We start from the raw sequence: 144,179 nt of genomic DNA, 5'->3' as shown, positions 1-144,179 counted from the left end.
GGAGGCCATCCTACAGGTGTGCGGCACCCTCCAGAATGTGTTGAGGCACACGGTGCTTCACATGCATGAACCCCTGGCACTGGTGGTGCGGTTCAGTTCCCTGGGATTCCCCCAGTGCATCAAGGCCTTGAATGGGACCCACATCCCTGTCACCTGCTTGCCCCACAGCGACTGGCCCTATTACAGCCGGTGGGGCTTTCACTCTGTGGTGCTCTGGGCTGTTGTGGACCACTGCGGTGCCTTCATGCATGTGATACCAGTCGGACAGGCGATGTCCATGATGCCCACGTGTTCTGCAACTCTGCACTGCCAGCCCTGGTGCAGAGCAGCTGCTTTGTTCTGGGGGTGCCAGAACTGCAGCTGGGTGCTGTGGTGGTCCTGCCCCTCCTCATCAGGGACCTCACCTACCTGCTCCTGCCCTGGCTCATGTGGCCCTACATCAGCCACCTGGACTCCTGCCAGCCCCACTTTAACCAGTGCTTGGGCCAGACCTGTGCCCTGGCGGAGTGTACCTTTGGCTGCTTCAAGGGACACTGGCACACCCTCACTGCCCGCCTTGAGTTCACTGAGGGTAACCTCCCCCCAGGTCATCGTCACAGTCTGCATGCTGCATAACATCTGTGAAGCCTGGGGAGAGCTGTTCTGGGAGGCCTGGGCGGAGGAGGTGCGATGGGCAGAGGACAACTGGCTGTGGGAGCACCAACTGTAGCAGCAGCAACAGCGACAGTGATGAGCTCCCCCTGCCGAGGCCCTGGGTGAGCCACACACCCATCCCCAGGGACCAGGGCACTGGGTGCATGAGGTCCTGGCTAGGTGCTGGCTGACCATCTCCCCCTGCCCTCCCCACTATAGTCTACCTGGTCTGCTGCCCACTAACCCCTCAGCCTCCCACCTACCCCCAGAACCACGCTCACTGCAGATATACCTCAGAAGAACAAGTTTTTATTTCTCTCGCATCAAACAGACCCTCCCTCCCCACTTCCTCCCTAACACACAGAGTCCCCCTTTCACCTCCCCCCTACAACAGAGCCCCTCCACCACCCACTCCACCCACCAACAATAAAATACCTTCTTCCCTGTGAAAACTATTTACAAAGTGCTTTGTGTGCCATCCCAGCATGGGGGGCCATGGGGCGGGGGGCGGCTAGAAGGTAAAGCCCAGAACAGGTGGCCAGAACCCTGGCCTCTGGCTATTCCCCTGTGGATGTGTACACTGTGGCGAGCCCAGCAGGTGTAGGGCTTACCCAGGGGTGATGGCAGCTGGTGGTCCCCTGGTGTGGGCAGCTCCCCCTCCAGCATGCAGTGTCCAGGCCCAGCAGGGCTGGCATAGGTGATGGAAAATCTGGGATGCGGAGAATCTGGAGAGGGTCCAGAGGAGGGCCACTCACATGATTAGTGGCCTTCATGATAGACCCTACGGGGAGAAGTTGAGAGAGCTGAATCTCTTCAGCCTTCACAAGAGATGGCTGAGGGGAGATCTTGTGGCCACCTATAAATTTATTAGGGAAGGTCAATGGAGAATAGGTGACGTGCTGTTTACTAGGGCGCCCCAGGGAGTGACTAGGAATAACAGGTGTAAACTAGTTGAGAGTGGATTTAGGTTAGATATTAGGAAGAAATTTTTCATAGTAAGGGTGGCCAGGATCTGGAATGGGCTTCCAAGAGAGGTGGTGCTATCACCTAGCTTGGAGGTCTTCAAGAAGAGGCTAGATAGTCACCTGGCTGGGGTCATCCGACCTCGGTCCTCTTTCCTGCCAGGGGCAGGAGGTCAGACACGATGATCCATTGCAGTCCCTTCCAACTCTACAATCTATGAACCTATGAATCTATGGAAGGCAGGGGCTAATGGGCTCAGCCCCCTCAAATGCAGGGCAGAAGGTGTGGCTGTAGGGAAGCCTGGCCACAGGCTGCTGCAGTGGGGGGAGAGTGGTGTGCACACTGAGATACCCTCCTCAGCCAGGATCACAGCTGGCTCAGCAGGCAGGTAAGCTTCTTTCAGTCCTCTTTCTTTATGACTGCCTGGGCTTGAGGGGGGTGGGGAGGGCAGATCGAGACCCCCACAGTGTAGGAGGGAGTGGGGTAGGGGTAGGGATAGGGGCAGTGGTGAATCATTTGCCCCTGCCCTGCTACTTGCTTCACTGTGGGGATTGTCCCATGACCTGGCTTGGTTGGGGCTCCATTCATGGTGAATGGGGCCATGGCCAGGCTGGGTCTTGGGACAGTCGGAGCTTGACGGCTCCTCTGGAGGTGCCTTGCTGCCTGGACCACCCAGTGGTGGGATGCACATGGCGCCATGCCGCTTTCAAAGCAGTGGCAGTGAGGTATGGAGGCAGGGAGTAGGCAGAACCCAGCTCACAGCTGCAGCCTGCCCTTGTCACATGCAAAGATTGGGGGGCCATGTGCCCCCCTTGGCTCCCTGACACCATGCCTCTGGAGGAGCCACTGGGCTGTGCCAGGATCTTCCTGGGGATGACTTGGGGTTGGGCAGGGCAGGTGTGGGGGTCCTGGGGGCTCTGTCCCCTTCGGCCCAGCGGTGCAGCCAAGGCTCTCCCCACTCTGGCCTCTGGCTCTGGGCCCCCCTGGGTGGTGAGGGGCCAGCGTGGGAAGGCAGCTGGGGTCAGGGTGGGGCTGGGGGGCAGCAGTTCTGCAGGGACTGCTGGCACTGGGCAACGGCCCTAGGCATGGGGGAAGGGGCGGCTGCATGGGTGCAGTGGGCCCTGATCCCGAGCCTGAGCCTGAGCCCAAGACTGAGCTCAGGCCCTGTTCTGCTCCACTCCTTCCCGATCCCTGCCTGGTCCCACCCTCACTGCCCCCCCCCCCCCCCGGCCCTTTCCCCTTCCCCCGCAGACTTTCCCACCTGCGGGGGTGGGTGCACGTACACACGTGCACGAGCTCAGCTCCCCCAATTTTTTTCCTCCCTTCACCTATGAGGGCTGGCATTCTGTCCTGGCCCGATTGCAGGCAGCTCCAGCTGTGCGCCCATGTGGAGCTGATGCGAAGCTGGTTGCATAAGTAGTGAAACAGTCGACCAGTAGCTGAAGTTTCCCTGGAGTGGTCTACCAATTCATAGTCTTTCAGATATAAGGGATCCCCTATACTCCTTTTGAAAATTTTAGTTCCAATTTGCAGTGGGAAGAGGCTCTTACAAGTGGAAGTGAATCTTGATGCTTGCATTAAGGTTGTGGGTTTGCCTTGCTAGTAATTCTGTAAAGAATGGCACCAACAGGCCCTAAAATGTTTGACAATGTTTGCCATATAGAAAGGATCACTTAGGGCACAACTGACCCTCATGCTGTTATGTATACTATTGGGCTGCTGTCTCAAAACCGACAGAAACTTGGATAGCTGAATTTTTCCATAAGGCTCCAAACCCAGATTGGCTGGCTGGCTGCATCAAGCACTTTAATAACATTTATAAAAGCTAGGTAGTGGTGGTTATTTTGCTCTTGGGCATTCTGGAGTTGCTGAGCAGTGAAAATTATGCCAACCATTCTGCAGCTTGCCTGATAGTTGTCAATAGTAATGCAGGAAAAAGGCAAAAGTGTTCAAATATTTTTGTCCTTTGTTTGGGAAAAAGCTGAGTGATGTATTTATATCATATGCTGATTAAATCCTTTGTATTCCAGCTGTAACTCAGGAGGTTATTAAACAGCAGCTTACTAAAAGTAGACCTTTTTTAGTTCAGCAGGTCTGGAAAACTTTTATTCAAAAGATGTAAAAGAGCTGGCTGAGGAGCTTTTCAATCAGTCTTGGAACAATGGGAAGATTCTAAAGAACTGGAGGACTGTTTTATATATGTTGTACGGTACATAGTATATATCACATCCTGTATATTGTATACAGCGTATGTGTTATACATATGTGTGTGTGGGATGCAGAGCTTAATAGATCTGTTTGCCTGTCTGTTTCTCATTTCAACTTTTTCCTTGCAGAATGTTGGCTCTTCAACACAAAAGTTACAACATTCATAAACTCTCATTTCTCTGCCACAAATCCAAGGCTGAAATTCTTTACTATCACAGCTCCTATATGTATATGATATCACAGATTGTCATTTCACCCTGTAGTGTAGTTAAGGGGGGGGGAAGGGAACGATCAGGATGTCAGCCGTGTGTGTCAAGCTGGGATGGGGAAGATGCAAAAATAGTAGCTTCTCTGCTGCTAGCTTCTCTGCTGGCAGCACAGCCATTGACACTGCCTTGTGCATCACTCTACCTGGGGATGAAGAGGTGCCAGGTATACTTCTGATTTCATTCTGTCCCTCCCAGACCTAATCCTCCATCTTCACCTCCTTATTTCTTTCTCCCTTTCCAGGGTTCCAAATCAACAGGCTAATTTTGCCACCTTTGCTACTTACAGATCTGCTTGTATCTGAAAAATGCATATGATGTTTCAGGCACCTTTGCTTTATCCTCTTTTTTAATGACACTTGCTGTAAACATGAACTTGCCTTTCCAGAGGAAGTCCTAGTGGGTCCCTCTTCATGTAATTTCTGTACTCACACATCACACCTGCAGCTGAACTGTGATCTTGGTTACACAGGCCTAAATCTGAGTTACTCCATCTTCTTCACTGATCCAATGAGCCATCTCCTTGTCAGCACAAGTATGGTACTTTCAGACTAGTGCTGAGACCCCCCCTCAGTAAGAGACGGATCTTAGAACTTTCACTCTATATGTAAAAAACGAAGGGCCTTAATCAGGAGGCAGGGACTGTAATTTCTTGGATGTAGAGCTCCAAGCCCACTTTTAGAACTCATTACATGATAATGAGGTAGCACCTGTCGGGGCAGCACGTCACGATGGTCCAAGGAGAATAACTGCCTCGGGACATGGAAATAATGTCATCTTCCCTCTTGTTTGCCAGCACAGCTTCTCTTGGCGGAGCTCCCAAGGAGGACTGTGAGTCTACAGTTTTACAAGCAAAGAGAAACATTTTCTGCAACTGTCTGTTTTCATTACAGCCTTTAAAGTTGTCACAGGAATAGATTAAGGTTGTGTCATTTTCAGTTCTCGTTACTGTCTTTGTCAGGAAAATGAGTTGTCACAGAATCTCAAGGCCTGATCTTTTCTCATTAGGTGTTCTTCTCAGCCTAAGTCTTGGGACAGTTGTAATGAGAACAGAAAATGATACAGAATGAGCACATTACTATGAGTGGTTATCCAAAGGCACTTGCTGTATACTTAGATTTTTGATATATTGCTGGAACTTATAGACCAGTTATATTATCCCAGAAACAAAACAACCGCCATCCAGACTTCCCTGCCTTCAAATGATTCATTAGGGCAAAAAAATGAACATCATAAAATAACAGAGCAAAGAGATTGCAGTACATTATGGCAACTGATTGTAAGAACAGCCTCAAATTTATTTATAAACAATGTACAAGTATATTTGAGTGCACATTTGATAGAGAGACCAAGCTATTTCAGAAAAGCCAGCCATCAGCTGTCAGTTCACAGCTGACCAAAGCTGGACTTGGTGATTTCATGGAGAAAGACTTCTTTTTTCCAGAACCAGCCCTTTTAGTCTTTCAGTCCGTCTCAAGTTTTGAAATGGTGGCATTTTCATTTTGACCCTTTTACTGGACTAGAGAACTATAATATAAATTTTGTCTTGTTTTCAGAGCAAGAGTTGCATGTGTGTTGTGTGTGCATGCACATCCACATGCTAATTTACCTCCTCATTGTGTTTCTGTAACTGGATATTTTTACACAGAGAGATTATCAGAATGTTTCTCAACTTCTTGCTGGAAGAGCCAGTCTTTGGGACATCTTTGGGACTTTACAGCATAGAGGACATGCAAAGAGTGGCTCCGGATAGTTAGGGATAGTGGAACCTTTTCTGTGCCCTTCGTGTCTGACAGGATGGGTAGGGATTCGGGTCCAGATATTTTAAAACCTTTGTGTGTGTGTTGTATGTACATTTTCCATAATATTGCAGTTCTGCAGAAATATGATATTAACATTGATACTTGAGAGACTGCAGCAATGAATCGTCCCCAATGGTGCAGTGAAGTAGGATAAGGCATTGACTGTTTTGAGCAAACTTGCCTCACTGTGGGGGTGAATAGGCAAGAGAGACAAAGAACTGTGACCTGCCATCACCAGGATCCACTCCTTCCTTCTGAAACTGTTTGCCATATCTGCAGTGGAACATGTAGATCTCAAATTGGCCTTTTCAGTCATCTCCAGACTCGTCAATGACTTCCCTATCTACTTGATGACTATCATCCTCATATTGAGGAACTGCCAATGATGATTCATGCACATAAATACCTATGTGTTTTGCATGAAGATACAAATAACATATGATTTTTAATGTGAAAGACAGTAACGCTGTAGTCCCTAGGAATTATTTGAATTTTATATCTACTTTGATTAAAGGTGTAATTTTACTGGAATAATTAATATACTGCTCTGGTGGGGAAATGGTAACTTTCATTATAATGAAGAGCTGGACAAATGGGTTATGACAAATTCACTCTAATTCATCCCACAGAAGAAATTTTTCTCTTCCTCTAAATACTTTCTCACTTAACTGAGAAGCATATGCCTGAACAAGAGATGTGTTCAAGCCAAAGAACTTGGGGCCTCTGATTTTATTAAGGGTACATTTATAAGTTGTTAATAAAGAGCTACATCCTTGAGACACCTGTAATGGATCTTAAGAGAACCAAGCATGTTCTGTTATTAGAAGTACAGGTACAACCATGTTGTTTCATGTTACACAGCCTCCTGGAAGATTGTGTTGGCAATTTGTGCTTGTGGTCTACATTTGTCAACGGGAGAAGCAAAGAGCCAATTTCTATTATGTGTTACAAGCCCAAATGGCAGTTTTCCTTCAGGGTAAGTGGATCAGATCCTGGATTCTAGCCTGAACTCTAGCTTCCAATGGACTGCAACTTCTCTCCTGCTCTCTATTGGATGACTATAAAATGGAAGGTGCACTGGCTCAGCTTCAAAAGGATGGCTGGAGAAGGTACTAGATAATGCCTGCTCTGTAGCCTGGCTGTTAGAGCACTGGGCTGTGAAGTCAGAAATGGAGGCTCCAACTTCTTTTGGGTGAAGAGGGTCCAGAATCCATTAGGCTCTTGAGGCAAAAATGAGGGAGAATCCTTTGTCTCCCTTTCTAAGACTTATATAAACAGGTAGCTGCATTCCTGCCCAGTCAGAGGGTAGCCAGCCCAGAGTGCAGGCTCAGTAGCTTTGTGGATGCTTATGCCACCATGCTCTGCAAACAATAGAAAAGTATAAGTGCCCACAATGCCATTTCTGTGACTAGTAAGCTTCCATTTGGGTGCCTGAAAAATAATAAAATTTTGCTCAAAGTGCCTGAATTAGCTTTTTCTGATACCACTGTGAGCAATATCTTTATTCCATGATATGTAATCACAGTCTCTATGTTTGACCCCTCCACCCCATCTCCCTCTTTTCCCTGCCCCAGGAAGTTGTTTAGTTTGTCTCTGGTCCTATGCAGAGGACATTGTTAGAATTTCTGTAAAATGCCTCTTTGATTTTGTCTGTAGGAGTCATGGTTGGGACACATGCCAGGTGACTATGACATAGCAGTCCCTTGGGAGGCCAGTGTACAAGACGGTTAGTCTGTCATTCACACCTCTGGGTACATGGGCCGGCTTATGTGTGATGGATGTGCAAATGGAAAACATTATACCAGAGAGCTCTTGTTCATCTTTGGGTTTATCAGTGCAGTGAAAAATGTGACTCCTCCAAAATGGAAGACAAAAAAATATCCTATGAAGGATTTCAGGATCCCCAATTTTCTGAGAAATGCAGACTACAAAGCACAGCGTATCAACAGAACCATTCCCAGTTTTAAATGGTACAGAGTAAAGCTGAGTCCTGGCATCACTATTGTTCTGCAGATGGACAACAGCCTGGCCCATGCTTTTGGATGCTGTTTGCCAGGTTGGTGGGGGAGTGTTTATACAGTTTCATAGCCATGGCAGGCTATTCAGCTTGCTGCACTTGTGAACCCACTCCAAATTACAGGAATTACTGACTTGAGTTCTGATCTGTTGTGTGTGGAGGACTGAGTTTTGGGTGTGCACACACATGAAGGCATCCAGTCTAGAACTGACTGATTTGTATGCACAGCTGAGTGCTTTGGGTTAACAGCGAGCCTCACAAAAACTGAAACCCTGAATCAACCAGCTCCAGGTCCTGGGGATGCTAATCCCCTAGTTACAATTGATACCTCCAATTGATAAGAAGTCTGTAAACAAATTTTCCTACCGTGCCAACATACTACTGAGTAATGGCATCACCCAGTGTACAGCAAGAACCAATCCTGCCTTTTAAAAAGTATCTCTGGAATGAATGTAATATTCATGTATGCACCAGGTAAGATGTGCATTGCACTGTTGTACTGAAAATATTATTATGCTGTTGCGAATCATGGATGTTGTATTGGCAACACATCAGGTACTTTAATCAATTGGCTCTAAGCTGCCCCTGTTCCATTTGTAACTTCAGATGGCAAGACAGTATCAAATGTAGAGGTAATGCAGAGATATCAAATAAGTCAGCGTTTCCCAACTGGTGTGCCATCAGGCACGTCCAGGTGTGCCACGGCATTTTGGTCTGGAGCCACACCTCCTGCCTGGCTGAAGCCATGCCACTGGTTTACAGATGGGTGTGTGTGTGTGTGTGTGTGTGTGCGTGCGTGTGTGGCTCCAGCCAGTGATTCAAATGCTGCACCACCTGCTTCCCGCTGCTTCACCCCTTGCTACCCGCCCTGGTCTGCGGCTTTCAGCTGCTCACCACCCCCTTCTCCCCCGCAGGATGGGGGAGGCCATGTCAGTGTGCCGTGGGGTGAAAAAGTTTGGGAAATGCTGAAATAAGTGATATTAAGAGTTTCTTAAACTCTCAGCTGCATTGGGATGGACATCTGGTAACAATGAACAAGTTCAGGATTCCAAAGGCTATTCTTTATATCTAACTTAAACAAGGTGCATATTCTATTGGCAGGCTAAGGATATTGTGGTTTCCAGATGAGGACTAATTACATTTTGCACTTATTATAAAATATAATAGTAACAATGATGATGATTGATGATAAACAGCTTCCACACCATGCTGCAGACCCCTTTATAGAATTAAATTTCATAGTAACGGAGAAATGATGTAGAACTGCTTATATCAACTAAGTCTGGACAGCCGTTCTAGTTAGAATCATGTGCTGCCACCCTGTTAGTCCCACTAAACTAAAGAACCCCTTCAAAGCCCCATCCTACTCCCTTTACAAATGCCTGAGGGAAAAGATGAACTCTGCAGCACATCTGGAAAGCTAGGAAATCTAGGCTGTAGTGGACCCAGTTGGAAGGGGAAGGCCACCTGGAGATGAAGGACTGTTATATAAAGAATGCTGCCAGCAACGATTCCTCTTTTATGTTGTATTTGGTCCAGCCCAGGTGCTTGCAGTGAAAACAAATATGTATGGGCATGGGAGGAAGAATGTCTTACATTCAAAAACTTGTTAACTTTATCTCAGCTGCATAGTTGGTCCAATAAAAAAATATCACCTTAAGAAATCTTTGCCTACAGCTATGGGGGAATCCAGGATTTACTACAGGAGGTTGCAGCATATTGTAATTTAGACCATGAAGGGATGGGGGAAGGTGTGGCTTGAGACCCTAGGTTTTTGGGGGTTTTTAGAGATGTAGGGCTTTTCTGGAGATCCAATCTAAATTTATTTTGCTGCAACTTCAATCCATTGATTCACATACTCTGCTCTGCAGCGAAAGAGATAAGGTGCTTTCCTTCTTCTTTATGACAGCCCTTCAAGTTTGAAGGCTGCTAACATGTCCCCTCTTAAGCACCTTTTCCACAAGCTGAACATGCCTAGGTCCTTTCTCTTCTCCTCATATGACTTGCTTTACAAACCCATGATCATCTTTGTTGTCTGCCTCTGGACCCTCTCTAACTTCTCCATGTTCTTTTAAAAATGTGGCAACCAGAACTGCTCACAGTATTCCAGATGAGGCCTAACCAATGCAAAATAGAGAGGCACTATCACCTCCCATGTCTTGCACTGAATGTTTCTATTAATGCATCTCAAAACTGCATTTGCCTTTTGTGCGGCTGCATCACACAGCAGACCCATATTGAGTCTGTGACCTACCAAGCCTCCCAAGTCCTTTTCCATGCAGCTGCCATCCAGCCCAGTGTCACCAATTTTGTATTTGTGTTTTTGATTGTTCCTCCTGAGGTGTGGCACTTTGCATTTGTCTGCACTGAACTTCATCCTGTTAGCTGTAACCCAACTTTCCATCTGTCAAAATCCTTCTGTATGGTGCTCACATCCTCCAATGTGTTCATAATCCTTCCCAGTTTCATGTCGTCCGCAGAATTGCTCAAGAAGATTTCTGTGTCAGCATCCAAATAATTAATAAACACATTGAACAGCAAAAGGGCCCAGGACAGACCCTCTGGGACTCCACTCAATATCTCTAGCCATTCTGACATGGACCCATTAATAATGACCCTTTGCTTATGGCTACTGAGCCAATTATCTATCCCCTCCTGGTAGTTTTATCTAGCCTGCATTTTTTTCAGTTTGGTTGAGAAGGCTGTGCAGGGCCTTGTCAGAAGCCTTGCTGAAATCCAGATACACTGTATCTACAGTATTTCCGTTATCCACCCAAGTAGTTACTTTGTCAAAGGAGGAGATCAGATTTGCTTGACAAGATTTGTTTTTCATAAATCCGTGCTGGCAGCTTGTGATCAGCCTTTCCTCTTCCAGATGCTTGCTATGCTCCAGTAACTTCTCAGGTATTGTGGTGAGGCTAACCGGTCTATAGTTCCCCAAGTCTTCCTATTTGCCTTTTTTCAAGAGGGGCATTACATTGGCCCTTTTTCAGTCCTCTAGTACCTGGACTTCATGAAGGTCATTGCCAAGGGCTCCAAGATCTCCTCTGCCAGTGCCTCCAGGACTCTGGGATGAAGCTCGTCTGGCCCTGCTGATTTGAATTAATTCAGACCTGACAGAAGCTCTCTGACTGTCTCTTTTGTTATCTTCTCCCACCGCTTGTCCCCTTCCTTATCCAGATAATCTCTATTAGGTGCCTGGTAGCTTAATATTTTTGTGAAGACTGAGGCAAAGTAGCTGTTGAGTATCTCCACCTTCTTTGTATTTTCTGTTAGGAGTTCCCACTGGCTGGCGCACCATGACACTCCACCTATCCACCAGACTCCAGCCTGGGACTTTTGACTAACCAGCCGCAACCAGCCTACAGAATCCAGGACTGTCCCAGCCAAACCAGGATGTGTGGTAAGCCTATTTATAGAACCTTTTCTTGTTGTTCTTAACTGCCTTTGCCATGTGCAGCTTGTTCTTTATCTTTGCTTCCCTGCTTTTGTCAGGTTCTTGCTATTTCCTAGTATGTGTTGTTGGTGACCTGTCCATTCTTCCATTGCCTGTCTGCTTTCATTTTGCATTTGAGGCATTTAGAAGTTCCTTGTGCAGCCACATAATTCTTTTGCCATTCTTCTTGTGGTTCCATCATGTTGGGACAGTGTCTTGTTAGGCTTCCAATACTGTGCCTCTTAAAAGCTCTCAATGCTCCTGGGTGCATGACATCATGCCTATCAGCTTCTTGAGTCATATGAAACCTGCTTTTTTGAATTCTAGTGTCCTCATTTTGCTGGCTTCATGCTTTCCCTGTCTTAGGATCTGGAATTCTAGTGAATTGTGGTCACTTCCCCCCAAGTTACATATCACCTTTACATCCTCCACCAGTTTTCCTTTATTGGTCAGGACAAGATCCAAGATAGATGATTCCCTAGCTCTATCCTCCACTTTCTGGAAGAGCAAGTTGTCCTCTGCACAAGTTAGGAACTGGCATGACATTTAATGTTTGGCTGCTTTGCTCTTCCAGCGGATGTTTGGAAATCTGAACTCTCCCATCAATACCATCCTATATCTTTTGGAAAGATTTGTCACCTGCTTGAAGAATGCCTCATCTACCTCCTCTTCCTTATTAGGTGGCACCACTACACCCTGCTGGATGAACCCCTGTGTATAGGGAGAGAAGCAGGTCTTGTAGAGAACCCAGTCCCAAACTGTGAAGGGCTTTACAGATAAAAAAAGAAATAGCACCACACCACAAAACACTTGACAGAAGCCAAGAGTCAACCAGTGCAGAAAACTGTTACTTATGATCTACTCTCCTCACACTGAATTCTCTTCACACTGAACTCCACTGTGCATTGTTCAGCCTACTGAACAGCAGCAGCCTGTTGTGGCTTTGCACCTTGCATACATGAGAATTGTAGTCCCTATGGAATGGAGGCTGCTGAGCAAATTGCTCCCCCAACTGGGCATTTCCATAATGGAGCCAGCAAATTCAGGTGTGTTCATGCTACAGAGACCTGTAGTCCTGTACATTCTGCAACATTAGACCTTCTAGGACACATTTAATTCCAGAGAAAGGCAGGAGTGGGGAGAGAGAAAGAGAGGGAGAGACAGAGAGATAGGAAGAGGGAAGAAAGCCAGCATCAGCCATGCAAATCAAACTGATTCATATTCTGATGCAATCAACTACAATCATGCAATCCACTTAGCTGGGTGAGGACTCCAGCTACTCTGCTCAATTATGCAATTATCATCTTCCATTTAATCCCCAAATCAATTCCTGTATTTAGAATTACTTAAGACGCTTCAGCAATTATACCCAATTAGGTTCTATCAGTAAAGTAAATAAATGCTGCAATATGCCAATCAGATGAATGTAATGACAGTAGATGGAAAAGGAGCTCTGAAATCTCCTATTTTGGTGATGATGCAAGTAGTTACTTGGGTATAACAAAGCAATTTCCATTGACTCAGAGAGAGGAGACATAAATACAAAGCCAAATCCATTTCTGATCCATCCAGTAAGTTCACTAAAGTTATCCTGGGAATGAATTCAGCTCATGTAGTTCAGGATGGTAATGGGACTCAATAAATCAATAACTTCATGTCTTGTGTATTAGCCTAGATATCTCTCAAGAATCCTTGAGACAGACAGATTCTTGCAGTGGTGCTATTAACAATATATGAGCTCAAAAGAGCAAATCTGAAAGGTTAGTAAAAGTCAGAAGGCTGAATTATGTTGTTCAGGTAAGTCTGCTTGGAACAATATTTGTGGAATCACAATTATGTCCTTTTTGGATAATAATAGGTGGAGCCAGGCAATACTTACTCCTGCTCAAATCCAAAGAGGGATGAACAAGACCCTAATTAGCTCTGTCTTGACATCTTCCTCAGTTTTGGTTTTAGAATTGGCAATCTGAGGAACTGGTCTTGGAAGAGCGCCTGGTGGTTATAGTGGATCAGAGACTAAATATGAGTCAGGAATGTGATGCCATTGCCAAAAAGGCAAACTTTATTCTAGGATATATTAGTATGAATGTCAGTTGTCCAGCTCTACTGAGTGCTGGTGAGACCTGAGCAATAGTACAGGATCCTGTTTTGGGTTCTTTAAGAAAGATGTAGACAAACCAGAGAGTATCCAGAGGAGAGAAACAGGAATGAGAAGAGTTTTAGAAAGCATGACTGATGGGGAAAGGTGAAAGGCCTCAGCAGGCAGAGGCACAGCAACAGGAGGAGCGGACTCAGCTGAGCAGCTTGCCTCTGTACCCTCTACCTCAACCTCTTCTGAAGTGCCTTCTGGGGAAGGAGACCTGGCTCTAGGGGAAACCTTTGGGGTGTGGAGCACAAACTCAGATGATTCCCCCTCCTTCCCCAGAATTTCCATTGCTAGGGCACTCAGATCAAAATCCAGCTCCAGCTCGTCCTCTGGCACTGGAAGGCTCAGCATGGGAAGTGAAATGGGGGTGGAGGAGACTGTCATGCTGGTGCTGCTTGTTGTCATGGTGGTTGGGGGGCGGGGTTATGGCTGGTGCTCTTGGAGGGGATGCGGACTCAGGCAATGGCACTGCTCCCCTCTCCTTGCTGCCAGTAGAACCAGAAGCCTCATCCCTGCTAGTTGTAGGAAAGAGGCTGCGTTTCAGTTTCAGAGGAGGGGGAACTTACAGCTCTCCCACTACCCACTCTTCTGCCCCTCCCTGAAGGCTTGCTACCTGCCTTTTCAGCATGCTTCTTAGTGTGTTTCACAGTGTGTTTGGTATGCTGAGAAATCTGTGTGTTCTTCTGTAATGTAATATGTATGTATGTAATATATGTAGATAATTGTATGTATGTATTTATGTAATAAATAAAATATATAAATGTATGTATGTGTGCCCGCCTCTGTTCTATTAGGCACTCTCTTGCCGCCCTGGCCCGAACTAGTGATCTTTTCTGTCCGAGGCCTGGGGGTGGACCCCAAAGGCTACCCCAGCTGACGTCCGGGGTTCCCCTTATCTCGCCTGCCATGACTTTGAATTTAACCTCAGTGGAGGGGTTCCCCCTTGAGGTAGCCTTCAGGGCCATCACGCCGCGTGGTGGGCACTCATGGGGCTCCGACCTTCCCTACACCCCGGCCATTCGCCACCTTTGATCGTGGGTCTTCTGGCCCTCTAGTGCCCCTGGTTCTTCTTGGGCTCTACCCTGGTCTCTCCTGGCTATCTGGCCATGAGCATCCAGGGGCCCTGGGTCTCAGCTCAAGTGTATAGGCACCGAGGCCCTCTGTCCTAGCCTCATCTATCCCTTGGCTCAGCTCCCTATCTTACCCACACCGTGACTCACTGTGCACTCCCCACCACCGTGATTGCTGGAGCAAAGTGGGAACCAGCGGGCCCGGAGTTCCCCTGAACCTAGTGGCTGGTTCCACTCGGGGCTACTCCCTACGGTAACTTCTCAGCTTCTTTCCCTATCAGCTGCCCAGCTGGCTAACCAGTCGACTTCCCTGCCAGCCTCTCTGCCGCCTTGCCAATTGATCCTGCTGTCGGCTTCTATGCTGATGCCGGCTCCATTGCTGGCTTCCCTGTCGATGCCTCTGCCAGTGCCTTCACCAGCTCTTCTGCCAGCCTTTCTGCCGGTGCCTACACCGGTTCTTCTGCCGGCCTCTCTGCCGGTGCCTTTGCTGGCTTTCCTGATGGTGCCTCTGCCGGTGCCTTTGCCGGCCCCGCTGCCGGCTTCCCTGCTGGAGCCTTCACTGGCTCTGCTGCCAGCTCCTGTGTTGGTGCCGGTTCTGCTGCCGGCTTCTCTGTCGGTGCTGGCTCAGCCCCCGCCTTCTTGGCTGGACGGATGCTGCGGTTGCGCCCTTTGGGTTCTGGGCTTCCCTGCGGAGCCTCCGTTTCCCCGCTCCTCACCTGCGCCCTCAGGGCAGCCTTTTGTTTCCGCTGGGTGGTGTCTCCCACTGACATCACTTGGCCCCAGCTGGATATGGGCACGGCTGACGAGCTGCGCGGGCGGTTTTGCTGCGCGCGTCTCCCCACGCCTTTCGACCCCTGCAGCAGGTAAGTGGGGGCTTTCTTTCATTTTGGCCTGGGGTCCTCCTGTAACCCCAGCTGCCCTGGGACAGTATGTGTTCCTGAATAAATTGTATATTATAATATGCAATATATGCTGTGGTTCCCTGCACAGCGAATGGAATGCACACTGTGAGAGAAAGCACAGGTTTCTTTTCTGGGGGAAAAGAATTAAAATAAACTAACAAAAACAAAGAGGATTTTGGGGGAGGAATAAATTGAAAGGAATTAATATAATAATAAAAGGGTATTAGGAGAGCAAAAGGTATTGGATCCCACTTGCTAGTAACAGGCTAGCAAATAGGAAGTGATAGCCTTTCTCTGACCTGTTGAGCTGCTAGAAGACACAGCTCAGTAACTGACCCCAAGACACAGAGAAAGCTCAGTTCAAACAATACTTTTTATGCTGTTTTCCCAGAGCACTGGGATTGGAAGGGACCTCAGGCAAGGATCACAGTTACTAGCCAGCTACATTGTCAATATAAAGCAGTCCTTCCATGCTCTTCCCCCTCCCTTTCCTTAGTTTCTCTGTAGCTGCAAGCAAGTCCAGCTTTGAAACTCGAAATATTTTGAAACTTTTGAAATGTTTTGAGTGCCCTCATTTTGATTTCGCTGTTTTGAGCTCGAAACAAGTCAAAACAGTATTGAAACAAAACACCCGTCGACATTTCGCACAGCCCTATTGTTCTGCTCTTGCTAGCTCCTGAACTGGAATCAGCATAGACATATTAGCACAGTGCTGTGTGTGGAATAATAAATACTGCTGAGTCACAAAGCCAGTCAGCCCGTCCCCTGTGCTAAGTGGTCATAGCTATTTCCAGTTCAGGAGGTAGCCTGTGCTGGGCAGCATGGCATGGCCAGTCTGAAGCACAGGTATAACTAGCCAGAACTGTGTCTCCCTCTCCTCTCCCCCTCCTCCTATCAGTAGCAGGAGGCCTCCGTCCCATCAGCAACAAACTCCAGTGGCTCCTCCTGTGCTGCTCTCCACTGCCACTTGACAGAACATTCCCCAGGATACCTGCTTGCTCACATATGCCCTGTGCCACTGCTGGAGCTGAAACTGGACGGTTGCAGGAGGTGAAGGAGCACAACACTGTGGGGTGAGGCGCCCCTTGCTCCATTCTGTTGCTGCCCCACTTAGGCAGTGCGCAGAGCTCACACTCTGCCTGTTCACCAATTCTTACACTGCCAGTGTGAAGCATAGAGATGTCCACAGATTATAGTTTATGGCCAGAGGGTCTTAGATCATGTAGCCTGACCTCTTGCATTGCACAGGCCAGAGAATATCTGCTGGTGTTGCTGCATTAAGCCCAACAACTTGCTTCTGAGTTACAATGTCCCTTTTGGAAAGCCATCTGTCATTGACTTCAAGCCTCTCAGTAATGGGGAATCCACTGTATGTTTGCATAATTTGTCCCAGTGGCTGATTGTACTCACTTAGACATCTGTGAGCTGTTTCCAGTTTGAATGTTGTTCCTATCCATTTCCATCTCGTTACACCTTTGCCGGCCAGAATTCACAGCCCTCTGTGCATCAGACAGTCTCCTGTTCCTGGTCACTGTAAGGCAGGCTAAGTCCCGCAGGCAATGCAAGGACAATTCTTTCCTGTATTGTTTCAAAATTTTTGGCTCTATGTCTATTTCCAAACCAAAAATGGGAAAGATGTAGCCCACTTCAGAACCTCCTGGGTTTAGTTCTGGCCCTGGGGGAATATCCCTCTGTTGTCATGCCCCACTGTTAATCTCTTGAAGGAGCATTAGTAAAATATTCTGAATGTTCTAAAATATTCTAAAATATTCACCCTTGAAGTGATATTCTAAAATAATATTCTAAAGTGATACTCTAAAGAGATATTCTAAAACAATATTCTAAAATATTCACCCCTGAAGTCTTCCTGTGAGCTCTAAAGGATCTCAGTTAGCTGCTTGGTGGCCTTCCCTTGCCAATATCCCCCCAGAAATGGAGAAGCTGTTCATGAAGTGTAATTTAGCCGGAGACTATAAATTGGGTGCTCAGAAGTGGAGTGACAAAGCACATGAAAGAAAGACCTGACAAGAATCTCAGTTCTTGACTTTCACATCCACATCTAGATTTCTTCAGACACAGGCTACCTCACAAAACTCAGAACTGTATGGTGCAAATCTAAGAGCCAGACTCTTTTTTGGGTTGTACTTGCCATTTTACCTGCCGCTTAACATTTTTAAAAGGGCACTGATGAGAGAAAGCTGAGATCAGACTACCATCAGATATTTCTGCAGACAGGAGACTGTACCCCACTTGTAGGGGAAGGGACTTTGGACTAAATTTAGAAAAAACAGGAATATGGAAATAGAGAGGATACTTCACATGCTAGCTAAACTACCCGTATGGGAGGAGGTATTCCCATGTACAGTAGTATCTGGCCACAGAGATTCCACTTCCCTCCCTGCCACTCACCCTGCTTCTCTATACAGATGCACAGAAGTTTAGGGTTGGAGGGGACCTCGTGAGATCATCGGGTCCAGCCCCCTGCTCTGGGCAGGAAAGACTGCTGGGGTCAAATAAACCCAGCAAGATGTGCGTCCAGTCTCCTTTTGAAGATCTCCAGGGTAGGTGCCTGTACCACCCCCGCTGGGAGTCTATTCCAGAGTCTGGTCACACACACCATGAAGTTTTTCCTTATATCCAGTCTGAAACCTTCTAGGAGTTTATGACCATTGCTCCTGGTTTTCCCCTGGGGCACTTTCGTGAATAGTTGTTCACCTAGCCCCTGATGTGCTCCCCTGATATATTTGTAACCTGCTACCAAATCCCCCCAAAAGTTTTCTCTTTTCTAAGCTGAACGGTCCTGGATCATTCAGCCTTTCCTCGAACACCTTCTTCAAGGCTCCACTGAGGGGAACAAGTGAGCTGGTGTGCTCCCTGGTCAACCAGACATTGCTCCCTCTCCAGTCACAGCTGCTTGCTCAGTCTGATGCTCCCGGCAACTCCTCTGTGGCAGCCTTACTCCCTGTGGAGCATGGTTTGCCAGTAGTGCCCATCAGGATTGAAAGGAATAGCTCTACGTTTCACTGTTGAGGGTTTTCTTTTTGATTTTGTTGCCTTTCGCTTTTTGTCACAGGGTCTGACCATAACAGCCTGATTGTTGTGTAGTAGGATGGTCTTTATAGAAAAGTGTTTGCCAGGATGGCAGCAAGTTTTGATCCTGGGACATTGATGCCAAAGCACAGCCTTTTGCCAAGTGAGGTGAAAAATTATTTTAACTGGTAGTAATATCTACCAAAAAATTATTTTGTTAACTGGTAGTAATATCTACCAGTAGACTGTTATCCACTGTCTACTTAAAGGTCTACTGCAGTGTAGACTTATACCCGTGCAGCTTTATTCACAACAACAAAACCCTTTATTACTGATATTTTATTTTATATCATTTTTTTCACTGGCTTTTCTTTTGGAAAACCAAAATGATGGGCCTAAATGGCTTGACAGTGCCCCTTTTAACTACTGAGCGCAAATACTGTGTAACTACTTTTTACCTACATAGCAACTGAAGAGAGGATACCAGTGAATAACATGCAATTACTGTAGAACGTAATTACAAGGTGCTGGAGCTGGTTGAGTAATTACACTTGCAGGGTCTAAATCTAATTGCCATGTAATCGGTGGTCTGGAAGCAGAGTGTTTGCTTCATCCTGTGGTTACACAGGATTTTCCCTACAATTGCTAGGAATCTCTGATTTTCCAGGGAGTCAGAGAAAACACTAATAATGTATATACCTTTCACAACAACTTGATCTGGAAAGCTTTTTGGTGAAAGCAGACTTTCATGGGCCCTTTTCAGCAAAGGCTGAAATATAACAAGAACAATACCTCTTTAGTACCTCCCCTCCTTTTAACAATATAAAAAAGAGGCACAGGGGCCTGATTCCCTTCTCACTTTCTCTGGTGTAAATCAAAAGTGACCCCACTGAACCCAGGGGTGTAAATGATCTCAGCAATCAGTCTCTCTTTAAATGGCAGAGAACATGTAATTAAAAACCCAATGGTTAGCAAGCAGTTACATTCAATTTGTGCCCCTGTAATTTCAAGTGTTATTGTTGGGGAAATTGGTTTTTTTCCATTCTCAGTCTCAAGATTTATGTTCCTCTTGAAGGCTGAGAAACAAGTCTTTAAATACAGCAAGTGAATAAGAATGCCTCGCTGCCCACTCCAGTCTCACACAATGATATTCACTTTTTCTGCACAGTAATCTAAACACAGCCCGTCATTTTTCCTTTAGCATCTAAATATAAAATTGTGCCAAGGTAGGACCACGTGCAATTTACAAGTCTGGCAGTACTTACACAGTTCAAATTCCAGTTTAATTCAACAGTGTTTTTTGAACTATCAAGTCTTCTCTGTTAGGCCACCTTTTATTTTTATTTTTTTTGAAAACAGTATATTAACAGCTCAGCTCCATTTTCCTTTATTTAAGAATAAGCAACTCAAGAGCTGCAACATCCTGAATTTGCATGGGTGAAGGATAATACCCCTTACTGATGTGTGTTTGGAGCTGGGTCCTGAAGCCAGCATATGGCATGCAGGATCAGGCCTTTAGAAGTATTGTCAAGCATGTTTTAAATGTTAAATAACTAAATACAAACACAGGATCTCAGACAGGGTCTCAAATCAGTAATAGGATGAAAAACAACAGTAGGGGAACTTACTCTCTGTCCGTTAATTACTTTTCAACCAAATCAAGAGTGTGGGGACCTGTGTCATAACGTACCTATCCTATCTCCTCTATCCCATGTGTATCATTGCTATCTCAGCACCTCATGCAGAGCGTATCCTTGCTCAGTCTGCTCTGCACTGGCTGTTTGTCAAACCCTCAGGTTTTGTCTCAAGCAGGGGTTCTGAAACTGGTGGTGGTACATGTAAAATGCATGCTGATAGGGGTATTTTGGCAGATGGTAAATCTGGAAGGGGGTACACAATAATAAAACGTTTGGGAACCTCTGGTATAGAGGAAACAATGAGGGCCAAATTCATCCCTACAATGCAGAGAGGGCAGGGAGACATAGGTTATGTCTATTATATAGAGAGGTTGTGAGGGCCCTATTGGCCTCTGGATCAGATTCTGGTTTCCCTAACACCTGCCTTTAGTTGCATCATTGGTTCAATGCTCCCTGAGAAGCTTTGCACAAATACAGCATCACTGGAACAGGCCTGATTTGGCTGTAACCAGTCCCTTTCTTAAGCAATGTCTTTCCTCCTTTGGTTCATGACTGGCGCAATCCTGTTCTGCTCCTGCTCTGCCTGACCATGCTCCATTCATCAGGAGCTGTTATGGAGGTGGCAGAGAGCTCATGCGATTAGCCTTGCATTGGCCAGGGGGTTTTCTTGGGCAAGGCTTATGTCTATTTTTCTGGGCTTTTCTTAGCTGGTGCGATGCAGTGATGTGTGGGAGTTGTGAGTGTTCAGGAGTGTTGAGATGTTCAGCACCTTGCCTGACTAAGCCTGTGGAATATGATAGTCAGATATTTTATTAATGAGAAATGGTTAGCTTTTGAAGACATAATTGTTTGGGTTAAACTGATCATTGGATTTGTGGTCAGGAAGGAATTATTTTTTAGGTCAGATTTGTAGTGTGGGGGCATAGTTCACTTCCCAGGATGATTTGGGTATATTTCATCTATCACACATTAGTGCATACATATGTCTGATTATATATATCTGATAGTGCATACATATATCTGATTGCAGCATGGCAGACCCCAAGCTAGTAAGCTATGGTTACCTTTGCCTGACCTGCTTTGCCATTTCAGCAGCAAGCAAACAACCAGATTTTTGTGTAGGGTGGTTATTTATAGGTGTCCACCTGTGGCGCATAATTCAAACCGTGGAATCTTGTGCGCACAAGAGCCTTTTGATTCATCCACCAAAGAGAACAGTGACTATTATGACTGACACACTCTTGTGTTGCTGGGAAATATATCATTCACCTGTCTTGCTCTGGCAGAAGATGCAGCAATCACAGTAGCAGTCATTAAGAACCAGCCCAAATGATATTAATAGAAGTACTAACATTACTGCTTAATGATACTGCACCATTAAAAAAGCATCAATAACTGAGAGGGGGGTTACATCACATACATAGATAAGCCATTGAGTGTCAACAAATTAATGAGTTACATTTATATCTCTACACAATAACATTTATTTATGAGTTTGCAGAAAGCAAGGGAGACAGTATGTTTTATGGGCAGGCCCTGTATTAAACTAATTAGAGAATGTGAGCCAAACATCTCCCAACATGAAACATATCTCCTACAGAAGTCAAATGCCTCCAGCAGCTTTGTTCCAGAACAAGACTGCCCACCTTCTGGGTGGTGGAGGGCTGCATGCCCCTGGGCCACAGGCTGTACTGGTTGCACATCATGCAGGCAGCTCGGTTCCCCCCCGCTTCTCCCCACAGTGTGTTCAGCTTGTCTTTGCTCTTGGCTGCACGTGAACCCTGTCTCCACTCCTGGCAGCATGTGCAGCCCAGCTCCTCTCCCCCTGGCTAGGCACAGAGCACAGATTCCCTTCCTGGCTCCCCCTCTACCACTCTGCCCTGACCCTGGAAGTGGGGCAGAAAGCAGGAAACTAAGAAAGAGATAGGAAGACCATAGGCTCTGGCCACCAATAGGAACAATTGGGGGATGGTGGCCAGATGGGATCCCACAGGCCACATGTTAACCCTTTGTGGACCACATAATCCCCATGGGCTACCAGTTGGACAGCCGTGCTCTAGGGAATGCTATTGGAGAAATGCTCTAATGAAAGAAATCAGACATAGAAAGCCATCTGTCTAGCCACCCTGTGCAAGAGTGTCTGCTTTCAGGTGTTATATAGTATATGCCCTTCCAGACTAGGCATTCTTCATGTTGGGGCGATTAGTGTTTGGTTTGCTCAAGCTTCTAGTTGAGCTGATTCTTACCCTGCAGCTAGAGGGGGTAACCCAGTGGATAGGGAAGTTCTTGTCTTGGCTCAGCCACAACCTTCCTGCCATCTTAGTCAAGTTCTTCTGTGCCTTGTTTCCTTTCTGTAAAATGGATTGGCACTAAAACATATATACTGAATCACTGACCACCTCTACATGAGACGCTGACTGTACAGTAGCTCATTACTACTGGGCAGTAGCAGTGCATGGCATGAAGCATGATACAATGCTACCGGGCAGTAGTTACAAGCTACTGTGCAGTAAGCATCACCTAAAAGCTGTTCGGTGATGCTACTGCGCAGTTACTCTGGTTACTACTCCGTCATTTAGTACTTTTTTATACAAGCGTCAATGCCTTGTGTAGCTGCAGCCACTGGCAACCAGTTCCACCTCAGGTTCCCAGGGTACCAGCTGACCTGAAATGCCATTTTACCATCACACTTCCTTTGAAGTTCTGCAGGGTCCAGTACGTCATTTGGATTAATGTGGTTGGAAATCTGAAAGATTCTGGGCTTTGGAGAGGTGTGTGGGTGTGTGGGGTTGAAGAGGTGTCATTTCCAAAAAGTTTTCAGGTCTGGGAGATTCCTTGTGGTATGGACAAAATATGAAGTTTTGATCTGGAAATCAATTGAATGATTAATGCTGTTATGTTTACTGTCACATGTCAAAAGCAAAAGGTTACATGGGCATCTAGTGACAGCGTCATTACAGATATGAAAATCAAGTTGGATAAAAAAAACAATCCTGACCTGAACATTGATCTGTAACTGGAAGCAGAGGCAGTCTAGTTCTCCACTGAGCAAAGAGCTAACTTACAACTTTACTTTCTTCTTTGGTGTTTTTAACCACAGTTATTTAAATAGCTGCTTGGGCCACATAAATGGGCAGACTGTTTTTGAAAACATGGGGCAGGATCCTGGATTAGGTATAGGTGATCTTACATTAGTGCGGGGATTGGATAAATGATCTTGTGATGTCCCTGCCAAGCCTTTCTTCTATGATTCCTCCAGTTCTCATGGTTCAAAACTTTCATTATTTTTTTCTAGGCATTTGAAGTGGGTTGTGTAATTTTACCTGGAGATTTCAGCCTGGAACAGAGACAGAAGTACAATATGTGAAGATTTGTGCTGGGATATCTGCAATCTATTCTGTTACAAGAAGGCTGGACTCATATACCAGGGAGTTTAAAATACAGACATCTTGTTTGTGCTTTACAGTAGGTGCCCAGATGTTCTGTTCTATATGGTACCAAGCTGGCACTGGTTCGTAATACAGCAAAACAAGTCCCGTATGAAAGAGAAAGCTGAACTGTGAATAGTCAGGCCCGGATACCCTTGAGGGTTGACCAGAACATATTGATGATTAGACAGAGGATGAATATATATAGCAAGGAAGACTGTTTCTTGTGCTGATTTCTTGGTTGATTTTGGCAAAGATAACTTTATATTCTCCAGTGGACGCTCCCTAGGGGCCCATTAGAGGAATCTGTGGCAATAGTCTCATTAAAAATCGGGATTTCTATATACTATTTTAAAATGTGATTTTATCTCAAATAAGAATAGAAAAATAAATCAAAATACCATTTTTTTCATGGAAAATACATTTTCTGTGTCTTGTACTTTATGGATGAGTGCAGTATGTTAGAAAAATGGGCGGACAGACCTAATCTGCATTATTCCTAATGCCTGTTGGCCATCTTAATAGAGAAGCTGAGGAAACTAGGCCATGGAAATTCTGAATTAATCCCCAGAATGGTATCTCAGGGTTAACGGACCTCAGTGGATCAGTGGAAGTGTGGGCAGCTTGTGCTCCCACATATGGTCAAAGGGCATGTCTATATGTACAATTAATGTACATTAAGCTGAGCCCGGGCATGCATCTGAACATGTGCCTGTCAGGAGCAAATTTCAGTCCAGGGCTGTTCTGGCTTGCTCTGTCCCTCTGCAGCAGCCAGGGAAAGTTCCAGGCTCCCCTGGGTGCCAGACCCAGGCTGGCAGGGGGCACAGGGACCAGTCCCAATCTCTGCAGGGCAGGGGGAGCTTTCCCAGCCCTGGGGGCAGTTGCCTCCCAGCCACATGGAGATTGGGACTGGTCCTGATCTCCATGTGCTTGGGAAGCAGCTACCACCAGATCTGGGACAGCTCCCTCCACCCCATTGAGATTGGGGCTTAGTTGGTCAGCAGCTGTGGCCCTCTGCTGCCTGGGCTGACCAGGAGCAATTTACTTCCAGTAAGGGTCCACACGTATTCTTTGGCACATTAATTAATATGCCATTTTTCTAGTACCTGTACGTAATGGTACTAGGAAATGCCACATTAGAGTAATTGCTGCACATGTGTAGACAGTGACACTTTACTGCACATTAGATTAGTCTAATGTGCAGTAAAGTATCTCATGTAGATGCATTCAGTGAGACCAGTGGGGCTGATGTTGCTGGCTTGCATATTAGTTTTACAGTGTAACTGTGACTCCATCATAAGTGAGAACTGAGTCAGACTCTTCCCACTCCTAATAACTCTCAAACTGACATTAAATTAATTTCATAAAGCAAAATAAAATTGCGCCTACAGTTGAAATTAAAGTCAATGAAAAGTCTCAGAGAATACAAAGGTTCCTAATGGGAATCTCCTCCAAGCTACCCCGCACAGCTTATTTATCCCCTGGGGCACAAGAGCAACATCACTGTGAGATGTGGGAAATCAGAAAACAAGCGAGCTAGTTCTCAAAGATGTTTTTTAGGCTGCTTATAATCACTCTTCTATCATCACTTGTAACAACAGCAATAGCTGGCAGGTATGTGCTTCTTGAGAAAGACTTAAGATATATGAATGCTGCGCTAATGTTTGACCTTTATCTCCATGTAATGATGGGGACATTTATTACAACTTTCTCCAGCCTGTGTGCATTTCTATAAAAAATAATGGGGCCCAGGGCTGGTGCCTTTAGTTCTTCCTAGTTTTCGAGATGTGATTAACACAGTGAAGTAGCTAATTAAACATTTTGTCAGCACGGCATTCAGAAATAATTGAGATTTCTAATGATAGTGCTGTGATAAATGAAGGAGTTAATATATTCCGATAGCATCCAGGCATTGCAGATAAAGGGCTCAAACTACATCCTTTTCTCAACACCCCTCTTTCTCACCCCACATTCTTTCACCCTTCTTTGTGAAGCAATGGGCAGCTTGACATAGGCAACTTATAAAGAATGAACAGTCAGATGCACTTCTCTCTGGCACTGTAGATGACAGCTAATGGCAGACCATGCCTGAGGAAAGGATACTGGCTCAAAGTGTGCTTGCAGATGCTGAAATTCCTGTTCACAATATTAAGGTAGAACATGAGGTATTGAGGAATAATCTTGCTCAGGCAGTGCTCTTGCCAATACAAGGTGGACGCAACACATGGAGAGACAAGCACATCCCACCATGCGGTCAGCTAGACTATAGGAAACAGTTTAGCCATCTGGATGGAACAATATGAGGTTTTAATTGTTTTCATTTGGTGCTGACAAGCTAAAACTAATGGCCTAACCGTGTCAGTGAAAGGACTGAGATGCATGTTAAGGGGACAAATTCTCTTCTGTTTCACAGAGGTAAATCCATCAGAGGAAATGGAGTTAACCACTCTCAAGGTGTGCGTGGGTGGAAGTAAGAGTAGAATTTGGCCCCAGTACCCTACTGATTATCATATTTTTCTGCATTTACAGGGCAATCTTTTCATATATGTGAAGTTGATTTGCCACAGCATTATTACAGGCGTTTGTGAGTAAATGCAGCACTTTATATCTCCTCTGCTGTGTGCCTGTGTTTAGTGATTGCAAAACCTACTGGATTGACAGTTTTGAAGTTTGAAGTCCATCTATCTGTCAGGGAACTTGTATTGCTGTCATCACCACTGTATCCACAGAATGAACACATCATACACATTACAGGACAAATTTCCTTCATACTGGGCCTGATCCAAAACTTATTGAAGTCAATGGGAAGCTCTCTGTTGACTTTCAGTGCACTCTGTATCAGGCCTGTCATTCATGTGCCTCAGTTGTGCCTTGTAAGGATGATTTCTAATGGAGAGTAGCCCATTAGCTGATGGTCTTTCTGCTGGATATACCACTACATGCAGATCGTTTTAAATCCCTTTCTGCCAAAAGCATCCTGGTACTTGCTGGAAGGAATATCAGGGGAGAGCATGGTGATAGCTATTTGATGGTGTATTGCTGAATTTTAAAAGAATAAGCAGGGAAATTAGCTTAGGTTTAGAAAAGACCAAGATGACCAGATATTCCTCTCTGTCTCTCCTAAACACCAAGTAGATACTTTGGGATTATATCAAATCAGTTCCTTGTTCAGTTCAGTGTGTGTTGATCATAGTATTTTTTTAATTTCCTTGAAGAAGACATAAAACCCAACCCTATTATTATTATTATTATTATTATTATGTTGTGAAAGCACCTAAGGAACTATGCAGGAGTTGAGTCCTTCTTGTACAAGATATTCAACACACAAATAAAACAGAGTTCCTGCTTCAGAGAGTTCCCAGAGTAGGATTTAGATGGTACACAGTGAGTGAATAAGCACATAAATCAGGGTGAGGAGGGTGAGGGGCTTTAAGGATTATCGAAACTACCTTTTGTGGAAAGACACCTCGCTCAGTTGTTCCTGCTCCATGAACAACAGCTTTCCAAAAATGAGGCAACTGCATGGTCGTGAAAATGCACCCAGCACTATACCTAGGTTCTCTGTCATTTGCATGCACTCCGGGCTACTTGAAGATGGCTACATTGCCTCATTTCCAGGGTTTGAATTTGCTCCACACTTAGAGAGTAGCAAATGGATGGGGAATGTTGGATGGCAGTGCTCCTGGGTGTGGTATGGAGGAGGGTAGACATGGTTCTAGGATAGGATTGCAGTGGTCTTCTTCTCTCTAGGGTGCTCCTCTCCATAAAAAAGTGACTGACAGGCTCTGACATCTTCCAGCTTTTTAATTCTCTCTTTCTGTCAGGAAATGGAGATAGGGAAGGATGCTCTTGTAATTAAGTTTCTGGAGATCTGGGTTCATTTCCATCTTGTGCTTCAGATTCCCATGTGTAAAATGGGAAAAACATTACCTTCTCTCCTCTTGGAGGCATTGTGAGAACTGGAGCTAGTTGGGCAGTGGTATTTTATTTTTTTTTATCCTGTTGACATATATAAAACTTCCTTATATCATTCTGAGGGTGAAATCCAAATCTTTATAGAGGAGAAACTCCTCCTAGAATAGCCTGCTGCTCAGGCCGGCCAGCTGGCATAATGTTTATCGTGTTTTGAATCAGGCTGTTCAGTAACTTAAACCCAGACCAGAAAAAAAGTTTCACTGAAACAAAACCCTTCTCAAAAATATTTTAGTTTCAAAGAATCAGTAGTTTCCCCATGAAAAACTGTTCTATCCATAAAAGTCCTGACCACCTCTAGTGGGGATACACTCCTGACTATATGCCACTACAGCTGATTGATTTTGTTTCAGGCACCATCACAGTGTAAATGCAGTTAAGTGGACTGTTCAGATGCTATATGGATGGGGACTAAAAGCAGAGGTTGAGAATCCACACAGAAGCCCAGACACTGGATTTGGTTTGAAGGATGAGGTGACCCAAGTGGAGTCCATGGCCTTATTTCATAGATTTCATAGACATTAGGGCTGGAAGGGACCTCGGAAGATCATCGAGTCCAGCCCCCAGCCCAAAGGGCAGGAAGTCAGCTGGGGTCATAGGATCCCAGCAAGATAAGCATCCAGTTTCATCTTGAAGGTGTTCAATGAAGGCGCTTGAACAACCTCCGGTGGCAGGCTGTTCCAGACCTTGGGGGCTCGGACAGTAAAGAATTTCTTCCTTATGTCCAGCCTGAAACGATCGTGTAGTAGTTTGTGACCATTCGTCCTCGTCATCCCTTGGGGCGCTCTGGTGAACAAACGTTCCCCTAGATACTGGTGGTCACCCCTGATAAACTTGTAGGTGGCCATCAGATCACCCCTGAGCCTGCGCTTTTCCAGGCTAAAGAGCCCCGGGGCTCTCAGCCTGTCATCGTAGGGTCTGCTTCCCTGACCTCTGATCATGCGCGTGGCTCTTCTCTGGACTCTCTCAAGCTTCTCCACATCCTTTTTGAATTGTGGAGCCCAAAACTGGACGCAGTACTCCAGCTGCGGCCTCACTAAGGCCAAGTACAGGGGGAGAATGACGTCCCGGGATTTGCTTGAGAAACATCTATGGATGCAAGCCAGCGTTTTGGTCGCTTTACTAGCCGCAGCATCGCATTGCAGGCTCATGTTCATCTTGTGGTCAATGATGACCCCCAAGTCTCTTTCTTCCATAGTGCTAACCAACATAGCACTGCCGAGCCTATAAGGATGCTGCGGGTTTTTTTTCCCAAGGTGGAGAACCTTGCATTTATCGACGTTGAACACCATCAGATTCTCATCCGCCCACTTGCTGAGCCTGTCCAGGTCAGCCTGGATCATCCGCCTGTCTTCTGGTGTGGATGCTTTGCCCCAAAGTTTGGTGTCATCGGCGAACTTGGCCAGTCCGCTTCTGACTCCAGTGTCCACATCATTAATGAAGATGTTGAACAGTATGGGTCCAAGGACAGAGCCCTGGGGGACCCCACTGGTCACAGGACACCACGATGAGTGACTTCCATCAGTTACTACCCTCTGGGTCCGACCCCGGAGCCAATTTTCCAGCCAGTGGATCGTGGGGGACCCAAGGCGACAATTGGCCAGTTTCTCCAAGAGACGATCATGGGACACCAGATCGAAGGCTTTTTTGAAGTCAAGATATATGACATCAATCTCATCTCCCTTGTCCAGGTGATAGGTCACCTGGTCGTAGAAGGAAATGAGATTGGTCAAGCAAGACCTACCCGCAACAAACCCGTGCTGGCTATCCCTTAAGATGTTGGCGTCGGCCAGTCCATTAAGGATGGCCTCCTTAATAAACTTTTCTAAGATCTTCCCCGGGATAGAAGTCAGGCTGATGGGCCTATAGTTAGCCGGATCCACTTTCCTCCCTTTCTTGAAGATAGGCACCACGTTGGCCTTCTTCCAGTCTTCGGGCACTACACCAGAGCGCCAAGAGTTTTCAAAGATCCGTGCTAGAGGCTGGGCTATGATGCTCGCCAGCTCCTTGAGTACCCTGGGGTGAAGATTGTCAGGGCCGGCTGACTTGAAGGTATCCAGCTTCTCAAGATGTTCCTTCACAAAGTCAGCATTAATGGAGGGCAGGGGATCACCCTCACCCGGACTTCCCGGCCCTGTAGCGGGCACGGGCGTCCCATGGGGCTGATGAAAGACCAACGCAAAGTACCTATTTAATAGGTTGGCTTTTTCCTGGGCGTCAGTTGTCAGTTGCCCCATCTGGTTCAGCAGGGGTCCAACGTTGCCCCTGCTTTTCCTCCGGCTCCCCACATATCTGAAAAAGGACTTTTTATTGTCCTTGATGCTCAAAGCTAGCTGGAGTTCAGTTGCAGCCTTGGCTTTCCTGGTCTGCTCCCTACAGGACCGGACCAGTGCAGAATAATCCTCCTTGGAGGTGACTCCCATCCTTTGTAGGCCTTTCTTTTTAGCCTCAGGAGGTCTGCTAGGTCCCTGGAGAGCCAGGGGGGCTGCTGTCCCCTCTTGCTGCCTTTCCTCCAAGGTGGAATAGACTTAGTTTGTGCATTGAGGATTGCTCCCTTGAGGAGCAACCACTCTTCTTGAACTCCCCTCTCCCTGTGGTCACAGTCCCTTAGGGCCTCACTGACAAGCCTCCTGAGCTTGTCAAAGTCGGCTTTCCTGAAGTCAAGGACTTGCGTGTTGCTGACTGACTTGCCAGCTTTTCGGCGGATGGTGAAGGTGATCAGCTCGTGGTCGCTGTCACCCAGCTTCCCATCGATCCATAGGTCGCCGACTAGGTCCTCCCCAGTAGCCAGCACCAGGTCGAGCAGCGCTTTGCCTCTCGTTGGCCCATAGACTTCTTGAGTCAGGTAGAGGTCATCCACGCACAAGAGGAAGCTCTGCGACTGCTCAGATTTTGCTGAGCGATCCTCCCACGAGATGTCCGGGTAATTGAAGTCACCCATGACTTCCATGGTCCTGGAGCAAGCTGCCTCAGCCAGTTCCTGGGCAAACTCCTGGTCTAGCTCAAGACTTTGGGTGGGAGGTCTGTAATAGACTCCCACCATTGTGTCCCCTGTGCCGTGTTCCCCACGGATTTTAACCCAGAGGGTCTCCAGCCGTCCACCCTGGTCGCCAATATCGGCTTGCAGGGACGCGTAGCTTTCCTTAACATAGAGAGCTACACCCCCGCCCCTTTTCTCTACACGATCCCTCCTGTACAGGGTATAGCCATCTATCCCCGTGGTCCAGTCATGGGTGGAGTCCCACCAGGTCTCCGTGATCCCTATGACATCGTAATTGTTTGCACTGAGCAGGAGGATGAGCTCCTCCTGCTTATTCCCCAAGCTCCTGGCATTTGTGTACAGGCAGGCAAGTGTCCCCTGGGGGGCTCCTTCCTTGCCCACAGATTTTACCAGGGCTGGGGCTGGGGTGGGCTCCCTTGAGTGCCGTGATCCGCTGGCTTTGCAAGGATTGTTCAGTGGGCCAGCAGTGGTGGTAGTCCCCCTTTATAGACTCCTGCAAATGATTTGCTGCTTTTTAGGGGGAGAGGGGTGTGTGGTGACTAGAGATCTCCATGGAAAGTTCCATCCTATGTCAAGCAAGGGCTGTTCTACTTACCTGTGTATCTACCTGACTGACACTAAGGTATCTATGATTGCTGGCTAGGAATTGCTCTGAACAAGATGATGTTCTGCAGGCTGATACTTATCTTTGTGGACCTTACCTCCTGACTGAAGATGTAAGGGGCGGGGGGCCTCTGGGCAAAAATTGGCTGCTCCTGGTATAGGAAAAATAATATTGTTGGAAAGCACTCAATACAGATCACTGAAAGTTGTATATAATGTAGTTCTCTGGGCTTCTGAAAGATAAGACAACATTCTTTGCTTTTTGTTCCTTCCCTTGTTTCTAAGGATACAGAGATTATTGCAGCAATGTCGCTAATTCTGTTCTGGAGTACAAAAGAATTAAAAAAAAAGAATATTAAAGAGAGAGAAAACCACTAGGATGTACAGTCTTAGAATTTAAGCAGCAGAAGGCTTTGTGTTCACTGGACCCTGTTCTCTGATCTGCATAGCTCACGTTCGAACCATGGACACTCAAAGGCAGCCTGTAAATAGAGTGAGAGCAAAGCTGAGGATTAAACCAGAGTGACTCACCAAGCAATGGTGCTTGAAAGCTGTCACCTGAGGGATGCATATATTTCAACACATACAGAGAAGAATGGCCACACTTTAGTCCAGATAACTCATATTTGTAAGCACCCAAGGACACCCAATAATACTAAAAGGCAACACTTTTTAAATTGACAGCCATATACACTTGATATTCTATGGTATACTATGAACTTGTGGAAATGGCTGCTATAAGACAGTAGCATGTGAAAAAGTTTAGTGACAGGATTTAAAAATGTTTAGATAATTTTGTGAAGCATCACACACTTGCTAAGGGAAAAATAGAACCAATCTCTTCCTTGGAGATTCAGAGCATCACCGCGCCACTAAGTAAGTAGCTACTAGAGATTTCTACCAAGATCTGGAGCTGCATGAGGCTAACCACACTACATATTCACAGTAAGGCAATCTTTGTCCCCTAAAGAAAATAGATATATGAAGAGCAGGAAAAAGGCAAGGAGAGTGATAGTAAATGTCATTCTTATTCCCTTCCTTTTATGAAACTTTTCACACTATTTTTTTTACTGTTTGAAGCTAGGAGGCAACTTTGCCTCAGGCATGCAGCCAGAGACACGGTGCACAGGCTGGTGCACGGAGCAGGATCTTTGGAGCCCCAGGGGTGGCTCAGGTCCTCAACCCCTGGAACGAGGCTGGGAGCTCAGTGCAGGAGGCGCTGCAAGGAGGATGAGAGAGCCTGGGAGCCACTTGAGGTGGCTCGGCTCTACAGCTGCTGACACGGGGCAGCAGCTCAGTGCAGATGATGCTGCCCAGAGGGTCTGGGAACAGACCAAGCCCCAGTGCTGCACAAGGCTGTCCAGGCCACCAACGCCTAGCACAAGGCAAAGCATCTACTACACAGCAGTGCATGTAGCTCTAAGCCAGGATGGCAGCAGTAGAGTCAGGCAGCAGGAAAACCCAGCGGGGAACAGAGCTTGACCTGGAGAACAAGAGACAACCCTCCGGGACTGTGGAGTAGTAAGTTACCCCGGAGAGAGGGTCCCCACAGGAGAGGCCCCCCCTGCTACCTCCCCAGGGTTGCAAAGGGGCACCATGTGGGCCACTCCTGGGTTATAGCAGGGGAGCTTATGAGTCTTTGGGGTCTTCCTCTCCTTTTTCTTTCCCCCTACCTCCTTTCCTGTAGTGGTACCTTGGGAGTGGGGCCCCTGCCCTGGAGGGAACCCAGGTAGTCTAAGGATTGCTTGTTATATTTGTGGACTGTGCCTTACAGTTTATGTGAATAATTTGAAGTAATAGTTTGTATATGAATAGAGTTATAAGGTTGCTCAATCAATATCCTTTGGTCTGGTTTGTTCTATTGTTCATCTGTATTTTAAATGATAACTGGGTGTGTGTATATCTGTATATAAATTATATACTGTGTGTGTGTATAAATTATAGGGTTTATTGTTTTGTAAATGTGTACATATACATATAATCTATGTCCTCACCCTTTAATGGTTTTGTTGTAATAATAAATCTGTATATAGTTAAGTAATTGATTGACTGGACCTGACTCTACAGGGGATGGAGGCGGCTGCTGGGCTGTTGTGTCCTTCCGCAGCATACTGCCCCACCAATAATTCCCTCAACTGGAGACGGAAATACAAACCCATGTACACCTGGGCTACACATCCAAGTGACAGTTTTCCAGCTGCAGAAGTGGCTTTCTTGTCATTTATTCACTGTGCTATTCTATTTCCCAAGAAGAGGGGATGCGTGCGTATATGTGAGTGTAGTAGGCTACACACTGGCCAGGCAGCTACATACCCAATGTACATAAGTAAGTCATGAATGGTAGGTAGCTGGACAAAAACCACAGCTATTACACACAGGAGGAACATGGTAGTTATATGAGATGGCAGGGAGGGATTAAGCTCTCCCTTAGTCTGAGCAGGGAGCATGAGACTATATTTCTAGGCCAGATATCACTCAGAGGTGAGGATGAACCTGCAGGTCTCTGACTTTCCAGCGGAGTCTGCTATATATGCTCAGGAGCTGCATGGACACTTATGCATCCACGCTGCATAGGTAATAGACTCACAAACTGTGCATAAGTGCTGGAAACACCACTTACATGTCTGGGCAAGTGCCATTTGGGTTCACAAGGGTAATAGAATTCTGTCCTGATGTATTCAGACTTGAGAGTGAAGACAACCGATATGCTGAGATTAAAGGAGAGCTGAATCCTTCCCTCCCATCTCATATAACTGCCACATTCAATCTGACCATCCCAAAAGGGATTATTGGAGGGTTTTTTTGAGAGGCAATCATTACAGAAAAGTGCCAGGTACCTGGATATAATTAGGGGAGACAGTAAAACATAGCATTCCCTGGCCTGTAGTGCATTTTTACTTTCAATTGCTATAGCTTTCAACTGTCTCCATGAATTTGGGTCAAGGAATCTGCTGTGCAGCTTATAGAGACAACCTTGGTCCATAGGAAGCGCCTGTTGGATTGTGAGGATTCTGGGGAATGAGTTATCTAAGGCTCCCCTGAGCCACGAGTTGTATTGAATCACTTTCAAAGGCATGATACGATGCAATGGGGCAGAAGCAAATGCAAGCTGACATGTCCTGAGCCTTGTGTTTTGCCTCTTGTAGCTGCAAGTAATACTTAGACTTTGGTGGCTGCTGTGCTGTTGGCCCCTGGTGAACACTGGCTGACAGAGAACTCTCTGGGGCCTCTTCATCAATTATGCATAAGAAGAAAATGATTTATAGCGACAGGTCAAAGAGTTTGTAATGGGAGCCAGCTGCAATCCTCATTAATTTAAAATTGATGTTTGCCTACTTACTGTAAAGAACCAACCTTCCTTCATGGCTGTATCCCAGGTAACAGCAATGGTTTACACAGGAGAGGAGGATTTGTAGGTCATAAACTACTGACACCTTCATTATTGGGTGGAGCAGTAGAGATAAGGAGGAAAGAGCAACATTTATAAAAGAGGAAATTGTGACTAGTTTTAGAGACTGGATATAAAGCCAGAAGAAGAGTGAAGTGTCAAAGGTAATACCCAAGCTTTAAGCCTTGAGCCTAGACATAAGGGGAACCTTGCAGTTACCAGTGGTGTTAGAATACATGTTTCTATGTTTCCCTTAATGTGGTGTAGGATACAAGATGTTCTTTGAATGGATCTGGTGCTGGATGGACAGGCACATAGTCCTGGAATTATCCATAGGACAGGTATAACATGGACAGTGTCAGTCCAAGCAATCTTTCTTACTTACTGCCTTGCGCATGTGCTTCAATCATGGCATGCAGGGTATCATTAAAGGGAGAGGGGAATTCACTTCCTGTGGGTCATTCAATTCTTGATGCTTGTGAATAACTAGCAGATCTGCTCATCCTTCAGCTTTTCATTCTGTTCCTTACCTGCTGGTTTAACTCCCCTTCCCATCCCATTCCGGACTGAGTTTCATTTCCAGCTTCCAGATCTCATTTTTAGCTGTCTTAAATGGAGGGCACAGCTTTTCATCAGCCAAGCTGCAGGGCTCATGTGTGAGACTCATCCCCTTGCCTGACAATCAGTGCTCTCTCTGAACATCCTTCCATCTATTGATTTCCAGTCCCTCTTTTCTTCTAGGAGAGGTACTCCAGTGAAGTGGAGTATGGAGAACTGAATGGAGAAGTGAATGGAGAGTCCACAGAGAACAAGTGTTGATCAGCTGGGAGGAGAAGATGAGGAAAAGTGGGGCAGAAATCAGGAGAAGGAGTCTACCCTAAGTTTGAAGGAGTAGGAGGGAGGGAGAATGGAAGGAAAGAACTAGCTGAATAGAGGAGAAGTAAGATTAGAGGAAGGAAGCTGATTGACTTGGTGGGAACCTGTGGAATTATGTTCCTACTGTGGGACTTAAGGAATTGTATAGATAGTGCACAGAAATTTCACTAGGCTTTTGAAAGGAAAGTTTGCAGACAAGGGGCTCTGTTGGCGCTAACAGCATTGAGTGTGGTGTCTAACATATACTGAACTGAGACCACTAAACTCACTCAAGGTAGGCTCCACACAGCCTTCGGGGGGTGGAATTAATGGGTGCCTACACATGGGCATGGTAGGCATTTCCAAAGGCACTGTAACTTTTGTGCTTTACTTAAAGAGCTTTAGGTACAGCGCCTTAAGACTTAGTAGACATTCCATGACTTGGTGTGAGTTTTGTGCCTTGCTGTAGTTCTCCAGAGTAGGAGGCAGGAGGGAGGAGGCTCTGGCTGCTGCACAATGGAGCCTGAGGCTGCACAATGCAGCTGTAACTCACCCAGAGCAGTGCAGTGACTGGGAGGTGTGGCAGTATCCCCCACCTAGCTGGGCATGATAATCCCTTCTACAGGGCTCAAATAGTTATGTCTAAAGGGGGTTTGTCTTAGAGTATGGTTCCTGTTCCTAAAGGGTACTTTTACATGTGCTCGGAGGGGTGAGGGGGTGGAGGGAGTAGTATAATTAGAGCAGCTCTGAGAGCTGCTCTAATTAAAGCGCCATAGAGTCTCTTGTATCAGTGTCCCCACGCTTAAAAATGGCTGCAGGGGCACTTGAACTAGAGCTTGTTTGATGAGCTTTAGTTCAAGTACCCCCACCACCATGTTTACGTGCGGGGCCACTGATATATGAGACACAGGAGGCTGCTGGAGTGCAGTAATTACTGCACTCCAGCTGACTCAATTAATTGAGTCTGCTCCGATGCGCTGGAATAACACCACGTCAGAGCAGCCTCTGAACTCATGTATAGGCACCCAGAAAGGGCACAATACCCTGTTACAAGAAGCTAGTCAAAAATACCTCTTAGCTTCCAGAAAATGTTTATATTTTGTTGGAAAACATTGGTTTTTGGTGAGGAATTAAAAATTTGCCATGGAAGGATGGAACTTTTCAGAAAAAAAAGTTTTGTTGCATCAAAAACAAAGTTTTCCATCAAATAGCAGGTTTGATGGAAAGTTTTCAAGCAACCCTCCATGAAAAGTGCTGTATGTCTTCACCAATGTTTGATGTCTTCCTGTCCCTTAACTATAGCTTTTTTATTCATTCATCCTTGGCTGTGCATACTGTGCATACTGTTGTCAAGCCACAATGGACATTCAAGATTAGCTTCTCATGATTGTAGTTCAGTTTTCAGGTGGAGCCCTTCTTCTTTCATTCAGATGTATTCATAAATATTCATGGTTTGTCAGATAATGTCCAGGTGTTAGCCTATAAATATTCACAAGTCATTGTTGTGTGTGAGCATAAATCTGTATTATCTAAGCTTGAATGTGAAATCACCCAGACAGACCATGAATATTCATTGTCTAAATAGACTCAGAATTGCCCATAAAATACCTCCCATTTTTAGCTGCTCGATCTAATGATTCACTACTAGCCTCAGGTTTTACAGTGATTGGTCAGAGTACAGACAATAAATTTTATCACTGCATCTGCTGATTGCTCATGAAGTTCTGATCAACGTATGAGATGAACCCAAAGTCATTTTGCATTTTCCATCTCATTGTAGCATGTTCCTTGAAACTGCCACTGTATAAATCAAATCCGTGTTCTATGGTGTATGTGTTCTCCCTTCATGAATTCTGGATGAAGTCAGATCATTTTGTGAGTGAAAGCAAGACTTTTCTAACTTCCAGAATAACAAACACTGCACATCTGCATGTGGTAACATTTTGTACAGAAGTAAGTGTTTGAGGATGTCAGTAAGTAGGTGGATTAGGGTGATCCAGCTGAGATAGTATATTTGGACTTCCAAAAAGCCTTTGATAAGGACCCCATCAGAAGCTCTTAACTAAATTAGGTAGCCATGAGATTACAGGGAACGTCCACTTGTGGATTAGAAATTGGTTTAACAACAGAAAGCAAAGAGTAAGTATAAATGGTCGATTTTTAGGATGGAAAGAAGTAAATAGTGGGGTCCCCCAGGGCTATTTAACATATTCATAAATGATCTGGAAAAATGAGTGAGTAGCGAGGTGGCTAAATTTGCAGATGACACAAAATTATTCGAAGTGGTAAATACCAAGTTGAACTGTGAGAAACTACAGAAGAAGGTGGCATAATTGAACAAGCAGGCATCTACATGGCCAATGAAATTTGATGTAGATAACTGTAAAGTGATGTACCAGGCAAAAATAACCCAAATTATATCTACACTACGATGGGCTCTACATTAACTCTTACCACACAGGGAAGAGATCTGACAGTCATTGTGGGCAGTTTGCTAAAAACGTCAGCTCAGTGCTCAGCAGCTGTTAAAAAGGCAAACAAAATCTTAGGGATTATTAAAAAGGGAATTTTAAACAAGATTGAAAATATCATCAGGCCCCTTTCTAGATCCATGGTGTGTCCACACCTTGAATACTATGCCCAGTTCTGGTCCCTACACCACATAAAGGGTATAGAAGAACTAGAGAAGGTCCAGAGAAGGGCAACAAGGAGGATTAGCCGTACAGAGGGGCTTCCATATGTGGAGAGACTAAAGAAAGTAGGACTATTCAGTTTGGAAAAGAGACACTTGAGAGGGGGGGGCATGAGAAGGGTTTATAAAATACTAAATGGTGGAAAAAAGTAAATAGGGATTTATTATTTACTACCTCTCACAATACAAGAGCCAGGGGTCATAAAATGAAATGAGCAGGCAGTAAGTTTAAAACCAACAAGAGGAAGCTCCTTTTCGCACAGCGTGTAATTAAAATGTGGAACTTGTTGACACCAGATGTTGTAGAAGCTGACAGTTTAGCCAGATTCAAAAAAAGTATTGGACAAATTCTTGGAGGAAAGAAGTGAGAATAAGGGATACAGCCTCTGAATTAGAACTTCTTAGACCATAAATGCTGCATGTGAGAGAGGAATAGTGGAAAAAACCCTGGTCATACCCTGTTTACTCTCCCTTTTAGCATCCATTCCCTACCATTGTGTGACATGATACTGGGCAAGATGGACCTATGGTTTGTCCCAGTAAATGACAGTTCTTATGGTCTTATGTGACTGCTTGATGGAGGGCAGTGGAAAGGGAGTCCCAGAGGAGGGAATCTGTGGATTGGGTACATACTTGTGCTTATGCAGGATGCCATGCAGGGACAATAAGGAGGCACTTTACTCCCTCAGTGTCAAGGGCTGCTACTTCAAGCCTGCAAAATGTCTAGGATAAAATCATGCCCTGACCATTTTTCCTCCTACTCCTACACATTGTCTCTGTCATCTGCCCTGCCCCAGTTTTCAAATACCCCCATCATAAAGGGAGTCCCTTGTGGGAGAGGACTTTCTTCTGTCATCTAGCCCTCTTGTACACAATAGAGGACATAAAAGGGTTGCCAGAAAACAGTGGATTGTGTCCTCTGTGAATGTGGGCCTGATCTCCACTGGCCCATACAGTGTACAGTCATTTACCCCATAGACAGAAGGTGCAAGGCTTGGATTCTGTGCACCTGCAGCATTCATTTTCTCTGGGGGAAGCAACTGTATGAGGTGCAAGACAATGGTGAATTGGTTCTGAAGGAACTGGAAGAAGATGTTAGTTATTTGAAGCCAGATTCTGTTCTATCCACTTCTCTGTACACCGATATCCCCCACAGGGCAGACTACAAGCTAAAAAGAACATTATTTCCCAAGAAGGATATTGCTTTTGTTTTTATCACACTCTCCTGCTTTGTCCTTACAGACAACTATTTCAGATTTGGGGCTTCCAGATACCCACAAAAAATCCACAATACTATGGACGCATGTAAGGTCCCCCCAGTAAGCTAACCTATTTACGACAGACCTTGAAGTCTGCTTCCTCCACTGCTGTGCTCCAATCCGCCTGAATTACCTAAGATATATCAATGACACCATCATTTTATGGACATAGGGGAGAGAATCTCTAGAGAAATTCTACCAGGACTTTAACAACTTCCACCATCAAACTGATTGGAATACTCCACCCAGGAAATTAATTTCTTAGACACCACAATGAAAGTTTGCATCGGTCACATCACCACCAAATTGTATTGGAAGCCAACCAACTGTTACAGCTGTCTCCATGCCAGCTGTTCTCATCCTAAGCACACCCTAATCATAGAATCATAGAAAAGAAGGGTTGGAAGGGACCTCAGGAGGTCATCTAGTCCAACCCCCTGCTCAAAGCAGGACCATCCCCAACTAGATCATCCCAGCCAAGGCTTTGTCTAACCAGTTCTGAAAATCCCCAAGGATGAAGCTTCCACCACCTCTCTGGGTAACCTGTTCCAGTGCTTTACTATCCTCCTAGTGAGAAAATTTTTCCTAATATCTAACCTAAACTTCCCTCGCTGGAACTTGAGACTGTTGCTCGTTGTTCTGTTATCTGCCACCACTGGGAACAGTCTTCCTCCATCCTCTTTCAAATCCACCTTTGGGTAGTTGAAGGCTGATATTAAGTCCCCTCTTAGTCTCCTCTTCTCTAGACTAAATAAGCCCAGTTCCCTCAGTCTTTCCTTATAAGTCATGTCCCCCAGCCCCCTCTCCATTTTTATCACCCACTGCTGGGCTCTCTCCAATTTGTTCACATCCTTTCTGTAGTGGGGGGCCCAAAACTGAACACAGTACTCCAGATGAACACAGTACTCCAGACAGGATGAATGGACATTGAACTGACATAAAGTCCAGAAATACACAGAAGCCTGTGGCAAAACACTTCAGCCCCCCTGGCCATTCTATCACTGACCTCAGAATAGCTATTTTTAAACAATGGAATTTTAAAAATTGATTTGAATGCACAATTGCAGAACAAGAAATCATCCACAGACTGGATTATAATAAGTACAGTCTAAACAGGGACTGTGGATTCTTTCCCCATTGTCTGAATTCGCTTTCATGACCCTATGGCTTTATTGCTCTCTTGTTCTCTTCAACCTCCCCACTTCTCTCTGCACTGCTCCTTTTCCCCTAACTCTAGTTTCCTGTCTTTTGTATTTAAATCACTCCTATTTGATAGCCTGTTCTCTGCATGTCCATTCATAGTAACTGATAATGTGAGTTGTGGCTTAGGAAAGTGTATGCATCGCTGATTATATTAGTCTATAACAGGGGTTGGGCAATTATTTGGGCTCATGGGCCACACTGAGAATTTTGGTGAGCTTAGGCCAGGTCAGCACCCATGCCACCTCCACCCCCCTCACCCCTGGGTGCAGCAGCTTACCAAAACTCCCTAAGTGGACCCATCTTTGCCAGTGCAGGCCCTCGCCAGTCTCCAGGGAGACCCCAGGATTGTGTGGAAACAGGGTAGGGCCAGGGGCTGGGGCAGAGCTGTGATCTGCTCCCCACATAACCCTCCCCACAGAACTGGCACCCATCACTGGGGTGTGTGAGCAGTAGATCACAGCTCTGCTCCATGCTTGGCTGGGATGGGGCTGTGGGTGGGCAGGGACTGACATCTGGGAGTGGGATGGATGGGTGGGGTCAGGGCTTGGACTGAGGGACCCTGGCCCTGCTCTGTCACCGCCCTATGATCCCAGCCCCAACCTGCCCATTCCACTCCCAAATGCTGCTCCCTGCCAGCCCATGGCCCCATACCAGCCAAGCATGGAGCAGAGATGTGATCTGCAGCCCCACCTCTGCCCTGGCCCCAGCCCCATGCTGTCACTGACCTGTGATCTGGCCTCATTCACCCATCCTGCTCCTGAACACCACTCTCTGCCCACATGTGGCCCCATCCCATCCCATCTACCCAGCTGTGTGCCCTGCCCATGTGGGTCCTGCCCCTGGCAGTGGGTGCGGGGTGGACTTGCTGGGATGCCCAGGCAGCAGGGTCAGTTCGGACTTAAGGAGCTGCTGCTTCCAGGACTTCTGGGAAGCAAGTCCAGCCACCATGCTGCCCCAGCCCCTCTGCGTGCCTAGGGGCGGCGGGACTGGCTGCATGTGCCACAGCCCAGGCTGCCCCTGAATCTGGGCTGGGTGGGACTGAGGGTCCCACCATGGGCCAGATAAAATCCCTTGGTGGGCCAGATCTGATTTTGTCCACCCCAATCTATAAATACCTTATTTGTATTAGGTATGTAAGTGGAGTTACATCCCTAAGTGCCATACTATTCCATCCAGTTTAAGTCCATGAAAATCCATTAATTAATTCATTTTTGTAAAAATCCATCACCTTACCATTAAGATTGAGTCACAAAGAAGCAGTGAAAAAGAGACAGACCTATCTACCTTCTGTATAAACGGTTTTTCAGGACTCAAGTAGAGTGCGATAGAATTGCACAGGCACCTATGTCCACTTATATACCTAAGAAGTTGAATAGAATCTGGTCCATAGTTCTCCTAAACTTTCATTGAATGCATATGCACAGCTCACTTACCTCTGGAGGTGGATCCTACCTTGTCCTGCAGGGGCACATGGCTTGTCCTTTCATTTCAGTAAGCAGCACTTAGGTTCCTCCAGAGATAGATCATTAGTTACATAGGAGGTGCCTGGCTCTCTCAGTCATTCCAGCGCGGAATAATTAGTTGAGCTGAGATTCATCCGGCTGTTCAGAATCCTACCTCCCTCATAAGGCATATATATTGCAGCAGAGCTTTAATTGTCCTGGTAACAGGACAGATATACAGGGAGCCTAAGGATCTACATCTCGATATATAAATAGGTTAATGTTTGCAGCACTTGCCCAGAACTTGAGTTCTAAGACCTCTCATCTGCAGGCTTCTGAACCCACACCTCCAATGTCCTAGCAGAGTACCCTACCTGCCTCTCCGCCCCAAGCTATGGGGCAGATAAGGCTGTGGGCATATTCTATACACCTTCTTTTGAAGTTGGCCTACTGGGAAGTCAAGAGGGAAAGAGTCAGGGGATCAGAAGCTGAGTGAGAAAGCAGTCAGAAGCCTCATTCTGTGGCCCAGGGAGGGAAGGAACGGAGTCTGGTTTCTGGCCCTTGCTCCAAGGCTGTTTATTCCTTTTATCCAATGATTTTAATGCCAAATGCATCACATAGTGATGTATAGCTGGGGCTGTGCCATTGTAAGTCAGCCCATTTTAGTAATAGTAGACAAGATCTGCTTCATTGGAGTTGCATACTGTTGAAGGGATCCATGGCAGGGGACCAAGCTGAAGGGGATGCAATGAGTCTGCAATGAGCAGGATGATTTAAAAACAAATTGATTACCAGCCCTAGGGACTCCCATTCCACCAGTCTAGATTAGCTGGATTTGTGGTGTGAGGTGTCATGGGAGAAGTGTGACCTCAGGAGGGAGTTGACAGTGGAGGGAATCAGTTGATGTCTTGTAAAGTGGGGTACACTAGTAACAGAGAAGAGAAGACTGGGTAGTGAGCACACATGGGTTTTTTTTATTTTCTATAAAGAAAGTCTGAGACCTTGAGAAAAATCCAGTCCTTCTTTTCCTCTCTCCAAACACAGGCACACAATCCTTCCTATTAGAGATTCTGGATCATGTCTTCCAAGGTACTCTCCTGCGTGAAGAAGTCCTGTAATGAGGAACGCCACTTATAGAATTTCCAAGTTATTTCAGGTAGGCAGAACACCATGTGAGAAAACCTGCTGTCTGCCCCAGATGCCTTTTATGCAGTTTTCCCAATACTTCTGTAATGCAGAATATACAAATACCATGAGAAGGAAGGGCTCATTCCTGCTTTGCTAGGGTTGTATCCACTTTCCACACCCTACAGCATCAATCTCCCTTTTGTTTGTTTATTTCTGTCCCCAAGATGCTTTCCTTGGCTTCTCAGTGGCCCAGTCTCAAGAAGAAGGTGCTCTCAGTCCCACCTGGCCTGTGACCTAGTAGTTAGATTACTGTCCTGTGATATGGGAGGCCTGGGCACTTATGCCCCCAGGGAAGGTGGGCTTAGAAGCCAGGTCTTCCCTTCCTTGGGCATGTGCTCTGGCTGCTGGGCAAAATTCAGGACACACATGCACACAAGTGTCAAACAGTTCCTTGTTATGCTTTCCATATGTCCACAGTAGAAATGCTTTGTGATGGAATGTAAAACTCCACTTTAGTGCAGCACTGAATCACTTCTAAGCATGTGCAGTAGGGAACTTTAGGCAGATGTGTATGCATATGTATATAAGACTGAAACTATTACTTGAGTTAAAATAGGTTGCTATTGGGTGGCTTAAATGCCTAAAAGCTGCATCAGCCATACACATATCTTAGCAGGAAAAAGGAATTCTACCTACAGTGACAGGTCCTTCAACAGATCAAGTGAAATATGAAGTGTGTGGCTTATGGTACTCACAACTTAAACTTTAGACATCATCTCACGGGTGAGGGCAATAAGCAAATGTTTACGGAAGAAGGGGTGAAGTTTATGGGAAGAAGTTCAGGCTGTTACTTGGTTAAGGCCTGTGAATGTATCAATGATGTTGTGCTTATTCATCCCTGAGTAAATTAACATGCTTCCTGTGCTTGCCTTAGTGGGAACAGGTTTTTACAAAATAGTGGAATGAGGAAAAGAAAGTGGCAAATAAATATATTTCAGGAGAGCATGCTATATGAGAGATGGAAGAAAAAAATCAAGATTGGGTGAAAGAAGGACAAGGTTAAGACTGGTTATGCCACAAATGAGGCGAAGGGGGCAGAAATGATCTGCAAAATATCAGTGACATAGTGATCCTTTGTGTATTATCTTACAATTCTTTTGACATCAGTTTGATCTTGTAATTAAAAAAACAACAAAAGCTGATTTCTAATAGTGCAATCACCAAAAGAAATAATCAGACAGTAAGAGTTTATGCTGGTGGTGCCGTGTTCTAACATGATATACAAATATCTTACCAAGAGACTGGGATGGGCAAAGTTTTTCTGGGACTATCAGAAATTGAATTAGTATTAATAATATTTTAACTACAGCAGGGTCCAGAGGATTAGGATTGTATTGCTTTAGGAGCTGTATTCATACCTAGGAAGACAAGGTCCTTGTCAGAAAGACCATTGTAACTTATTTGCCAATTAAATTGCTCCCTTTGTCTCAAATGTGGGGTGATGGGAGGATTACTCATTAATTCACCTTTCACTTTTATTCCTCTGGATTTGAGATTTGATAAAAAGCAAGACACACACTGACTTTCATGGGCTTTGGATGCTGAAAATCTATATTGGACAAAATTCCTGGGAGTTTTGCCTGGTATGGATCTTTAGGATCTATCTTTCTTTTTCCAGCCACAGCAAGCTATCCCCATTATTTCTGGTTCTTGGCTATATATCACTCTGTGCTCCATACTAACCTATTATTAAAAAAAATCTTTATAAAAACTCTGGCCAATGGGAGGCTCAGGCCCTCATTTCAGTTGGAAAGAAGGGAAATATTTTTTCACGCCCTACTTGACACTGCATTGCTGGTGCACAGGATGACAAAGAATGACCCAGAATCCCTTTCAGAGGTATGAGAAAGCAAAGGAAGACCAGTGTGAATAGATCACAAAAACCAAGAATAAGTTTAACAATTTGCCATTGCAGTGCCCCATGAAGGTGATGTGCTAAGTCAAATCTTTAAAAAGGAAGCTGTTAAAAAAGAAATCTGTGCTCATTCTCTAGGAAAAGGAAAGCAGCTTCAATCCTACAGGATCAGGGATGCTTCATGCCAGGAGGCATCTGGCTACACAAATACGGACACATCAGCATGATGGAAATGATTGCATTTGTGTTAGGAAGTGCATTCTGCCCTCAAGAGCAGTACAGGACCCTGACTTAGATGTGAAGCAGGTCATGGATTAAACTTACTGCCTGAACACTGTAGTAACTAAGAAAACATTTTAGTTTTTATAAGGGTTAATTATCCTGAAGCCACTACTAACAAGCCAGTTCAACCACCCCTAGGGTGTTGACAGCTGCTTAACAATATACAACAATACTGTATGGGAATGAGACACCAGAAGCTGAAGAGTTCTGCATACCACTGAAAAAGTGATGGAGTCTGCTATTAGCTGATTTGGAATTTGGCCAAGATATCAAGGCTGACTGCAAAATGTATCACGGGGTCTTGAATGCACATTAGAGGTCATGATCTTGAATTAACGTCTCCTCTGAGACAGCATACACAACTGCAGTGGCCCAGAGCCATGGGCCAGTGCAGATTCAGAGAACAATTCCACCTACTGAGTGCCAACACTAAAAAAATAGTTCATCATGAGCTCAGAGAAAAGAGTGTCACCACTCCTATGTTCTGAAACATCTAGTTGTTTCCTTTATCTTCTATATCAATAATGGTATTTTTCTTCTTTGTTTTTGCTTTGATGGCAAAATGTTCATTTTCTTACCTGATTAAAATAAAATGTCCATAAAAATGTTAACTTTTCAAGATGAAGGTAAACAAATGGAGGGGACTAAAAGTAAAACATTGTTAAAGCCACAGAATACAGCTGATTGGAAATTTTCTGGCTAAATGATTTTTTTCATTGGGAAATGCTAATTTAATAAGACTGAAACTGTAGGAAAGATACAGTTTTGCCAAATCTCCCAAATAAAAAAAAACCTTGAAAGTATACATACATCCTATTTCAACATTTTAGAAATGAGAAGTTTCATTTTCCAGTTGGAAGTGACTTTTTATTTGGAATCTTTAGCTTATTTGTATTTACAATAGGATAAACCCAAGCAAGAATATCGAATTTGGAACAAAACATTTTCCAATAATTGAAGTATTTCTATAGATCTGATTCACAAGTCTTTGGATGACCAGTTTGTGAAAAATTTTGAGAGTTCAAGTATTTGTCTTGATTTGGATGAGGGACCCCCCCACCGAAATCTTATGGTACATGGACATGTGTGGGGAAGCTGCTCCAACACACTGTAATTACAGTACGTTGGAGCAGACTTGATTAATTGAGTCTGATGGAGTATGCTAATTAGCAGGGGTGCTCTAACTAAAGCTTGTTCAATGAGCTTTAGTTAAAGCACCCCTGCTTCCATTTTGAAGTGCGGGGACAGTGATACATGAGCTGCTGTGGGCGCTTTCCCCAAGAGTTGTTCTAATTAAAGCATCCCTCCACCCCCCCAGAGCACATATAAAAATGCCCTTAAACTTTCAGGATATGAGAAAAACATTTCTTACCCAACTCCACTATAGAACAATCCCTTGACCAAGGTATTTCTTACTAGGTCTTTCAAAGAAAATATGGAAAGGATAAGCCCTGTGGGGCATCATCTATCTTATAATTGTGTGTGTACAACATTAAGCACATGGGTGTTTGAACCCTGATGAAACTTTTAACTTGTACCAAATACATATTTTAGAAATATTCTAACCTCACCAGCTATGGGCAAACAGTTCCAACAATATCAGTCTGACTCTCAAAAAAGATGTGATTGTTCCTACTTCTTAAATATCACATTTCAAAGCCTAAAAACCGGATTCTCCTCTTACATCACTTTTCCATCTCTTTGACTCCATTAACTTCAATGCAGTTACTACTGGTTTACACTGGTAAGGCTAAGCACAGACAGTCAAAAAGCCTGAGGCTGAATTGATTCAATCTTCGCAGGTTAGTCTAAGCTGTGTAGATTGAACTGATAAACAAATGAACAGACATTCACTTTTGATTCCAGAAATGTATCCACATGCCTGCAGTGGCTCAGGCCAGAACCGGGGAGTGCTGGAGCATGCCTCCCTTCTTAGCTAGAGCAGACAGCTTGGTCCAAAGCTAGCATATCCATCCTGCAAGGGGGAAGGTTGTGGGGGAGGGGCAAAGCATTGTGGGATGCTGAGGGTCTGTGAGTTGACTTGAATCTGGAGGTGAACTGGGACAAAAGTTCAATAAAATTTTTTAACCCAAATCAGTTAAGTTTGATATTAGATCCATCCAGGTTTATCTTAAACCAGTTTTGACTATTTTGAAAGTGGTTTATGTGCACTGAACTTCTGTTGTGTTACAGTTTTGAACTGGTTTCAGATCACTTATACTGGTTTGTGTGTCATTTCTGTCTCTAGCCCAAAAGGCAACATCGGGATGTGAATCTCCATTCCTAAATTAAAGCGATCCTTTCAAAGCTGGTGAATGTGAGTGAAACCATCTTGTGTTTCGAAGTCCTTATCTCAGATCTTGCTATTTTTTCCACTCTGTCTTGCTTGATTTGCTTAAATCAGAGATTCTCAAACATTCCCACTGTGTGAACCATATCTTAAGACAAAGATTCTTTGCAAATTATTTTCCTTCCCCACTTTTCCAGTCATACATGAGATGGGGGTTGGGGAGAAGAGTAATTTCTCTATGCATTTTAAATGTTTGGAATGTGATAAAGGACATGAATACAAATATGCATCCCATTGGGACCTTAGGTAAGCTCAGTATAGATACCAACCTACCAACTGTTCGAGCTGACCTAGTAAAGGGGCACCTGGAGGGGTTGAATGTATTTAAGTCAACAGGTCCTGATGATCTTTATCCTAGGGTACTTAGGGAATTAGCTGGAGTCATAGAGAAGCCGCTGGCACAACTGTTTGAGCATTCATGGCACTCAGGACAGGTCCCAGAGGACTGGAAAAAGGCCAATGTGGTCCCTATTTTCAAGAAGGGGAGGGAGGAGGAACCGGGTAACTATAAGCCGGTTAGTCTCACCTCTATCCTTGGCAAGACCTTTGAGAAAATTGTTAAGGGTCAGATTTGTGGGGGATCAGTGGGTAAAATGATGCTAAGGGGCTATCAGCATGGGTTCATAGCAGGGAGATCCTGCCTAACTAACCTGGTTTCATTTTACGACCGGGTCACAAAATGCTTGGATGAAGGAATAGAGGTAGATGTTATTTACTTAGATTTTAAAAAGGCCTTTGACACAGTGTTACACCCAATTCTTATAAATAAATTAAACAGATGCAATGTAGATTATTACACAGTCTGGTGGGTAGAAAAGTGGCTTATGGGACACACCCAGAGAGTGGTGGTGGATGGGTCAGTTTCTACCTGGAGAAATGTGGGCAGCAGAGTCCCCCAAGGCTCTGTCCTGGGACCGGTACTATTCAATATCTTCGTTAGTGACTTGGACGAGGGAGTAGAAAGCACCCTGTTCAGGTTTGCTAATGACACCAAACTATGGGGTAAGGTACACAAACTAGACGGCAGGGAGCGAATCCAGGCTGATTTGGACAGGCTGGGGAAATGTGCTGAACAGTATAGGATGCAGTTTAACAAGGATAAGTGTCGTGTGTTGCACCTGGGGAGGAAGAATCATCAACACTCCTACAGACTTGGAGGTACCACTCTAGCACAACTGCGGAAAGGGATCTCGGAGTCGTAGTCAACTCCAAAATGAACATGAGTCATCAGTGCGATGAGGTAATAAGTAAAGCTAACCACACCCTTTCTTGCATAAGTAAGCGCATCACAAACAGTGCCAGGGAGGTGATACTTCCCCTCTATGTGGCATTGGTCAGGCTGCAGCTGGAGTACTGCATCCAGTTTTGGGCACCACACTTCAGGAGCAATGTGGATGGCCTGGAGAGGGTTCAGAGGAGGGCCACTTGTCTGGTTAAAGGCCTATAAAAAAAGCCCTATGTGGACCGATTGGGAGACCTGAACCTCTTCAGCCTCTGCAAGAGGAGGCTGAGAGGTTATCTTGTGGCCGCCTACAAACTCATTGGGAGGGCGGGGGGCAGCAAAAAATAGGGGATACAATGTTTACCAGGGTGCCTGTCAGGGTAACTAGAAATAATGGCCACAAACTGGAAGAGAGCAAATTCAGATTGGACATCAGGAAAAAATTCTTTACAGCGAGGGTTCCCAAAATATGGAATAAGCTTCCAAGGGAGGTGGTGCTGTCCCCTTCCTTGGAGGTGTTTAAAAGGAGATTGGACAGACACCTGGCTGGGGTCATCTGACCCCAGTATTCATTCCTGCCCAGGGTGGGGAGTCGGACTCGATGATCTAATAGGTCCCTTCTGACCCTAACATCAGTGAAACTATGAAAGGTGCAGCCGTCTTTGGAAAATGAATTGTTCCACCTCCTTTTGCCTTTCCTTTCATTTCCACCCACTCTCTGCTCTGTTCCTTTCTGTCTCCCATTGCTCCCCTAAAGGTAGTTAAGTTGGTTGTCTATATGAGACCCAACTCTCTCTATATGTCAGTTGTTCTGGAGTCACAGCCAGTTACACAGGGATGCTAACTGTGCAGTAGCATAATAACACTGCACAGGAGCATGCTGGGCAAAACCCATGCTAATATGCTACTGCACAGTAGTATTAGGCTACTATGCAGTTAGCATTAGTAAAAAGCCATGTGCTGGCATTACTGAGCAGTAGCATCAGTTACTCTGCATTGATTTAGTACTTGGTCATGCAAGTACTAAACTTAATGCATAGTAACTATAGCACATTAATGAATGTGTAGACACACCCACAGAGCCTGTGTTTCTAGACCACAATACTTAGTCCTACCCTTTGCCTCTCTTTTTAGTCTGCATTATCTACAAACCTATGAAAACTGAGATTTTAAAAAAGGTTGTAATGAATGGTCTCTCATTGCCTGATGCAGAAAGCCTAAGAAATCTCAGAGGTTAATGACCTAGTTGTCTGGTGATGAGTAAAATCACCAAGCATAAATACCCACAAGTTCAGAAGCTGCTACACCTAACATATGCATGGCTGTAACAGGCTGACTGCTCAGGACCAGGAAACTCTCAGCTCGCTCACCTGTTCTGGGGCAGCCCGCCCAAAATCTTGCCCACCATGACTTGTTGTATAATAAATTGTTGTTAACTATGGGAGGCTGCCCATTTTAATGCCCGATATTCAAGCAATAACATGACTCCGATGTTCCCTTATCGTGTCCCATGCCTTGCAGATGGCATCCAAATGATTACAGTGCCTCACACTGCGACCAGTGCTCCAGCATCTCACTGGGACTCTCACTCCCCACTGGAGCATAAGGTCAGTGAACTCTCACACTGGCAATTTTTAATAAGTATTGCATACATAGCCTCTGGTCCATCTTTAACCCCAGGCCTCCATAGATTTACCTGGGCTTGACTGCCCCCCTCTCTGGGGTTTCAGCCTTAAGTGAATTTCTCTTTGGGGTTGGCCCATGTGCTGTACTTCAGGTTGCTCTCACACCCCCTAGTCAGCACACCTCCAGTGCCGCTCTTCAGGCCCTCATAATCAAGCCCTACTCTACATCTAGTATGCACAGCACTTTGGGTTGTCCTTGTGCACCTTACTCTATGCAGGCCAGGGTTTGTTTTACTCTACTATGCCCCACCACCAAGGCAACCAGGGTCTTTACCCCCCTATGGGCTCAGGTGCCCAGAGATGTGCCTGACCCCTATATTCTAACGGAGTCTAGTACCCCATAGGGCTCAGGTGTCCAGAGAGATGCCTGGCCCTGACCTAGAATTATAAGGGGCCCCTACCCACTTTTCACAGGGGAGGAAACTGGCCTGGCATTTCTGGGGGACTGCTCCACCATGGGAAGTTCCACCAGGCCATCCCTCCGCAGCAGGGTGCAGTTTTCAGTCATACCCAGGACCAGGAGCCTCCTACCATCGCTGTAGCTCCTGCCCTTACCTCCAGGGTGTTCTGAGCAGAAGCTCAGCCAGGTGTTACTCCTTTAGCTGCCAGCAGCAAACTGCTGCCACATCCCTGAGGGCCTTGATCTAAAATGGAGGCAGTTCAACCCCCTCCTCCAATTCTGCAGTCAGGTGATTGCCTCATTAGGGCTAGCCAGCACCTGCCAGCTGCCCTGCCAACTGCTTTAATAGCCCTTAAAGTGCCAAGGCAGGCACCGAGCGTGCTCTGCCACAATGGCTTTATCCTGCTTCCATTGAAGAAGTTGATGGGAGTTATAGTACTGACTTGGGTGTACAATCTGACCTACTAGCTGTTGATGATGTTTAAGATTGATGTAGAAACACAAGGTGGCAAGAGGAGACCTTAGATAATTTGTATTCACTGGTGTTTTAACAGGAAAACAATAGCATAACTTTCCCTAGGTTTCCACATGCAGGGGGCAGGTCCCCAGTTCAGATCTTGCAAATAGCAGGATTTTAATTTGAATGTTGCTTTTGTATTCAGTGATGGAGAGCTGAGAATGAAACATGACATTGACAATGTCCTTTTAACATTCTGATTGATGGGTCTCTGCTTCTTGCCACACAATATCTGGGGAGGAAGCCTTTTCATTAATGATGAGTAGTAAAAAAATGAAGGCCATTGTCTTCAGTTGTCAGTGTATGTTATAACATGTGGCTCACATCTGCAAGGTGAGGTAAACACCTGCATTTCAATAGCATTCCATGTCTGTACTTGTACATGTTAAGAAATCAAATTGCCTATGCTTATAATGGAAATTAGCAGATAAGGTCTTGAATAGAAATGCAAATTAAGCTACCTTTCCCACCATGCATAGTGAGAGATATATTGATGATATAAATGTAATATTTAGTACCATGCTTTCAGAGTAAGTGTGTGCAGAAAGATACTGTTGGGTCAAAGCAACACATTATGTGGACCTGTCTGCACACTGCTCTGTATCTCTTGATTTATACCGATTTGGAACCAGTTTAACCTCCCAAATGTGGATGCAGTTATCCTGAAAATAAACATTTATTTGCTCCAGTGTAATTTATTCTTATAAACTCACAGGACTAAATTATAAAAATATAGTGGAATTGGCTATTAGGGAATATGTGGCTTAATGGACAGAGCCACAAATGAAGATCTAGGCTCTATTTACAGGTCTTCTGTGTGACCCTGGCAAGTTATGTTGCCTGCTCTGTTTCTCTCTCCTTAAACTGGTGATACTAGGCGCATCTACATGTGTGCTTCAATGTGCAGTAGACTATCTTCTGGAGAGGGTCCAGAGAAGGGCAACTCGAATGGTCAAGGGCCTGCAGACCAAGCCGTACGAGGAGAGACTAGAGAAACTGGACCTTTTCAGCCTCCGCAAGAGAAGGTTGAGAGGCGACCTTGTGGCTGCCTATAAGTTCATCACGGGGGCACAGAAGGGAATCGATAAGTATTTATTCACCAAGGCGCCCCCGGGGGTTGCAAGAAACAATGGCCACAAGCTAGCAGAGAGCAGATTTAGATTGGACATTAGGAAGAACTTCTTCACAGTTCAAGTGGCCAAGGTCTGGAATGGGCTCCCAAGGGAGGTGGTGCTCTCCCCTACCCTGGGGGTCTTCAAGAGGAGGTTGGATGAGTATCTAGCTGGGGTCATCTAGACCCAGCGCTCTTTCCTGCTTATGCAGGGGGTCGGACTCGATTATCTATTGAGGTCCCTTCCGACCCTAACATCTATGAATCTATGAATCTATGAATCTTACTGCACATTAAAGCATCACGTAAAAAACCATGACATTATGTCAATGCACAGTAAAATAGTCTACTGTGCATAAAGTACCACTAAAAAAGCATGCAAATGCACTACGTGGGAGGTACTAAATTGGAGATACTCACATTGGATGTACTAAAATTAATGCACATTAGAAAAGGTGTATTAATGCACATATAGATGCACCTATTGGGCACATCTACACATTTATTTGATCTGAGATCAGTTTATTTGTCAGTAAATGCTCCCGGGCAGGCATCAACACATGCAGGGACGTGGGAGCAGATTTGCTGCTCCTAGCAGCAGACTGCTCCCACTTCTTGTTGCCCTGCAGTGGGCCCCACCGCCACCAGGGCGAGCTCAAGACTCCCCCTGGGTGCTGGCAGGGAGCACTGGGCCAGGAGACAGCTATCTCCTGGCCTGGGCTAGGACACTGCTCCCTGCCCCTGGGGCCCTGCCTGCTGCTGGGGTGGGGACAATGTCCCCCTACCCCAGCAACAGGGAGCTCCCAGGCCCAGTTCCCTGAGTGGAGCAGTGGACTTGGAAAGGGGTTGGCACTATTACTTCATTGCACTAGTATAGCCATGGCCTCACTGTTTGGGTAGAAAGACATACCTTTATTGATATATTGATACAAATTCTATACATATAAGACTTAACATTTTCATTATAGTTTGGAGCTCTTTTACCCCAGACTGTGATCTAACCATCTAAAAATGGTGAGGCCAGGTTAGCATTTGATTGAAAGGGCCCTGATCTTGTACTGTGTCTGAGTTGTGCTCAGCATTGAAGGGCATGAGCATTTAACTGAAATTATTCATCCTTGGCTTAGATTGAATTCTTTTGGAAAGTCTGAGCAAAACTGTGTGCCACTTTTGAGAATGGGATCTGTGAAAAATTAATGACTTGCCAAGTGTTTCCATGCTTTGACAATTTTTAACAGATCAGTCACTTCTGAGGTTTGAAAAAAAATGCTGTTTAGTAGAGGAATCATCCTGGGTACAAAGAGGTGCCTTTCACTCCTCACCCCCATGAAAATCTGTCCAAATTTTGCCAAATTTTGAACGCAGAAAATCTCCGTGGGCATGTCCAGACAAGCACGCACGTGCCTGTTGCGGCATCTCAAACCAGTTTGAGAGACTGCAAGAGGCATACTCCAATCACAAAAATGTTTCCTGTACTGCATATTTGTAGCGTAGGCTCCAAATTTGATACCTGGAAATCCAGGTTTAAAAAAAAAACCCTGCAGAAAAAAGCGGCTCAGGGCACATTTTTGCAGCATGCCCTGAGGTAACTGGAGGTTGGGTCCTCTAGAGAGATGCTCTGGCATCCAACAAGAGTGTCTCTATGGTGCTCCTGCTGCCCCAGCACACTGCCTCAGTGTGCTGGGGCAAATAGGAGTGGGGCAAGGCTCCATTATGACCCAACTCTAGGCATTGTCCCAGGTAAGTAGGGACATGGGGGTGGGGAGGTTTGTGGGTGTGGGTGGGTGTGGGGAGAGATGTGGGGTGTCTGGGGAGTGGTAGGGGTTGTGGGGGGTGTGGGGTTTGTGGGTGGGTGTATGGGGTTTGTGAGGGAATTGTGGGGAGGGTTGAGGGGGGGCCACCACACACCTGTCCCCCCCTCCCCCCCCAACTGTGCACAGCCTCCGGCATTGGCTGCAGCAGCCAGCCAGGCCACCGGGGCCATGGGCTTGACTGCAGGCACAGCCCTGCGAGGTGCAGTGCTGCCTGGCACAGGGTCTGTCCATATTGAACGGAGCTGATCTCGCCTGGCCCGGCCTGCCCCATGCGTTAGCAGGGAAGGCTGGGCTGGGCCAGGTCACGTTGGGTCTGTTTGGCATGGACAGACACTGTGTCAGGCAGCACTGCACCCTGCAGGGCTATGCCTGCAGCTGGGTCATGGCCCCGACAGCCTGGCTGGCTGCTGCTGCCAGCACCAAAGGGGGTGGAGGGGGGCAGGTGTGTGGCAGTCCTCCCTCAAACCCTGCCTCACACACCCCACACCCAAAAGCCCATCCATAAACCAACCCCCCAACCCCCACCCTCCCACACCACCTGCCACTCCCAACAAACCCCACACTCCCACATACCCCACACACCCACCCACAAAGTCCCAAAACATACACCACACACCCACCCTCATCCACCCAAGACCCCCACACCTACCCTCCCACCTCCTTCCCCACCCCTCCTGCAAACCCCACGTTCCCCCCACTTCTCACACCCTGTCTTCCCATATGTCAGACAGGATGGGACCTGCTGGCAGGAGCTGTGGCTTCCTGTCATTTAGAATAGTTGTAATGAGCTGAACTTCTGAACAGATATAAGTGAAGAGGTGACCAATCAGGAGAGGTCTTAGTTCTGGAGCAAGAAGCTTGCAGGCTCTGGCTTTAACAGTTCTGTGTATTTTACAGCCTTTCTTACAGAGTAAGGCCTTACACCCTAGTTCAGCCATTTTGCAGTTAACACCTGATAGATTGCATGATAGCAGTGGGACAAAACCCCTGCACAGTCTCTAAAAGGGAAGCTATACATATAGCTCACTAATTGTGCTTGTATAAAAAAAGGCTTGGAAGGAAGAGACAGATTGGTAGAATTTAACAGGTAATTTGCTTTGTGGATGTTTCTTGAGGGTAGGCCTAGACTGCAGTGTAGTGTAGAAATACCCAGGCTAACTTTAAATTAGCTCACTCAGGTACTGGGAACAGTCTAGCTGTAGAAGCAAGACTCTCAGCACAGGTTAACTTACCCTTACTTCTGTGACTGCCATATAGACATTCACAAAGACCACAGATAAAAGCAGCTACCTCGTACTTGCTGAAAAACATTGGCACTTACCACTCAGAAGTCAAATTCATCCAATCACATTTATGGTGTGGAACTCCCTTCTAGAAACTTATGTGTAAATGCCAGAGGTAGGACATTTTAAAGAGACATGGAAAAAGAAAGGAGAAAGCAGAGGTGGGGAAATGGTCCACCTCAGGAAACAAATGAATTCATAAGCACTAGCATTTGGCACTTAGTAGCCAGAGAAAGCAAGCGACAAATCCAGGTCCTTTGAAAACCTCTGAAATAATGGGACTCATAACAATGGAAAGAGGAAGGAAAATCCTTACAAGTGAAAATGTAAAGATGGAAAATTAAAATTGAAGGGAGAAAAATAATCTCCAAATGACCTTTAAAACTGTAATATCTGGTGCATGCAAGTATACACCACACTTCTGGGTGGCAAGTGGGGCTATAGATGCCTGTAGTGTTCCATATGATGCTCTAATGAAGTTCCTTTCAGTTTTTATGGCATCCCAAATCACATCTGCTGCGCTTCAGCTCTCAATGACACTTTTTTCTGTTTTTCAGGCTCAAGTAGACTCACCTTATTTTTATCACTGACATCCGTATGTCTTCCTTTCCCCTGTAGGGAAAACAGAAAACCAAGTTATTGGTTCTGCTGACAGATTTCAGGTTAATCTTTCTTGGGCTGTTGTTTTTCCCTTCTGTAAATATATATTAGTATATATAGAGACACCAGGAGGCAGGCAGTATGTTTAGCTGCTTTGTTTAGTGCTGTTGCACTCACAAGCAAAATTTCCTTCCACAGCCTTTCCTTTCTGATTAAGTCCCTTTGCAATTAAATTAATTTAGTGCCATTAGAAGATAGAGGGTTGAAGATCCTGGAAAACTAACTCCCCTAGTCACAGCATAGATACAGCATGGACAGTGGTATTACCAACTTCCTTTACACTCCTTTGCCAATTTTTTTGTATCCTATCCCAGAGGGATCACTTCTAGGACAGAATAATCTGCATGGTCCATTCCATTCTTGATCCAAACACAGTTTATGGACCAGTGTAATTATTTCAGTTGGGGGGATTTTTTAAATTGAATTATTTAAATTGGTTCAGTTCCGCAATGTGGATTCACTTATACCAGAAAAAAGGTTCTTGTAACAATATACATTACTTTCCTGAATTTAGAAGAATAAGTACAGGTAGCAGAAGAATACAGTACAGGCATAAGCAGCTTTATGCTGGTACAGAAGAACTTAGATCCTTTATAGGGTTAGGTTCCTAAGGTTGCTGCAAAGATGAAGATATGCAAACTAGCTGCGGGTTTAAAGACACACAGCAAAGGGTTGTGCAGGACCTGATCAGTGGTGTAAAACCTGTGATGAGCTCCAGCTGATTGGAGAAGTCACAGTCTTTGAAGTAAAAGCCACAGAAAACAGCTGAGTAGCTCATTTAAATTCAGCAGCCTACTGTGAATTGAGCAGCTTGCAATAACTCAGATATGAACAATCCAGGTTGTACTGTAACCATGAAGTAGGAAGCTGGAACTCTGTTTCCTACTGCTATACCTAAAGAAGGCACTTAAGTGCTAATCTGAAAGGGGTGGATTTAAGTGCAAGGTTAGTTTTTGAATGACAGTGAGGTCCAGGGGATCAGGTGCTGGAACCAGTGACCTTTGCTCTATTCCCACTTCTGCTGCTGGTCCACCTAGGCAATTGGGAGCCACAGGGGGTGGGGAGAGCTGCCCTGGCTTGGTAGGATGCTGTCTGCCAACCAGATGGAAATTGGGACCCATCTCAATCTCCATGTGGCTGGGAAAGCTGTCCCAGATGCCAACCCAGCTAGGAAAGTTTCCCCTTCTACCCACTGGGCCAGCCTGATCTCCCCTCCAATTGGGACCAAGCTACCTAATGCCAGGACAGCTCTCCCCCCCGCCCCCCCCCCCAACCCCATGACCCTTTGGAGCTCCAGGCTAAGCCCCCATGCCCCATGTCCCCTGCCAGTCTGGGGCTGGCACCCGACCATGAGTCTATGGGCCAGAGCAGGGCAGGAGTAGCCCTGGACTGGATTGCTCCTGTTGGGCTCAATTTACTCTTGCATGTGTGAGATGTGCCCTGGGGAGCACTTTAACGAGCCTGAATTTTCGGTGTAGAAAATTCAGGCGCATTAATTGCACATGTAGATGTGCCCAATAGGTTTAAATAACAAGTTGTAAATCAATTCCACAGTAAGTTGACTTTGGTTGCAGTGATTTTTTCCATTGACATTTTTTCTTTAGCATAGCAAATAAAAAAGCCATGCCCTAGTGGAATCAGAGGCAGCCTTTTATAGGCACTTAAACCATCCAAGTCATGTCCCTGTCTCAACAGCTTAGTAGAAAGAACTGGACAGGTAGTTATTGTATTACATGCGTGCTTTGCATGCTGGTATGATTTTACCCTGGCTTATAAAAGTTTTTATCCCCTCTCAAGTAAATATTCCTTCTTTAACTAAGCAGGATCAGACTGGTATTGGTATCTTCCTTCCTGTCCTTCTCAGGAAGCCAGGAGTCCTGCAGCACCCCTATGTCCTTATCATAAAGAGAGAACAGAAGGGGAGATACTACTCTCCAATTTGGAGAGAAAAACAGTTCTTGGGTGACAGCAGCAGACAGCAAATTCCTGAAGGGGCACCTTGTTCATATAGCTAAACTAGATGGTATGACAATATTTTATTTGCTGCTCATCTTTCAAAAGGCAAGAAAGCTGCAGCTGTAGCAGCATCTGAGAAGCAGCCATGCACTTGGCTGACATTTCACGTAGTCTTTCCTTTTTTTTTAATATTCTCCCTGTCACAAAATAACAAATATGCATGCTGCAGAAAACAGAGGTGGAATTAATAAGGTCAGAGTGGCAGATCTGGGTATAAATTGGTGTGGATCCATTCTGTCAGTTTCAACCAACTGACTGGGTTTTTGCCCCAAAAGTGGCTGATGTATTTGGGTATTTCAGTGTTAGAAGCTCAGGGTGTCATAGAGTCAATAGACCTGAAGGGACCTATAAGATCATCAAGTCTGGTCCCCTGCAAATGCACGTAGCCATAGTTACTGTGCAATAGCGCACATGTAGATGCCAACTGGGACCAAATTTGCTCCCTGTCAGCCCCACCGGCAGGGGGCCACCTCTGGCCTAGCCCCAGGGCCCTGGGACTTGGAGCTTCTCCAGCCCCAGGGCTGGGGCGACTCTTTGCCTGCCCCAGACTGCCCTTTAAAATGCTGCAGTGACTCCAGGGTCCTGTGTCACCTGCTGCCTGCCTCTGGCTACTGGGTCCCACAGCAGGGGCCTTAGGCCAGCTGCAGCAGCCTGCCCAGCCCCCGGTGCTGGCCCCCGGCCCAGCCCCACTGCCTGCCTGCGTGTCCCATGCTGTGACTCTGTTTTGGCACTGCAGGCTCCTGTCCAGGCCTGGCAGGCCCAGACTCTTACGTGTAGCCCCTGAGGGCCATCGAGGGACCCACGCTGATGTTGTCCCCAACGTTACACACTGCCTTGTGGGAGTAGAACTGGTCCCAGGTGGGGACCACAGACCTCATAGTACTGTGGGATGAGGCTGAGATCCAGAACCAGCTTGCCTGGAGTGGATGCTTCAACGCCCATGCCTATGATGGCCTGGTGGGCTGTATGCAGGAGCACAGGCACAACCGGTCAGCATGCCAGTACTGCATGAAAGTCAAGGCCTTGCAGGCACAGTGGGTCAATGTCACCAACCACAACTGGCGGTTGGGGGAGGCCTGCAGGACCATGCCCTTTATGCAGCAGCCGGACCACATCCTTGTACCCCAGGACCCTGGCTGGAACCATGCCGTGTATTCCAGCATGGGCACCCTGCCGGAGCCTCCGCCATGGCCTGGCAGCTGCAACAAGGCATCAATAGTGGTGCAGTGGTGCCTCCAGTGGCCAGGTGTCACAGCCCCGGCATCCACCCTGACTCTCCCACCAGCCGGCCACCCCACCTGGGCCTACTCCCACCACATGCCCCGGCTCCATGCAGCCCTGGAGCAGGATCTGCCCGCAGTGGGGCTGGCAGCAGCTGCCCTTGCACCCGGGTGATACTCCTGCCCACCGGCCTCACTGCAGCATATGCACCCATGGTGGTGTGGCCAGGGTGCTGGGTGCCTATTCCTAGGCTCTGCCCCCTATGCACCTCCACCTCACTGCCCCCCCACCCCAGGAGAGCACAAAGAGCACGCTGTCCATAGTCTGCATGGGGAAGAGAATATGTTATTGGTGGTGAGTGCAGTGTTTAGTGGAGGGGCCCTGTGGGTTGTGGGGAAGGGACTCTGTGATTTGTGAGGGAGGGGAGATGGGGTCTGTTGTGGGGGAGGGCAAGGGGGACAGGGTCTGCTGTTGGGGATGTGGGGGGGGGGGCGAGGTCTGTATTTGTGAAGAGGAATAAAATGCTTTTCAGAGAACTGCCTGCAGTGAGCATGGGGCTGGGGGTGTGCAGTGGGGCTGGGGGCTGGGGCTGCCTGTCCAGGTGGCCTACCATGGGAAGTGCCCACTGGCCCAGGCACTTGTTGACATTTGCCTGGCGGAGGTCCAGCTGGCTGGTGTTGGACTGCATGAGCCAGGGGAGGAGGGAGTAGGTGGGGTCCCTGATGAGGAGAGGCAGGACCGCCACCTCACCCAGCTAGTGTGAAGCACCTGCTCTCCACAAGGGCTGGCAGGGCAGCGTTCCAGAAGACATGGGCATTGTGGACACTGCCCGCACAGCCCGTGTTCATGTTGGGGAAGGTGCTGCAGTGGTCGATGACAGCCTGCTGCATGACAGAATGAAAGCCCCTCCAGCTGTAGTAGGGGCGGTCACCATGGAGCTGGCAGGTGATGGGGATATGGGTCCCATCCAGGGCTCTGATGCACTGGGGGAAGTCCAGGTTGCAGAACCTCAGGCAGTGGGGCCGGAGCCCCAGGAGCTCATGGAAAGTGCCAGGGGCAGTGTCCATGTACATGTCATTGGCATCCCTGCTGGGGGCTGGCCAGCAGCAGCACAGTGGCAGGGTGCTTCAGATGCTGTGGTGAGCCTGGCTGTGTGGCCACACAGCACAGGGGGTTGGCAGGGCCCAGACTGACCTTTGCCAGGTGGCAGTCGCTGCAGCAACAAAGCACATCAAGCAAGGTGGTGAGCAGGAACCCAGGGCATGAGTAGTCACTCCCAGGGCCTGGGGGTGGAGCAGCCATTGTGTGGTGGGCACAGGCTCCAGTGACAGTCAGAGAGGGCTGTGCCAGCACACTGCATACTGCTCTGGGCCAGAAATTCAGGTTGCCAGGGATCAGCGCACAGAGCTGGCAGCTGTGGCTGGAACCTACACCTTCCCCTGGATGCTGCTGGGGGGCGGCACAGGGCTGGAGGGGGCTGGAAGCGAGTTAGTGCCATGAGAAGCAAATCTGGTCCCAAATGGCCAGATGTGTAGATGCCTGCCCAGGGCGATTTTACTGTGCAATAAATTACTGCACAGCAAACACATATAGCATTAATTGCACATGTAGATGCGCCCCTTTATTTATGCCAGTCACACCTCACATGTAGCTATCTAATATTGGTTTTAATCCATTATTCTGATTCCACATGTTTAAGAAGGGGGGCCGGGGTATTCCTTTTTTCTATTTGTTATATGTTAATGGGCTTATAATTAAAGACCCTGATATTTCTCTCCTCTTCCACTGATCTGTGATTCTGGGAGGATATGTCATCCCGTGTCACACTCTCCCATGAATCCAACTGGCTTCTTGTCACTGCAGCTGTTTCCATGCTAATTGCTCTACTGCAGCTCAGCTGGTTGAATACTTTTTATATCAAATAAATACTGTTGTTTGTATCAGGCCTCTAGCGAATTATGGAAGCTGTGAGCATCCAGCTGCTTTTCTCTGTTGTGGGGAATACATGTGTGGGTGTCCTTTTTGTTTGTATGTATTTATAATAGCTTATTCATCTTTTTACAATCAGCTACCCACTTTTGCAAATGAAGATTTTTTTTGTTCCACAGGACATCTGTTCATCGCTGCTGACCAAACTCATTTCCTAAGGTCTGCATTTTCCAGGCTCATTTTACTCAGCAGGAACTGGTATTAGAAATTCCCTCCACATTCTGATGTGGTAGGACTGAAAACTAAAGAAATCCTCTAAACAGTATTGAGATCTGACCTACTGTTTTTAGCTATTTCACCATCAAGAAAATATGGTGGGAGTCAGAAAGTGGTTGCAACGCTGATGTTGTGGGTTTGATATGTATTTTGTTGCAGTGTCTTTGTGATTGAGTCCATCTGGGTCTTGAGTTGAAAATGACCTTGCACTTTGTCTCACCAGTTGCACGAGGGGTTGTAAAATATTACTAGGTTGAACCAATCTGATGTTAGCTACCTTTTGCATGGGGGCAAATGTGCAAAGCAGAAGGCAATCTAGTTCAATGCTTTTAAGTCACAAGATAAGCTAACATCTGAAAATCCAAGCAGGACTCACTTTGTCGCCCACATCATCCCTAGTAATAAAGAGTCTGCCACTGGAATTGAGTGGATAGTGCCATAGCTATTGTGTAGGTACAGCTGTCTGAATAATGACAGAACTTAGATGATGCTTTGTCATCTTGGATGATATTCAAGGCTCTCCATGGAGGCATGCTACTCGTTAGTCAAAAATATTCTAGAGGCTGCTCGTTATTTGTGAAAATAGCTGCTAATTGTGAATGTTTCAGGAATACTTACTGAAGTGAGTTATCTGCAATTTGTTAGTCTCCTTTTTATATATATAAATATATATTACACACACACACATGCATACACTGTACATATAAAAAAATCCAGCAATTCAGCTGTGATATCATGTTATCATATCCATGGTATGATGGACATAAAATCGATATGTCACTGCTGATCAAAGCATTGAAAAAGGAGAATGCCCATATTTGGAAAATGCAGACATCCCATACCTACTGGGAATTATAATGTGTGAGGGTTGGACTGTGGATGGAATTTGGGATAATGCTTTTTTTGTGCCCTGCCCAATCTCTTCTTATGAATATGGAATTCCTCTGTATTTAATGAAACTGTTTTGTGAATGATTCAAAGGTATATTTTGACTGAATATCAGGGAACATTAACAGAAAAATCAATTAGTGCAAAAGAATTTCAAGAGGGAAGTAGGGTATTTATTGTTAAAGATTGGCATATTTAGAATTGAACTGACTTATTTGGAGAAAACACAAGAGTGGAGAATATATAGAAATGGAAGACAGCCTGTCCATAGCTAAGAGGGTGAACTGGATAAAAATCAGTAAGCCTTTTCTATTTTTAACTTTTCTGATTACATAAAAGAGTGACTGTATCTCTGTCATTGCCAATCCTAGTTAAACGATAGCTACAACAGTTCTGTGTATAAATGGGAAAGAAAAATAGAACCATCTGGAAGTAATGAGTCAAGAATAATGTAAGGTGACAATAATTAATTCTTCTAAAATAAACTTGCAGTGGTGGAGAAGGTGGGAGGAGCAAAACAAGAAGATAAAGGAGAAAAAAGTCTGACAGTCTGGCCTCAGTTCATTGCATAAGAAGGAAATGTATCTAACAAACTCCCCTATGCAGAGCTCACTAGTATATGTTCCTGCAAAAAAAACAAACAAAAAACACACAGAAAAACATGACAGGAATCAGCAGAGGTGTAACAACCAGACTCTGTGCCCAGGGTGGCAGTGGAGGCTGGGCTGGCTGCAACTGCCATTCTTGTACCCTTTCTAAGTGGGAGTCCTGTTGCCCACCACCCATTATAGTACTTGGGATCAGTGGTGGGATTGCTGAAGTGTGCTATCCAGCTGCTTAACTCTGACTTTTCAATTCAGGCCAAACCTAGGTCAGTCACCATGGACATCAGTTGCCATACAGTGGCTGTTCTGTGGTAGGGATGGAGCCAAGTCTCCATCTTGTTCCTATGCAGCAACTATCTACTTCACAAAAGCTGCTCCCATGCTTGGCATACCTGAATCCAGAAGAAAGACTAAGGACATTCTTTGCCACATCTACAAAAGACCCCTTATGACCAGAACTAAAGCACATGGCAGGAGGAGGGGGAGATGGGCCTTCCCCATGCCTCCCACATTCTGTAAATGGAAGAGAAATAGAAGTAATAATAGGGATTGGTACTTGTAATGCAGTCTGCACCTTCAAATAACTTTACAGACAGAAACTAACCTTCACAGCACCCAGGCAAAAGATGGCAGTGGAAAAGCCATAGTGCTCCCACTTTATATGGGATATGACAAAGACAGAAAGGGTTGTGTGTGGTTGTCTGAGGCCAAGCAGCAGGTTTTTGGCAGAGCTGGAATGAAATCCAACATCTCCTGATGCCCAGTCTAACTGGGATGTTACCCTGCTGTCTCTTGTTTCTTGCATGAACAGGTCTAGAAGCCAGATTTGGTAGAATGGTGGAAGGAGTTGGCTTATTAGAAGATGCCAATAGTTGCACTGTAGTTAAAGCTGCAACTGCTTTTGTATGAAAGGTTTCATTTTCAAAACTTTCTAAAACTCACTGCTAGTCAGATGGTGTTGACAACTGGTTTGAAAGTTTAGGGCCCCTCATAGAGTTTGGGGTGTCAGGTTAAGGTAGTATGGCTCAATATCTGCGTGAAACAGCACCTTAACTTTGTGTTGAGGATTGGAGTAAATGACCCTGGAGGTCTTTTTCAACCTTGTGGTTCAATTTTCTGTGGGGTTTTGTGTAATACATTTTGTTTTGCCCTGAAACAGATAGACCATTTGGTTTGGAAGAGTGTGAGACAGAAGATTATGTGGTGCAAGTGTAGCTGAACTCTTTCTGGTTTTCTACTCTCTGTGGGTTTGATTTTGAATCTTTATGCCTCAGAAGGGTATCAGGAGCAGGAAGCCCTGTTATGTATAGCAGTGGATTTAATTCCACTCTGACCGTGAATAATGACTGAAGTGGAGAACTAACAAACATATCCCTTGTGTTTGAAACTATAGTTTGCAGCAGAAGTTGACTAGGCAATTCTGTAATCCAGATCACTGAGGGTATGTCTATATTACAGTGGCAACATGGCCCACTGGAAATGTTCACAATCTCTTTGTGTCAGGGATCATGATCAAGCAGGCCAGCCTGGGCCAAATACCCAAGCAGCTACACTTGCAGGAAGTCATCAGCTAACAAACTCTGACCCAGTTTAGGAACAGAGAGTGTCCTGATTGGCTGCTGGGAGGGCTGCCTATCCATTTAGGCCCAGCTGGGGCCATGGGTTTCCTGGCCAGTCAGCAGTTTTGACCTAGTTTTCTGTTGCAAGCCTCTTGATTCCTACTCTCTCTGGTTTTCCTGGTTCTTGTCCCTGACTTTGATTTTTTTCCCTGGACTCTGGCCTCAGATTTCCACTGCAGATCTGTTTCTTGGCTTCTGACTTGGCTTCACTCAGTGCTTGGACTCTGCCTTGGGGATTGCATTCTGGATTTGGCAGCTTGGCTGTTGATTTTTCTGGATCCTGACCCTGGCCTGTCAAAGACCCCACTCCAGTTTCTTCCTCCTGATGTGGTAATCAGCCCTTGGACCCTTAAGCTGCCCTCAGAGACCTGCGCCAGACCTCCCCGGCGTGCTCCAGTCCCCTAACTCACTGCCTGCCCACCCATTTCTGCTTGCACACTGCAAGCACAGAAGGCTACAATGAGACCACTTGAGAGCATCCCCGTGAGGCCTGTCTTGAGACTTTAGTCTCCAGCATGCTTAGCAGCCATTGAAGCCCATTCTGGAATGGCTTCACTGCTGCATTTCTAGCTTTGCTGCATGTGACTGGGATCGAGTGCAAAGACTGTTCTGGCTGGGGCACACTTTCTCCATGTGTTGCCAGGAGCTGGGTTGGCTGGGCCCAAGTCTCACATGGTTTATCTTTGCCCTAGGTTCATTGCACATAGCACTTATATGCACTCTGCTTCCTTAAGTTTAATAACTAGAGAGCCTTTAAACATAGTTGGCCTGCTGATTAGATGAGTTGGCAAAGGGGAAGATCACAGACATTACAATTCCAAAGTGTGACAGAACAGTTACATTTAAAAAATATATTTTTGCTCTACATTGAATAATTATAGAAACCAATGAGATTTTAACGATTGCATGAGAAAACCAATCACCAGCTACCACACAGATGCCCATGAAGACATAATCTAATTTACTACTTTCATGTGTGTGTCAGTCAGTTGCTCCTTTATTGTTGAATCTTCCTTCAAACCTCCCTATCTTCCACATCACTTATGATTTTCCAGGTGCAATTTGCAAGGCCCTTGAAAATCCTTCCTCATTATATTTTTGGCAGCTCAACAGAGCCTGGCATTGTCTTTCAGGAAGGGAAAGGGAAGGGTGGAACTTGGTTAGAAGCAAGTAAATTAAATTAAGTAGAAGAGTGTGTGTGTGTGGGGGGGGGGGGAAGGAGGTGGGGGTGAAGAAAGTTAAGGGGGAAAGGAGGCCTGCTAGTTGCTTGCTGAGGTCTTGTTGAGACAAGTTTTGCAAGACTGTGTTAGGAGTACGGGGCCTCTAGTCTATCCAACTCTATGTTGTAGACATACCCTTGCTTAGACACCTTGATAGAGATCTGCCCATGTTAGAAAATGATGACCTAACTCTTTTCAGGATGCTAGTTTTTAACAAAAGTCTAATGATTTGAATGGTCACATCTAGGCATTGTGTGTCCAGGAGTTTCTTACAGTTTTTGTCATGGAGAGATTTTCAAAATGTGTTTAACAGAGCTCTGCTTCAAGGCTCTAGTGCCCTGTGGTGGCCACACCAGGCTTGTTTGGCCCTCCAGCTTCCCAGGGCACCACCCTCTACTTTCCTGCCACACCTTTGAGCTTACTTGTAATGAATTTGGGATGTAGCCCCCAGTTTGCTGAAGTGACACCTTAGGTACCTTTCTCCACCCTGCTCATCATTAGGGCACTCCTATCTGGCCCAATCAATAGTATGCTCAGTCTCCCCACAGGGCTGTCTGCCCCTAGTTCAGTCTCTCTGGGCTCTTTGCTCTCAACTTGCCTTCCTAGGCTGGCAGCCCTCAACCAGAGGGCTCTCTTGTTAGAGAATTTCTTCCTGATGTCCAAACTAAATCTACTTTCCTTCAGTTTATGGCCCTTATTTCTAGTAACCCCAAGGGGCGCCCTGGTAAACAGAGTGTTCCCTACTCCCTGTTGACCCTCCCCCCAACCTCCAATGAGTTTGTAGATAGCCACAAGATCACCTCTCAGCCTTCTCTTGCAGAGGCTGAAGAGATTCAGGTCCCTCAGTCTGTCTTCATAGGATTGTACCTGCAGCCCCACAACCATACAAGTAGCCCTTCTCTGAACCCTTTCCAGGTTATTTACATCCCTCTTGAAGTGCAGTGCCCAAAACTGGACACAGTACTTCAGTTGCAGCCTCACCAATGCTGCATAGAGGGGAAGTATCACCTCCCTAAACCTGCTCGTGATGCACCTACTAATGCAAGACAGGGTGCGGTTAGCCTTATTACCTCGTCACACTGGTGACTCACGTTCATTTTTGCATTGACTATGACTCCGAGATCCCTCTCCACTGCTGTGCTACTTAGAATGGTACTTCCCAGTCTATAGGTATATTGGTATTCTTTCTCCCCAGGTGCAGCACTTTGCACTTATCTTTGTTAAATTGCATCCTATTCTGATCCGCCCACTTTCCCAGTCTGTCCAAATCTGCCTGAATTCGCTCCTTACCCTCTAGTGTGTCTACTATACCCTATAGTTTGGTGTCATCTGCAAATTTGGACAGAGTGCTTTCTACACCCTCATCCAAATCACTGATGAAGATACACTAATCATGTAATTATCAGTCTTGCAGCTTGCAGCTCTGCAGTTGTCCCCTTCAGTCCATAACAGTGTTAAAGACCCCTGTTACAGTGTACTTGTCTCATGCAGCAGTACCCCCCCCTTTGCTTAGGAAGGGCTGTTTTTTTTAACATTGAGCCTGGTGGTCACTTGCTGGAATCTTCTTCCCCTGAAAACTGCAGAGCTGTTGCAGATAGCTGCAATGCTATCCCCTGGGGGAAAAGCAGGAGGAAGACACTCTGCTTACAATGCAGTATAATTACCTCCTTGTCCATGGGCTCCATGAGAATGCTGCTGCCAGTTCGGCTCCATTTTTCTACCTGAGACAATTATTCCTGTTCAGGACTCTATTGATGGGTAGCAGCTGCTCTTGACATCTAGTCCCCTAGCTCAGGTAAGGATTATGCCAGACAGCGACAGTGCTTGAACTGATGTAGTTCTATAGTGCACAGATGGCGGGGGATGGGGTGGGAGCGTCAGGATGCAGAGAGGATGTGTGAGCCTCTCATGGTCTGGAATGCTGCTCCATGAAGGGATCAGCTTGCTACAGCGCAGAGAGATTTTGGGTGGTAGATAGGAACATGGCCAGCCAGCCCATAGCTATGTGTACCACTGGCCAGACCCAACTCCTTGCATAGGTGGCATGGGAGCTCTGGCAGGCCCTTGTGGCAGTATCGGGCCTGGAGTAGCACTGCTGCCAGGTGGCAGCATTGCAAGGGGATTCATCTAACATGGTCTCTGTGGAGTTCTTCAGACTAAAACACATTCAATTGGGGAAAGAAGCAGTCAAAGGGGAAAAGCTTTGTAAATCCAGACATTGCAAGAGTGCCCTGTAATTACAATTTATGTGTGGTCCCCACTTCTGTCAAAGTCTCATTATACTATATGCTGTACCCCCTACATAGTGGGCAGAGCTACACATGCAATTAGTACCTAGCAATAAACTTTGGCACAGTTCACACTGGAGTTTATTGTTCCCAGGTACAGAGTTTGCACATTGAGCGGGGGCAGAGCAGCCCCAGTTGGCAGGGAGCCTTGGGGGTCAATTTGCCAGCCCAGGGCTGCTCTGTCCCAGCTCAATGTGCTATGCAGGGGCTGGTTGGGGCACGATAGTGTTTCAGTGCATAGCTATCCAGCAGGTAGCTCCTGCACTGTGACACCCTTGTGCCTGAGCCAGCCCTGTCACCATTTACACATGCATTTTGCCACACATAACTACTCCACTGTAGGATTGTACTTGTGTCAGGCAGTACTATCCTACAGCAGAGTTAATCAGATTACTGCAGCCTAATAGCGCTGCATGTATAGATGGTGATGGTTTATTGCAGAGCTAGTCAACTCTTTGTGTAGATTCACCCACTAAGAGACAGTCTTTGCACGGAGGAGCTTACAAACTAAGCAGACAAGGCAGGAAAAGGTTGGGGAAAAGGATATGTTTTTGCCCTTATTTTACAGGCAGAAAGAACTGAGGCGCAAAGCAGTTAAGTGATTAGCCACATAAAGAGTTCATGGCAGGTCTGCTCAGCACTAATACATCTATAGGACAAAGGTTTCATTCAGGCCAAGGAAGGAAGTTTCCAGTGTGTTTCCCAACATAACAAGATAGACGCTCTTTGGCTGTAACAACAAATCGGATGGAACAAATCCAGAAGAGCACAGGCTCCAGTTCTATCGCTCATCAAGCATTCTGCTGACCTGCAGCAAAACCCTCCACTGCCTTGGAGCCTATAGTAGCAGATGAGGCCAAGAAACATATCCAAGAGATCTAAACTCCACCTCTTACTTTCTTTTCATTCAAATAAAGATCCTAAGGTGAACTGGCATACATTGAAACAGCTGCTGCTGCACTGCATAAAATCCTAAAAGTAACAAAGTTTTGTGTTTTCTTCTTTAGCCCTTCTCTCTCTCTCTCTCTGTCTCCACAACCAGATTTTGGCTCCCAGTGCAAGCTGCATAGACCTATGGGGAACTTGCCTAGCATGGAAGCAGTGTAGAGTTGGCTGTATGCAACCCGCTGTAGCCTTGGTGATGGGAAGAACATGTCAAGGATGAGAAGTAGGGGTGGCCCAAGTGCTGGCTAGCCAGTACTCTGAGCTGCAGAGTGGCCCCTAGGCATCCGTGAGGAGGCTGCCAAGAGTTGGAACAGACCTGGCAGTTGCTGTAATGTATACAAGGAGCTACTCTAAGCTCCCAAACCCACCTAAAACATTGGAGGCACAGAGACAACTTCAGGCCTTTCCTGTCCTTACTATTCCTTGAGAAGCAGGGTACAATTTTTCACCCACTGTTGCCCCTTTCATGCCTTCCTCCAGGTTGCCTCCCACTCCCTTCCCTCTTCTCCAACTCTCTCCTGTCCTATACAGTACATCACTGTTTCTTTACCAGCTGCTTCAGTGAAAAGCTGCAATGGCTGCCTAGAGACATGAGATCCCTCAGAAACAGCTGGAAATGTTGCCCAAACCTTTATATCCTCTTCTTTCAAATTCATCCAAGCTGGTAACAGCACTGCTCTCCTGGCTTCTGCATGCAGGTTTTAGTTCCCCACAGATGGAGTTTTCATTTAATCAAGCTTAGATTGAATGAAAGCAGCACTATTAATTAAACAATGGCCCATATGGTGCCTTGCAAGTGTCTATAACACCGGGAGATTAATATCAATTATGTCAGAAGCTGGAGAGATGGAAGGACCTGGAGAGAGACATCATTTGAGTTGTTTTGGAAGTCAAAGAAGCTGTGAAACAGTGTGCTCCAATGGGGAAGGCTCTGGTCCAGGAGTTGGGTCTTCTGTGCCCCATTCCTGGCTTTAATGCTGATTTGGTGTGTGTCACCTTGGGTAAGACAGAGGATAAAGGGCAGTTAGGCACTCAGCTTCCATGAAAGCCAGTGGAAGTTGGGTGCCTAATTCCTATTTATGCTAATGAAATTTTCCTTATAACCTTTTTTCGTTCCCCAGTTTCCCTGAAATGGGGTAATTTACCTGCCTTTCTTCATAATGTGCTTCATCATGTACAGATGAAGCTACAGAATTGCTAAAGGAAGTAGTTTTGGAGATGCAAAGTTGGATTGAAATCCCGATCCAGAATTTCACAAAATTCAGGGTTTGTTCAGTTCCTGGGTCTAATCCTTTCAACCCAGGATATGAGCTAACTCCCACTGACATTTTCTCATAGCCTACCTGGAGAAAATTGAGGCCTGGTGTTGTAGTATAGGTCAGTTATTAGTCATTCTGCTTGAAGTCCAAATACTGTACAACTCCACATTGCAATCACTTACATGGACAAAAAGAAAGGGGATTAGAAATTCCCAAACTTCTCTTATTAAACGGGTGGTTTTAGGAGGGCAAGGAGCTGTGCAGAGTGTTAGGAATTGTTGTTCCATATAGGGATGGAGAAGGCTTACTGCTCACCAAAGAAAACACAAAACAGGCTACACAAATTAGAGGCCATGATGCAGCAGATGCCAGAGCTGTTATCAGGGGTACAAATTTTGCTATCTCCAGTCATTTCACTACAAAGACATTTAAGAGCCACAATATGGGGCCACTTGAACCTAGATCCGTTATCTAAGACCTCAGCTAATAACTGAAGCCAGGCCTCATTTTTCCAGAAGGCAAACTTGATTTCCAGTTATATATTGGCAGATTCTTTGCTTCAGCGAGGATTAAATCCATCAGGCTCTAATACCTTTTTCTCCAAATAGATTTCAATAATTATTTTGGCTTTGGGGTGAGTAAATCCAATGTCAGGGACATTGGCCTGGCCAGATTTAAAGCTGTCTTGGCCAGATGGAATAAAGCAGGTGTGAGGGTTTGAACAAATAAGAACTGTCCCAATCCTCAGACTTAATATCCTGCCCAGCTTGACAGGATTGTGAGAAGTTTTAGATATGCACAGTAAATATTCCTCTGCCTCTCCTCATTCCAAAAAAAAGTCCCCTTAGCTGCTCCCTTTTCCAGGGCAGGTCTTAGGTGAACTAACTGGTGCTCTAGGCAGAGCTGTTGGTGTCACTCTAGAGAGAAATAAAACTTCCCTGGCAGGAGAAAAGGCCCAGATGAAATCTGGCAGGGCGTTTCCAGCTCTGGTGTCTACATCTCTGTGTTGTTCAGTGTGAAGAGATTAAAAAGAACACTCTCATACAGGTATACAGGGTGGGCGAATTCAAGAAGGCAGTAGGTTTGGAAGCATAGTTTGATAGACTCTGAACTCACCAGGATGACACGGCTTCATCACAAGGCAGCTGGGACACCATGGAACCTAAGTCTTGGAAGGGGAGTTCAAAAGCCCTCACTTTCCCTTCCTGAACTCAGAGAACTGGGACTATAAATATGTGGAATATAGCGTCCTGCAACCATCCCACTTTATCACCTTGCCCTGTGGGGTTGAGCACATGTTAAGGGATGTTCTTGGCTGACCATTTTGCAGTGCAAACAGCCCTCTTTTTTTGCTTCAAGGTGTGGGCTACTGAAGCAGAAGGATTTTTTTCTTTGCAAGCTGGTTGGCTTTTTTCTTGCAAAGCCAGACACCTTCTGACATCTGGAATTGGGGTTTTCAGGGGGGCTTGTGTTGCAGTGATCTGAAGAGGTCTGCCTGACATGAACCCACATATTCAGACTCCATTTGCATATGGGCAGATATGAAAGATCTGTCTACATGGCATACCCTTTCTTCCCCACTGTATGAAATCCTTTCTTTGGGGTTCAACCTCAACAGGCCTAGAAGGGCTGGGAGAGGGGAAATACATGAGATCTAGCTGGAAATACCTAAGGCATGGTAATAAAAACAAAAATCTATTAACATACATAGCTTTCCCCTTCATGCTGTGGAATGTCTTCCTGACACGCAGAAATATTAGCTTGGACTTATGCTATCAACAGAGGGTAGTCAGTGTTCAGATGACATTGGCATGGGATCAGAAGTGGCCTTCTCACTTTAGAACTGGACTGGAACACAGCCATGCCGATCTTGTTTGCATACCTGCCCCTTTTAAAATCTACGTGTTTATTGATGTTTTTACAGTTTGACAAATACATTTTTCTATGAAGAGAAACATAATTAACTTAAGTCATTTATATTAATCAGAAGGGGGAAAATCATGCAAAGCAGGGGTAATTTTGCACTGAACAAGGCACAGTATCTAATGAATATAGATGATGCTGATTTATGTGTTTACCAAAAAGTAAGAGCAGACTGAGGGGAGACAGAGGAAGAGAGAAAACAACCCAGAATAAAGGCTGTTAAATGATGCACTACAGTTTCTGCAGAGTCCTGCTCAAAAAGTGTTTCAAATGTAAGTCTAACTTTTAAATATGTTTATTGGAGCTAAATTGCTCCTAACTACAAAGAAAGATGAACAAAGAGCTATCCCTCCCACCTTAATTGAACAAACAATTTTTCCTCACAAGTAATTCCATTAACTTTGTGGAGTCAGGATTGGTAGAACTGGACCCTAACAGCAAAGCACTCCCTCTCACATGACAGAGAATTTCCAAAGGACGAAGCTCCCTCTGACTGGTACCAAAATAGATAGTCATATTTTCAGAATTGTTCAACACTGTGGGTGGCAGTTTGGTATAGGTCTTTTGGATAGCGTGCCTTATTTGTGGATTCTCTATAGTTGAACATCTAGCCCTGGGAAACCAAATATTACTAGTAAATGTTAAAAGATGATGGTTAAAAAAATTATGTTAAAAAATGTACATGACTTTGTAGAGTTGAGATTCAATATAGGATCTCATGCATGGTAACCACATTGATAGATGGTTGGTGTATGTTAGGACTATCTAAGTCATGCAGTAAGTCATGCAGCCTATGTTAGCCCAGGGTAAAGAGGTTAAGAAGTTGCAACACTATGCTAGAGAGAAGAGAAAACAAGACTTCACACACTGGTGCAGAGTAGTAAAGTAGTAAAACAGGACAGTGGTTTTATCATGCCATTCAAAACCAGGTCATTCAAAATAAAGCCAGAAAGGGTATGTTTACACCACAATAATAACTAGCCCTGGGCATATTCTGCCTATGCGTTCCAACATGCATACTCCAGACTCAGAAATTAATTTATAGAGGTTTCCCCTTGTGGGTTGCTCTTGAGACCTCAGGCTCCAGTGTTTCTGAGAGCAACCATTGGGATTAGTCCCTGCTATATTTCTAGGTTTGGGGCATGCCAGTGGAAACAGGTAGGTGAGACCTTGTCTTCCTTGGATGTCTACCTCAAAGTGAGCTGAATGCCTGCAAAAAATAGCTGCATAAAGGTTCCCTATTGAAAGAACAGGAGAGAGCTATGCTGTCTGTGGAATAAGATCAGTGAAGGTTGTCCATTGTCAGAATAGGACAACTCTCTGTCTGTGCAGGGTGAGAGCAGTAGTTAGCCATGTTAGTCTGAGGTCAGGCAGGAGGCCAGGTGTAGATGCACCTTACAGGCCAGCAGCCAGCAACCTTTACAAGCTAGAGGCTAGAACAACCCACCTTTGGCAGCACATCAGTGAAAGGGGGTTTTGCTTGCAACCACACCACGCCCAAGTAGTTGGCTGCTGTGCCTATATGGCCACAGCTTCTACCCATTCCCCAGCTGAAGCTTGGGTGCAGCTTCCACTGATGGGGCATCTGGAAGTTGCTCTTGCCTTGTTACCACATCTTCCCACCCCCTTGCCTCTTGGTACAGACAACAGCTGTAAGCTGCCTGGTCCTGGTGTAGCTCCTCACTGGCTGAAAGTTGCACCCAAGCTGCAGCTGGAGAGAGGGGGTGCGAAGTGGAGGGAGTCTGAGTGTAGCTTCCATCTGGTTCACACACCATTTGGATCTCACTCTGAGATGGCACTTGCACTTTTTGCACTAGCCATGGGAAATATTCAGTGGTAGGGTCAGAGCTGAGCCTGAATGTTCATAGTGTTTTAGTAAAAAAGGTGTAAAAGAGCTTAGTAAGGACAGAGATTTTTCAAGCCAGAGTAAAAACGTTATCAGTGTGAACTGTGTGGATACTAGTTTTTACACTACTGCAGTCACCACACTGGCTGAGACCTCACTAAGAGGAAGCTCAAGAAGACCTGGTTTTGCGTAATTTCCAACTTTCAGAAACAATTATCTTTTAGAGTCAAATTTTCCCAAGCCTGGTCTTATCTTGAGGGTCATTTTTAAATTTTAAAATACTAAACGTTTAAGCAACATTATTCAGTGATTTTTTGAGCCTTAAAAAAATACATTAGCTTTTCATCTCACAACCCCCCCCACCCAATTCTCCCTCCCTCCCCACCTCAAAAAGAAACCCAAGAAAAAACAGACCAAAACCTGAAGAGCTAAACCTAAACTCTAACATAAAATCTCATGGCGGTGGGGATTTAACAACTCTGAGGGGGCTGCTCACAAGGAAAAATTCTTTTTCACATCAAACAGTTTGGAGGGAGGAGAGGTCTCTTGAAACCCACTGTGTTCCATGTATTCTGAAGTCAGACGGGACCAGCCTGATGAGCACATTAGATCTGGACAACACAGGATCTCTTTGAATCAATCCGTGTTTTAACTACAGCATCTATTTCAGGAAAATATCAGGCCTTGATTTTAAAATGTCCAGCAATGGAGATGCTAGCAGAGCCCTCAGTAGGTTGTTCCTATATCTTATTATTCTCACTGTTAATTTTTGTGTGTGCCTATATCTCAAGTCTAAGCAGGTTGTAAGTAAGCCGGCTAGCCTGTTAGACGTAGAAGTCAAAACCCTCCTTTGGGCCCTTCCAAATGGCACAAATCCCTAGCCAGAAAAACCTACTTCCATGGGAAAGCACGATCAGCTCCTTTTTATTATTCATATTATTAAAAATTAAGCATCTGTCTCAGATATTAAAGGGATTCCAGCCCCTCAGAACCCAATTGGTTTCTTAGCTGGAGAAATCTGAAGAGAACATACAATTCTGGGTTTATGTGTCACAGAAGGATCATTTATAACTGCTTCCAGGTCTAAAACTACTGTTCAGAATCCCTTTGAACTCTCCTGAAAATGAAGCTTTTCCCATAAAAACAAGCACGGCCAATTTGATGACTCCAGGTATGACTTTTCATGCATAATAAGGTCTTTAATCCCCTTTATTAAATCTCAACAGACCCTTCATGAAAGACTCTTCAAATGTCAACAGACACTTGACGACAGAAGTACTAGGGGCCTTCCATCTCAGACTGCCCCCGTCCCTCCCCTGCCTCCCTGCAAAACCAAATTACACTCTAATATTTATCAGCTCTGACACTGCAGTAGCCCACTTTGTCAGAGACAGTGATAGATGACTGAGCCACGAGCAAGCAGACAGAGGAGCCACGGGGAGATCCTGCAATGCAGTCGTGCACCCCAGCAGAATGGTGGCGAGTGGGCAAAGAGAGACAAATTACAGCCCCCCACTGCACTACATCAACACCCATTCTTTTCAGCAGCCCGTCCCCAAGTGGCAAAGTACAGATGAAATTACATTACAACAATGTACATGTACTTGTGACTCCCCCCCTCCCCCCCCCCCCCACAAGTGTTGGTGAGTAAATAAAAGAGGGGCACCCAGTGGTAAAACTGGTTTTATGAAAGCTGCAATGTGCAGTTCCTTTAAACCAGCTCCTTCAGATGAAAAACCCAGTATGATCAAAGCCACAAAACAAAGGATTCCACATCAGCAGCAGGAGGCCTAGACTGGGGAGGCAGCCAAAATCCAACAGATACATCTATATTCCTCCTCCCTAATTTCCCTCTGGTAGATATAAACACAACCCTCCAAGTCATTTTGCGTTGCCAAGCACTGTTATGCCGCTGCTGTGATCCAACCCAGAATATCTCTGTTTCAGTGGCAGGTGCGAGTGTCTTCCATGCAGCCCATACATTGCTCTGGGATACAGGATATAAACAAACAGCAGCAAGCAAAAATATTGGTTCTGAATTCTGATGGTGCTGAACAACCTCGGCAAACCCAGCGGTGGCCTCCTTCCACTGAGGTGTGCGTACTGATAAAATCCACTGAATAAATACTGCAGTAACAGTTCCCCATGGAGATGTGAATCTAAGAAAACACCTGTGTTTGGATTTTCCCATTTCTTTTGTCTGTGATGGAAGAGTAGATGAGTCCGTTGCACAACTGCCCAGGTGCATTAGAGAGGCTTTTGCTTTTCTCTGAGGCACCAGGTGCTCATGCTAGGCAAAGGGTGCCAGGGTAGCTGGAAAATTATTTGATCTCCTTTGTTCCAGCTGGCTTAGAAAGGTTTTTAAAAAGGAGACACCTGTGCATATCAGAAGAGCACACACAGGCTGCGTCTACATGAGATGCTGACTGTGTAGTTGTTACTGCACAGTCATTTAGTGCTTGCATACCTAAATACTAAATGACTGCATAGTAAATGGCATTACTGCACAGTAGCATCCCCACACTGCTTCCAGGTGATGCTGACTGCACAGTAGCTTATTACTACTGTGCAGTAGCTCATTACTACTGCGCAGTAGCTTATTACTACTGTGCAGTAGCTCATTACTACTGCTCAGTAGTGTCATGTCATGGTTCGTGCCACACGACGCTACCGTGCAGTAGTAATGAGCTACTGTGCAGGAAGCGTCTCATGCAGATGCAGCCACATTTACACAAGCCTAGGATCAAGGTCTTTAGTGGTCATACTTTAGAAAATCAGCCAGGGTCAGAAAGAATTTCATTTTACCTTCATAGTATAACAAATGTTGATCGGGTGCATTAGGAGTGAAATCCTGGTCCCTTTGAATGTGGTCCCTTTGAAGTTAATGAGAATTTTGTCATTGATTTCACTGAGATAAAGGTTGTGCCCCATGCATTATTCCACTTTCCTTTGAAACATCACTCATTTGTTGCTCTCAGAGATAAGATACTGGACTAGATGGGCCATGGCCTCATTCTAACAAAACTTTTGCTTTCTATGAAATGTAGCCATCTCTATGATGGAAAGCAGTAGCCACTGTACATCAGCAATGCTAAGAAATGCCATTCTACTAATGAGGAGAAGGGTACTGTACCCAACTGAAACTGTGGGGGTACTTTTGTTTAGCAGGATGTAATTATCCAACTTGGAGTTAGGCCTGGACATGAGTATCAACAATCTCATACTTCAGAGGCATTTCTTTAGAACAAGGGTGGGCAATTCTTTCAGGTGGAGGGCCGCATAACAAGGTTTGGTGAGCTTTCGAGGGCTGCATAGGTATCCCCATCCCTTGACCGTTGCTCCGCCTCCTCGTTGCCATCTTGAGACTGAAAGTCCCACCCCTAATCCCTGACCTTTGTCACTGGCAGTTCCCCAGCTTGTCCCCTGGGAACACTCCTTTTGTGAAGAGGGATTGCCATCTTAGAACCAGAAAAAACCTAAATCATACTCTAAAAGTTAAGCACCTACTGTAACATTTTTTTTATTAGAAAAAATATTGTCACAATTTGTGTTTGCATATTGTATATAGAGGAGACTGCATAATTACTCAAAAAAAAATTCTAAGTCTTGTATGTTGTGTGTGAGGGTGTGTGTGTGGGGGTGTATGTGGGGAGAGGTTTGAGAGGGTGTGGCCGTGTGGGGGGCAATAGGGTGGGTTGGGGGGTGTATATGTAGGGGGTTTTGGGGGCAGGGTGTGGGTGTATGGCATTTGTGGGGTGTGAGGGAGGGTGCAGAGACCCCCTCCACACTCCGCCCATGGTGCAGCAGCAGAAGGGGGCACTTGGGGTGCTGGTGCCTGGTGGCATGCAGCTCCGGCCAGAGCTGCACATTGCAGCGAGGGGCGCAGACCCAGCTGGGTCGTCTCTATCATCAGCACTCCCTTCTGCGCTTTAGCAGTCCCTGCACTCACATGGCACAGGAGAGAAATGCCATGTGCTGGAACTAGCTGCCTTCTCCACCTCATGCCACACAGGTCCAGGGGCAGGGAAGGCAGCCAGCCTCAGTGTGTGGGGCTTTCCTCCCATGCTGGGCAAGTGTGGGGGCCGTGTATGCATGGCGGCAAGTGCTGGCAATACACATGGCCTGGCTGGGGCTCTGCCCCTCGCTGTGATGTGCGCCACTGGCTGAAGCTGCGCACCACTGGGCACCAGCACCCATACTGGGCACTAGTGCCCCCATCTTATGCTGCTGCTGCCACTGCCACCACCTGCCAGGGCTGCACGCAATGGGGGAAGTGTGGGAGGGGTCCCTACAACCCTTCATCTTCCCTTACACCCAAACCCTGCCTACCTGAGCTCCGTGTTGCCACTGCAACCCCTGGGTGTGGGCTCTGTGTTGCCACCAGCCCGAGCCCCATGGTCTGTGCTCACACCCACCTGCAGCTCTGCCCCCACCCTTACAGTTTCCCTCCTGATTCCTGAAGCAAGTGGGACACTGGGGAAGCTGAGCAGGTCCCTGGTGGCTGCAGCAGCAGCAGCCCTATCCAGAAGCTGCCTGCTGGCTGGGCCAGGCCCTTCTATCCACAAGGGTGGGAGTGAGGCACCATAGGTTATGTTGGCAGGGTGTGTATACATGTGCACCTTGCTCCCACCCTTGTGGGTGGATGGGCTTGGTGGGTTACAATTTGTTGGTGGGTGCCGTGGGTGACATGGAAGTGCCTGGCAGACCAGATCCGGCCTGCAGGAGCTATTTTGCTTGTCTCTGCTATAGAACCTTTTCCTGTTTAAATGCATTTAGTGCTGGCAACAGGTTGTCCTTTCATAGACCTGGGAACTACACAACAACTGTATATTTGCAAATGAAAAGTCAGGTTCTCCATATCAACCCATCATGCCTGAGCTTGAATCTTGGGGGACCAGTCCTAGTGATGAGAGTCCATTTCAGTCTCCATAACTCATTCAATCCTTAGTACTTCCTACAAGACTGCCAACAAGGGGCCAATTAGCATCGTCTCTACTGGAAAGTTCTGAGGTATCCAATTCAAACTAGGAACTGAACTGAGACACATCAAAATCATTTCCTATATTACTCAAACAACCTTCAGCCTTTCTGTTATCTGGATTGCATTTGATTCATTGCATTATAAACCCTATTGGTGCTCCCAGTCTCTGTTTCCAATGTTATTTATGTACCTTGCATTGGATAAAATACAGGAATAGCAGTCAGGTCATTCCCAGGCTCGTGCCACAGTCACACACCCTCCTGGCTCATCTTCTTCTCACCATAAGTCTCTTTCCTTTTTTGCCACCCATTAGCCTATCTTCAATAGGAGGGGTGGAGGATACTCTTGGCCCTCCCCAGTTCACAGTCTGTTGGTTAGGCACTTCCCTGGAAAGTGGGAGATATGGGTTTGATCCCTTTTATGATGAAGAAGGCCTGGGACTCCAACTCCCTGAACAGGTGTTCTAATCACTAGGCTGTTTGGTGACAAGGTGTCCTTCTTCATTAAACAGTTCCTAACTGTGGCTTTTGTCAGATAAATTAGGATTGCTGTAAAGTGCAAATGAACATAAATACCCCAGGTGAGAACTTCCGAGTGAGCACAGCCAGTGAAAATGGAATCTAGATGTCCTAATGACTTGCTGGCTATCGTATGGGTGAATTTGGATTGTATTAAGTAACTTGGATATCTAAAATTTATATTAGTGCCTGCTAGGGGGAGCTAAGGATTTGGCTAACAGTGTAGATGCACTACACTAGCATAGGGTGGGGTTGCATTATGGAAACTTACCTCATTAAATAACTTGGAGAGGTTGCACGCATTGCAAATCTCTCCTTTCATCTGTGCAGCGTGCCTACACTGGGGATTTGCATTGATTTTATTACTACTGCAAATTTCCCTTGTTTAGACAAGCCCTGAAGTGATGCACTGGGGCAAATCATGCCGTTGCTGCTACTACTACTCCTCCTTTTGTTATTATGCGCATTACCTTCCATTTTGTCAAAGCTAGATGGTTTACAATGGTGCAATTATACATGTCACACAAATCCCCATAGAGAGAAGGTCTTAGAGCAGAAGCAGAGAGAAACAGATCAACAGTAAATTGGGAAGTTTTGTGGTCTTTGCACATTTACAAGACTCCCTGCAAATTGTCATTCTTTACCTTTCTGCTTATCATCCTTAGACAAAGAATTCAAGAATCCATTAAAAAAGATCCTTTTGAATGTTGTCAGAACTGTGATCGGTTGTTCCACAATGTTTAACTCTACAGTTGTCTCTTTCTTCCTTTCAGTAAACATGTAAGTGGCATTGCGTTGTAGATAAGTGGTGTTGTCTGGCAGAACTCTTTAATCAAGTCTGTTCCACAGCAGCCTCCCACGCATGGCTGGGTCGGCATGGTGTAAAGTGCATTCTTGTTCTCTATACTGAAATTGGGCTAAGAATGGCTGGTGGGAGTTCTGATCATAATAGTAAAAAATAGGTTTGTTCTTTAGAATGGATCCCAGTAAGATAATTGCTTGTGTAAAACCTTAGCTAAAACTTATGAATTCATCATTATCCATCTTTCCACTCAACCACCCACTTCAGTTACTCCCTCTGCACCTGCTTTGTGACTCCAGCCTTGGCCTCGTTTCATTCTTTGGGGTTCTCTACAGCTGAGGGCTGCTCTTTGACATGCACTGCTCCATGTCTATGGAATTCCCTTTCTCTGAGGTGCTTTCTATTGCTTTCAGATGTTCCTTTCTTTCTGTTCAGCTCTTGCTCCCTATCAAGCATCTTGTTAGGCTGTGGGTCAAGGATTCTGCATTAAAATAAATGGATTACATTGTATGCTTTCAATTTTCTAAAGGAAAATTCAAGAGGCATTTATGAAACACTATAGAGTGTATGAATTACAAAGCAGAACACCGTCTTTGATTTTGACCACCAGAGATTAAGTAAATCAGTTCACCTATCTAAGGTATTTATATGGCTGCCACAAATCTTTAGTGTCTTTATCCAAGGGAAGAACTGTCCTTATTTACAGATGTGGAAATCAGCCAGAAAACTAAGGTTGTCCAGAAAGCCTGTGGCAGGCTCTAACCTGCTACAATACCAACCCCAGGACAAGGACAACAGAATCCCTCTGGTTGTCAATTATAGCTCCCACCTTGGAGACATCGTTAATGATCTCCAACCTCTCCTTAAATGACAACCATTTCAAAGAACCCTAGAGGACAAACATGTCCCAGCTTACAGGCAACCCCCCAAGCTGCAACATCTCTCCAGCAATAGACTACCAAACTCCTATTCTCACCAAAGCACAAGGCCTTGCAATGGATCCAGATGCAAGCTGAGCCTACCCATCAGTACACACCACATCATCATTGCACCAAATACCATGGATTATAACATCCATGGTTCATGCACCTGCTCCTCTACAAATATGATATATGGCATCACCTGCTTACAGTACTCCTCTGCTGTCTACATTGGACAAAGTGGGAAATCCATACAGCAAAGAATAAGGGGACATAGATATGACATCTAGTCATGAAACACACACAAGCCTGTGGCAGAAGACTTTAACCTCCCTAGACTTTGCATCATTGGTCTCTGAGTAGATGTTTTTAAAGAGCAAAACTTATCCAATTTAGACACAAACTAGCGGAACAAGAGATCATGCAGAGACTGGACTGCATTAAATATGAGGTCAGAGAATCATAGAAAATTAGGGTTGGAAGGACCTCAGTAAGTCATCCAGTCCAACACCTCTGCTCAAAGAAGGATCATCTCCAACTATCTCATCCCAGCCAAATATGTGTCAGCAGATTTTGGATTCTTATCCTATTACCTGGAGTAGTTTTTATAACCCCTGTGTCCCTCAATGGGTTAACTGCTTTGTTTACCCCTTTTGGTCTCATCAACTCACCTTTCACTCCCAACAATGTCCCCTGCTTTCCTTCCTTTTTTTCCTACCCTTTTATTTAAATGACCTTATTCCTGTCTACTTAGTACTTTTACCCTCTGCAAGTCCATTCACAGTACCTGAAGAAGTACACTGTAGCCTTTGAAAGCTCATGCCTCTCTGATTTAGTTTAAAGGCACTTAGAATGATAAAATCATAGAAAATTGGGGTTGGAAGGGACCTCAGGAGGTCATCTAGTCCAACTCTGCTCAAAGCAAGACCATCTCCAACTAGAAAATCCTAGCCAAAACTGTCTAGTTAGGTCTTGAAAACCTCCAAGGATGGAGATGCCACTACGCCTCTGGGTAACCTGCTCCAGTGTTTACTATCATCCTAGTGAGAAAGTTTTTTCTAATATCTAATCTAAACTTCCCTTCCTGAAACTTGAGACCATTGCTCCTTGTTCTGTCATCTGCCACCACTGAGAACAGCTCCATCCTCTTTGCAACCACCCTTCAGGTAGTTGAAGGCTGTTATTAAATTCCCCCTCAGTTTCCCCTTCTCCAGACTAAATAAGCCCAGTTTCCTCAGCCTTTCCTCAGAAGTCATGTGCCTCAGCCCCCTCACCATTTTCATTGCCCTCCGTTGGATTCTCTCCAATTTGTCCACATCCTCTCTGCAGTGGGGGGCTCAACACTGGACACAGTAATCCAAAGCTGAAGAAGGGAAAAATCACATTCCTCGATCTGCTGGCAGACAAGGTTCTTTGGGTGAATCTGGTATCTTTTATTAGACCAACTAAATAGTTGGAGAACAATATTTAAGCACTCAGGGGTCGCATAACTAGTTCGCATGCCAGAGTCTCATCTGGCAGCATTCCTACTAATGCAGCCCAGTATGCCGTTGGCCTTCTTTGCGACAAGGGCACACTGTTGGCTCATATTCAGCTTATTGTCCACTAAAACCCCCAGGTCCTTTTTTACAGTGTATATATACTGTATTTTCTCATATACAACACCCCCCCTCCCAATCCCTCCCAATAGAATCCACACCTTGTTTTTTTGAAGGCAGAATGAAGAAAATATATTTTCCAGAATTATGGCTTCATAGAGCAGGGAAGAGCCTGATCTTCAGCTAACTCACCCTCCCTTTTCTGCATAACTAAGGCTGAATCCCTGACTGCTCCTAAAGATTGGCTTCTATGGGTAGCTCTTCTGACAGAGCTAAAGAGTCTGTGCTAAAGAGGTAAAGAAGCTGGGAAACAGACCAGAAACAGCTACCAGACAGCAACATTGCCCTTCAGAAGGTTAGCTTGATGAGTAGAACATCAAGACTATTATAAAGGAGAGGTGATTATTAATACCGCTGGAGTGAAGCACAATGAGCCATCAATTGAGTACCTTAGCTGCCTGAACAGTGGGTGCATCTACATGTGCGCTTTAATGTGCAGTAACCCATTTGACTGTGCATTAAAGCGTCATGTGAAAAACTGTGATTACGCCAATGCTTAGTAAAAAAGGCTAATGCACATTAAGATTCACTTAAAAACTGCACATTTGTTACTGCGCATTAAGGCAGCCTAATGTGCATTTCTTTAGTACATCACATTGGAAGTACTAAATTTAATGCACATTAGAAAAAGTACCTTAATGCACATGTAGACGTGCCCAGTAATACAGCTGCTGCACTGTACAGCAGGAATCAACCCTTGGTGCTTCCAACCCCTGGTAGAAATTCAACTTTCCTGCTTAATAAATATATATATTGACTCTCTCAGCTGCCTGAATTGTAGATGTGTGGATATATACATATTTAGCATATCTCTGTTCCTGAAGTTACTTGTATGTACACGTGTCTGTTGTTATCTCTGTTTCTTGAGAAAGAGAGTTTATCATTGCCCATCAAGACTTGCATGTTGAGAGGATTGACACTTTTTGCTCACTAACACTTTCACATGCAGCATTCATGGTGTCTTTCCACTTCCTAGCCTTCTCTGGGAAGAGACACTTGCCACGAGAAAGGCTAGGTTTGCCCAGGACTGAAATGGCAAAACATTCATATTCCCATATCGTCACTCAGACATTCTCAGACAATTAAGCAGAGGAAATGAATTTGAAATTGAATACTCCTCGGAACAGCTTCTTGAAATTACTTTTATTAATCAACATTGGTTTTTAAAATTTTTTTTTACATAACAGTGTAATAATTTTTCCTGTTAAAGAGGGTAGTGGAGAAGATGCTGAAGGCTTGGGAACTAATGGATCTGATTTTGTATTCCATGTGCTGTGGTCCCAGAGCTGGGCTATGACAGATTTTTTTATTGAACCTTCTGGCAAACTTTTGCGCAGGTCATTTTGTAAATGAAGGTTTGCAAGCTATGACCATGGAAAAGGATCATTGTCCATGGCAGAAGATAGTTCAGGGCACTGATTAATAATTGCATGCAGAGCTTCTGTCTGGAAGGTCATCCATTTAGAATTAGCCCAGTCCAGTGGCAATAGCAACTTTCTCTGCTTCTCACAGATGTTGGGCTATAAAATGTAAAGAAGACAGTGAGGAACCTAACATGGGATGTTCACTACCAAGGTACACTCATTGTCAGTGCCACTGGCAGGCTTGTTTGAAATGCCAAAGAATGAAAGGACATGGAGCTTGAAATTAACTTTCCATAGCTGGAATTGGCTCTTGTGCTCTCAAGCTGAAGTCCAATCTGCTTCTTGTACTATCAGCTGCATCAGGCAGAGGTCAGTACTCACCATCTTCCCTGTCCTGGACCAGTTTTTTTAATTTGCTCAGTTTGTTAGCCTGTAAGGTTGTTGGCTTGGTTCCTGACATAGGCGACTGGTAGGGGGCGCATGTGCCCCCCCGATGGGGCCGGTGCCCCCCCTGACGGCCAAAACTGATGCTGTTGGTAGGGCTGGTGCCTCACCTGACAGGGCTGCTGCTGTCGGTGGCTTCTGCAGACCCTACCCCCCCTCCCCAGATTCAGGAGGCACTGATCACTTGTGGTCCCTGATGTGCTGAGTAGGGTTTCTATAGGTCAGTCTCTTTTCCTTTGTTTTAGGGCTGTCAAAACAGGCCTTATTTGGTGACCCTGTTATCCAGCTTTCTCAGATCATGAGCAGGGTAAGTCCACTTGCTCACCTGCACTGTTTCGGAGCCATTGGTAATCTTACTGAATCCAGGGTCTCAACATTCTTCATTGTGTCTGACCACTTTTTTTGGATATGCAGCACAGGGCATTCATATTGAAAACTGTTCAACACCCCTTAGATATACTTTTGTGAACAAGAGCTCACTTCATCACATGCTATGAAAGGTCACACAGAGAGCAGAGTATTAAATAGAGACAAAAATTCAAATACAAAAAAGACAGGGAAGGGAAGGAGTTGGGGGAGAACTGGGTGGGAGGGATGCTGGAAGAAGCAAACCCTAAGGACGCAGGGATCAAAATAGCTTATTCAAGTAATGGGATAAGAATCCACAGTGTCTGTTGATACCATACTTAACACAGTCCAGTCCGTGGATGATTTTTTGTTCCACAAATTTGTGTTCAAGTCTGCTTTTAAAATTCTGTTATTTAAGAACAGCTACTCAGAGATTTAGCAATGGAAAGTTCAGGAAGATTAAAGTGTTCTGTCACAGGCTTGTGTGTGTTTTTGGACTTGACATCCGATCTGTGTCCCTTATTCTTTCACATAGGGAGTGCCCTCTCTGTCTAATGTAGACAGCCAGGAGAGGGGCACTGTAAGGAGGTAACAGCACATAAGACTCTGGTAGAGGAGCAGGTGAATGAACTCTAGATGATTACTATGCCCCATGCCTTGGTAAAGGTAGGAGTTAGGTAGCTTGAGAGAGGCCATTTGTGGGGAGTTGCCTGTAAGCCAGGACAGGCTTGTCCTCCATGGCTGCCTTGTGATTGTTGTCATTTTCCAGGAGAGGCTCGATGTCATTAATCATGTGTAGTAGGTGTTCAAGCTATGGGCTCTGGTGATAGAGGCTGTAGTCTGGAGACATTCTCTTGCTTAGGCTACAGAGGTTGGGAATTCAGAGATCGTCCCTCAGTTAAGCTAGTTAGTTAGAGAGATATGAGTAGGGATCCTGCTTTTCTCTGTGTAAAAAATCCCAAATTCTCTGATAAAAATCTCTCAAATTCTCTGATTAAACCCCCCAAATCTGTACTTTTCCATGATTAAAATGAAACCACTATATAGGTATCAGTTGAACACAATGTTTTATTGATATATTTACAATTTTAAAGCAATTTGGAAACCTACTAGTGCCTTAATAATTATAATAAAATAAATTCTAAATACCTATATATTTTGGTGTTTGAGTTTGGTTTTTTTATCATGGAAAATCAGAGTTCACCCTGCCAGCTTTGATCACCAGGGTGAGGATCCAGCTGTGGCTGTCCCCCACACTGCTTTGTGGTGCTCAGCAGTCCTGATATGCTGGCGCCCTGCCCTTAACCATGCAGTTACCTCTCACTCCCAAGTCACAGCCCCCAGCTCTGCTGGTGCTCTTGCTCCTGATTTGTAGCCTCCTGGACCTGCCTGTGACCCCAGGCCCCACCCCCATAGAGTTACATGGAAGGAGCTGCGGGAGCTGCTCTCCACTATGGTGCCTGGCTGCCACATGCATGTGTGCACACACACATATGTGTGGCACCCTCCAGTGTCCCTCTCCTCCCAGCCCCAAGCAGGCCCTTGCAGGCCTGCCTGCAAGGGAAAAACCTGTGGTTTCCTGTGTTTTTCTCCTTTAAAGGAAAAAAAAAACTATGGTTTTCTCCTTTAGAGGAGAAAATCTGTGTTTTTCGGCGACAAACTGAAAAGCTGGATTCCTAGCTATGAGCCAGTTAGTTGGTTAGAGAGACTAAAGGACTGCTGCGGCTTTCTTACTGTTCCAAAAATAAAACTTGCTGTTTAGTTCTTCTCATTCACATGTGCCTGTGTTTGTTGAACCCAGTGATCACTATAGTGGCTGTAGGTGACAATCATGGGGACTGCGTTGTTTTTGTCTTGCAATTGGTATTGTGGCGGATCAGAGTGGGTTCTGAGTCCAGCTCTGCCAATGTGAGTGGCTATGGTTTGGGTATTGTATTGTAAGGATAGAAATCCCTGCTCTAGAAAATCCCTGCATAGAAAACATACGTACTTGGCTAATCTTCCAGTCACATCCCTTCCCTATTTCCTCATTTTTTATTCCCATGTCTTGCTTCAGAAGTGATTCTAAGACATTCAAGGCAAGGACTTTCATAGATTTCATAGACATTAGGGCTGGAAGGGACCTTGCAAGATCATCAGGTCCAGCCCCCTGTCCAAAGGGCGGGCAGTCAGCAGGGGTCAAATGATCCCAGCAAGATAGGCACCCAAGTGTTTCTTAAAGGAATCCAGAGTAGGTGTCTGTACCACCTTTGGAGGGAGTCTATTCCAGGTCCTGGGGACTTGGACAGTAAAGAATTTTTTCTTATGTCCAGCCTAAAACAGTCTTCCAAGAATTTGTGACCATTGGACCTAGTCTTCCCATGGGGTGCCCTGGTGAACAGACATTTTCCCAGTTCTCAGTGCACACCCCTTATGTACTTATAGGCCACCGCCAAGTCACCCCTGAGCCTATGCTTTTCCAGGCTGAAGAGTCCCATGTCTCTCAGCCTCTCCTCATTAGGCCTGCTCTCTTGTGCTCTAATCATTTGCGTGGCTCTCCTTTGGACTCTCTCAAGCTTCTCCACGTCCTTTCTAAATTGCAAAGCCCAGAACTAGACACAGTATTCCAGCTGTGGTCTCACTTAGGCCAAGCGGGAGGATGACTTCCCACGTCTTGTTTGAGATGCATTGGAAGATGCAGGCCAGAGTTTTGTTTGCTTTGCTGGCTGTGGTGTTGCATGACCCCCACGTCTATTTTGTAGTTGTTTCATAGTTTCATAGTTGGTAGGGTCGGAACGGACCTGCGCAGATCATCAAGTCTGACCCCCTGACTGTGAAGAATGGGATCAAATGACCCCGGCCAGATGATTATCTAGCCTCCTTTTGAAGACCCCCAAGGTATGAGTGTGCACTACTTCCCTTGGAAGTTGGTTCCAGATCCTAGCCACCCTGACTGTGAAGTAGTGCCTCCTGATGTCTAGCCTGAACCTACTCTCAGTCAACTTGTAGCTGTTATTTCTAGTTACTTTGGGTAGTGCTCAGGGGAACAGGGACTCTCCCATTCCCTGGTGGCCCCCCCGGTAAGTTTATAGATGGCCACCAGATCCCCTCTCAGCCTTCTCTGGTGGAGGCTGAACAGATTCAGGTCCCGTAGCCTCCCCTCATAGCGCCTGCCCTGCTGCCCCCATGTTGGTTGCCCCCTAAGCATAATCTCCCCTGCTGGTCCCTCGCAGATGTGCTCCTGGATAATTTTCTCAAAGAGCTTCCCCAGGATTGAGGTAAGACTAACAGGCCTATAGTTACATGGGTCCTTCTTCCTCCCTTTTTTTGAGAATGGGGACCACATTGGACTTTTTACAGTCCTTTGGCACCTGGCCAGAGCACCACAAGTGCTCGTAAAGCCATGCAAGGGGCCCCACAATGACCCCTGCCAATTCCCTCAGCACCCTGGGGTGGAGATCATCTGCACCTGCTGATTTAAACATGTCCAGCCCCTCAAACGTGGTGCTAGCTACCATAGCACTGTTGAGCCTAGAAGTGTGGTGTGGGTTCTTTCTCTCAAGATGGAGCACCTTACATTTCTTGGTGTTGAATGCCATCAGGTTCTGATCCACCCACCTTGTATGCTTATCGAGGTCAGCCTGGTTTGCCAGCCTATCCACTAGGGTGACTGCACATCCCCATAGTTTGCTGTTGTCAGCAAACTTAGCCAGTCTGTTTATAACACCCGAGTCCAGATAATGTATGAACACATTGAAGAGTACAGGCCTGAGAATGGAGCCCTGGGGGATGCCAGTAGTTACAGTGCGCCAAGTTGATTTGGTTCCATCAACTACCACTCTCTGGGTCTGTCCACGAAGCCAGTTCCCATTGGACCGTGAAATTGTCTAGGCTATAATTCCCCAGTTTTTCCATGAGTTCATCATGGGACACCAGGTCAATGGTTTTCTTGAAGTCCAAAAATATGGTATCCACCTCTTCTCCTTTGTCCAGGTGATGCATCACCTGGCCATAGAAGGAAATCAGGTTGGTCAGACAAGATCTACCCACCACAAAGCCATGTTGGCTATCTCTCAGAATATTACCTTCTGTTAGGATGTTGGTAATAGTTTCCTTGATGATTTTTTCTAAGATCTTTCCAGGGATTGAGGTCCAGCTAATTGGCCTGTAGTTCCCTGGATCTTCCCTTCTCCCTTTCTTGAAGATAGGCACCACATTGGCTCTCTTGCAATTGTCAGGCATTTTGCCTGAGCACCATGAGCTCTCAAATATCCTCACCATAGGCCATGCTATAATGTCAGATAGTTCCTTTAGCGCTCTTGGGTGCATTCCATGTGGTCCAGCTGATTTGTGGATGTCTAGCCTCTCAAGGTGTTCCTTCACAAAATCAGTGGTAATGATGGGCGCAGGTTTGCCCTTCCCCTAGTGATCCTGCCTCTTGTCAGGGAAGGTGATCCCATTGGGTTGATGGAAGACTGACGCAAAGACCGACACTTTGGCTTGTGGTATTTGTACAGTGCCCAGTACATTGAATAGAGCCCATCCTGTTTTTATTTTGAGTCGTTCCACAATACAAATACAATGCAATAAATAACAAGGCTAAAGCAGGGAGGAAGGGGAAATGATTTCACTATTACTGCCTTCATTATCCCTGTTTTGTAGAAACAGAACCTGGGTGTCTGCACTCAGACTGTCCAGGCTTTATGTAAAGTGAATGGAGTACAGCTCCTGGCCCAGGCATGGATGCTGCTAAATAGAGAATACAGAACTTTGACATTTGACCTGGTTATACTGTATGACATGGGACAGAGATTACACATAAACTGGTATAAGTGATTGGAAACCAATTCAGATATATAACACAATAGAAGTTCAGTGCACGCAAACCTTTCTCAAATTGGCGGAAACTGGTTTAAGATAAACCTGGATGGATATCGTATCAGACTTAACTGATTTAGGTTATATCGATTTATTGAACTTCTGTCCCAGATCCCCTCCAGATTCATGTTAACTCACAGTCCCCCAGAATCCCATGATGCTTTGTACCTCCCCCAAAACTCGCCCTTGAAGGGTGGGCGTGATAGCTTTGGCCTAAGCTGTCTACTCCAGCCAAGCATGGAGGCATGCTCTATTGCCTCTCAGTTTCCGGTCTGGGCCACTGCAGGCATGTGGCTCTATTTCTGGAATCAAAAGTGAATGTCTTTTCACTTCTTTATTGATTCAATCTACACAGCTTAGACTAATCTGAAAAAACTGAGTCGATTCAACCTCTGACTTTTTTACTGTCTGTACTTAGCCTGTATGAAGAGACTGGATGGACTTGATCTCTTTGAACAATATGAGGAACTGCTAGACATTCTGATTGCTCCTCATTCTGTGATGTAGCTGATGAGTTAAATTAGGGGAAAAGGCAAAAAACAGAAACAAACAAAGAAACCTGAAAAGAACCCCAGCACTTGATAAAGTGTACCTTCAAGAGACAGCAGGCTCTGCTTATTGCTGACTCAGAATTTTCTAAGTATCCTATTAATCAGAAAATCAAAACCAAACTGGTGTATGATTGTGCGACTGAGCCAATTAATTCATTTGTATTAATGGAGAGAGAAGGAAAAGAGGGGGCAGGAAGTGAGAGGGGGAGTAACTGATGCTTCTCTCTTCTCTGTACTTTCTAATCAAGTTTGGAAAAATGCATGGCGTTGGAGTTTGAAAAACAGATGTGAGAGGTGCTGTTGGAATTCAGTAGGGTAGGAGGACAGAGCTGCTTTGTATAAGCAGTATTTCAAAATTATTTCCCTCCACCCTCCCCAACAGAAAGCCTATGCTTAAGCTGAGGCATTCTTCAAAAAAACCCTTTTGGGGAACATATATGCTACCTTCTGGCCCTCAGTATCTTTGCTCCTTCTATGACCTGGATCCCATTACCAGCCAGATTCTATTTCACTCGTTGGGCATTACCTAAATACAATTTTATTATATCCTGCTTGAGTCTTTAAAAATCTATTATTGTATTTATTTTTGTAACATGCCATCACCTTACTCTTAAGATTGAGTCCCAAAAGGAAGAAGAGGACTTACCCACCAGCTTTTCAGGGATGGAACAGAATTGCGCTTAGATGATTAAGTCCCCTTATGCATCCTAAGAGGTGGAATAGAATCTGGCCCATAAAGGTTTGCAAATGTTCTTGCCTTTCAGCTAGTGGAAAAGTTCATTTATCTGAAATAGTAGTATTCCATGTGTTTTTGGATCAGAAGCCTGGGTCCCGTACTCAGTGCCATCCTCACCCCTTCAAGAATCATTATATATAGATGCTGTTGAGTATGATTTTCACCTTATTTTTATCTCCATAGCTTTTCCAGGATTGTATTTTACAAATTCAGAACATCTTTTACATGAAGTCACCAAAGCACTTTTGAATGCAACAAAGCACTAATGAATTTATCTTCTAGCATGCACTGCTCACTCCCCACTCTCCCATATGGGGTTACAAAAGGTAGGCATGAGTTGCAAAGTGTGTATTTCAGTGTAATAGGCAGACAAGGTTCCTTGGGTGAATTTGATATCTTTTATTAGACCAACCCAAATAGTTGGAGAATAGTTATTAAGCAAGGTTTCGAGTTCAAAAACCCTTCGTCAGGCTAAGGAAGTTTCAGCAATTGGAATGAGCTGCCAACTGCCAATTAGTCACTAAAGTAATTCACAGAAAACTGTGAACAATTAATTAAGCTGAGAATTTTTCAAACTGCCTCTGGACAATTCATGCACAGAAAAATGACAAAAGATATGTCATGTCATGTATTTGTTGGGAATGGTTTACTTGGCTTTGTTCCTGTGTCTGTACAACTGGCCCAGAAGTTTTAGGACCTGAGGAGACTTTCTCATGACATGTCTGTGCTCCCTGCTTTCAGACCCAGCCACAAAATATAGTGAGCACTGCCTTTTTTGTAGTCTTTTGGCTTCCACTCTGTTTGATCCCAGATGGGCACAGGTAAAACTCTGTGGCCTGTGCTGTGCAGCAGTTTGGACAAGATGGTTATGATGGTCTCTTCTGGCCTTGAAGTCTTTGAATTATAAGAGCTTCTGAATTATAAGAGCTTCTGACAAGATTTGGATCAAGACATATCTGAAGATTTGAGGTGTCGGGGTGGGGGGAGGTGTTGCATCTGTTTTTTCTCCATTTCCCCTGAGAGATATTTGGTTTGCGAAGTGGAAAGTGTGAGACTGCAAAAGCTTCTGCCAGTGTTTGAAGAGGACTTTGTTCTCACCCAACAAAAGGCTGCAACACCCCCCCCACTTCTTACAAGGAGAGCTGAAGGCACCCTGCCCTCTCCCAGCCTGCCACAGTGCTCCCTGGCCTTATGCTAATTCCCCTAGGTTTGAGCATCAAACCCCAGGTATATGATGTATTAATTGGTCCAGGGAGTTTCAATGACTTGTGTTCCTATTTCCTCACAGTTCTCAAATCTAGGTTAGCCATTGAACAGATCCTCTGTAGTGGCTCTTGCACCTAACTGCACCTTGCATTCAGTATTCGTTGGATATGCAGGGAATTGAGAGCACCAGGCTAGAATTTGGAGTCCCTTTCTACCCATGGCAGCATCCATCTCACTAAGCCACACACACTCTGCCTTGCTGTATTCTTCCTGACCCCACATATCTCCTTCTCTTAGCTACCCAGTGGGCTAACCTTAAGGGGAAGGCTCAGGGTGATACGTAACCCATGGTCTAATGGTTAGGGCACAGTGCTATGCAGTCAGAAAGATGTAGATTCAAACCCTCTATGGGTGAGGGGAGGCCTAGAAATTGAGTTTTCTGCTTCCTGAGCAAGTAAGTACCTTACCCACTAGACCATGGCCTAAAGCACAGGTGAGGCTACAACTAGAAAGGTCCTTAAAAATGCCAACATTCATATGCAATCATTTGTCTCTAGGAGCAAAAAACAACCAATGGCATGAGGCTCATGATAAAAATTATGAGAACTAGCAGTGCTGTTATGGCTCCTTCCCTTGTAATGTCTTGCAAGCCCATCTCTTCTTTGTTTCCAGCCTGTACATATACAAAGCCCTTACCTCCCCTTTTCAACCTCCCTCCTTACCCACTCTTGGACCCCTTAAAAGCACAACATCTGTAGGTGAGAGTCCTGTGGCAGCCTGAGGGCTGCTGGCTGTGAGGCTGGAGTAATCTCTTTAAATTGAACATGATCATAAGCCTGGGCATTTTACACTTCAGACTAGAGAGAACGTTTCGTATTATTCTCCTGGTGGCTTCAGGTAGAGCTGGATTGGCAGGGTTGCTATAGCAATTGGTTTGTTTATCAAATCAAGGTCTCAGATAATAAAGCAGTATATGGTATAATTCAAAGATTGTTGAAAATACTGCATGCACACAAACAATGTTAAACAGAGAGGAGAAAAAGATGGGGAGATAGCTATTTCAACTGATTATATACAAAGCAACAGGTAGACAGAAACTATGTTTAATTTAAGCCCATGTGTAATGTGAGTAAAACAAATTAGACACCTTGTAACCTTTACTTCCATAAGTTTTGATGGCTTATTGTATAATTCAATTTGTCTATAGAATATCGATCCTTCAAATGGAAGGAGCCAGAATGAAGAATGAAAATAAGAATGTCTGAGCCATGGGATAATAATAGAAAAGGTGAAGTGTTGTGTTATTCAGACACTCTTATGGGTGTAAGCACTACCCAGTGCTCTGCAAGCTTCTCTGTAGCCCAAAGTGGATTTTGGGGGTAACAGGATCAACCACTTATTTCAATCAAAGTGAAAGGAATGGATTTGATCAAAAAGGAAGGGCAGCTTTGGACATTCTGTCTATATGAACTGCCTTTTGTAAACACCTCCCAGCCTATTAGGATTTGAAGGTCAGGGCACATCTTATTGGAAAAGTAATTTCCCTTAGATTCACAGTAAGTTCTTACACTTCTATGACTTGAAAGTCTCTAGGCATTAATGATCAAAGCAGAGGTATGTTATCCAGGCAAAAGAACTTCACACACTTGGAAGTGCAAGAAACATTCATCTAATTTGTAAGCACAGTTACTTCAATTGTCCTTGCAAGAGACATATCTGCATGTGCAAATTGCCAATCATGCATCTAACAGGCTGTGTACTTGGTAGCCGTGTTGGTCTGAGACAAAAAGATATACAAAAAACTAGAAATCTTGGTTCTGAAGTGATAACTTTCATTAGATCAACTGGAAAATGGCAAGAAAATTGTCCTTTTCTGCAAGCTTTCGGGATCAAAGTCCCTTTGTCAGGCTCTGGAAAAAGTGTAGACGGTACAAGATAGTAAAAAGTCCCCATAGGTAGGAAATAAACTTCATTTTTCCACAGAGGGAGCTGAAGATGGAAGTCTGTCCCTCTGGGTCCATGAGTGTCTTTGTGAGCTGTGTTGAGTAGTTTTTTGTATGTCTTACAGGCTGGGCATTTGCACCCTTGGTGTTCCCTGTTTTCACAGGCAGTTTTATAACAAAACCAGGTGCAAAAATGTGTGTATCTGTGAGAAAGTGAAAAATGACAGCTAAGGTCTACCGTGACATTTATCTTCATGATTAAAGACAGGAAGGTTTGGAGGGTTAATAATACACATAACAAAACCAGTCTATAACATGCACCAAAGTATTATGCTATAACTGGATAAATTATATGCTTCAAAAGATTCCTGATTATATATTTAGCCACTTTTGGCTAGGCAACTACTCAAGCCTTAATGTGCATGTCTGAGTGACTGGAACAGCTCCCAGGGTTAATTACTAGACTAACCAGAAGTCTTGACTCATCTGGAGCTGATGGAGACCACTGCACTTACTCCTCAAATTTACCAAACAAACACAATTATGCTGCTCATCACGCATGCCTTGACTAATAGTGCGGACATACTGAACAAACACATCAAGTGCTGGCATACTTCTCTTGCACACAGACCCACGCTCACACACCACAGGACAAGATCTGATGCATAAAGGAGAAGAGTGCTTTCCAAATGGATATATTCCCCATGTTTTTTTTAATTGAATTGAATATCTAACAACAACAGAAATGTGTGTTATTATCTGCCTCAGACATGGGAATATATCTGTGGAGAGTTCTTCTGAAGGAGAAAATTTCTGATTGTAAAATATAAAGTAGGCTTGTTGGCTATGTCAAGAGGGTCAATAAACAAGATGAATGCATGTCATTAAGGTTTTTAAATGATGTCTGTATTGGCTACCAGTGAACTTCCACTGAAGTTTCTGGTGGCTGCAAAACCTGGGAAGAGAAAGGGGAAGTCAGCAAAGCTTCCAAAGACTTTGGTCCACCTTACTGAAATCATATCCCACATATCCATCTTTGTAAAGACTGGCAGATTCACTTTAAGTGTAATTGCACATCAATGGGCATGTCTACACATGCATTTATGCCAGCTTAAATTTACTGTGCAGTAAATTACTGCGCAGTAAGCAGGAATAGGCCAGAGACTACATGTGCAGACATTAAAGTGTGTTAATGCTGTGTGTGGACTGACTTGGGACTAAAGTTAGTCCCAAGTCAGTCTACATACAGTGTTACTACGCAGTAAGGCGTCTACACGTGTGTTACTGCGCAGTAACCAATCAGGTGTAAATTAAGCATTAAGCATGATGCAGTATCACATTTACGCTCAAGTCAGCATAAGTCATCATATTTACTGCGCAGTACAGGTGTGCATGTATAGATGCGCGCCTGTACTGTACATTAATTTTGGTTACTTCACAGTAAATGCGCACGTGTAGATGAGCCCAATAAGCAATATTTGAAACAAATCAAAAGTTCTACTCTCTGGCTGTACTGTTGAATCAGTCAGTTTCAATGCTTCATTTCCCCATCATTTATTTCACTGTGTTGCAAACTGTTCTTGTTAAGTAGGTGTTTCCAGGAAAAACTTTATTTTCATAAGGTCTTTCCCCAATCAGACAGATAACACAGATACTTCAACTCCTTTAAACTAGCATGAAAGTAAGGCCACAAACCCATAGCATCTAAATTCAGTTAAATGATAAGTCCAAGAGACCTAAGGAAGAATGCTTAGACATTTTAAAGCTTGTCTAACTTTATCCTAGCTACATAGCTGGTCCAATGAACAATATCATCCTTGTCTTTGGACCATCATGGCTCCAACATCACTCTTATACTAAGTCCAATTTCTTAATTTCTGATCAGGTAATTATGTTACCCTGAAATAATGTGAGCATATTGCCCCTGATTCAACAAAGTACTTAAGTGCACACTTAATCCCATTCCTACTTAATAAAACCCTTAAACATGTGATTAGGTCTCACCAAGGCCCATGCTTAAGTGCTTTCCTGCACTGGCAGCTAAATCATTTATAGTTCTTTAATAGATTTTTTTCTTTAATAGACTCTCTATAAAATCAATCTAAATCTAAAATAATGAAGCAGGAAGTGCTCATATTAGCACACAGATGGCATTTATCAAGAGAGGAAAATATGAGTTCTATATATTTTCCTTGTAGTTTTTATCTTTGCTGTCATGTGTAAAGCTGTGTTACATCTACATTTTTTACCCATAAGAAATGGAAGTGTGGTTCTTCCATTGGCCCTCTGCTTCTAGCTGCAACTTCCTGCATCTTTTGCAATGTCTTTGATCTTCCCATATGCAGGCTTATTTTCCTGTTATAATTATAATTTAAATGATACTACCTAGACATCACATATCTATCCAATCCTTATTCTTGCATGGTGTGGTATATTTTCAGGCATTTTTATATTCTGTTTTGTAACCCGTATGTTGAACTGAGCAATGTTCATTCTGACAAAGTGAATTTCCCTACAGACATTTACAGCAATAATGTAAAAAAAAAAGAAAAAAAAAGAAAAAAAAAAGAACAGAAGAGAAGAGAAAAGAAAAGAAAAGAAAATCACCTTTGAACCTTGGATAGCCTTTCTGAGATTTTGTAGAAAGCCTGGATCTCTGGGTTTGCTATTCAGAGAGACTTAGTAGAAAAGCCAGCTGTTTTATTTGTGATTGCTTTACCGACAGGAAGAACTGCTGTCATTTAATAATCAAAGGGGCCGTATAATTTAGACAGCCATTTAAAAAAAAAAGGAAAGTAATTAAAAGCATTTATTTGCACTGTGATGTGGTTATTAGTATGTGTTTCTGTGCAGATGCAGAATTGCTGCCCCGTGGTGAATGTCAGGGCTTGTTTTTTCCTGTGAGTTGATGTGAATGAAAAGGGCTCAGTTGTTCTGCAGAGCAAAAAGCATTTTCTCTTTCTAAATAGTAGGCAAATCACTGGAGTCAGTGCTTGTCAACCTGGAACTAAGATGAATGAACCTCTTGTTCCACACTAATAAGAATGGAGATGTTTAGTCAATGCAGGCTGAGGAGATGGCCTGTACAGGTGTGTGCAGCTTGCAACATGGATGCCAGTGGCCTTGCTAGATGAAGAGGAAGACTTGTGGTGAGCCTAAGGCAGCCAGACATATACAGCATGCAGAATCCACATGACATTAGAAAAATACAGATGTACAGAAGGGGGAGGCAGAAGTGACTGACTTCTGGTAGAACACTCCGAAGCAGAGGACCTCCGGGAGTGTTGTGTAGTAAGGGGTGGGACTTGATATGGAAGGCCGCATGTAGAGGAAACAAGAGGCGTGTGTGCACGACACTTTCAAGTGGGCTAAATGGTCTTGCACTGCTTTAATGGTGTCAGTGTTTGCATGCCTCAGTGGCATATTGTGCATTAATTCCAGCCACTGTAGGAAACTCAGTGGCGTAATGCACCTTAAATGACTTGGGGTGCAGCAAACTAAAACTCCTTCAAGGAGTTTTAGTTTGCTGCCCCTACAGCCGTGGAGTGAAGCACCAGGCTCCATGCAGCCCCACGGCTCTGCAGGCAGCCTGACATCAGCCTGGGAAAGCAGGCTCTGCCCAAGAAAAGTCGCTAGCCTGAACTTCTTTTCCCTCCCCCTGAAGCCTGCCTGCCTGCCTGAGATGTGCAGGGGCCTGGTGCTTCCCTCCACAGCTGCGGTGCCCTCCAGGACTGCCTGAGCCGGGTGCCTGCGGGCAGGTGCCACCTGGGCGGGGGCCACTGCTGCTGTGGAGGGAAGCACCAGCCCTCCCACCCCAGCCCAGGGACCGCTCCACCCACCAGCAGCTCAGCCTCCGCTCCCTGCCAGAGGGAAAGGTATACAAGTCCTGGTATCTGATTTTGCTTTTATGTATATTTATTTCCTTCATTCCTGCAGTTTGCACTCTTTCTTAAGACTGGTCTCGGCTCAGTGTCCCCTGAAATCATTTGCTTTTCTCAGTCACTGCAGCATTAACATAATCTGTGTAGTAAGGGGTGGGGGTAGAAAAGAAAACAACAAGATGGCCTATTAGGTCTTTTCCAACTTTAATCTCAGTGAATATCTGATTTCTCCCCAGAATAGATGTGATCAATAAAGTAGATTTTTCACTAACTACAAGTGTGGGGAATATAGGCTAAGGCCGTAAATGCCCTGCAGCGCTTTCTGAATAACAGCTTTTTCACCAGCTGTTCAGGCATTAGTTAGTTGTTACCAGGGATTCTGGTTTTCTCTGTTTAAAAATTGCAAATTCTCTCATAAAAATATTGCAAATTCTCTGATTAAAAACCAAAAATCCATGTTTTTCTGAGATTTAAATAAAACACCACTATATATATATAGGTATCAGTTGAACATGATGTTTTATTGATATATTTACAATTTTAAAGCAATTTGGAAGCTTAACAGTGCCTCTGTCATTATTCTAATATAATAAAGGGCTTAGTCTGTTTGTCTGCCTGCGTGTAATGCTCTTGGAGCACTCTGACTGGTTACTGAAACAACCAATCAGAGTGCTCCAAGAGCATTATGGACAGGAGGTGGCGGTGGCACAGCAGAGCACAACCATGACAGTGGGGATGGAGGCCCCCCCTCCTGGACCAGCTCTCTGGAGGTGGCGGTGTGGGGTGCTGGTGGAGGGGGATGGAGGGGACAGTGGGGTTGCAGTGCTAGTGGTATGGGGGGCAGGTTAGGGTTAGGGTTAGCAAGCTTCCCCACCCCTCCTTGTTATTCTTGATGGGCAATTTGCTAGTAATAAAATAAATTCTAAATACATACATACATACATATATATATATATATATATATATATATATATATTTTTTTTTTTTTTTTGGCATTTGATTTATCATGGAAAATCAGAGTTCCCCCTGCCCCCTTCACTCACCAGAATGTGCGTCCAGCAGCAGCTGTCCCCCCCACTGCTTTGTGGTGCTGAACAGCCCTGATATGCCGGTGCCCTGCCCCTGCCATTGCCCCTTACTCCCAAGCCACAGGCCCCTGGCCCTGTGACCCACAGCCATTCTGGCTCTGCTGGTGCCCCTCACTCTCCATCCATAGCTCCTACCACTGCTGGTGCCCCTCACTCATGACCCACAGCCTGTGCCACCCCACAGCCCTGCCAGAGGGGGCCCGCAATTGCAAGAGCTACGGGACCAGGGACCTGGGTCTGCAGCCCCTGCTCCCCCAGCACTGCCTGAGCCTTAGCTGCTACCCATGGGATGCAGAAGTTGCTCTGGCCAGAGCAAAGCATGGAGCTTGGCTCCCCTTCCCCCATGGGTGGCACAGCTGGAGTGGAGGACATGGGGAACAGGGTGGATGCAGGCTGCCTGCTGCAGACACAGGGCTCCCAGGGGAAGGGCAGCAGGGCTGGAAGTCCTAAGCCCACAGCAGGCAGCCCACATCTGCCTTTGCCTTGTGCATAAATCCGGGGGGCACATGCCCCCCATATCCTTCCTTGCCTGCGGCTCCATCTTCCTCCCCACCTGGGCCCTGTAGCTGCACATTCCTGCCCTTGGACCCGGGCCCCAAGCCCCAGACCCCATGTACCACCCCAGCTAGGCTGTGATCCCAGCTCTAGCCCTGCCCAACTCCTTCCCTCCCTTCCTCCCTTACTATGGGGGCATCAATCCCGCCCCCCTCCAGACTTACTTGAGGGGAGCTGAGGGAGCTGATCTCCATGCTGCCTGGCTGCCCCATGCTTGTGTGCAGGAGCACATACACATGGAGCTCCCTGCCTGATCATCTCCTCCTGCTCCCCCTAGAGGAGAAAACATATGTTTTTCCATATTTCCATGTTTTGCGAACAGAAAACCTGGATCCCTGGTTGTTACAACACTATGAGAAATTGGAAATATTATTCCCATTTTCCTGACTGGAGAGCCCAAGACACAGAGAAAGGAAATGACTTGCCCATGGCTGCAGAGGGGGTCAGGAGCAATCTTTGAAATGGAATTCCCTAGTTCCAGCTTTGTTTTCATTCCACTTGCTCACCGCCATAACTTTCTGAGAGGAACAAAGCTCATTAGCTGCAGGTAGTTTTATTTCTGGTGAATTCAGCCAATAAGAAAATGTATCTGAAGACAGAGATACAAGCAATTTTATTGTTTTCTTTTGTTAATTTGTTAGGTGTAGGCATGACACAGACACCACCTCCTACAGTTAAAGCTACTCAATATGTAAGTCCCTGTTTTCAGTTGCCTTTACCATTCATAATGAAACATGTATGATTTACTGTATTTAAAAAAAAAATGACAAGCTGTACTGCCTCCATACTTTGGTAAAGGGACTTGAAGTTTGGTGGAAGAGTTGGCCTTGTGTGCCACTCCTGTGAAAATGTGTTTACATTTGCCAACATTTTGAGTTTCTGCAAATCTCAGTCTGAACATGATCAGGAGAGACTTAGTAGAGTTGGTTCAGCTAAGTTCTCCAAAGATGCTACCTGTAGTGGGCATGCACTAGTCTGGAGATGCAGAGACTGAGTAGGGAATGGCAGTCAGAAGTCAATGAAGCAGCTACAATTAAGAATAGAGAGACTGGGTTTTCAATGCAGTGTAGAGCTCAATGGAGGTGGGAAGATAATGGGACCAGAACAAGGTAGAAGGTCAAAGGGAAAAGGGATTCAGTTTGGTAGGACTGTGGCTGGAGCAGAAGAGTCTGAAGCCACTAGACCATGAATGGAACCCAGGATTCCTGAATCTTAGACTGACTCTCCTTTCAGCACGTATCTGTGAAACCCACTGACAAAGTGCATGCCTCATTTTTCTCTAAGTACCTATGGAGGATGAGGACTTGCTGCGGGTACCAGCTACTGCATTAACTCATTTGGCACAGATATGTGTTGTGCATCTAGGAGTTCCAGCCCTGCTGACAAACACCATGCAATTTCTGTTTTGTCCAACTTCCTTATCAAAACCTATGGAATCACACATAAAAAACTACACTGAAAGAACATTAAGGTTGAAAGCCCTCATTAGTTAGGAAATGCTGGAAAAAAAGAATGTCTATAACAACTACATTTGGCCCTTTCTACATATAAAGCAGTGGTTCTCAAACAGAGGTGCCGCAGAATCCTTTTCAGGGTGCTGTGGTTTGCAAGAAGATAAGCACTCGCTCTACCCTGCCTGGCCCCAGCACTGGCTCTTTCCTGTGCTGCACAGCTCCGGCAGGGAAGACTCCTGGCTCCAGCACGTGGGGTTTCCCTCCCTGCCATGCGAGTGTAGGGACTGTGTGTGAGTGACAGGGAGCGCCGGTAATACAGATGGCCCAGGGGAGGTTGTGCCTCTCGTTGCAATGTGCAGCGCTGGCTGGAGCCATGTCCTGCTGGGCATCTGTGCCATGAGTGCTCTGCCTGCTGCTGCTGTCAGCCTTCCAGGGCTGCATGCCATGGGGGCCACGTGGGGGGGGGAGTCCCCACACCCCCCACTGTCCCTCACACCCACACACTGCCCACCTGAGGTCCACTTTACTACCGCCCTGCTGGGCATGGGCTCCGTGCTGCTGCCAGCCCCAGCCCCACACTCTGAGCTCCTGCCCAGCTGCTGCTCTGCCCTTGCCACTTGCTGCCCTGAGCCAGCAGGAGACTGGGGAAGCAGAGCAAGTCCTTGGGGGCTGTAGCAGCAGCAGCAGCCCTGCGCAGAAGCTGCATGCTGGTCAGCCAGGCTCTTCTGCCCATGAGGGTGGGAGCAAGGCCATAGGGTATGTTTAGGACTGTGTGTACAGTGGGCACCTTGCTCCCACCCTCGTGTGTGGAAGGGCTGGGTGAGGCACAATTTGTTGGTGGGTGCCGTGGGCTGGATGAAAATACTTGGCAGGTTGGATCTGGTCCAGCACCATATTTTGCCCACCCCTGAGTTAAGTGCTCTTTCCTCCTCTCCCCTCCCACCCCTCCCCATTCTATATGAAGAGCTAAGCACAGGTTCCGCTGTGCCCAGGTCCAGTGCAGGGAGGTAAGCTCATGAACTTTCCTGCCATGATGCTCTGTGGGCATGTCTATGTGTTCATTAATATGCTGTGGTTACTGAGCATTAGATTTCATAGACATTAGGGCTGGAAGGGACCTCGGAAGATCATTGAGTCCAGCCCCCTGCCCAAAGGGCAGGAAATCAGCTGGGGTCACAGGATCCCAGCAAGATAAGCGTCCAGTTTGCTCTTGAAGGTGTTCAATATAGGCGCTTGAACCATCTCCGGTGGCAGGCTGTTCCAGACCTTGGGGGCTCAGACAGTAAAGAAATTCTTCCTTATGTCCAGCCTGAAACGGTCTTGTAGTAGTTTATGACCATAAAGTTCAGTAAGTTCAGTACTTGGCTAACCAAGCACTAAATCAATGCACAGTAACTTGCACTACTGTGCAGTAGCACTGGCGCACGGGTTTTTAGTGATGCTTACTGTGCAGTAGTGTATTAGCATAATTTTTGCCTGGCATGCCACTGCAGTGTTATTAGGCTACTGTGCCATTAGCATCTTGTGTAGATATGCCCGGTGAGGAGCTAAGTGCTTGTTCCTCCCCCCAAGCTCACTATGCCAGGAGCTGAGTGCTTTAATAAATACCTTAGTTTGTTAGTGAAACGGGGTGTTGCTCAATCAGCAGGAGTTATAGAGGGGTACCAGGAGCCTCAAAAGGTTGAAAACCACTGAAATAAATATGCTATAGCCTTTAAGTGTGTAATCACCAGGATGGACCTGCTCTGGGGATATATGAAGGCTGTGTAATGAAAGAAGATTTCATACTGTATGGCTCCTGCTTTACTAGCTGCAGAATCTGAAAGGTGTGCCATGACTGAGGCATAAGATTGGAGGAAGAGGAAAGACAGTCTCATGGAAAAGGTATAAGTTGAAGGCTGCCCTGGAGGACTGAATTCTATCCCTGTCTCTGCCAAAGAGTTCCCAAATGATACTAGACAAGCCAGTTAAACCCATTTTTTGATGGGAAGCCAGTACATAGGTGTTCTTCATTTCCTGAGTGTCCAAACTATGACACCTGGAGTCTGATTTGCAGAAGTGTGGAACACTGAACAGACAACAATGACAGTTGTACTCTGAGCAAATAACACACTGTGAAAAGCTATGTTGTTTGAATAATCAGGCAATAGGCTTTTTATATCAGGTACCTGAAATCAGGGGACACATTTACTTAAACCTGTCTGTGTCTCAAGGTCCCCATCTGTAAAATACTGCATTATTTCTCAGGGATGGTGTGAAGATAAATTAATTTGGGTTTGTGATATGCACTTATATTGTGGTGATGAACTCCAGAAAAAAGCCCAGGAGAAAACTGCTAATTCTGTCTTCAGAGCGGGATTTGAATAATGCGCAATAAATAAAGCCTGGGGCCACATATTGAATAATGAGGATAAAACTGAAATAGGGAGCAGCTGCTAATGCAGTGAGCATCATCCATTCTGGGCACTTAACCAAGCAAGAGTTTGTGAAAAAAAAATCTGGTTATGTAATTAGATTGGATCCTGTTGCATGGGTACTAGGGTCTGAATGAAAGTTGTCCAGGCAGCCATCATTTTGGCAGTTCCTAACTTCTGAACGCTTGATTTTGCCACCTTAACATTTAATTAATGTGGTTTCCTGTAGGGACTTGATTGCAGGGTTAAGAGCAAAACACAGGCACCCAGAGGCAAACGGCTGCCATTGCATGCCATTTCTTGTCTGAGAAAAGACTTCAGGATGAGCTTCTTGCTAGATCTGGTCTAACTCTAGGTTTTTGGGGAAACAGATTTCCTCCAAAATGTGGCTAGTAGTTCGTTTTCCCTGGTGCAAACCCAACAGTATGTAAGGCTCCTGTGGCAGCTGCCATTTTTAAGACTCTGGTTCTTATTTTCCTGGTTCGATACTTCCTTTTGTGCTGCTCAGTCACCACAAGGGAGCCAGATTCTGCCTGTTAATGGTCAGTGGAGAATTCCCTTTGCACAAGCTCTGTCCAGTCCCATGCAAATGATTTGGCAAGGAGCAGGGTTGCAGCAGGGCAGTACTCTGCTGTTCAGTTTCCTCAGCCGCATTGGGTTTTCTGTGATGTACATCAGAGTAGGCTCTGGGGCTGAGCTGACATAGATCCAGGGATCCATGACTGGAACCCAGCTTAACTCCCAAAGCTTTCTGCCCTGGTCCAAGTGTGACTGGGAGCCACTGGGAGACCCCTGTGGCTGAGACCTGTTCCAAGTGGGATTTGTCAGTCTGGTGTTAAAATGCTGGGCCAGATTCTCATTCTGTCTCACAGCTCCACTGAGTTACAACAGTTTGTGAGTTAAGAACGTGGCTTGCTGGGGGCTGAAGAAGCGATGTCTGCATTAGTGCTTCCACTGTTGCTATCACCACTGAAGCAGAAACAGAGTTAGCAATGGCAGAATTTTTTTTTGCTCCAAATCATGTGTGTACAGAGAGCCTTACTTTCAGAAAAGTGGTCCACCCCATTACCTGCAGGATGCTTTGCTATTCAGGTGAACCCAACAATTTCAGTATGATTACTCAGAGCTGGGTGCTACTTACTTTGTATAAGGGTGGCAGAATCCTGCCTGTGCTGGGTGAGCAAAGCTACTCCAGAATTGCCAGTTCAGTACACAAACAAACAAACCCCTCTGATTTTCCATATGTATGTTTTTCCTGCATATTCTTTAGCTTTGCCTTGGCATTTATATAGCAGCGGGAGACTATTATCTTGTCAACAATGTTCTATTGCATTGACATTATCTCTTAATTACACAATTACTTTGTTATGTACTGTAGTCCTAGAAATAAAATATTTGAAGTACTTCAAGCAAATCTAGGTTTAGAAGATTTTCTTTCTTTTTTTAAATACAAAACTACTTCAATCAAACTATCTGCTAAATGTAAGTACTTTTTTGTACTCCTGATGTACTAAGGGTGTAATAGCACAATTAGTGTTAGAAAAGAGGTTGGTAAAATGGTGCTGACTGTTGTGTGCTGCGACTCCTGTTAGTATTAAATATGTGATAATGGCTGCTGGGAATCTTTCATTGTATCATTCCTTGTCATACCATGGTCCAAGCCACTACAATGGTCTCCATCCATATCACTACACAGATAACTGCTCTACAGTGTTTTGCCTCTGTTTAGTTGTCAGATAATTGGTCCTAAAATTGGTTTCTGCAAGAATGAAATTAAGTCAAAGAGTAGTTAAGTCACTTACAACTTGAATATAATAATATAAATATTTTAATTTCAGCTGTTAATGGGGAATAACTCCACTGGGTTTTCAGATTGGCAAATATAACCAGATATAGCGATGCCCATCCAGGTGAATGTGAATTACCAAATCAAAACACATCAAATGTGGGATAGAAAGGGGAAAGATCAAACCATACATTAATATGACTCTAACCCTGTAGAATTTGAACACAGACACTACTTATGGATTGATTCTTGAAGCCCTTTGCGGAGTAGAGCAGTAACATTGTCCCCATTTTATAGCTGGGGGCATGAGGCCAGAGAGACTAAGTCCTAGATCCTCAGAGATATGTAAGTATTTCAGGTGTTTCAAGTCTTCTGGAAATCAATGACAGTGAGGGTCCTAAATAGGAGTTATGTACCTAAATACCTATGAGGATATGAGCCTAAAGTGGCTTATTAAAGATCATCTTGGAAATCTATTGCACATCCAAGTACCATGATCTCCTGATTCCTGATCTGCTGCTAAAACAACCTGACCATTTCCCATTAGCATTTGCCTTAAGACCTAATCCTATTGCCACTGACCTGGAGGAGAACAGAACTGTGTTTTTATTGCTTGGATAAACTGGTCAGTTCTGCAAAACTCTGTAGCACTTTGGAAGTAAAATGTACTTTGAGATTATATTTTTTCCTATATTCCTTGCTTTGCATGGTGACAAATCAATATTCTGAAGATAGACAGATAGGTAGGTAGGTAGGTAGATAGCATGCAGGCACCTAAATTGAAAAAGTAGCAGTTTGCAGAGCATACTTCCTTAATGTGGATTTAGTCAAGCAGATAGAGCCAGACTTGCCTGATACCCTCAGGCAAATCATTCAAGCAACTTAATGGGTAATGCTTAAAAAGTCTATTGGCACTTTCACCTTTATGCATTTTTTAAGCAGTCACAAACCAAAAGTGTTTCTAGCCACCTGATAATCCTAGATCAGTGGGAACCAACCTTTTTGACAGGCATGCCACAAATCATCTCTGCATCTTCCCCAAGTGCTGCTCCAGTCCCCTTCCCTGCCCAATCTGCTAATCTGCTTTTTGCCTTCTGCCCTACCTGCTGCTTTGCTGCCCTCTCAGCAAGCCACTATGTGCCACAAACAGATGTCCCATGCCACATGTTGCATGTGGCCACACATTAGAAGTGGTAGTACTGGACCACTCTATTTTGATAAGGCTCTCTTTGTTTGTTTAGTTTTTGGGAAGGGTCAGAGTTTGGATCTTTTACTTTATACTTTTTTGACATCAGAAGAACTATGATGAGTTCTATTGCAGTAATGCCTAGACATGCTAGTCAGGCACTGTAAAAGCATATTATTATAACAATAAGCAAGTCTTTGCTCCACAAAGGTTAAATGAGTTTAGGGTCTGGACCATGTCCCTTTTGGGCAAGTAGTCCACTGTGGCATAATTTTGTAACTAGGTGAAGTTCTGTAACCATGGAAGTGGATCGCAAAGATGGCAGCATTCGTGGCACAGTGGAAGGCTTTCTTTGCTAAAGCTTGCCTTTAGTGCCTGCAGAATTCCTTTCAAAAAGCAACTGAACTACTTATCTGTTCCAGGAATAGCAGAGAGGAGAACAAGAACAGAAAAATAAGTGGTAAAGTGAAGGATCTGAGAATTCTTCCTGCTACTGGAGGAGGAAAAACAAAACTTGGATCTATATCATATCATTCTTGGGGATCAATACAGCTTGGAGAGGCACTCAGATGCCACAGTGATTGACATGGTATAAGGATGTGAATGAAAAATAGCAGACTAACACCAATCTATTTCACTCCTTTTTTTTTCATACCAAGGGCTTGATTTATAATCTGCAGCTCTAGTTCTACTGTGAGGGGCCCCTACAGTGTAATATTTACCACAGAACTGAAGGTGAAGCTCAGCTGTAAGATTTGGATTATGGTGTTTCAGGGGGCTCGGTCCAGCCCCATTCCCAGCTGTCAAGCTTTGCAAAATATTTGTATGTTTTAGTAAAGGGATTTAAGTGCAAAGAGGGGAGGGGAGATTGTTCCAAGTATAGGAAGTAGTTGAGGATGAGAGAGCAAAGACTGGATTGGAAAGGCTAATTGCCATATAGGTGTGAGGGCCTCTCTTTAGTCTCTGATGCTGGGATGCTGGGACCTGCTGCCACTGCCAATAGTTCTGGATGGCTTTTGTGTTTGTGGGTGTTCTGTGTCCTGCCTATGCTGGGACACTTCAGTCATGGACACAAATATTGTTTGCATAATAGGACTCGTATGTTTGCTGCTACTGCTCCTGGTGCTACTACAATACAGTGCAGTGCAATACAATGCAATACAATACAACACGATACTCTCCCTGTGACTGGAGAAGGGGGTTTGTATCCAAAAGCTTGCAAAGAACAATTGTCCAACTATTTAGTTGGTCTAATAAAAGATATCACATTTGCCCAAAGAACCTTGTCTGCCTGTGTCCTTAGACCAACACAGCTACAACCACCTACCCTATAATACCAATGAAGAATAAAGGCAGAAGATGCTATACCCTGACTCTTTTTTTCCCCAGCAGAAGTCCAGCAGAATCTGTTAGCTGAAGTTCACACAAAATTATTCCCTGTGAACAATGCAAATAAATGCCATGCAAGGATCCAGATAATAAAATAGGAAGCTGAAGCAATCAGGAAAGCAGGGAGAGCAAAGTTGTTTCAAGAGCCTGACTGCATCTTATCAGCAGTCAGGCTCTTGAACAGTGCTGACTACTCCTTTCTTCTCTCCATTCCCATCAGTGCTGTACTGGAGCATCCTTCTCCCCTGTGCTCTGCTCCCCAAGGTCACCCATGTCCAGATACATCACAGGATCTCCCCTGTTTTCCTATTATTTCAAGGGGTTGGGAAACTAGTTTGATGTTCCACAAAAAACAAAAAACAAAACAAACAAACAAACAAAAAATCAGAGATTCCAAAAAGTTTTCTGATTCCAAATCAGGATGGAAAGTGGAAATATTACCATTTTTGCAAACTGAATATCTCAAAAATTGAAGTTCAGGACAATCAAAATACTTTATTTCTACACACTTGATTTCAGCAATTTCAGTTTGTATTTTTTTCTTTCCATAGTTAGCCTAGAAGTCAAAACAAAAAGTCATTTCAAACTGGAAAACTAGAAAACTTTTTTTTTCATTTGCTAATGGTAAGATGAACTGCCTTGATCTGTAGGAAACATTTCTTTCTCAAATCTTTTTTTTCAAGTTGAGAAATTTCTTGGAGCCAACCCTTCCCTGCAAAACTTTCACTTCTGATACACTGGCCTTTCTACCCATCTCCCATATGCTCTGCTCTCCGGTTCAGACCTGTTCTGTTTCTTACCAGGATCTCCCCTGCTCCTTCCCCTGACCTTTTCTTTTTATCCTTCCTTTATTGTAGCAGTCTAACCATTCTTGCTCACCTCACCCTCTCTTCTTCTCTCTCTTTCCTTTTGATTCTCTTTCTGGTTTGGCTGCATTTTTCTGAACGAATACTGCATCTTATTTTGTGGAAAGCAAAAAACAAAGCAAAACAAAACCGCAAACAACAAACCTACAAATGAGCTCTTTGAAATGTCAGGGAAGTTGTTAAACAACAGTCTTGAAATCGGCGTCTTAATTGCATCACTAATGGGAGTTTTTAACTAATTGAAAAGCAACCAAGCGAATCATTTTTTGTTGTAGTTCCCATTAAACCTTGCCTGAGAAGTGGAGAAGCAAAGAGAAACAACATAACAAATCTTAACAAGGACTGGGGATTTTCACTGCAGAGCAGAAGCACTTTAACAATAGATGTGGTCTCTCCTATCACTGCCTGGCGAGAGGTAGTTCCTGACTTTTCAATGTTCCACAGTAATGTTTTGAGATTCCCTCAGGCCCTACTTTTCTATGAATATGGCATTTCAGGGAAGGGCTCCTTGAGAAAGTCAAGTATGTGGGATCCCTTACCTTCCCCTGGCTCTACTCAAACCAGATTGTACAAGGGCATGAGAAAAAGCAGCATTGTACTTCGAAGCATCTTCAGGGCTCCTGGGATCTACTGTGCAAGGCCAAGCTGATGGGACACCAGAGGGCAAGTGGAACATTGTGGGAAACATGTTATGGAAATGAATGTGGCAGGACAACTTGCATATGGGAAGTGACTGCATCTCTTTAGAAGTGAGAATGCCTTTATATCAAGAAAGTTAAACGTATGGCTTGTGGTCTGGATTTGGCTCATGAAGCCATGTCATTCAGTGTGTCAGACTCCTAGGAGGGCCACCAATTTGGGGGCAGGGCTTGTGGTGGGATACTATGGGGTGCTACTATGCTGAGCCACATGCCTCATTGTGCCCAACCAAAACCCCACTTTTTTTAGCCTTAGTTCTACCCCAACTTTGCATCTCAATAGCCATGTGGCTTTCTTACTCTTGGGTTTGGAAGTGTTGTTTATGTGGAAGTGGGAGATGTCACAGCAAAATGGCACAATGACTTAGAGCCCATTCCCATATACTATTTATGATCATTGTGGGCGTATAAGTAAGGCAAGACACAGTCTAATTGCATTAGGAGAATCTGAAGGATCATGACAGCACATAAAGTAGGCAGAGAGATTAACAGCACAGCTATGCAGAAAAAATATAGAGAATAATATATATCCTCAATTTTTGCAGCACGTATTGTTCCTGAAGTTTCCCTCTACAAACCACACACATATAGAGGTACCCCAGTCAGACAGAGCAGAGATTTTTCACAACTACGGATTGAGAATGCCCTTCATCAGAACAGAACTCAAGAGACTGTATAGTTTACTATAATAAAAAGAAATACTCATAGCAATGCTATGCAACTAGGGGCATTGTTACATGTTACATACATGTTAAGGGCCCTTAAACCAGAAGTGTCCACATATTGGCGCAGGAAAACATGTGCTAAGGCCCTCTGAGTGGCTCAGAGAGAAAGAATCCTCTTCCATTAAGGACTGTCTCTAACTGGTTTAAGGCAGCTTGTGTTGCAGTCATATGTGACTGCTCCACAGGCCCAAAACCAGTTTGGAGCAGTGCTTCTTTATCCCAGGAGGCAGCGCTCCCAGCCACTTTTTCTTCCCCCACAGTGACAGTAGGGGAGCACCTAAAGGTAAGAATCCCCCTTCCCCTCCCATTCCCAGCTGTTTCCCCAGGGCCTCTCCCATCCCCTCCCTCCACCCTTAGGGCTCCTCTGCCCCTTGGGACTTTCTCTCTGCCCCCAGCCCCTGTGCTCACTTCCACTACTCATCACATCCCTCAGACGCTGTCCAGCCATGCCCTGGTAACCAGGCCTCTAAGTTATTCACCTTTAATGTGAATAACTGCTGAAAGCACGTGCTAATTTTAACACCAATTAAAATTAGTTCATGCTAAGTATAATGTGTAACAAGGCCCTAGGACAGCAAGTGAAGAACAATACTGCTGTACTGCGTGGGTAACTTATCTTGGCAGAGTGTAACTAACAGGATGCCTATATATGTGCAGCAAGGCTGCTTCACTGCGCTGGAATTACTGAGAGTCAAGCAGACTTGATTAATTGAGTCTGTTGGAGTGTATTAATTACCACACATCAGGAGACTCCACTGTCATGTGTATCAGTGTCCCCAAACTGAAAAATGGCGGTGGGAGCACTTTAAAGCTTATTGAATGAGCTTTAGTGAAAATGCCTCTGCTGACATTTTTCAGCATGGGGAATGCTGATAATGTGATACTCCGGGCGCTTTAATTAGAGCGGCTCTTGGAACCATTCTAACTAAAGTGCTCCCCCACCACTCCCAGAGCATGTGTATAAACACCCACAGTCTTTTAATGTGCTGCACCCAATATCCCTACACTTGTGAAAGCAGCCAAAGGAACGTGAATAACCATTAGTAGAAAGGACGTTGGGTTCACATCATCTCTGGCAGCACACTGCCACGATAGCTCCATACCCAGGGTGCTGGGGCTCTGTGGACTCCAGAGGGAGACCACCACCTACTTTATCACATAGTTCCCTGCATTATGTCAGTTTTTGATTGGAAGTCCTTTGGCCTGTCGTAGGAGAAAAGCCTGAGCAGAAAGGAGTAATTATTAACAGAGCTGGCTGGAAAGATGAATACCATTCTTGTGGATGATTTTGAGCATTTGAGCATTTGCTTGTATAAATGACCATGCTCTCACTGATTTAAGGAGATCTGTGCCAGTTGATAGCAGCTGAGGATCTGGCCCAAATGTATACATGGTGCTAGGGTGCCACAAGAGAAGGTGGCTAAAGCTTTGCTGGTTCTGGTTGCCTGGCAACATTGAAGCCTTCAGGGCTTCATTCTACCTATTGTCTTTTATATGCTACCAAGACATCGACTCCTTTCCTACTGTGCCAATGACATAAAACCTCCTCACTCATTTGGTACATTTTCAGGTAAGAACTTGCTTTTTCTCATGCTGACTCCTTCCTCTTCCTTTTTGTAGTGGTACAACCTAGGAGCCTTAGTCATAGATGAGAATCCCATTGTGCTATGCACTGTGCATGAGAAGACTTGCCTGTTAATAGCAACTTGCCTCTTGTTCTCCTTCACTACCATCACACTCTCCTCTGGTTTGGCATCAACAGAAAACTCAACCGGAATTAGGCAAATGGTAGGCTGAGACCACTGCTTCTGCTTAGCAAATTCACCGGCATTGTTTCCTCAATTGCCACCTGTCTCTTTGTTGCATCCACTTCTATTTATATTGCAAGCAGTCTGGGGTAGAGGTTGCCTTTCTGTTCTTTGTTTGGACCATGCTAAATGCAGCCAGGGTCGCCATCCCAGACTGGGGACCCTTTGCACTATTATTATAAAAATAAAACAAGGAATAGTCTTAGGACGCTGCATGGGATAGAAGCAATTTGAATCGGGTTTGAAAGTATCTTCCACTGCCTTTCTAGAACTGAATGATTCTGCCTATAGAGATGCTTACAGTAGAGACACTATTAGAAGGGAACTGACAAGAGACAATTCCTGGAGCTAATAATAATGTTAAAGAATGAAACAGGGAAGACAGAAGTCATTAGGAATGGAGAGACTTATTTAAAGAGAATAAGAAGGTATTTTAGAGAACTGGGGATAGATTAGTGAGGGGAGAATGCTGATGAAAAAGTATATCTACATAAATAGGCTTATGATTAAAGACTGAATTAGTGAACATGGTTAAGAGGATTAAAAAGAAAAATTAAGCTAAAGAGCTGAGACAGGAATATTTCTCCAGCTAGGAACAGCCTGAGGTTTATCTTCCTGCAACAATGTTTACTGTGCAGGCAGAGACCGCACCGGGTCATTTTGATGCACTTTGTGGCATGGCAGGTTGTGGCGAGGGGTCACTCACTATAGCTGGTGACAGTCAAGCCTGTAGATCTTCACCCACCTCCTTCATTACTTCAGTAGGAGCAGAAGAATGTCTTTCTGCTGGTGTGATGCAAGCTTAAACCACCAGGGCAAAACTCCCTTATGGATGGTTTGGTTCAGGAACCATAATTTTCCTCAGTTTGAAAGAGTGTCTCTTGAAGTGGTATTGCAGTTGATTCTAGGGTCAATATTTTCAAACAAGGGTGCTGAAAGCTAGACCCTAGAGTGAAACTGAGGCACCTCAGTAAGGTGTAGAGTACCATTATCTCTAACTGAGTGCCCATAACCTTCCACTTGCACACAGGAGAACTGCCTGGATTGCATTACCAAGCGGACACTGCTGGTCCTTGTGGGCACAGAGCCCATGGTGGGGCTGGGTGGAAGAGAACACCTTGATTCAAGGAATACAAATGCACAGCATCATTTACTCACACAGACTTAAATCCTCCCCTTCATCATTGTAGGCAGAAAGGAAATAGTTCCCTTTGAACACTATCTGGGAAGTTCTCTTGTGAAACTGCAGTGCTTGGACCCAGGAGAACCTCTTTGTAAATGAATAGGAAAGGATGCAATTATCATCCTTCCCCCAAACACTGCAGCAAAAAGTTAATAGTGGGTTAGCTTCTTCATAGTCCCCCTCTGCCCTGTGCAGAAGGAGGGAGGACTCCAGGAGCAGTTGCAAGAAGGGGAGCTCCTGGAAAAGTACAGAAGGACATAAGAAACTCCATGCTTCAGCACTTAAAAAAACACCTTACATACTTGTTCTAGCCTAGCAGTGATTTTGGCTTTAGTGTAAGGAGTACCATTCCTTGATGGGGAACACTACATTTTTTCAGTTTACCCTACCAGGTGTTAGGGAAGGATCATTCTCTATGGTACTATCTACCATGTTTTGAACTATATAAATGATTCACATTTAAAGGACAAAAGCAACTTTGGACTACCATTCCTTGGTCTAACCAATCTCCCCTTAGCATGCTTTTCCTTTGCCCAGTCTAATGCCATTGGAATGGGACATTCTCTGAAAAGGCTCCAAGGTTGTAGCATGAGCTACCTCCTGGGCCTGAATCAGTCTCAGTTTATGGCAGTACCAGTTCTACAGCTCCCTCCCATTATAAAGTTGTCATAAAGGTGCCAGGTAGAGTCAATGAAGAAGTGGCCCCATAGGACCAGGAGACTCCTTTTAGCCAAATGGTTAGGGCACTTTCCCAAGAATCCAGAAACCAAGGGTCTAGGCCCAGCTTGGTGACATGCATACTGCCCCAGAAGGTTCTGGCCTATGCTCCTATTGACACCTTACATTTAATATTCATTGGAGAAATAGTGCGATAGTTTCCAAGCCCCATTGGGAGCAGAACCTCAGACCTGTCTCCTTCTAGCACACCATTCATCTCACAGAGGCCCCTCTCTCTAGCTTGTTCAGCTCATCCTGGCCCACATATTTGACCTCCTGGCTGCCCAGTAGACCAGCCTTAGGAGGAGAGCTAGAGGGACCTCTAGGAAATGCCTAGTCCATGGCCTGGTGGTTCAAGCACTTTTCTGCAGAGCAGGAGTTGCTGGTTCAGGGGAGGGAGAAGGACCTAAAATATCAAGTTCCTGCTCCCTTGGTGAGTATCCCAGCCAACGGGCCACAGGACTAAAACTTGTGAGGGTGCCCTCCTACTCTGTTGCCTTACTTCCAACTAATTTGTGTGTATCTGGGCCATCCTATTCTGCCACAAGTGAAAATAGAATCCAACATTTGTGTAAGTGCCAAAAAGATGTATATATCAAGAGACATAGGGCCAGCCAGATCTAGATAGGCCTCATGGGCATCTCCATTAGGAGGTAATCCGCAGACCAGGTTAGGTATGTAGGATCCCGGTACAGTGACTGGGGAGAGTTAGATGGCTCCAGAGAGTGATCCAGAGTGCCAGGTGATGAACAGGGAGGTATCCAGAGCTAGTCAATAGAAAACACTGTCCCAGGGGCAGGAGTTATATTTGAACTGTCGCCTTTTTCTGGAGCTGGTGTGTGTGATTCAGGGCTGAACATCAGGTGCTTCTATCTACTTAGGATGCAGAGTGGCCAAAGGGTAGGTACCTAATTCACTACAGAAGTTGCCACCATTTACTTTTTGTACAATGATGTAGGGGTTTAAACACTCATCCTGGAAGAGGGAGGCCTTGGTTTTGGCTCTCTACAGCCTGGCAGGATTCAGGCTTGCTTCTTAGGAGAGTGCCACCAGAATGTTATAAAATGGCCATAATTCTCTTCATTTTTACAAACAAGCCGAAAAACTTAGAAAAGAATAGTATGCTCTGTTAAATTACATAAGACTTTTCTATGAAGGGGGACAAGATCTTGCTAGCCCAGAAGTCAGGATTTTTAGTTGCTTTGCCCAGTTCTAATACTGGCTCCTTGTGTAATTTGGGGTAAATCACTTCCAGTCTGATCCAGCTCCCATTACAATCTGTGGAAAGACTTTTATTGACTTCACTAAAAGCTAGATTGAGCCCCTAGGCTTTTCAGTTCCCACTAACTTTAGCTGGACACCAAATACTCAGAATTCATGAGTTATCAGTGTCTTAATTTCCCTATGTATCAAATGGAATAATAATATATTTCCCACCTTCAAAAAGTGCTCAGAGATCTGCTGTTCAAAACCACTGTCTACGTCTGAAGCGTCATTATAACTGCGTCTCTACTTTAAAAAAAAAAGGATAAAGAAGAGCCCTAGAAATAGCTGAGATCTGGGCAGGACTTTCTCTAAATAGAATCATTTTTGATATTTTCTAAGAAGCCTAAGCAACACTATTACAAAAACAGAAATAGATGGAAAACTATTTGACTATTTATATGACTGTTCACTCATGCAGTATGTTAGGAAAGTCCCTTGACAGCTTCCTCTCACTGCCCAGGATTATGAAGGATATGAGCTTGGCTCTGTCGGATCAACAATCAGGGCAATAAATGTAAGTCTCAGTCAACTTTGGTGAAGGGGTGAAAAAAGAAGAAATCCTTCTTTCTATTGCACAGTGCACCATGAGACATGACATGGAAGCTGAAATACGTATTGGCACAAGGAATGCACCCAAGGCTTGATGTATAATAACAGTATTCCATATAAATCAATAGGACAGATTTTCAGCTGTTGTAACCTAAGAGAGCATCACGGAAAGGAGCAGGGATAAACTGATTTACACCCATTGTAGACATGGCTAAAAAGTGAATAGGACCCTCACATTAGCTGGCAAAAGGAAAATGTTAATGTCAGAAACAAGAACAAGGGAAAATGAGTATTTACTTGGAAAATAGCTCTGCTTGGTTTCTAATAATTGAGTTATGCAAGTGGAAGTAGTCAGAATTTTATTGGCAATCTTTTTTACTGAAATAAGCTGCTTTAGCAAAGCTGCCTTCTCTTTTTCATAAGGAAGGGGTCCATATCTCAGTTACCCCTGCTGACCACATCTGTGGCAAGGTGGCATGGAGACTGGACTCAAAGTTGTTTCCATTTCAGAGGTCAGCACCAAAACCATAAAGCCCACTTGGAGACTGATGAGCAGAGGGTGCAGATCCTGGTGCACAGGTGTCAGAGGTTCTCAGTGAACCACCTGCAAGGCATTCTGTTCTAAAAGAGGCAGAAGGACTCATTTGAACCAAGAATCATGTATTTGTAACATAGAAAGCAATTCATTAGTAACTGGACTGAATAGCAGTCCAAGGGAATGGTATCAGTTTTTAGCCAGTATAGATCTAGGTTGGATTTGAACCAGAATCTCCGCAGTTTCTCAATCCAGACACCCTTCATGCAAAAACCTTGTGGCAAAAATCTTAGTTGTACCAGTGCTTTGCCCTGTCCTTGTTCCCTGCAAGCCAAGCTGAATAAATCTGATTTGGGACTTATCTTTCCTCCTCCTTTCTCTTTCTCTTCTCTCCCTTGCCCTTTCCCTCTTGTTTGTCTTTTGGAGGTCTGTGTGGTACTCTGCTGCGCCTCTGCACACACCTTTCAGGGCTGTCATTCAAACAGGGGATTTTGGAGAGATTGAGCAAGCAGACAATATCATTAATGTCTCCTTCCCTCCAGAGCCCTGAAGCCCTTTGAACTGAAACACTCTCTGTCCTGATATTAGCGTATGCTTCTTGCTGCCTGCTCAGAGACTCAGCAATGAGGAGACTGTCTGAAAAGAGACAGATAAACAATACAGGGCTATAGTTACTGATTAGCTTGTAAGCCAAGCTGGACATCAGGAGGTGTCCTCTGCTCTCAGGTGGACCTGCAAATGTCAGCCTCTGGTGATAGACAAGCCAGCATAGGTAAACAGAGAATGGAAACTTTCCCCCAAAATGGAAGGAAAAACTTCTGACCCATTTTACGAGGTTTAAGACAGTCATGTTTACTTACTTTTCATTTCACCTGAGACACAGAAACGAGGACTGTTGGCTCTGGATTTAGGACCCAGATGCCTTGTTCCAGGGGGGACCCACCCTCAGACCAACAATGACCTTTCCATTCAATAATAGGCAAACTTATTGATACACAGTGATAACAGAAAAGAAACAATGCAAGTAATTAAGCAATTCTATATATTTACCAATTCTAGGGCTGCCATCAGGGTCAAGAAACATCTGACTAGGATGCAGGCTTCACTTTAAGGCTCTTCCTTAGGTGTCAGATTTCAGCAGTCTGGAGGTGGGATGCTGAGGCCTACCCCTCCCGTGGGGTGGATGAGATGGGCTGGTGGCATGCCTTCTGTCCATGGTGGCCTCGGAGACCCCTCCCAGGGGACAGGGACAGAGAGGTGGAAGGAGAGGAAGAGGACCGGGTGGAGGACCCTTTGTTACTCTCAAGTCTCTGCTTTTGTATTCTCCTTCCCTCCTGATGACTCATCTGTGGCTATTGCTGATTTGACTCTCTGTGTTCATCACACTGTCCACTTCCTGTGTTTTAAGCCAAAATCCCATTTTCATAAACCTATCACATGCTCACATCTAATTTGGGACTTTACTAATGTCCTCCTAATTTGGTCTGTTCCCCCAAAACTGGATTACCCCAGCCTCCCACTTTGGGGCCTTGGGAGCTGGTGCTACCTTATGTCATGTTATGGAACAGTGTGGTACATGCCCCCAGTTTCTCAGGCTGTGTGTGTATCCCTTGGCTTTGTTGTGTTAGACAGCCTGTCTGCTTCTGAACGCTCAGAAAACTGTGTATGAGACCCAGGCTTTTAGAAATCAGTTAACCCCCGCTGCCCATCCTGAACCATTCTAATGCTTATATATATATATATATATATATATATATATATATATATATATATATATATATGCGCCAATTCCCCAAAAGCAAACTTTTAAATACCATTTCTATGTCATCAAGGACAACCACTGGACATGCCAAGAAATTCCAACAGAAGTGGTTCTCAAGCCTATTCAGACCCAGCCTGCAAGTCTTGGCAATGTGGAGAAGCATCTGGATTATAGGAGCCATAAATTGGATGAACCCTCCAAGCCTATGTAGTGCGCTAGTGTTAGTTCTCATAGACAGGCACTGGTGAGTCTCTATTACCACTGTCACTTGATGCGGTAGTGTTGTTGTCCTGCCAGTGCTGAGAGTCCTGATCTGAGACCTTTCTTCACTGGTGGGATCCCTGATAAGGCTGCTAATGTGCTATGTTTCTCACTTGTTACTAGAACCTTTCAGTATCCTGGCCACTCAACGACCAGCTACTCCAAGCATTTGATGATGCCCTGCCTGCCCCTTGCTACTAGGTTTGTTGCTGTACCCTTGCTGGCCCTCTTCTCCATGCTTTATAATGCAAAAATAAATATGGTCAAAGTACCTTTGTAATGAGTAATCTATGTAACAGCAGATGGAACCAGGGTGCAGTCTGCAGAGCTGTGATGATTCTAATTTTAACTACAAGTCCCAGAAACTCCCGGGGGGAGGTGGTAAAGGAAGAGGAGGAAAACAAGCTGGAGAGGTGTGTGTGGCCACAGTAAGAGGACACAGACAGTGTTTGCAATCCCTGCCTGTGAAGACCTGTCAGCCTTAATAGCAGGAGTGCGCAGTGAAGCTTGGGATCCCACTGGCTTGGTCAGCCAGGAGCACATGGACTGAAGGAGCTGGACTCGGACTGGAGGGGTAGCTGCAGACTGCTGCTGTTCTGAGCACCCTGGGACTAAAAGCTTGAATGGGGACACCTCTGGAGGTGTGTGGGAAATTAAGATACGAAAATAAGGGAAATATTACCACATTCGTTGATGTTCCTTTAAATTTTACTTGCTCCCTCCAGTGGCCCATTGGCTTGTGACCCTAACCCCTATAACCCCATGATTTTCTATATAAAAATTGGGAGGCCCCCGCCTGTTTCTTGTGCCAGTTTCTGGGGCTGCAGGATTGGCACACATCTAAGTTTTCATTCTTCTTATTACACCTTTCTTTAGGTTATTACTACAGCCAGAGTGTGCTGGCTTTGCACAGATGAACATGTAGCCACTGCTCAATACAATCTCCTTCCCTATTCCTCATTTTATAGCACACAATTTGGGAGAAAGCCCAATAATTTCAAAGCAACCTTTCTATCCAGATACCCCACCAAGCTGTCTTCCAAGTGATGTTTTTCCAGCTGGGAAGGGTTGCAGATGGATAGAAATATGGTAGGTAGCTGTTTGCCTACTTTGGTGTTAGTAGGGCAGAGGTAGACAATCTTGCACAATTTACGTTTTGAGGTGACAATCCCAAGTAGATGTAGACAGTAGGTGGCCATAAGTGCACTTTGCACTATCCTTGTGCCAGTATCACTTTATCTCCCTTCCAAACTGATCTGGTTTCATAAAGACCTTTCTCTTCTTCTCCATGTCACTTGATCAGTTTCATTGGCCTTCTCTGTTAAACCTTGTCTGTTTCTGGTGTGGTGGTATATTTTTCTCTATCCAGAGTTTCCATATCTGGCAGTAAAGTGCCCCTTCCCCTGTTGAATCAGTGTCCATAATTAGGTTTGCTCTTGCCCCAGGGTTTCCTTCTGTAATGTCATTGGATTTCTGTGTGCCTTGTGTTCTCCGCTGCAGTCTGCTTAGCTGCTTTGCTCTGTGTGGCATTGCTCAGTTTCTGCTTAGTTTCACTGCATGCTAATGGGGGCTGTTTGAAGTTTCCTATTTGATCATTCCTTTGGTGTAAATCATGTTGTGTAAATATGTTTTTTTTTAAACACATTTTGTGTCTCTGCTATTCAGGCAAGATTGAAATAAGCAGAAAATATTACATGGCTAGCCAGATGAGTCTTTCAGCCAGTCTTGTTTGTGAGCTACTCGAATTGTGGAAGGTCTGAGCCTGAAGGTCAGAATGGTCCTCAGCTTCCTAAAGGCATACAACTTCCAACATCAAACAAGCCAAACATTTTGCAAGGTTTACAAAACTTCAGGGCTAGGGACAGACATTCAAAAGGCCTGAGCCTGAATTGATTCACTCTTTGCAGGTTAGTTTAACCTAGATAGGCTTGAATCAGTTTGTAACTGCATAGACATCCCTGAAATGCAGGCACATGACTACATTGGCGCAGGCTAGAAGCCAGGAGGACACTAGAGCAGCCCTCCCTTCCATTCTTCAGTGCTGAGCTGAGGGGCTGGGGGCATGGCCCTGCCCTAGAAGGATGCTCTGATTAAGGAGGGGTTCCCCCCTTTCCTACCAGCCCAGCAGCAATGTGTTTTTCACCCCTAACTCAGTGTTTATCATCCCATTAAGAAAACAACAGAGGGACATTACCAGCTACCTGTTGATTCTGACTTTGTCTCATCTACGACAGCATGGACCGTAACCAGCATGTGGTCTGCTAGCTAATGCTGACAGGTGTCTGTGTAAGGCAGAGGGGATGGGGAAATTCCTGCTTAGCATGGAGTGGGGTGGGGTGGGGGAGCAGGAGGAAGCCAGGTAGATGCTTGCAGTCTCTGCCTGAGCTCTAGCCAGGAAACAGAGGGGTGGGCCCAGCTCTGCTGTGCAGCAGAGAGCCCAGTCCAGCCCAGAGAACATGCTGGGATGCTGGGGGAGTCTGGTTTAACTTAAACCAGCAAGAGGTCTGGGACAGACATTGCATAAACTGGTTTGACCCAAATCAGTTAAGTCTGATACTACATTCAACCGGGTTTATCACAAACCGTTTTCAGCCATTTTCAAACTGCTTTATATGCACTGAACATCTTTTCTCTTACAGGTTTAAACCAGTTTCTGATCACTTAAACTATTTTATGTATAATGTCTGTCCCTAGCCCAGAGGATTATGCCTTTTCCCTGATTCTCCTGGGCCTCCAACTTTTGCAAAAAATTCTCCGGAACAGAACAGTTAAAGACAAAACCCACTAGGGATTGCCTCTGGTTGGTATGTAATGTATATGTAGGGACCGTGCAGCAGAGTGTACAAAGCGTCCTCTCTTACCTGGTGTATACAGGGTAGAGGCCACAGGAGTCAGTGGGTGAGCCAGAGAAGATGATTGCACAACTGTACCCTCCAGAAGGAGATCAGAAACTTTGCCCATTGACAGGCAGATCCAGGACACCAGATCCTGGACACCAAGGACACTGCTCCACCTGGCATCTTCAATACCATTAACTTGGTAGCCATCATTATAGCTGACTTCTTTAACAAATTCTTTGCTTCCATTTTTCTGAGCAGGAACTGGGACATCCCCCCCCCACTGGGATTCCGGACAGACTCAGGACAGACACCACCAGGGCTAGGGTCAGAGAGGACCTAGTTAGGGAATTTCTTGTGGGACTGGACATGTTCAAATCAGCAGGTCCAGCTGATCTCCACCCCAGGGTGCTGAGGGAATTGGTAGGGGTCATTGCGGAACCCCTGACATGGCTTTACGAGCACTCATGGTGCTCTGGCCAGATGCCTGAGGACTAGAAAAGAGCCAATGTGATCCCCATTCTCAAAAAGGGTGGAAACTATAGGGCCATTAGTCTTTGCTCAGTCCTGGGGAAGCTCTTTGAGAAAATTATCCAGGAGCACATCTGTGAGGGACCAGCAGGGGAGATTATGCTTAGAGGCAACCAACATGGGTTCATTAGGGGCAGGTTCTGTCAGACCAACCTGGTTGCCTTTTACGACCAAGTCACAAAATCCTTAGATGCAGGTGTTGTGGTGGACATAGTTTTTCTGGACTTTAGGAAGGCCTTCAACATTATCTCTCACCCCATTCTCATTAAAAAATTAGGTGACTGTGGTGTTGATGCCTAACCAGTCAGATGGGTCACAAATTGGCTTCAGGGCTGCACCCAGAGAGTGGTGGTGGATGGGTCATTTTTGACCTGGAGGGATGTGGGCAGTGGGGTTCCCCAGGCCTTGGTCCTTGGGCCCGCACTGTTCAACATCTTCATCAGTGACTTGGATGAGGGGGTGAAAAGCACCTTGTTCAAATTCGCAGATGACACTAAGATGTGGGGAGAGGTGGGCATGATAGAAGGGCGGGACAGGCTCTGACTAGATCTGGACATGTTGCAGGGGTGGGCGGATGAGAATAGGATGGGTTTCAATACTCACAAGTGCAAGGTGCTGTACCTGGGGAGGAAGAACCAGCAGCATATCTACATGCTGGGGAACTCCCTTCTCATCAGCACAGAGACAGAAAAGGATCTTGGAGTCATTACTGATTCCAAGATGAACATGGGCCGCCAATGTGAGGACGCGGTCAGGGAGGTTAATCGCACCTTGTCATGCATCCACAGATGCATCATGAGCAGGTCCAAGGAGGCGATCCTCCCCCTCTATGTGGCATTGGTCAGGCCACAGTTGGAGTACTGCGTCCAGTTCTGGGCGCCACACTTCAGGAGGGCTGTGGACAGCACTGAGAGGGTCCAAAGGAGGGCCACTTGCATGGTCAGGGGGCAGCAGGGCAGGCCCTACGAGGAGAGGCTAAGGGACCTGAACCTGTTCAGCCTCCACAAGAGAAGGTTGAGAGGGGATCTGGTGGCCATCTATAAACTTACCAGGTGGAATCAACGGGGAACAGGGACTTTCCTGTTCCCCTGAGCACTACCAGGAGTAACTAGGAATAATGGCCACAAGTTGATTGAGTATAGGTTTAGGCTAGGCATCAGAAAGCACTACTTCACAGTCAGGGCGGCTAGGATCTGGAACCAACTTCCAAGGGAAGTGGTGCTGGCTCCTACCCTGGGGGTCTTCAAAAGGAGGTGAGATAATCACCTACCTGGGGTCATTTGACCCCAACATTCTTTCCTGCCATGGTAGGGGGTCAGACTTGATGATCTGCTCAGGTCCCTTCTGACCCTATCAACTATGAAACTATATATGCAGTAAGTAACTGCTGGTTTGTTTGTTTGTCTGGTTGTTTTTTAAATCTGACCTGCAAACACAAAAGATAAGAGAAAGAGGGGACTGGAGATGATGGGACAACTGGGAATAGCTGTTTACTCAGCCCTAATTTGCTGCTGGCTAAACTCCAGCCTTTTTTCTGGGTTCCTTTTGACTCCCTTCTCAGCTTGGACTCTGCCTCTTCTTCATGTTCCTGCACACCTCCAATCTCTCATTTTTCCTTCTTCCAATTTATTTGGTATCCTTCTCCTGGAGGTCCAAGCAACTTTCTTCAAATCCTTCAGTTGCCTTCTGAATTCACAGTTCTTTTATAAGCATTGCAGAGTTTAGCTCTTTAAAAAAGCCTGAGGATATTTCCTCATGTAGGTTTTGCCCATGCACCCCAGGCCTCCTCCTTTCAAACTATGGCCATATGTCTCTGAACACCCTCACCTTATCTGAATTGCACTATGAGCTTTTTGAATCAGGAACTGCTTCATTTGCTTGTGCAATATGGAGCACATAATTAAGCCTTTATAAATACAAGAGGAATACAGGTTTTGTAATGAAGGCATTGAGTTAGAGCCCTGGAAATCTGGTTTCAATGTCTGGCTCTTTTGGCAAGACCATGTGAAAGTCACTTATCCTCTAGGTGACTCCACTGCTTTTACCTCTTATCTTGCTAGCTGCTGATCCAGGGAGTGGCTCTTACTAAAGCCTTGGTTGGGATAATATAGTGGAGGATGGTTCTGCTTTGAGCATGGGTTTGGATTAAATGACCTCCTGTGGTCCCTTCCAGCCCTAATTTTTTATGATTGTGTAGCAGGCTCACCTTTCAGAGCTTGGGGTGAGTCTTAGGCTTGAGATCCTGCTGTTTTGATTGGTGGAGCCCATCTACCAGTCAGGAGGCAGCAGGAGAAATAAAGGCATGTCCCTTTCCTAAGGGGAGGGGGAGAAGAGCTCCACTGGACTTGATTGAAGACTGCAACACTGTCAGGTTTGGAAGATTTCAGGGGCGGAGCCCTGGAGCATATAAAAGGAGCTGCGTGCCCAGCAGGAGCAGAGGCAGTGAGGGACCCAAGAAGAGTAGAGCAAAGAAAAGCTGGGGAGCTCCCCCTCAGCGGCCAATAGGCCCAAGGCTCCTGAAGCTGCCACTGGAGGAGAAGCCTTTGGAGCGGTGCAAGACTGCTTGGGCTGTTGATGGCGCACAGGGATGGTGCATGGAGACCCGGCCCTGGGAGTGGTGTGAGACTGCTTGGGCACATCATGGTGCATAGTTTGGTGCACAGAGCCCAGGCTTGGGAGCCGCAAGCAGCGGCCACGGCAGGGCCTTGGGGGGCCACAGCGAGGCGGCTTGGGCCCCATCTCTCAGCAAGCGTCCAGGTCCCATGGTGTACAGGGTGGTGCACGGGCCCGAGCCTTGGGAGCCAGGGAGCCACAGAGGCTGCTTGGGTTAGCCACCTGGCGTGAGGATGGCTGGCCGGAGCCTGAAAGGCCCAGCCTGCACTAAGAAAGCCCTCAGTGCCGAGCCAGGGCACAGGGAAATAGTAGTGCTGCAGCGTGAGGCTCAGCACCCAGGAGCCAGCAGCAGTGGTGCAGCAGCTGAGAGGAGCTGAGCCCTTGGTGCCCAGAGCAGGGTACAGGGTAGAGAGGAGCTCAGCGATGCAGGACAGGCCTGGAGAGGTGCTCCAGCAGAGGAGACTCCATCAAGCTGTGCCCTGACCACCACCACCTGAGAGAGCATGAGTCACTGGGTCCTTGGGTCCCACAGGGGAAAGACATTTTGGGCAGGCAAACCCAGACAAGGGGCTGGGTGAGCAGTCCCCCGCCTAGTCAAGGCCCTAAGGGGAGGGGCCCCTGGCGCTTCCTGGACAGCCCCCAAGGGACCCAGTTGGAAGGAGGACTATCTCTTGCCATGGGTCAGGGACTATATTAAGGAATAGATGTTATTAAGATTGTTCATGTTTGCTCCTTATATTTTGTAATTTAAATGTTGTATTGTGATGTTGTAAATAGTGTTATTTAGGGTTTGACCTTGATTATTGGTTTGTGTTCTCTGTGTGTGTGTATATATATATATATATATATATATATATATATATATATATATGATATTTAGTTTTATGTTTATGTATATTATCACTTAATAAATTGTATATAGTTAAGAACGTTGGGCTTGGGCTAACTCCATAGAGGAAAGAGGGATCTGCTTGAAATTCTGGCATCCCTCTCACAGCACCCCGTCCTGCCTATCCATCCTAGTCAACTGAGAATAGGGCACACCCTTGAGTGTACCCGGGTTACAATTGTATGATTCTATAAAAGGTATGAGCTCTGCCTACCGCAGCAGGATCTGATCCTTGCTGGAGTCCATACGTATTACAGCAATACAAAAAATAAAGCAGTAATATTACTTTGTACTGTTTTTTTCCTCCTCACTTGCTGCTTTTTAAAGTTTTGGTTTCGTGATTCCTGCTAGAGAACATGCTGTTTCGCCCCTGCTGTCCTCCTTAACCCAAAAGGGCTTTAAGGATTTTTTGGGTTTTGTTTAAGTCAATGATGCTAAATCTGCTTCATTTCTTCACTGCTAGAAAAAAAATATTGCCTTTCAATGCTTTAGAGTTAAGTGTGTTTTTCTTCCACCCAAGGCTTCTCACATTTCCTTTTAAAGATAGTCTGTCTGTGGCCATGAAATACAGCTTTTGGAGTCTATACATTTTCTGCCCTAACTTAAATCAAGACTTTTGTTATTTCACAGTTGTTTAGCCTGATGTATTTATGTCGTCCTCATCAGATGTGAGACTAGGCTGTTCGTGTTGGGATTTGGATATGCAGGGCCCAGTTCAGAGCTTGTTCATACAAGTTTTACCTTACCATGAGTCCACTGACTTCAGTGCAGTTACTCCTGATTTACACAGGGTTGAGAGCGAATAATGTTTACTCTGACTGAAAAATGCAGCCATTATGATACCTCTGTTCCACTTCTCTACCTGATCCTCAGAGGATAGCTCTAGCTATCAGTTACCTGGGAAATTGGAACCATCCGTAGGCATGGAACCTTATCTTTGCATACTGCACACAGCAGTGTTATGAAGTCGGAATCCCATAGGAAAGGCATTATTATCATTTAAAGAACTATCAGCTGTCATTGCTTTGCCCTTTATGGAGGCCTGTGCAGCCTCCTGATTTCCTGATAGTTTCAACTCACACAAATTCATTTTACTTACATAAACAGGATGACAAATGTATTTCTGAAGTGTCATTTCCACAACTAGCCCTGTCTCTCTTCCTTGTTCTTACTAGGCACCACTTCATAGTTATCCTTTCCATATCCCCCCTAGATCATCCTCTTTCTCCCAGGAAGGGGCAACTTATCTTCCATGCCTGGAGGAAGTCTGCTTTCTGCTGTCTCAATTGTCAAACTTCCTGTCCATTTTAGAGCCTGGCTTTACCTGGCTCATAGGCTACCTTTTGCTTGTCTTTTGCCTGACTCATAGGCTCTAATCCTGTCTTCAATGCCTCCTTCTGTATGGCTAGTATATACACCCTGGGCTGCAGTGAGAGATGGAAGTTTTCTTGCAGCGTGGAAACAGAGACCCTTTGTGGCTGCTACTCCAGCCTTAGGGCTACAATAGCTCCTGCAATTTGGCCCCATGTAAGATCGATAGTCATGGCCCATGCAACCTGAGAAATCCACCAGCCCCATGCCATGCCTAACCTCCAGTATGCCATATCTGTGGAAAGCAGACTTATTAAGGAGTAAGGCATGGCTACCTGGATACATAGCTTTGCTTTGAGTAGCCTCAGCTGGAAAGAGGGTGCAGTTTCACCTGGTTGCCAAGAATGCTGGACCCTAATTAAGGTCGCACTGTCCTGAAAAGCAAGTTTGACTCCTGCCAGGCTGAGGAGAGCTGAAACCTGGGCCTCCAACATCTAGGATGAGTGCTTAAAGCTCTAGGATATTGTGCAAAAAGTAGGTGGTGGTACCATCTGTGGTGAATTAGGTACCCACCCTTTGGCCATTCTGTATCCCAGGTAGACAGAAGCACCTGATGTTCAGCCCTAAATTCAGCCTCCCCATTTCAAGTGATGTGAAGGACAAGTGCTTGTCAGGACTAGTAAGATGCCTGCTGATACACACCTTGAAGGACAGGTGAAGATTTCACCCCTAAGATCAAGGGCAGGCAATTATTTTGGGTGGAAGGCCGCTTAACAAGTTTGGGTAAGCTGTTGAGGGGTGCATAGTAGTCTCATTGCTTGACAGTTGCCCTACCCCCATGTTGCCATCCTGAGACCAGAAGTCCTACCTCTAGCCCCTGCCCTTTGCCACTGGAAGTCCCTCCCCTTTCATCCCGGAAATACTTCGGGGGGGGGGGGCGGGCGGTTGCCATCTGAGAATCAGAAAAAATCCAAATCATACACTAAAATTCAAACACCTACTATAACATATTTTAATTTTATTACATAAATATTTTGTCATGATTTGTTTGCATACTGTATATTAGGGATGTTTGAAGCTTTGGTTGCTGATTTGATTCAACAGAGATTCGGCCTGATTCGGTGACCGAATTTCCGAATCCAGATTGAATCAGGAGACCCTTTAATCTCTCTGAATCGAATGGGAACCTTTCGAATCAATTCAGAGAGATTCAATGATTTGGACATAGACACAGCTTTAAATGTTTTTTCTACATACCTCAAGGTAGCAGGCGGCTTGTGAACGCTGTGATGGTGGGGCGGATGGAGCATCACATGGGAGTGCACGTGGCCGGGGGATGGGTCCATAATGTGCTTAGCAGCAGATCCCAAAGTGGATCAGAAAGACTTCCAGTCCATTTCTGGGTTCACTGCCGAGCATGCGGGCCCCTCCCCCTTGCTGCACTCCTGTGGGATGCCCCATCCACCCCACCATTGCAGCATTCACGAGCTGCACCTGGCACCTGTGCTAGTATATAGGCTCAAGTGCCTATATACTAATGCTAGGAGCATGGGGAACAAGCAGGATGAACTAGCGCTCCTGCTTGCAGAAAACACCTATGACTTAGTAGGGATAACAGAAACCTGGTGGGATTTGTCCCACGACTGGGCAGTACATATTGAGGGTTATAGGCTGTACAGAAAGGACAGGGTGGGGAAGAAAGGGGGAGGGGTTGTGCTCTATGTCAATGAGCAATATACATCGACCCTCATCAAGACGGAATCGAGGGATGAGGAACAAGAAGGATTGTGGGTTAGGTTACATGGGGGGGCAAGGAGAAAGGGATTTGGTGGTAGGGGTCTGCTACAGACCCCCACACCAAGGGGAAGAACTACATTTGGGGCTCCTGAGGCAGCAGTCAGAGACTATAAAAGCTAAGGAGGCGGTAGTCATGGGGGACCTAAACTACCCAGACATCTGCTGGGAGACGCAGACGGCAAAGTCCCACCGCTCACGCAGGTTTCTAACCTGTGTACAGGACCTCCACCTGCCACAGGAGGTACACGGTCCCACTAGGGGGAATGCCTTACTGGATCTGGTATTGGCAACGGGGGATGACATGGTAGGGGACCTACAGATTGGTAGCCATCTGGGGGACCGCGATCACCTAATAATAGAATTCTTCATAAGACGTCGAGTGGGTAAGGTAACTAGTAGGGTGAAAGTGCTAGACTTTAGGAAAGCTGATTTCAATGAACTCAGGCGATTAGTCAAGGACGCACTGCAGAGTAGGAGTTTTGAAGTGATGGGAGCCCGAGAAGGGTGGCTGTGCCTTAAGGAAATGATCCTGGGCATAAAGGGAGACAATCCCGATGCGTGGAAAAAGAGGGGAAGGGGCCAGGAAGCTTCCTTGGCTGACCAGAGAAATCCAGGGCAGCCTAAGGGCCAAAAGGGGGGCACATAAAAAGTGGAAACAGGGAGAGATCACCAAAGAGGAGTATACCTCCTCTGCTCGTGCTTGTAGGGAGGCAGTTAGACGGGCCAAATCTACCAGGGAGCTGAGGATGGCATCCCAAGTAAAGGACAACAAGAAATTGTTTTTTAGATATATAGGGAGTAAAAGGAAGACCCAGGGAGAAATAGGACCCCTACTAAATGGACAGAAGCAATTGGTGATGGACAGGGGGGACAAGGCTGAACTCCTCAATGAGTTCTTTGCCTCAGTGTTCCTAAGTGAGGGGCAGGACAAGTCTCTCACTGGGATTGTAGAGAGGCAGCAGCATGGCGCCAGACTACCATGCGTAGACCCTGAGATGGTGCAGAGTCACTTGGAAGAACTGGATGCTTTAAGTCGGCAGGCCCGGATGAGCTCCATCCGAGGGTGCTGAAGGCACTGGCTGACGTCATTGCACAGCCACTGGGGGGAATATTTGAACGCTTGTGACGTACAGGCCAAGTCCCGGAGGACTGGAAAAGGGCCAATGTGGTCCCCATTTTCAAGAAGGGGAGGAAGGAGGACCCGGGCAACTATAGGCCAGTCAGTGTCACCTCCATCCTTGGCAAAGTCTTTGAAAAAATTATCAAGGCTCACATTTGCGAGAGCCCGGCAGGACAAATTATGCTGAGGGGAAACCAGCACGGGTTCGTAGCAGGCAGATCGTGCCTGACAATCTAGTCTCTTTTTATGACCAGGTTACGAAACGCCTGGACACAGGAGGAGGAGTGGATGTCGTATACTTAGACTTCAGGAAGGCCTTCGATACGGTATCCCACCCCATACTGGTGAACAAGTTAAGAGGCTGTGACTTGGATGACTACACAGTCCGGTGGGTGGCGAATTGCCTGGAGGGTCGCACCCAGAGAGTCGTGGTGGATGGGTCGGTTTCGACCTGGAAGGGTGTGGGCAGCGGGGTCCCGCAGGGCTCGGTCCTTGGACCGATACTCTTTAATGTCTTCATCAGCAACTTGGACGAGGGAGTGAAGTGTACTCTGTCCAAATTTGTGGATGACACAAAGCTATGGGGAGAAGTGGACACGCCGGAGGGCAGGGAACAGCTGCAAGCAGACCTGGCCAGGTTGGACAAGTGGGCAGAAAACAACAGGATGCAGTTCAACAAGGAGAAATGCAAAGTGCTGCACCTAGGGAGGAAAAATGTCCAGCACACCTACAGCCTAGGAAATGACCTGCTGGGTGGCACGGAAGTGGAAAGGGATCTTGGAGTCCTAGTGGACTCCAAGATGAACATGAGTCGGCAGTGTGACGAAGCCATCAGAAAAGCCAATGGCACTTTATCGTGCATCAGCAGATGCATGACAAACAGATACAAGGAGGTGATACTTCCCCTCTATCGGGCGCTGGTCAGACCGCAGTTGGAGTACTGCATGCAATTCTGGGCGCCACACTTCAAGAGGGATGCGGATAACCTGGAGAGGGTCCAGAGAAGGGCCACTCGTATGGTTAAGGGCTTGCAGGCCAAGCTCTATGAGGAGAGACTAGAGAACCTGGACCTTTTCAGCTGCCACAAGAGAAGGTTGAGAGGCAACCTTGTGGCTGCCTATAAGTTCATCACGGGGGCACAGAAGGGAATTGGTGAGTATTTATTCACCAAGGCGCCCCCGGGGGTTACAAGAAATAATGGCCACAAGCTAGCAGAGAGCAGATTTAGATTGGACATTAGGAAGAACTTCTTCACAGTTCGAGTGGCCAAGGTCTGGAATGGGCTCCCAAGGGAGGTGGTGCTCTCCCCTACCCTGGGGGTCTTCAAGAGGAGGTTAGATAGGCATCTAGCTGGGGTCATCTAGACCCAGCACTCTTTCCTGCCTATGCAGGAGGTCGGACTCGATGATCTATTGAGGTCCCTTCTGACCCTAACATCTATGAATCTATGAAACCTTGAGGTATATAGAAAAAACATTTAAAGCTGTGTCTATGGCCGAATCACTGATTCTCCGAATCAGCATTGAATCGTTGGATTCGGCCGAATGAAATCAGGATAGTGATCTGAATCAAATCAAATCACTGTCCCCAATTCAGACCAAATTCGAATCCAAATCAAATATGGCCTGTTTCGCACACCCCTACTGTATATAGAGGTGACTGCATAATAACTCAAAATAAATTCTTATTTTTGTATATTGTGTGGGGGGTGTTTGGTTTGTGTGTGTGTGGTGGGGGGTGTGTGTGTGTGTGGGAGGGGTTGTGAAATGGTGTGGCTGCGTGTGGGGGGCATAGGGTGTATTTGGGGGTTGTGTATATTTGGGGGGCAGTGGGGACAGGGTCTGGGTGTGAGGGAGGGTGGGGGGGATGGGGACCCCCCACTCCTCCCATGGTGCAGTGGCAACTGGCAGGGTGCTCAGGAACAGGCAGGGCACTCAAGAATAGGTACCTGGTAGGGTGCGCCTTTGGCCAGCACTGCACATCACAGCAAGGGTGCAGCCTCTCTTGGGCCTCTGTATCTCTGGCGCTCCCTGGTACTCATGTGCAGCCCCTGTGCTCACACAGCACAGGAGCAAGGTTCCCTCTAAGGTGCACACGTGCATGGCCGCGCACAACTAAAAGTGTGGTCACACACAGCCTTTTCAAGGCTGCGCACCAGGAGAGGCTGGGATGGGACACTGGCTTGGGCTCTGCTGGCTCCGGGGAAGTGCTCCGCTCCCCCGCATCAGGGCTGGGAAGTGGAGCAGTTCCCCAGAGCCGGCAGAGCCTGCACCAGCCTTCATCTCTGCCTTGCCTCACCTCGGGGAGGAGCCACTGGCAGCCCCAGTGAGGCTCTGCCAGCTCCGGGACACTGCTCTGCTCCCACACATCGCCTCGGAGGGCGTGTCCTGCACTGTCCAGGATGTGGCAGAGCCTCACTTGGGGCAGGCAGCGGCTCCTTCCTGAGGTGAGGCAAGGCAGGGATGGAGGCTGGGGTGGGGGGCTGGCGTGGGCTCTGCCGGCTCCGGGGAAGTGCTCCACTCCCCGGCCCTGATGCGGGGGAGTGGAGCACTTCCCTGGAGCTGGGGAGTGTGCGCCAGGCTCTGGCTCCAGCCCCTGGTCCTTGGCCCCAGCCCCAGCCCCTGGCCCCAGCCTCCAGCCTCTGGCCCCCAGCTCCAGCCCCTGGCTCCAGCCCCTGGCCCCCAGCCTCCAGCCACCGGCCCCCGACTCCAACCTCTGGCCCCCAACATCTGGCCCCAGCCCCAGCTCCAGCCTCTGGCCCCTGGCCCGAGCCCCCGGCCCCCAGCCCTCATCCTCCTTCAGTACGTGTCCCACACTGGACCGAGGCGGCGTGCTCATGGACCGAGGCAATGTGTTCACGGACTGCTGTTCTTTAGAGGGAACATTGCACAGGAGAGAAGCCTCAGGTGCTGGAGCCAGCTGCCTTCCCCACCCGGGGCTGTGCTGCAGGGGAGGGAAGCTCCAGGTGCCTTCCCCTGTGGGGTGGGGAAAGCAGCCAGCTTCAGCACACGGGTTTCTCTCTAGTGCAGCGCAGCCCCAGCAGGGAAGGCAGCCAGCTCCAGCACATAGAGGTTCCCTCCTGTGCTGTACAAGTGAAAGGGCTGTGCAAGAGCAGCAGGGAGTGATGACAACACAAAGGCCCAGGGGAGGCTGTGCCCCTCGCTGTGATGTGCAGTGCTGGCTGGAGCCGTGCCCCACCAAGCACCTGCATCCTGAGTGCCCCACCTGCTGTGGTTGCTGCCACCTGCTGGGGCTGTGCACCATGGGGGTTGTGTATGTGGGGGTGGTCCCCACACCCTCCCACCCTCCCTCACACCCACACGCTGTCCACCCGAGCTCCATGCTGCTGCCACCCTGTCCCCCTGGGCACGGGCTCCGTAGTGTCACCAGCCCCAGCCCCAGGCTCTGGGTTCCTGTGCAGCTGCAGCCCCACCCTGCTGCCTGGAGCCAGCAGGACACTGGGGAAGCAGAGCAGGTCCCTGTGGGCTGCAGCAATGGCAGCAGCAGCCCCATGCGGAAGCTGCCTGCTGGTCGGCCAGGCCCTTCCGCCGATTAGGGCGGGAGCGAGGCAATAAGGTATGTTTGGGGGTATGTACATTTAGTCACCTCGCTTCCACCCTCACAGGCAGGAAGGCTGGGCAGGGCACAATTTATTGGTGGGAGCTGCAGGCCAGATGAAAGTGCTTGGCGGGTCAGATCTGGCCCACGGGCGGTATTTTGCCTGCCCCTGCCTAAGATCCACTGTGGAGTGCACTTGGGGGACTCCCAAAGGAGAGGTTTTGTAGAGTGATCTAAGGAACTCTACCATCACTATTACCATTACCATCACTTGTTCCCTAGAGCAAGTCTTTACATGCTCTAGAGCTTATGTAGAGAATGCTCTCCTCAGTCCCCCAGGAGTGCTGGCTTTAAGTACATCTCAGGCCAGGCATGGAACACGCTTCCCCAACCCTCCCTATATGAAATCCCGAGGGAACTGACAAGCCAAAGCATTAATTGGTATGCACTCAGCTTTCCAGCTCAGCCTATCCTAGCCAGAAGATAAGCATATAAGCTTCTACAGAGATGTGGGCTGAACTACTGCGGAGGGAGAGACCTGAATAAAGGCAAACAGTCAAAGTTAAACAAACCAATTACTGAGGATGATTTCATAATTGCTAGTCCAGAACTGTTGAGTAAACCACAGAGCTCTGCTGTCTCTCTGTTTGTCTCTCCGTGTCTATTAACTGGAGTCATTAAAAGAGCCATAATACACCCCTGAGCCATTTGAGATGAAAACACCTTTTCTTTAACTCTAGTTATTATTTACCAACTCGGGCAGGTTCCCATCTCCCGGAGGCCTTAGCTATGTGTTGTGTATAAATAATGACTTACAATGTCTGAGTGGTGCAGTTCTAAATCTCTGCTTTGTTGCGCATGATGGGTTAGGATAAATACAATAAATTGTGTCACACTGGTAATGGGAAAGAAGCAATGAAGCAAAGTCCAAAACAAGAACAGGCCACCTTGCAAATGATAAGTCAACACTTGATAGATCACTTGTGATCAAAAACCATGACTGTCTGATGGCTGTTTAGTGGCCTGTGTGAAATGGGTTAGGGACCTGAGTCCAGTTCTTAGCTAAGTGTCTATATCACATAAAACCTCACTCTAGCTAGTATGCCAGCTAGCAGTGTCAGCAGAGAGGACCAAAAATGAATGGGTCCAATACACCATACTCCCATTTACCTTTCACAGCTGGTTCATTTAGGTCAGGGTTGACTGATATAGTTGGGGCAGCACAGGGAAAGATTGCACTTCCACAATGGTAAGAAGTGGTGAGGAAAATAAGAAAGGAAACTGCCTAATTCTCATTTACTGGGGTACAAGTAAGACTGATGAAAACATTTCATTTAATTAAAGTGTCCTTTTTTCCTCTTAAAAAAGAGGTTTCCCTAAAAGAAGTAAGGTAAAAGAATTTTTTAGTTTTTCAATTTAATGAACCAAGTAACAATCACCTCTCTTTTTTTGCTTGTTTTTTTTCCCCCAGTAGAGAGGGAGGTGGTGTGTGTGGAGAGGAGAGTTTAAAAAGACCCCACCCGCCAAGTGTAAAATAATAATAATAAAATTCCTTGGAAATAAAAATCAGGTTGGGGGGAGGGAGCTGTTGTGAAAGAAATTGTATTTTGGCAGATCTCCATGAAAAACAGTCATAATTTTTCAACAGTTATACGATGCTTTTTAAGTCATTTACTCTGATGGGATCAACAAGGTGTTGGAAAGTTGGGGGCACTGCTGTTGACTTGCTGCATGGCCTTGGAGAAGTCTCTTTACCTTTGGGCTGCTATGGTCACACTGAAATCACAGCAGTGACTGCAGCTTGTAAAGGCATGCCAGAGCTAGTTGGAAACTGGCTGGGAGCATTACGGAGCTTCAGCTGGATTAACCACCAATGTATCTATCGACTGTCTCAGGTGGGTTTCCAGGCATTAGACAATTTGCTGCAGCTAATTTCCATTGAACCATCTGGTCTCTGCTGTTGGGATTGTTACAAGCGGGGGGTTGTTATAAACTGAGTTTATTATAAGGAGAATGTGCTGCACTATAAAAATTAGTGTGTGTTCTTTCTGTTAGAAGTGAGAATATACAAGAGAGAGTTATCACATGGGTTAAGTCTATTTAGGGTCTGTCTGTGCTCTTGAGAGTACCACTGAGAAGCATGCTCCCAGATGTCCAACTTGAGAAGGAGGTGGTGAAGCAGCCCTGGGGCCCTTCCCATGCTGCCAGTCTTGAGGTCTCTGTCCCCAAGAACATTAAGAGACCTAAGGGAACACCCTGGGCTTGGCCTCCCCACTGATTTAGTGTGTGCCAAGTGGGAATGTGTAGATGGGCCCTGTTTCTTGATAACACTCTCAAGGGTGCCACAGAAGTGGCACTGGCAATGCTCTTAGCTCTGCTTTCAGGCCTTTCCCTCCAACCTGCAAGGCTAACTACAGACAGTCAAAAAGCCTGAGGCTGAATTGATTCAGTCTTTGCAGGTTAGTCTAATCTGAAGAGATCAAATTGAAACAGAAGTGAACAGACTTTTACCTTTAATTCAGGGAATGCAGCCACATGCCTGCAGTGGCTCAGGCCAGAAGCCAGGGGGGAGGGAACGGGATGAGGGGAGGTGGTAGAGCATGGGATGCTGGTATTAGCCAGCTTGGGCTGTATGTTCACTTCCTCTTCCTGGTGAGACTCCACCTATGATTGGTCGGTGGCAATAGAGGGTTACACTATGTATACGAGAGACCGTGTGGGGAAGAGGGGTGGAGGTGTTGCTTTCTATGTCAAAGGTCAGCTCACTTCCCTGCAGATTGAGTTTCCAAACCAGGAAGGGTGCCTTGAGAACCTCTGGGTCAAGATATGTGGAGAACATGGGGAGGGTGATTTACTCACAGGAGTCTACTATAGACCCCCCCACCAAAAGGAAGACCTAGATCGGGAACTCGTCGAAGCTGCATGCTCCCGATGCTTGATCATCATGGGAGACTTTAACTTCCCAGATATCTCTTGGGATGATTGTATGGCCAAATCTGACAAGCTGCGTAGTTTTATCACGTGCACCAATTACCTCTATGTAACCCAAGATGTCTATGGGCTGACTAGGGGAGAGGCATTACTGGATCTGGTCCTGGCCAAATTGGAGGACCTGGTGAGTGATATGTGGATCGAGGGGAAGCTTGGTGACAGCAACCATGAGTTGGTCACCTTCTTAGTTCATCGAAGAGCAGGCAAATCCCTCAGTAAAACAGAAGTCCTTAACTTTGGGAAGGCCGACTTCTGCAAACAGAGAGAAGAGAAATTGTCAGTCAGGCAATCAGAGGCCATACCCACCCAGAAAAGGAAGTACATGAGTAATGGTCATCGCTCAAAAACTTAATCCTTGAAGCACAGGTCAAAGCCATCCCATCTCACAAGAAATGCAGTCAACGAGCAAGGAAGCCCCTATGGCTGAATAAGGAACTGTTGGACCTCATTAAGTTCAAAAGAGTAACCTACACTAGCTGGAAAACAGGAAGCATTACCAAAGAGGATTACTGTGCACTCGCCCACACCTGCCGAGAATGGTCAAGAAAAGCCAAAGCACAAACTGAACTTAGGCTTGCTACAGGGATCAAAGACAAGAAAAAGTCCTTCTTGATATATGTGGGAAGTAGGAAAAAGAACAAGGACAGTATTGGACCCCTGAGAGATCCAACGGGGCAACTGACGTCAGATGCCCAAGGAAGGCCAATCTCCTAAATGACTTTTTCGCATTGGGTTTTCATCCTCCCACAAGGATCACACTGCCAGTAATGGCACAAATCAACTTAGAAGTGGATGATGGGCCAAAAATTGATGTTGATCAGGTGAGGGAACACCTTGAGAAACTGGACATTCACAAGTCTGCAGGCCCAGAAGAAATGCACCTGAGGGTCTTGAAAGAGCTGGCAGACACCATTGCATTCCCTTTGGCAGTGATATTTGAAAAATCATGGCACTCAGGTGAGGTCCCTGATGCCTGGAAAAGAGCCAATGTGGTCCCTATCTACAAAAAAGGGAGGAGGGATGAGTCGGGGAATTATAAACCAATCAGTCTGACGTCCATCCCTGGAAAAATTCTGGAGAAAATTGTCAAGGGATCCATTAACGTCAGACTAATAGAAGGCAAACTTTGTGACTTGGCAGGTCTTTCCTGACTAACCTCATCTGCTTCTATGATGAGGTAACATAAGCCCTGGACAAGGGAGATGATGTGGATGTCATTTATCTGGACTTCCAGAAGGCCTTTGACCTAGTTCCTCATGATATCCTCATGGTTAAGATGGGGAAATGTAGCCTAGATCATCATATGTTCTGATGGCTAGGCAACTGGCTACGGGTTTGGACCCAAAGAGTACTAGTTGAAGGGAGCAAATCAATTGGTGCAGTGTTACCAGTGGAGTCCCTCAGGGCTTGGTACTTGGGCCAGTATTCTTTAACATTTTCATCAACGATCTAGATTCAGGAGTCAGATGTGAACTGGCCAAGTTTGTGAATGATGCCAAATTATGGGGGAGGACTGTCACACCACAGGACAGGCTGGGGACAGGCCTACTTGGACACACTCTCAAGGTGGGCTGACTAAAACCGGATGGCCTTTAATACATAGAAGTGCAAGGTGCTGCACCTCGGTAAGAAGAACTCTCAGCATACTTACAGGCTTGGCAGTGCTATGCTCGCTAGCACCATGACTAAAAGGAATTTGGGGGTCTTGATCAACCACAAGATGAATATGAGCCACCAGTGTGATGTGGTGGCGGGCAAAGCTAACCAAACTCTGGCGTGCATCTGCCCATATATCTCAAGCAAAACCACGGAAGTCATCCTCCTGCTTTACTCAGCCCTGGTGAGACCGCAGCTGGAGTACTGCGTCCAGCATTGGGCCCCCCACTTCAGGAAGGATGTGGAGAAGCTTGAGAGAGTCCGGAGAAGAGCCAATCGTATGATCCAAGGCCTGGAGGGATGGCCGTATGAGGAGAGGCTGAGGAACTTGGGATTTTTCAGTCTGGAGAAGAGATGGCTCAGGGGGGACTTGGTGGCAGCCTACAACTTCATAAGAGGGGTACATCAGGACCTGAGAGAACAGCTGTTCACCAGAGCTCCCTCAGGGATAACAAGGTTTAACAGCCATAAACTCCAGTAAGGCCCATTTAGACTGGATATTAGAAAAAAGTTCTTTATGGTGCGTGTCCAGGGTCTGGAACAAACTCCCCCCAGAGGTGGTGTAAGCACCTACTCCGGGTTCCTTCAAAAAACAGCTGGATTCATTTCTTGTTGTGGTCATTTGATCTTAGCTGATTTCCCGCCTATGGTGGGGGGGGGGCTGGACCCGATGATCTCTTGAGGTGCCTTCTAGTCTCTAATGTCTATGAAATCTAGATCTATGAAACCCTCACACAGCAATACAGACACACTGGGAGAGCTGGTAATAAAAAGAATAGACTGTTCTCATGTTTATTCATAACTATCTGCGTGGGATTCTACCCCCTCTCTTCCCCCAATCCATTGCTGCACGATCAGGTATGGCAAGCTGGGAAGCATGCAGGCTACTGTCAGCATTTTGTGTGATGCCTTTATAGGATTAGCTATTTGAACAGTGCCATTAATCTTGCTGTTTGTTGCACCAAATTGCATTACCCTCACTGGTGACAGCTGGAGGAATCACTGCCTAAAGCCACCACCATATTGCTAACACGTTTACCATCTTTTCCCATTTTGGATTCTATGGTAATCTAATCTCTCGAACCCTCTTAGAGAGACAACATATCCTATCAGGGAATGCTTTGTCTGCAAGTCCTCTTTGTAAATTGCTTATTGAAACAGATCCTTTATTATTATTTCCCTTCCTCTACCTTTCAACAGGCAAGCAGTGGCCAGCCAGAAATCTGATTAGTGAGCTGTAAGTTGTATTAAAGTTTGGAGAGTGAGAAAGTGAATGGGCTCTGGCTCTTCTCCTTCCTCCTCACCATTGATTTCTCATTCAAAGAGGGATTTAAAAATTCCGTTGCAGACTGCTGTGTATTTGCAGACCCTCAGCTGTTGACATCAATTGCAGGCATACCTGATGGCTGCCTCTGAGTCCACTTCTGATCCCAGGCTGCCTCTTGTAAACAGCTACAGTCTTCCCCAGAAAGAGGAAATAAAGGCACTCCTGGCCTGATTTGCAGGTGACATAAATCAGCAGTATTCCTTTGAAGGCAGTGGAGCTGTGCAGGTTCCCATGCACTGAGGATCTAACCTGGATGGATGCAGTGTTGAATTCAATAGAGTTCTACTGGTGTAAATGAGCAGGGATGTAAACAGGTGGAGAATCATGCCTGGAGAAACTTTAGTCCAGCCAGACTTCTCTCCTTATCCTGTTTCCCATCAAGTAGCCTGCTGGTGCTGCTGTAGTCCCATATTTCCACAGCACAACAGCCCCCCTACCCCTCACCCTATCACTGATGCTACTATGATTTTCAGCCTGGAGACAACCATCCTGTTGGCTGAACTGGGTTTGTTATCAGTCGCTTTATTTTCTGTATGTATGTTAGATCAGAATCAGATTTGTAATCAGTTTATGGCACTTTGCAGTATTTGCATAATGATGTAAATTGCCACAGAGCAAGGTAAATGCATCAGCTTGCCTTGCTAATGTGATAAAAGTATGGAGGGGGGAGGGGGAGGAGCAGAAAGATCTAACTTATTACGGCTAGTGTCAGCTTGCTTGCTCTCATTTAGCAAGCTTTGGGCTAGATTCTGCTGCTAGTTACAGCAGAGGCAGTGCAGATTAACACTACCAAAGGAAATGAGGTTATAGCAGTCTAAATGCAATGTATCTAGGGAGGGAAGAGTCAGGCTCAAGGTTTTTAAGCCAAGTATAATCATCCTGCAGTTTCTACAGACTGCATAATGAGGCTGCTCAAAGCAAAAGTGATATACAATTTCTCATGATTCTGGAACTCCTCCCAACTAAATTTGTACATTCCCCATTCTTCAAAAAGTGACATATGAAAATGTGAATATTGCATCACATTAAGAAACAGGAAGAAATTGCAAGCACCATCGGAAATCCTCAGGTATAGCCAACACTGTCGGCATCCCTGATAGGAAAGTTTTTAATTTGATAGTTTATATTCCATTAGCATCCCTCATCTATCAGACTTGAAGTGCACAAGTGTAGCATAGGGTACACTACTTTGCATTTGCAAGAGAGAGCTGTGAGGTGCATAAGAAAATATTTTTGAGGCTCTAAAGAAACCCTCTGTCACAACTTCGACCCCTCAAACAAATAAAGAGATGGGGAGATTAGTGGTGAATGGGAGAGGCAAACAATATGGAAAGCGCAACACAGTTATATAACGGAAGGGTACCTGGAGAAAGCATATGTAAGATGAAACCTAAGAATATGAATATAATTAGGCACACTGAAAGCAGATCAAACAACGGTCCCTTTGGCTGGGTATCCTGCTGTCTCTAATGGCAACCAGTTGTTTCAGAGGCAAACAAGAAAATAATACCCACAGTGCATCTGACCAAAGCACTCTCATAGGGGAAATTTCTTCCTGATCCTTCAGATGGTAACCTGTGTATGCCCTGAAGCTTGAACATTGATAATCTTTGTACTTTGAATCCTCTAACTCTAGTGTTATTCTTAATCATGTAAGTATCTAATGCCTATCTTAATCTTACTTTGGTACTGGCATTAATCATATCCTGTGGCAGCTTTATAATGCTGGTTAATTGTGTTACATTAAATAGTATTTCTTTTAGTTCATTTTAGAAGTTCTGGCCAAGTGTTTCAAGTGACAAGTGACTCTTGAATACCTCAATTTTGGGGTATGCAATGTAAGATTTATTAAAGGGGACAGACTTTCAGAGAGGAGCTGCTCAGCAGGTCCTGAATGTGAAGTTCTTTTAAAGCATCTCAAGCTGCATACCTAAAAATTAAGTCACAGAAAGTTACAATGTACATCTGAAAATTTTGGAGGCTGCCTTCTGGCATCATGGGACAAGTACGGTAGGGCTGCGCGAAGCTTTGGGTGCTGATTCAATTTGGAGGAGATTTGGCTCAATTCGCAATGGGATGGGATGGCAATGGGGATCACCCCCACTAGGCAGGAACTGGTGAGCCTGGGGTTTTTTGGGCGGTTTTGTTTCTTAAAGGGCCGGAGCTGGGGCAGGTGGGGCAGCCATGGGAGGGCTGCAATGGGGGGGCTTGGGGGGCTTGTGCAGAGCCCCCCACGCAGCATGGGGCAGTGGGAGGCAGTAGGGATCACCCCCCTTCCCTGCAGCCGGTGATTGAGGGCTTTTTTTTTCAAAGTGCCGGGAGCTGGGGCAGCCATTGCTGGGGCTGGGAAAGTGGGTGGGGGATGGGCCTGTGTGATTCGAAAGCAGCCGGATCTCCGAATCAGATTGGGCTGAATCGATTCGTGATAGTGAGTTGAATCACCGAATCAAATCTCTGTCCCCTGAATCGGCTGAATCCAAATCTGAAGTGAATACTAGCCACTTTGTGCAGGCCTAAAGTACAATTCTGTCCCATAGACATGATCATAATTTAGATTGCTAGGTGAACCTTCACTCCAGCCAGGAAGGTTATATACCAGGGTGGGCAAAATACAGCTTGCAGGTTGGATCCACCCCACAGAGGGGCTTTGTTCAGCCCATGGCAGGTCTGTTGGTCCTGTCTGACCCTTGTCACCTGGCTGTGGCGTGTTCTGCCACCCCCGGGCATGCAGTGGGGCTGGGGCAGCTCCGTGCCTGGACTGCCTTTCTAGGCAGCCCAGGCAGTGGCAGCTCCTTCCGGCTGCCGCCGCCACTGGCCCCTGCCCCATGGTACTGGTGGGAACCTGCGTGCAGAGCCCCAATCCAGTGCACCCCGAACCTGCTTTGGACTTGCCCATCCAGGCTCATCAGTGATAGTGGTGGCAGTGTTGCACAGAAACTGTTGCTCAGTATGGGGGGAAAGTGGCCCTTCCCCCTCAATGCTGCTGGGCAGTTCTTGATGCAGCTGCTTGGATTCTGTGCCATGCTGGGCTGCCCTGTGTCACCGTTGCCTGGGCTGCCCTGTGGCTGCTCTGCACTAACACTGCTGCTGCACTGGGCAGCCCAGAGGCAGCAGTGATGCAGGGCAGCCCAGCACAGTGTGGGCTCTGGGTAGTGGCACCAGGATCTGCCCAGAAGTGGCAAGGGACAGGGGCCACTTTTCCCTCATGCTGAGCAACAGTTTCTACCTGGTGCTGCCACCACTGCCTCTGCTGAGCTTGGACGGGTGAGTCTGGAGCAGGCTCAGGGTGTGTCAGATCCCCACTGGTACCACAGGGCTGGGAAGGAGCCACCCCTGGAAGGAGCCACCCCAGCCCCGCTATGTTCCCAGGGGGTGGCAAGATGTGCCACAACCAGATGATACGGAGTGGGTGCAGGGCGCCCTGGGGCTGTGCGCTATTGATGGTTGTGTGAAGCACCACAGGGTGTGTGGGCTCCACGCTTTTGTGGGGTGGGGCAGGAGCTAATCGGCTCAGAGGGGTGTGCATGGGGGCTCCCATGCAAACCCCACCATATCCTCAAATCCTCCCCCACAAACCCTACAATCACACTCTGCCCGACACATAATCACACCCCCCACAAACACTGCAGCCCCCACACCCTCTCTCACACCCTCCTGCAAGCCCCTCACCACCCCCACACACCCACGTGCCTGTGGGGGGAGCCCTGCTCACTGTTACATGTACACATCCCACCACACACATGCACCCACACACACACCCAGCCACCCTGCCCCCACACACTCCACAGCCCTCCACAAACCCCATACCCACCCACACACACACCCACATATCCCCACAACCCCCCCATACATGCCCATCCACATCCACACATACCCTCACACCCCACATACACATGCATCGAAACCCACAGCCCCCCACAAGTCCCATAGCCCATAGCCCACAACACTCCTCCACACCCCTGCAGTATAAAAGAGTAAGACTTTATTTTCAGCTATTATACAATCACCTTTATATACACAATGCAAACACACACAAATCAGGACAAAATTTATTATTTTTAAATAAAATTAAAATATGTTATTGTGGATGTTGATTTTTAGTGTGTGTGTGTGTGTGTATTTTTCCTGGTTCCAAGATGGCAACCCCCCTTCCCAAATGGAGTACTTCTGGGGGAAAGGGGAGGGGCTTCTGGCAGCAAAGGTCAGGGGTTAGTGGCAGGACGTGTGGCCCCAAGATGGCAACCAGGGGGTGGGGTGCTTGTGCTTGGGGCGGGGTCACCCTTGCAGCCCCCAATAGCTTACCAAAACTGGCTAAGCAGCCCTCCAGCTGAAATAATTGCCTGCCCCTGTAATATATTCTTGCACTACTGCATATGAGCACATTGATACAACTTGCACCAGCTTGCATGTAACTGTTATAATGGCAATAGATCACCCGTAAGCTCTATAGGCATTTCATGGAGGCATTTGGTAAAGTTATGTAATTCTCTCCATTTTCCCCTGTTCTAGAATAGAAGAGCCAGTAACCACTTAATGACATTAAAGGGCAGTTTCAATGAGAGAACCACAGCAGAGTGGCAGACGGTCACAGCCAGGACCGGAGCGGCACGCAGAGAACCGGTACCAGCTTCTCCAGTCCGACTGGTGAACAGGTACGAGGCCCTGGCGACCCTGCAGGAGATGGAAGGGGAGGAGGACACCCTTGGGCAAGAAGAAACACCACGTTCTTCACACCCCAAACAG

This window comes from Alligator mississippiensis, chromosome 1 (genome assembly GCF_030867095.1).
Source record: "Alligator mississippiensis isolate rAllMis1 chromosome 1, rAllMis1, whole genome shotgun sequence".
Taxonomy (NCBI): Eukaryota; Metazoa; Chordata; order Crocodylia; family Alligatoridae; genus Alligator; species Alligator mississippiensis.
The sequence above is the reverse complement of the archived record's forward strand: the minus strand, read 5'-3'. Positions refer to the sequence as shown.